The sequence below is a fragment of the Sciurus carolinensis genome, chromosome 4, assembly GCF_902686445.1.
Source record: "Sciurus carolinensis chromosome 4, mSciCar1.2, whole genome shotgun sequence".
NCBI classification, from domain to species: Eukaryota; Metazoa; Chordata; class Mammalia; order Rodentia; family Sciuridae; genus Sciurus; species Sciurus carolinensis.
The window spans coordinates 107,358,848-107,480,743 of record NC_062216.1 but is presented as its reverse complement, the minus strand read 5'-3'; the positions used below and the strand labels follow the sequence as shown (position 1 = coordinate 107,480,743).

Here is a 121,896-nt window from a genome sequence, read left to right as displayed (position 1 = left end):
AACTACTCTAGTAGTTCTTAACATAACACTAAAGAAACTTGACCAGAAAGACAGTTCATGGTATTACTTTAGATTAGCAGAGAGATGAAATTCACAGTTACATAAAAGAAAATCATTATACTGTCATTAGAAGATTTATAAAGGTTCAGGTAATTGTGATAAAACAGGAGATAATTACCTTATAGGAATTATTTTTTCAAATCATCATTTTATGGTTAAATATGCCATTTGGGATTGACTTCATTGGAGGCAAAGAAAAAAAATGAATCTTAATAAAGAAAATGCTCAGAAGAGGTGAGCTGTGGGAGGGAGTACTCTGAATATGGAGTCAAAAAACTTTGTTCATGCTCCAGTTCTGTCATTCTTCGGTTCTGTCTTTGCATAAGTCATCTCTGAACCTTATTTTCTTCTCCCTTTAAGGGTTGAGAACGATAGTAATACCTACAGGACAAGTTTGTTTTAGTACAAAGTGTCATATACATGTGAAGATGTTTTGTAACTTAGAACCATTTTACTAATTATTATAATTACTAGTTGAAAAAGTAGTTTATGTTAAAACTTATTATCAAATAAAATCATTATAGAAAAGTCCAATAAATCAGTGCTATCAGACTTGACAACGATAATCCATAAACCAAGGAAATTTATAGCATTGTCATGGCATTTGAATCGTATTTGAGTAATAATTGTGTTTTATTTCCTTCCTAAGGTATTTTTTTATATTACTCTCTATTAGTGACTGCTCTCTATATGGTTGGATCTGAGAGATAAGCAGGGCCCATGATCATACATAGAGAAATACTGCAAGCTTCTTAACAACCCAGAAAGTTACAAAGATTTTCAGTGATTGAAACCTCTCAGGACTCACACAATAACTACAAATTTATGGGAGCATAGAACTCTATTTTCTAGTATTAACTTTAGTTCTAAAGAAAATGTACTGGGAATTTTTCATATAGGTTTTTCTTAAAGCAAAAGCAGTCACAACAAAACCAATAGCCACTCCCAGGACCAGTGTGTTAATAAAATTTTAGATGAGAGAGTTTCAACCAATTCAGCTTTATCAAAATGATGAATAAATTCTAATTGCCCTGTAAGCTCTTTTCTCCGTTGCAAACATTTAACTTTCCTCTATCACTAGGTGAATTTGTAGTATTGTTCGAAAATAACTTTTGCCAGCAAAGCAGTCTCCCTTTTTCAGACAGAAAAACCGAGTCACTATGAACATAGGTAACTTGTCCCAGGTTGAACAGCTGGTAACTGATGACTGTGAAATTTAGAATCAAGCTGTCTCCTTCAGAGCCAGCAAATGATCTGATGTTTAACCAAAATGTGTTTCCCAGTGTGGTCCTACACAGATATTCAAATCATTAGTTAGGGCTGCTTTCTATCCTTTCAAACACTGGTTTAAAGAAACCCCTGAGGATTGTTGGGCAGGTGCAACATGACTAGTTAGGGCTTAATTTTTTGTTGGTAGGACAGAAGATAAAGAATTATCAACTGTCTCCTACCACCCAGACATTGCTCTGAGATCTTCTCAAACTCTACTGATGGAAAGTAGTCACAGAAGATGAAAAACTTGATCTTTGCTCAGTACTTCATTGTTTTATAGATGAACATAAGACTTATTTTACCTCAACCCACAACTTGATTAATATTACCAGCATATAGAGGTGAATAACCCATAGTTCTTCATTAAACTAGGCAATGAATCACAGCTTTTGATCTCTTTTGAACTAAGATATATATGCCAAGAACTGATTATGTAGTTCATTAAAAAGTTAAGCAATTGCACAGGAAACTCGTTTCTGTCTTAGAATTGCTTTGATCTCTTCTTCACTGGTATTTTCTCTGGAATAGCCTTTTGTTTTATAAACCTGGCTTTTGCTTTTACTATTTATCAGGTGAGTTAAGGAAAAATACACATCTACTTTCATTTCTTGTTATTCCTCTCCTAATCTTGCCAATTTCTGACATTTTAGTAGCTTTATAAAATATACTTGTATTTATTAAATAAGAATCAATGTAACTGGCAGCAGTGATGCACACCTGTAATCCCAGAGATTTGGGAGACTGAGACAGGAGGTTGAAGGTTGCAGGTTGAAGTCTAGCCACAGCAAATTGGTGAGGCCTTAAGCAACTTAGTGAGAACATGTCTCAAAATTTAAAAAATAAAATAAAAAGGGCTAGGGATTATCTCCGTGATAAAGTACCCCTGGGTTCAATCCCAAGTACCAAAATAAAATCTATGGAGAACCACGATAGTTTAAAGACAGTTTGGTCTTAGCAAGCTTAAAAGGATTTTAAATTATTCTGATATATTCAAAGTCTACTTCTTGTTATGATAAACTGAAAAGGTATATCATATTTGGTCAGGGAAGTTAATCAATTTATAAAACTAAACATTTCTTGTATTTTTTAAGATTCCAAAATGGTAGATAAAAGTATGTATTGCCTCATCCTGTTATTGAATTTGCACTGTTGGATGGTTTTAGTATAATCTGATGTGTGTATGTAGTATATATGTATATGTGTGCATTAATGTAGTGTTTATATATTTTTTCTTTCCACATTTTTATTGGTGAATTATAGTTGTATATAATGGTGGAATTTGTTGTTACATATTGGTACATGGACACAATATAACAATAAAATTTAACCCAAATCACTCCCAGCACATCCCCCTCTCTCCTCTTTTCCCACCTCTTCCTCTCTTTCCTCTACTAATCTCCCTTTGGTTTTCATGAGACCCCCACCCCAACCCCACCTTTCTTTTCCTTTTTCTTCTCTAGCTTCCACATAGGAGAGAAAACATGCAGTCCTTGACTTTCTGAGTCTGGCTTATTTTCCTTAACACAATGGTCTCAATGTTCTGATTATTATACATCATCCAGGTGTATTTCTGTTGTTACTGTTTTTTTTTTTTAAGTGTTAAGGAGCAGCTTGTGTTACAGTTATTGGAAACTACGAAATGAATGAGAAGGTACTAGTTGTTCATGATATTGACAAACGGTGAGACTCACCTTTCTGAATAAAGTTAAATTGGATGTGTGAGAATTGAGAAAGTAATTTGTGTTCCCTGTTGAGTTTTGCTCAACTGTGGGGTAGGTCTCCATAAGTGACTTTTCCCCCTAAAGAATGACAATTGACTATTAAATAAACAGGATGTGAGCATATTTGTTACATAGGCCTTCTTTCAAACAAGAATTTTGCCAAACATCAGAAAATGGTTTTATTTAGTTTTCCTTAGGATGATAGGTAGAATCTTTAACAAGCAGAATTAAAGTTACAGTGTTATTTATTATAACCTAGTTTCTTCTTCATATATATTGAGGATTATGCTTAATCTAGAATTTCAGGGGGAAAAAGTTCCCACAAAAGACCCATTGGTGAGTACTAGCTAGGTCTCCCATTTTGCTCATGAATGAAGTGACTTTTATGTGAATGACAGGTTTTTTTTATTTTGTATTTCTTCTTCATTTTTTTTCTTTCTTTCTGTGAAGTTCAGGTTTGTCCTCAAACTGGAGAAGTTTACTGCTTCACCTACCCTGAACCCTCTGAAGATCAACATATATTCTTGCACATAGGAACAGTCTATAAACGCACACTTAATCAGTGAAGAAACCTAACCGTCAAAACCAAACTCACAAGTTCTTCTCTGTTACTCAGGACCCAGGAAAGAGGGAGCTGGGACTCAGCTCTAGGGTTCTCTAGGGGGACAGCTGGACAACTCAGCCCCACCTGGGAGGATGCTTTTGTTTACATCTCAGGTTGCCGCCTGACGATTGGTGGCTGGTCTGGAAGGGAGGGTCCGCAGGAAACGCGACACTGGGGATGCTGCCCCCTATCACATGATGGAAATTTCCACTCTTTAGAAAGACGAAAAGAAAAGAAGGAAGGGTCTTTCAATCCACCCTTTCCGATACTTCCCCTGGATTCCAATCCGAAGAGGGTAGAAAAAGAGGCGGGTAAGTGAAATTTTGCACATTTTCTGTTAAACTTAGAGCTTGTCAGTGTGTAAACTTGTGGTTGGGTCCTAGCCTGGATGGGCTTGTGTGTGAGCCCCGGGACACGCACACGTGTGCAGCCGGTCTCAGCCGTCTGGGGCTTAAGTTAGGCGGTTTGGCTCTTCATAAATTGTCGATAATCCCTGGTTCTTCTTATTTTCTAAATGATCACACTCTGGGTGGGCTATTGCAAGCTAATGACTGACATGACTAGAAATAAAGTCAACCCCGGCACGCGGAAGGAGAGAGACTGGAAAGGATCCTGCGGGACTCCCTTTCCAAAGAGCGGGTGGTTGTGCCAAGGTAGCCTATGGGGCTGGGGGAGGGGGGAGAGGGGGCATCCCCGTGCCTGCACCGGGCCCGGGATTCCCTTGGCACTGGGATTGAGAGTCGGCTGTGTTGGGACCGCCTTCCACTGCCGTGCCCGCGCCGCCTGCCTAGCAGAGGGGTCCGACCGCTCTAGCGGAGCGGTTTCGGGTCCCCTCGGAATAGTGCCGGCAAGGTGTTACCCGAGTCGTTGGACCGGTGCCCGTGTCCTCAGGGTGGGGACACCGGGTGCAGGGTTTAAAATAGACCCGTAGTCCCTAACAGCCGGGGAGCCCCGAAGGCCGCTGTGATTCTCCGGGTAGGGGGTCCTGGCCTGGGGAACTTTCCAAGAGTCTTTCTCACCGGAGAGAAAGGCGGGGCGGTTCTGGGTCCGGGACTTCACTTCGGGGCGGTGGGCGGGTTTGCAGTCTTAGCCCGGGAGCAGCACCGTCGGATTTGGGAGCCTGTAGCGCGCTGGAGCCAAGGGGAGGAGCGGTGTAGAAGTGCCTACTCCGAGGCGGGTGGGCTCGAGGGGACGTACAGGGGATGAAGAAGGAGGGGAGAAGCCCAGGGAGGAAGGGGAGAAGGTGAGAAGTGGTAAGAGACCAGAAGCACGGGGAAAAGGGCAGGAGGGAAAGCGGAGCAAGGAGGAGAGAATGAGGGAAGGGAGCCTGGACTCGGGAAGACCCCGGAAAGGTGAGCCGGAGCACCTCCAGGTCCAGGTCCGGTAGAGGCGCGAGGTGAGCGCGGCAACAAACTGCTGGATTCTGGGGGCAGCGCGCAAACAGCCAGTCTTTGTCTACAGACGGCACAGGTGGGAGCTGCGCCTGGCCCGGGCGCTGGGTGGGGGTTGAGGGGGAGCGGATCTTCCAGCAACTCGTAGTCATCCAGCAGGGAGAGGTGGACAGAACGCCTTCTGTACGCGTCGGGGCCAGTTCTGGAGATGCTCACCGGGCTACTGGCATGGTGGAGGGAGAACTAAACTGGGAAACCCAGGTGAGGGATACGTGGTCGCGGTTATGGTAGATGTCTGCAAGGGACTTGAGAGACTAAGCCAAGGCCTGGATCCCAAGCCTCAATCCATGGTAGAGCCTAAGTTTATATACCTAGGCCAGGTTAGGCCAAGCAGGACAGGTTGGAGCTTGAAATCTAATTCTTAGAGCAAAAGGTACATCACCCCACATGTCTAGGGGGAGGTGGTGAGGGGAACTTAAATAATGAGAAGATGAAGAGGGTAGAAGGGGCCCCTGGAGTAACCAGGGCCTGGCACTCCTCACAGCCTCCCTTCGCTGTGTCCCATCCCCCTAAGTGACTGGACCAATTCGCCTTGTTATCCACGTGAAAGCACAGCATCTGGCCCATAGGAGAAGCGGGAAGCCACCAGGACTTCAATTTGAATGGCTCATTCCCCCATTTGCTGATTTGCTGGTGTGTGTTTGTTTTACAGCCATTCTTATTTGCTTCTGGGGGCTCAAACATAATCGTTATGAGTAGATTGCCATATGTTGAAAAGAGAACATCTTACACCTGTATCACAATTTCCAGGGCCTGGAGGCTAGGGCTGTGGTTAGGGTTTGCTTCAAATACCTTTTGTAAACCTTCATGTGTCGGGGAGGAAATCAGCCCCCAATTTTTGTCGTTGTTGTTCCTACTGCAAAGAAGTAGTGAAATTGTTAGACTCTCTCATGCAACACAAGAATTGCGTGTGTGTGGTGGGGGTGGGGCAGAGAGATAATGGAAGAGAGACTCAAATTTTTACAAATGAATCTACAGAAATCTATACATTTTTATCCATGTTTTTGATAAAAATCTGTAAGGATAGAGACACTGAAGAGAATATGTAATCTTCACAAATTACAAAGTAATATGGGTTCAGAGACTGTAAACTTTTATTGTAATATTTTGTCACAACACAACAAAAAGCTGGGAGACTTGTGTAAAGGGATAAATAATTTCTTCCTGAAGGCTGCTGGGATAGGAGAGCTGGAAACCAGGCTCTACTAGATTAATGACAGTAATGGCTCACACATACATGGTAATTAGGTTTCTTCTTGTTACTGCTTCCTTCCAATTACTATTTGACTAGCTTATGAGAGAGGGTCTATGATTGTACTATTTTGCACATCAGGGACTGTAGGTACAGAAATGTGAGAAACAGAATCTTTCTGGAAACTCCATTTGGGCATGATTTGTTCTTAAATGTAAAGGAATAAATCTCTTTTACTTTGTACTTTATCATGGGCAGAATTGGACAAGTGATTCCTAGGGACACACCCTAGAGGCTGACTTCCTGGTATATTACAGGCTAATTCTATCCTAAGAGGGGCAAAGATGTGATTTTGGGGCTTAATGATAAGTGACACTTGAGAAATGCATAGTACATCTATGCACCTAAATCTGTGTGGTTTTATGTGAGCTAGTGGAACTCTGAGGACAAGCACAATAAGCAGCCACTTGTGAACTTGTGTGTTTTCTTTTATTATGGTCTCGTCTTTGCTCATTTCAGAAGTGTTTTTCAGGCATCTATGTATTGATTTTTTTTTCTCTCTTTATCCCATTTTTAAAAACTTAATCCCCCTTTTATTTTTGCTTTTTATATATCCAAAGCGATGATTTCTATTAAAGAAAAAAACAAAGGTTTGATGGCTAGTTGCATATTCTTGATAGACATCAAAATAATAGTATAGTAAGATAGTAATACAACCTTTAAAAAGGTGCTTCCATGTACTTATAGGAAGGACTGGGGTCGGAGAGAGGGGAGACACTCAAGAGTGGAGAGGAAGATCCTCTAAGAGCCAGGCTTTGTGCTATTAAGCCTTTTGCATATGCAAATCTCACCTAATCTTCATATAGTACTCCCTGCTATAGGTGTTTATCTCCATTTTACAGAGCAGGCTATGGAAGCTCAGAGTAGTTAAGAAAGGCAGCCAAGTGTCACACAACTAGAAAGTGATGACTTTAGAGCCAGTGTCATTAGAACCAAGTCTGTTCACATCAAAGCTCCTGTTTGTTCCAGTAAAGGTGGCAGTAAAATACAGATAATTGGGAGGGAGAACAAAAACTTAAGGAAAGAAGAGTGTTAGAAATGTTACACAACACAGGATTCGAGCAATGGGAGAAATAGAAAAAACAGTCCCTTTCATATGACCTGCTAATCTTCCTCTGGTCTTTCTCCCACTATTTATATAATGACCTAATTCCACTCATTCATTCCGAGAATAATCATTGAACATCATTATCTTCCAGGAAACATAGCCCTAATACCTAGCACAGTGCTGGAAAAATACTAGATGCTCAAGAAATAGTTGTTGAATAATGAATTAGTCTAATAGAGGAAAGAATAAATAAGTAAACAGTTGCATGATAAAGACCAGGGAAAAATCAGATTTGAGCACCTTACCGTAGAATCTAGCTTTATAACTGACCAGGGAATAATTCCAGAACAATGATGCTTCAGCCAGGTTTTGAGGCAGAAATAATAGACAAAGAACTGGAGAAAGTGGAAAGAGGACCCTCAATGCAGAGACTTCCCTGAACAATGAAAAAAAAAATGCTGGAGACATTTTAGGAACTTAAGAGTACTGTAGAGAATGGGGTGGAGTATGGTCAAGGAGGGCCTTGGGCATTCTCTCTGCAGATATCCCTTAGATCTGCATCTCCCTTGAATTTTGGAAGTGACCTAGGCTAACAAAACAATAACTAAATACAGGGATTAGCAATACAGTTTGTCATTTCATCATTGTATTATGGCCTCATAACAATGTGTAGATTTTTAGACTCCATATAACTTTAGAATTTTAAAACCTATGATCAAGGGGGAAGATTAGGCTTCATTGTCTACTGTGTGGAAAAACCAAATTATTTTTCTTCTTATTAAGAATATGTTCTATAGTGTGGATACAGTCTACAGAGTCATAGAAAAGATTTCGAAACAAATGTTATTCTGTTTTTCTGGGGGACTATTAGAGGTGTTTTCTGTCCTGATTTTAGTTTTGTAGTGGCTTTATTCATTTTAGTGTGTTATAGAAAAGTCAGGAAGTAAGAATGTTACAGTGAAGAACATTACCTGCCTATCTCCACAGTAGATGTTTATGCCAGTTAAGATCTTGGCTTTTCATAACTTAATTTGAAAATTTAACTTCCAGTGTTTCTTCTTTTTAAAGGGATTTTTATATACCATTTTTCATTGTAGGCCCAGAGGTCTATTGGAGTCTTTACCACATCCACGCTTATAAAACACCCTTGATCAGAATGTTATTAAGAAGGAAATTCCAAGAATAAATGACATCTACAAATAATACAAAACATAATTTCAGTTAGTAGATTAAATATACCATACATTTTAGCATTCAATCCTTGGGCTAGTATCTTTATATTTCTGAGCTTCAGCTTATTCATCTGTAAAGTCAGAATCATAATGGCTTCTACCTCATGGGATTCTGAGGATTAAATGAATAATCACTTGGAAAATGCTTAGACGAATGTCCAGTGCCTAGGAGGCACTTACTATAGGCTTATTGTTATTACTTTCCCACCCAAAGCATTACTTGTAATGTTAAAAACTGTCTACATCAAATGTTTTTGATAGCATGTTTTCCTTTGTCATAACTATAATGAAGGCAGTAAGAGAGGAAATGAAAAAAGGACTAAATAATACTCATAGGACTGTCCAGCCCAGAGAATGGTGTCATTCCCTGTATGACATGAGTGAAATGTTCCCTTAGTTCCTGTTGGTTATTTCCTGCTATGGCTCCTGACTGCTTTAGTATGTATCTATCATTAAAATGAACGTCATCTCCAGTTCCCTTGTTTGTCTCATTTTTGTCTCTTTTGTTCACTGCGATAATCCAGTTCTTCCCCAGTGTGTGGCATAGATACTGGTACATGTTTGTTGAAGGAAGGAAGAAAAATCTGCTTCTTTCTCCTTTTTATGATAGTATTTCTCTTCAAATAAACATTTTTTAATTTAACTATTAAATAACTGTGCACTGTTGACAGTGTAACTATTTTAAAATTAAATTAAATTATTTATTTAATGTTTATTATTGCACATGATTAAGGATGCAGGCTTGGGAGCTGAGGTATAAGGATATATGAGCCTCTGCACCATCTTAGAGCTGAGGTTTCTGAGTGCAGGAACCCAAGGTTAGGGTCTCAGATGGTGGCTCAGTTGTAGAGTGCTTGCCTAGCAAGTGTGAGGCACTGGGTTCGATCCTCAGCACCACATAACAATAAATAAACAAAATAAAGGTATTGTGTCCATTTACAACTAAAAGTATTAGTTGTAAAGTATTAGAAAAAAAAAAAAAACCTGAGTTCAGGTTATGAGTTTGGCTGTATCATTTGAAGTCTCTTGGTTCAAATTTTGGCTCTCCCATTTTTCACCTAAGAGATCCTAAGCAAGTTAGTTAACCCGACTGCTTCACTCCTCATCTCTAAAGTGGGAGAAATAATGGTTTTTACCTCACAGGGATTTTTAGAAGAGTAAATGAGTTAATATTTGCAAAGTATTTGGAATCATATGTGGTACTCATAAGCATTAGACTTGTTTGTTAAACAATTAACAGAAACACTAGTTTCCCAATTAAATATAATAGTACCTACCTTATGGAATTGTCACGATGATACTGCCTGGCACGTAATAAACAATCAAATATTGTTACTACAGATCTTATTGAAAACCTTTATTTCTGTAATCTACAGAATGGATTTGGAGTCCTGATTTAGCCTTTTATTTTATTTATTTATTTATTTTGATCCATTAAAGTTTGATTGATTTCAACCTTACCTTTCACGCACTCTTCCCACCCTATGTTTGTCATGTCATTTTGCCTTGCGTCATTCGCTCCTTTTAAACTGCATTCTCCTCAGGAAAGGAACTTTGCTCTTTGTTTTGTAATAATTTTATAACACTGGGTACACTCCCGGTACTATAAAATATTGAAGAAGAAAAGGAAAAAAGAAATAATTCACCTAAAGGCAACTCTGACCGACAGCTGGCCGGCTGCTCCAGAGTGTGCAGTATTGGTCGCGGTGGCCTGTGACTGGCGGGCTGCGCGCGTCCTGCGTGCTGCGTGGCTGTGCAGACTGTCGGGGCGTGTGCGGCGGGTGCACGGGGAACATGAGCTGGGAGGCGGCGCCCAGGGAGCACCGCGGGAGGCCGCTGCCTGGGGACACTGCACTCACACAGGTTGGCTTGCTGCTTTTGCTAGGACCAGGCGATTTAGACAGGGACTAGGCGAGTGAGTGGGTGAGTGAGTGAGATGAACTTGGAAAGTGAAAAAACAATGTAGGAAAGAATTGAAAAAGGAGGAGAGAGAAAAGGATTCATTCAGGACACAGGCTGTGGCGGCTCTTGGTTTTAAGAAACATGCTGCATGGGGCTCCACATGCCTTGGTCTTGTTTGGAGTATTTTTTTTTTGCACATAGGAAGGAGGGTTGTAGTACACGATTACAGAATGTTCTTAAAAACTGTATGACCAAACTGACCTTTCTTGTTAAAATGATCTAGAACTTAAAAGGGTAGATCTTTCCAACCTGGCTTTGTGAATGTGGGAAACGTTAAAATTCTGAGAACACATTTATTGCCTCTTTTGAGGCAATTCTTTAGTAACAGCACAGTTTAAAAAAAAAAATTTAACACCTCTTTAGCAAATGTGGCTGTGCTGTATGCTGCTATATTTAATTATTCTTTCTGTTCAGAGGAGTTTATGCTGTTGTTAGACATATATATTGAAAATTTTACTTTGAAATCATTGTAGAGTCCTAGGAAATTGCAGAGGTAGCACAGAGAGGCCCCAGGTACTTTTCACCCAGTTTCCTCCAGTTACATGTTATGTACTTTCAGTTCAGTATCAAGACCAGGAAATTGACATTGGTACAATGTGTGCATAGCTTCTGTGTCATTTTATTGCATGTGTAGATTTGTGCAGCTACCTCCAATCAAGATTAAGGACTTCTTTTTCTATGAAGATCTCCCTTGTACCACCCCTTTATTGCCACACCCACCTTCTCCTCCCTACCCCTGGCAACCACATGTTTTCTGTCTCTGAATTTTTGTCATTTTTGAGAATGTCGTGTAAATGGAATCATGGAATCATACTGTTTGGTCTTTTTAAGATTGCTCCTCTCTGCCCCCTGCTTAATGCTTTTAAAGATCCATTCAAATTGTTGTGTAAACCAGGGTTTTTGTTTGTTTGTTTTGTTTTTTTGTTTTTCCCCTTAATCTATGGAGATATTATTTGGCACTCAATGGAACTTAAGTGGTGCTAAGGGCACCTGGTGAGGTGAAAAGTGTGAGGACAAAATTTGAACAAGTTTTTCTTTTCAAAATGACATTTGTGTGTTATAGAGCAAAAGAATATGTAATATACCTTAATTTAAAACAGGTCCCTGGCAGGGCCCAGTGGTGCACATCTGTAATCTCAGCTACTGGGGAGACTGAGGCAGGGGCATTGCATGATTGAGGCCAGCCTTGGCAACTTAGCCAGACCCTCAGCAACTTGCTAAGACCCTGTTTCAAAATACAGGGTTGAGGCTGAGGATGTAGTTCAGTAGTAAGTGTATCTGGATTTGTTTCCCAGGACCAAAAATAAAGAAATAAATAAAACAGATTACGGGAGGATTGGAAAGGAGAAAAGGAAAAAGGTAGACAAATTTATGTACTCAGACAATAAGGTATAACCTGTACCTTGGAAATTTTTCACATCCTTATGCAGTCTGTTCTGTGATGGTTAACTTTAGTTAAGACAACCCAGTTTTCCTGAAACTATCAAAAACAAAGCTTCTACCTTAGGAAATTTACTGCCACCCTTTTCTCAGTCATATAACCTGACAACTGAGAAACAGAGGCATGACTGGAAATGAACAGGGAGTAACTCTTTGGGTTGCTAGGAGTCACCAAGAACCAAAAACAGCATCCTTAGCCCAAAGGCAGCTGTCAAGGGCAGGATGTTCTTGGAGACTGTTATACTCTTCTGGTCTTTTGCTCCACCCACCAGCGGGAGGGATATTTCTCAGAAGTCCCTTTGCCTCATTTGAAATGGAAGATGTTATCCTTCACGTGTGCACCAAAAGCTTGAGCAATCTGGAAACTGGAAGCTGACACTAGCCAAGGAAACTGCATCACTGCCTGATAGAGTGCAGAAGCCTTAGGCTCCACCCGTCCCTTCAGCCAGCACTCACTGGAAAGCTCCCCTACCCCACCCACACCTGCAAGCAGAGGAGAAGAAAATATCCACCATGATTCAAAGAGTTTGCAAATAACCCTTCCTTTGCATTTTTAGAATTTCACATTCTGGACTTTCAGAGACAAGTTGTTAAGTCACGGAATAAAACCTATTATCAGTCTGGAGCCCTGACCAGACCTGTGTCTAACTGAATGTGCTGTTATAATTCTCCATTTTAATGATTTCTGTTACCAGAAGATTATTCCTTATCCACCCTGCCAGAGAACAAAGGATAGGTAGGGAATGGTTCTAAAACCTAAACATGAAGAACTGTCGCAGCTAAAGTAATTTATAACTCCTTTTACAGGCAGTCTGCTTTTCTGAATCTTGAAGATGGAATTGAATTGTTAGTCCTGCCTTTATGATTTATTCTGAGTAAACATTAGATACCCATGTCACTTTGCATTGACACTTCTGGGGCATAGCTGCTGAGTGTGTGGACCAAGGTCCCTCAGCATAGGCAGGGTAATTAACTTAGTCCTGTAATCTTGAGGGAGAAACCATTTTGTTGTAAGTCAGGAGACTGAACAAAAGCCCACTGACTTTTGTTTACCTCTCTCATGTTTTGCTGTCTACTTATTTGACTAATGATTATAGCCATTAGGAAGATGTGATAGGAAATGTTAAATGTATTGATTATGTTTCCAACACTGCAGGTTAAAGGATGAGGGGAAGGTGGTTGTTTTCTTTTAAACCATTTCATGCAAAAAAGAAGAAATAGAGTTTTCTGGAGTAAAATGGAAATGTTGCATTTACTACATGATCTAGACCAAAATCAAGTATTAGTGGTATAATTACTTTCAAACTATTTGGTAACATTATAGTAATAGCCACACTTTGAAGAATGAAATATTTAATGCTTTACATCATTTTTATATCAAAATTCCTTAAAGTTTAAGCTCCTCAACCTGGCAGTCAAGGTTAACTTTGGTCAAATTCTATGTAAACATTTAATTTAGGTCAATTGTTTTGTTTTTACCTGGGTCAACTTCTGATCCCATTTTTCCTTCCTGGGGTCCCCTCTACTCTATCTAAAGTCACACCATTCTTCCTACATGAAACCTGCTCTGCCTGCTCTGACTGCTCTGCCTGCCTCAGCTATCATGCTGAGCTCTCCAGTTCTGTCATAAAAATGTGAATACTTTTCCATATAAACAGTGTCTGCTATGGTTTGGATCAAAAATGCCCCACAAACTCCCAAATGCTAAAGGCTTGCTTACTACCTGTGGCCCTTTGAGAGACGGTGGAAACTTTAGGAGGTGGAGCCTAGTGGGAGGAAGTTAGGCAATTGGGACCCCACCCTCAAAGGGGATATTGGGATCCTGGCTCCTTCTTGTCTCTTCCTTTGCTTCCTGGCTGCCAGGAGATGAGAAGCTTTGTTGCACCACATACTTCCCACCATGATGTTCTGCTTTGCCACAGGCCCAAAGTGACAGACCAAGAGCAGTTGGCAATTCATGCTTTGTGAAAGAGTTTTCATGTTTTGAAATTTTAAAAAATCTGCTTTGATCTAAAAGGAACAGGTTTGAGATATATCTGACATCTAGTCTTGTAAATAAATTAATGTTTCTAGGTGTTAAGCATTCAAGTTAGTCCTGTTCCTGGGTCCACACTGGGACGTGGCAAGCAGAAGACAACCCCTCTACGCCATGAGATCAGAAAGGCATTGAACATTTTGATGGAACAAGACCACCAATCACAAATGTCCCCTGGTGTCTGTATGTTTATTCACAGCAAAGGAGTGGTTTGCAGTTATTGGAACTCTGGGAGAGGAAGACCCTAAGAGCTTTTTGTTGAGCAAAAGATGGGAAATTTAAATATAATTGTATTTATTATTGTCCTTTAAACACGTGCAAAAATATTATTTTAGTCCTGATCCCAACCTTGTATACACTATTAAGTTACTCAACCTCAACTTCTCAGGAATTTGATTTCTCAACTGTTGAGAGGTTATTCTATACCAAGATCTCCCAATTCTTCTCAACTGTTATTTTGTACATAGTCACTTTTTAAAACATTTGATTGGGGGTTGGGGATATAGCTCAGTTGGTAGAGTGCACAAGGCCCTGGGTTCAATCCCCAGCCCTGAAAAAAAAAATTTTTTTTTGATTGGAATTGAAATAAGTCTGTTGATGCCCCTTTGTAATTCTCTTAATAAGACTAATATAAATAACACACACGCACACACACACACATGCACACACAAGGAAATATGCATACATGCACAGATATATTTCAGAATTTGTAGCTGTGTAAATTTTTTTGTTGTATAAAAAATTAGAAAACCAGCTCAATAGCTTATGTGAATAGTTTAAAAAAAAATTACCCCTTTATCCTCCACAAAAATCAACTGAGAAAACAAGTATAGGAAGCACACTTTTGAAGAGGAAGAGTCAAGAAATAGTGGAGTCTGGCAGGCCTCACAGTGCCCGGGGCTTGGTCCACTGCACACCAAGGCTGAGGCTAACAGAAAGCCCACCTGACAATAAAGCACAAGTGCTGTTCCCACAATAAAATAGAAGAAGGGTTTTGTACTTCAGAAATAAAGCATTTTGTTTGTTAGTTTCTTAAAGTTCTTCAAGATTTACTTTTAACAAATAAATCTCACACATCCAGAAAATGCCAGGCAGAATAAAAATAAGATATTCTATTTACATATTGTGCTTTTTTCTAAAGTGATAATCATTAAACTGAATTCTCATATTTTCTGGTTGTGTGTTCTTTGCTGCCATTCTAATAGATTTAAACATTAATTTCCTTTTGTTAAAAACAATAGTGGTAGCAAATACTTAGAGATATTCTAGTATTTAAAATATTCTGTGGTCTCATATTAAAATATTCTGTCTCTTATTAAAATATTACTATGCACATTCCACTTTGTAGAATATCCAATCTGTACTTGTACAACTAAAATGTTTTGTAATTCCTTGTTTTAAAAAAAAATAATTCTCCTTATCTTGGAAACACATATGTATAAACTTAGTGCTTCACAGGTTGCTATGGCAAGTCCATATATTCTATTAAATATCAGACCAGAGTAAATAGACCTTGCAGCAGGCCAAAGTTGCGCTGGAGGCATCAAGACCATGTCAGCGTTTCTCTTATAAATATATATTTTCAGAGCTTCCTATAATATGAAATGTTCACTCCTTAACTGGTTAACACAGGCAACAAATGCTAATACCCAAGGCAATGACTATTTTAAGGGGCCCACTAAATGGAGTGGTTTCTCCTCCAGATCTATCAGTATTATAAATATCAAAAGTTTGGGAATCATTCTTTGCCAGAAGGCTTAGGAACTAAAGTTGCCATTTAGGTTTTTTTCCAGGGAAATGGAACAAAATTTTTGAATTAGAGTTTAGTAATTTCATATTTTATCACTATTCTGAATCAAAAATAATCTGTTGCTCAACTGTAAACTTGTGTAAAAATATTTAGTACCTATGCTCTTTTATGTGGTCTATTGACTTAATACACAACCAACAATAACAAATACTTATTTAATTTCACTATATCTCAAGGGTGTAGCTTTTTACCTGCATTATCTCACATACCAGCCACTGACCCTCTGGCCATGTGCAGTCATTGAAAAGTCATTTTGCCCAATATCAACTTAATTGAGGCATGTTATCTGATGTATATTATGTAGCTAATTATTCTCAAGTAATATTAGCAATCATAACTTATGATAAATAAACGTGATTATGTAAGGTAACGAAAAGCCTTGGAAGAAAATCGTTCTTAAACGTGTTAGCTTTACTCCTGTTACACATTTTAAATTTAACTCATTTGGCACAAAGCCATGGTATCACAGCTATTTCTGTACACTGAAATGAATGGAATTCTTCATTTTTGTATTTCAAAGAATGAGTCAAACTGGATCTAATAAAGAATATGACACCATAATCTTTTAGACTGCAACTCCAATTCTAAGCAATCTTATCCAGATTAACTTCAGGTTAATAAAAAGTGACATATATGCATGTTTGTAAGACTTCCCAGAATTAAGAAATGTAAAGATAGAAGATGTCCATAAATTATGTGACCCTGTTTGGTTAAGAAGCTCCCTCAGAGAGAACCATCACTGATTCATGTAGCCAACTTATTCACGTACCCATTCATATTGATTAAAAGGGTCTTACATTTGATTCAGCTGACTGTGATAACACCAAACTCATGTGGCCAGCCATTTTGGGAATGAGTACTGGAATGTTCAGCAACTTCGAATCTTGGAGTGTAAGCAAAATGTAGGTCACTTACTTTGGCATTTGGAAAATATACCTTGGTACACCTTTGAGTCTTCTGATTTGTCAGTCTCACCAAAAAGAACAATAACCCTAAGCAAGATCAAACCAACCCACATAAAATCTACCCATATATTTGCATATTTAAACACTGGGTAAAGGACAGATTTAGAGGTAAATTGTACCATGGTGCTGTTCAGCCTCACAGGCTGGTTAATATTAAACAAACACATATTGCAAACTGTGTCTTATTACAAGGTTGTTTACTGAGATTCCATGGGTCAGGGTCAAAAATTTGCCCTTTTCTAGCTGACAGCAGTGCTAATCAATAGTTTAAGAAGAGAAATAATGGTCTAATAAACAGTTAACAATACACTTCTAAAGCAAAAGGTGTTGAAATTTAATTCTCTAATCAGTTTTGTGAATATCATGTCACTCTTATAAACGTCAATAAAAATATCATTTATAATACCTCATACCTCATTTAAGCCTCGCAGTAACCTTGCATAAGTTTTTATTAGATCCAATTTTAAAAAGAAAACTGTGTTCCAGAATATTGCCTTTCTGATAGAATTCCCTTCTTCAACAGAGGTTTATTTAAGTAGGGACCACATGAGACATTGACATTAGAGGCAATTCTTTTGATACACACATGTAACAAATATAATCTCTACATGCCAAACACTCTTCTGAATGCTGTATAAATATTAACTTAGTTAATCCTCATAAGAGCAGTGTGAGGTAGGCATTATTATTATTTCCTTTTTGTAGATATGGAAACTGAGGCAAACAGAAAAGTCAAACAAGAAAAGGCAAACAACTCATCCCAAAGTCAGAAAGTTAATAAGTGACTGCAATTGGATTTACATCTAGGCAGACAAACTCCTGAATCTATACTGTTTGACCCTTGCGTGGTAAATAAGGCATACTGCCTGCTTTTGAAGACTCGAAAGTTGAGAAGGACAGACCTATAAACAAATGCATTGCAGTTCAGTGTGTAAGCTCCACAGTAAGGTCTGTAGGAGGCAGAATCAGGAAAAAGGAACCAAGGATCAACTCTACCTGTCTAAGCTCTCTCAGTGGGTTGGCAACAGGGTGGAGGTCAGATCTGAATCCTTGAATTCGGACCCAGAGTCACTGTGCTCTGCATTTCATTGGGTGCCCCATATTTGATAGAGTTTGGAATTACAGTGAGAAAACAATAATGCATTTACAGATCATAGCAGAACAATAATGCGTTTACAGAACCAGACCGGAGGATAAAAGCGGAGCTTCTTTGAACAGGGGAAAAAAAGTACTGTACCTCCTAATAGGTAAGAATGAAGACATAGATGTAGATATCCAGATCTCTCTTCACACATAGAACTTATACATAATTATATGTAAATATTGCCAGAATTTGTGTGTTTATCAGTTTGACTGTAAAGCTCCCTAATTACTCTAAGGCTTATGGCTAGTCAGAATGAAATACAGCCAGAAGTTAGGAAGCAGGAAGAAAGCCTCAAGACATCGAGACACTGATAAGCACTGTTTTGGGCCATCACGGATATTCGCTGATTGAATAATTAGTTGATTAATGGCTGATTGAAGACAGGAAGGGGAAATAAAAAAGAGCTAAAGACAATCCATTCCATTGTTCATCTTTTAGTGAAAATTTTGATGAGGAGAATTAAATTGAAATATTTAGAATTGGAATGTTCTTTTAACATAGAATTTTTATGTCCAATGCATTTTTCTAGTGGATAGCCACTTTAATATTTCTTTGGTCACTATATAAGTTACTGTTTACTTACATTGCTAAATTTTCTGGTCCAAATAGTGGCAAAAGGAGTTCCGTGGGAAGAACGAACTTTGACCATTTGAATAACTCTTTTGTTTAAAGTGAATTCTTTAGAACTATAAAATTTTCTTTTTTCACTTAATAAAATAGTGCTTGGCACATAGTAGGTCTGCAATAAACATGTGAATAATTTTATTTTCTACTCGCAAGAGTCCTGTCATCACCCACCCTAGGAATTATGTACCATTTTGTATATGAGGAAGTGAAGTTTACTGACTTCTTGATAGCAGTTAGTTAGTAATTGATGAGTCAGAATTGGAACAGGCAACTTCTGAATTGAAGCCCCAATCCCATGCTGAGTGTTGGTATTATTAAAGAACTTGTTCAGCCATAGGGCTCCTTATAGTATCAGAAGCCTTCTCATATAGTTTGGGAGGGGTAGGTAGAGACAGCTTCAAGACAAAGGCAGTGCAACTTCTCTCAGTCTTCCTCAGGAACAGCTAATATTAAAAGCCATAAGCAAACTTCAAAGGAAATTCCATCAACTTTTGAAAGAAAAAGACACAAGTTAAAGTGCTTGAGTCACTATGATTGTTTTCTGTACATCTAAAAATCAGACCACCTGTCCTAAAAAAATCACACATCTAATTGTTACCCTAAACTGTACCTTAAAAAAAGAGATTTAGAGAATGTAGATGTTTGCAGAGAAAAATGTGTTACTGGAAAATGGGTCATATAATTTACTTAACCATCAACTTTAGGTGAATTTTAAAATCAGGAAAAATTTAAATATGATCTTACTTGAAAAATATCCAAATATCTTGAAAGGAGTAGAGTGTCGCGTCCCCTCTGCCCGCAGAGAGAGACACGGCAAACGTCTGAAGCTTTGGAAGTTTATTGTGCACAGTTTCTTTCCTACACTTCTCTTACCCCTAGCTTCTGCGCACTCTCAGCTTCCCTTTTCCCAGCTCCTTCCACTCCCGCATACTCCCTCCTTCCAGCTCCGCTCCCGCTGCTGCCGCGGCCGCCGTCGCCGCCGTCGCCACCGCCGGTTCTTCCGCTTCTTCCGTCCCTTCCTCAGCTTCTGCCCCCTACTCTCCCACCCACCAGGCTTATATACACTTCAACCAATCAGGGGAGAGTACACGAGATAAACGCGGACAGCTGCAGGCACAGGATGGGTACACGAGGGGGGGCATGCTCTAATCACATCGTTAACTAGCCAATCATTGGAATTCGCTGGTTGTTTACTGTATAGCTGGCCGCCTCTGGCTCAGCGTCAGGCGCCATCTTGACCATGTCTAAGGCCGGGGGCTCTAGAAACCCCGACAGATCCCCCTTCTTTAATATTAAACTAAGGCTCGGGACCGTGTCTGTCTTAGGCTGAGTGGTCAGCATATGTCCTTACCCGTCATCAGAGCCTGCAGAGCATGCTGCAGCTCCTGTCTTAGGTCGGTACACAGCCACCTCCTTCATTACCCGTCCTTGACTACCGATCCAGCATCAAGAGCCATACTAATGGGGGGCTGTCGGCCTTTAGGGCGGTCATGGCCTGATGAAAAATAATTTGATCTCTCTATTGGCTAGCTTGCAGATGCATGCCAAAACGAATGAAGAGAAGAAGGCCAAGGCAGAGGAGTACCACCATAGCTCCTAAGCTTGCCCACTGTTTGACAAATCTATAAACAGAAGAAGAACCTTATAGCCATATTAAATACAGAAACAATATACATCCCAATAGAGTTACAATATGGGTAACACAAAGCAGCTCTCAGGGAATAAACGCATCCCAGTCCCAAAAGTTCTTGCAAGGCATCCACTTGTTCTTATAATGAGTCCATTCTCTGATAGAGTCTCTATGGTCTGTAAGGCTGCAACTGCATTCTTCGACCAAGTGATCGTTGTTATGGTTGTGTCAATGCTGCCACTGCAAGGACTGTGGTGGCAGTGATCACGGCTGTTGCAATGTCAAAGCCTCTTCTGTTTCTTGATAATAGCACTGGCAATTCTATATCTGCAACAGAAACTAGGACTGGTAGGAAGATAGAAATGTGCAAATTGCACAGGTGGCAAAAGAACCATTCCAGTATTGTGAGAGATAGGACACAGTTAGTGAACAGTTAGGAGGTATTATTAGAAATGTTAGTTGGTAGAAACATAAAAGGGAGGAAATACACAAGCTGACGTAGGAGGAAAAGCAATATCACAGCTAGGGTCAGCAGAACGAGTTGCTCTACTCTGGGTCTGATCTGTAGTATGATTCCAATGGCAAAGTACAGAAATTCTCCTGTTAAAGCAAAGAAAGGCTAGAAATATCCTTGTCACCAAAAACAGCACGACCTGAAAAATCATCAGTAGAATTGACAGACTTGTAGAGAAATTGGTGAAAAAACAAGAAAAGGAAGGATAAAAAATATGTTAGTCAGAAATGGAAAATATGGCCAGGCTAACAATGGCCCATAGGTTCCGGGTTTGCCTTTCCGTCTGAGTTTCTGTTATTGGAGGAAGGCTCAGGCTCGTCACCGCGAGGAGGAACAGCATCACTTGCATGTTGTAAAACTCTGACCAGCCTTTCTGGAATCCAGACTGGAGTCAGTTGATCCTGTGGGAAAATACAAACAGACCCTCGGACCCAACGAAGGACTGGATCCGGTCCTTTCCAACAACCTGTCAGGATATCTTTCCATTTTGCCCATACTTGAGGAGTATTATTGGGATTATAATGTCGATCAGCTGCAGAATGGCCGTCCCTATCCAGAGTTAAGAAATTTAGAATGAAAAGAACTAAATTAAGTTTATCTTTAGGAGACTTGTAGGAGGCTCCTATTCCCCCTTTTTGTTTATTTAGACAATTTTTTAAAGTAAGATGTGCTCTTTCCACAATGCCCTGTCCCTGAGGATTATAGGGGATGCCAGTGACTAATTGGATGTTAAATGTTTGTAAAACAACCGGAAGCTTTTGGAAGTATAAGCAGGACCATTATCTGTTTTAATAACTTTAGGTATGCCCCAGCCAGCAAACGCTTGTAGGCAATGTTGAATGATATCTTTTACCTTTTCTCCAGAATGAGCGGAAGCCATAATGACCCCTGAAGCAGTGTCTACTGACACATGTACATACTTAACAGTACCAAATTCAGGAATATGGGTTACATCCATCTGCCAAATATGACCAGGTAGCAGTCCCCTGGGGTTAATTCCAAAGGATTGCACTGGGATTAAAGGAGCACAATGTTGACAATTTTTTACTATTTGTCCAGCCATACATTTAGATATAGGAAATTTTCTGCTCAAAGTAGTGGAATTTACATGAAATTTTTCATGAAAGAGTTTTGCCTGTTCCTCTATGGAAAAAACAAAAATTGATTTGGTGGCCATATCTACCAAGTCATTAGCATTGGCCAAAGGTCCTGGTAAATTAGAATGAGCTCTAATATGTCCTACATAGAATAGATGTTTACGCTGTAGGATAAGGTTTTGTAACGTTGTAAAATAAGAAGCTACCGTGGACATGGAAGAAATATGGGGTACCGTTTCAAGAACCTGTAAAGCATTAACGACATATAAGCTATCAGATAGAAGATTGAATGGCTGATTATCTGCTAATTTAAAGGCTAATATTACAGCTGCAAGTTCAGTAACCTGTGCGGAGTTGGGTGGAACTATTATGGTGTGAAGTTGTTTACCGATAAGTACTGCACCTACTCCATTTTTGGAGCCATCAGTAAAAATGGTTACACAGTCTTTAAGAGGCTGGACACTAGTCACTTTTGGAAAAACTATGGGAGTATTCTTACAGAATTGAATCCAGGGATGTTGGGGATAATGGTTATCGAACTGAGCTAAAGTGGAACAATATAATACTGACCAATCATCATCATTATTAATTAACCATTTAATTTGCTGAGTGGAATAAGGAGTTATAATAATGGACGGATGGATTCCAAAAACAGTAATGCAAGATTCTATTCCCTTGAATATTACCTGGGCAATAGCTTGGGGATATGATTGCAATGTTTTAGCCGGAGAGTTAGGGAGATTTATACTTTGCAAAGGTCCTCCTTGCCAAACTATGCCAAAAGGGGTATGCTTCTCTGAGATTATGATTAAACTTAATGGTTGAGTAGGATCACAACGATCAACGTAACACTGCTGAAGTCTATTCTCTACTAGCTGTAAGGATATCCGTGCTTCGGGAGTAAGTTTCCTAGGGGAATTCAAGTCAGGATTACCTTTTAATATATCGAATAAAGGTTTTAATTCCCCTGTGGATAATTTTAAATAGGATCTGATCCAGTTAATGTCACCTAAGAGTTTCTGAAAATCGTTCAAGGTATTCAATTGATCTGTCCTGATGGTCAACCTTATTGGTCTGACTGTAGTAGCAGTGAGCCTTGTACCCAGATATTCTTGGATCTCCTCTAATTGTAATTTTTCAGGGGCTATCGTTAGTCCTCTCTTTTCTAATGCTTGAGTTATAAATTGTAATGCTTCTAACAAGACTTCTTTTTCTGGATGGCAAATAAGTATATCGTCCATATAGTGATAAATCAACAATCTCTTAAACTTTTGTCTAGTAGTTGTTAACGCTTTATCTACGTATATTTGACATATAGTAGGACTGTTAGCCATACCTTGAGGCAACACAGTCCATTTGAATCTCTGGTCAGGCTGAGTGTGATTAAGAGAGGGCAAAGTAAAGGCAAATCTCCAACAATCATTTTTGTGTAAGGGTATAGAAAAAAAGCAATCTTTTAAATCCAGAATAATAGTAGGCCAATTTTTGGTAGTGCAGTGACAAGAGGGAGTCCACATTGGACGGGTCCCATAGGGTACATTTGTTCGTTTATGGCTCTTAAATCATGTAATAACCTCCATTTTCCTGATTTTTTTCTTTGTTAAGAATATTGGAGTATTCCAAGGAGAGGTAGAATGTTGTAAATGACCTACTTGTACCTGCTCTTGTACTAACTTATGAGCTGCCTCTAGCTTTTCTTTTGTTAGGGGCCACTGTGGAATCCAGCGAGGCTTATCATCTTTCCATATTATAGGGATTGATGGTTTATCAGTGGCCCCTAGGAAAAACCCAATCCATGAGAATCATTTTTTGGTGGGGGTAAAGGCAGTGGTTGGGTAGATCCTTGGCTATGTCTTCCTAATCCTTTTTTATCATCATAATCCATATTTTGTAACATATTTCTTACAGGAGTCCCTTGGTAAATCTGGTCAGTGGTGAGTTCATATCCATTTGCTGCAGGACATCTCGTCCCCATAGGCTAATAGGAACATTACAGACATATGGTTGAAATATTCCTGTGTGTCCCTCTGTATCTTTCCATGATAATGAGGAAGCACTTTGATTGGGGCTCTCTGCTACTCCTAAGCCTCTCAAGCTCTGAGCTGCTGTGATCAATGGCCAGTGCTTTGGCCAGACCATTGCACTGATAATACTTTTGTCTGCTCCTGTATCTAATAAACCTGTAAATTCCATATTTCCCACTTTTAATTTTAGGAGGGGCCTCTGTCCCATATCCATAGTAAGGTTTATTAAAGTGGTTCCTGTTGATCCAAAACCTCCTTGTCTTTTATTTGTATTTTTACTGGGCCACAAAGAATGTTGACTGGGCAATATAAGCATTTGTGCAATGCGATCCCCTGGAGAGATGACCGTAATTCCTTTTGGTGAAGAGACCAAGGCTTTATTTGTCCAGTGAAATCAGGATCGATAACCCCTGGGTGTACTATAAGTCCTTTTAGTGTTGAGGAACCTCTACCTAGTAATAGTCCTACACTGTTCTGTGGGATTTTTTCATGCCAGTCGGTATCAATCATCTGCACCCCCATATCTGGGGTTAATATGAGTCTGGAGGTGGCACAGATGTCCAATCCTGCACTCCCTGAGGTGGCCCTGCGCTCCCCTTCTCTGTGGGAGGATACCACCGTCGGGGAACTTGTTGAATTACCCCGTATATTTGTTGCGGGCCCCGGGGAGGGCCCTGTCTCCCGTTTTTTTTGAAGTTTAGGATTTAAACCTAAAAAATTACCTTCCCTATCTCTAATAGACTGACAGGCACTATTCCGATGACTTCCTCTTCTGCATCTTGGACATAGCCCTGGGGCATAAGGTGTAACATATTTTACTATAGTTATCTCTTATCTTTTGTTAGGGCATTATCTCCTTGCTGCTGATTTTGTGCATCTATTGAAACGTATTGGCCTTCTCATCTCAACATTTCTATCGGGAAACCTTGCCACTATGTTTCTGCAAGCAGTTTCAACAGCTGAGCTCTCCAATTAGCCATTGTTCTCCAAATAACACTGCTCTGCATACCTGTCTCCAAGTCTTAACTGCCTCTTTAAAGTTTTTCTAATGGTTGATGGTATTTCTATTTGCTCCTCAAATACGGGCAGGTTCTACAAATCTTGAAGCTCTTTTTATTAGGCTTAGGTTTCTCCTACCTTTTTCCCTTGTTCTTAGGTTTTCACTACCACTTGGTTATTCCTTTTGGGGGGTTCTTTGTGTTAGACTTAGTTCTCTTTTTTCCCTTGTTCTTAGATTTTTTGAGCAATTATTTTCTAGGTCACCACTACTCAATCTTTCCTCACTTTATTCTCTTTAAGCGTTCTTTTCTGTTACTATTAAATCCTGTTCATGAAGATCCCCCCTGTGGCACACTGAGCGGCTTTTCTTTACTTTAGCTGTTTTTTTTTTTTTTTTTTTTTTTTTTTTTCAATGGCATCCCATTGTTCTTTAATGGTTCCCTGAGGGGTTGCTGCATTCAGACCCCATTGTTACTAATTTGAATAGCTTTAGTTTTGGCAATTACAATAACAGTGGCCTAGCTGCCAGGAGCAAGGAGATTGCTGAAAGGAAAACTATCAAGTGCGCATTAAAATTTTTATAGCGGCTTTTCACGTACTACCTAATTGGACCGCTCCAAGCGTGTTTCTACTTTCACTTTAATTAGACCGCGTTCCATGCGCCAGGACCGCTAATGGCGTGTCCCGATACCGGACCACCTTCCGTGTGTCCTTATTTTTATTTTAATTGGACCGCATTCCACGTGCCCCCAGGACCGCTGATAGCGTGTCCTGATACCCTTTAACTGGACCGCATTCCGCGTATCCGGATAGTCGCTATACCGCGAACGTCGAGGCGCCTCTCCTTTACCTGTTTACCTTTTTTGACTTTTTTATAACCGGTTTAGCTTGTTAAAAGATTTTAAGATATCTTACCTTGTTCCTTTTATCCTCCCGGGTTTCGGCACCAGCTGTCGCGTCCCCTCTGCCTGCAGAGAGAGACACGGCAAACATCTGAAGCTTTGGAAGTTTATTGTGCACAGTTTCTTTCCTACGCTTCTCTTACCCCTAGCTTCTGCGCACTCTCAGCTTCCCTTTTCCCAGCTCCTTCCACTCCCGCATACTCCCTCCTTCCAGCTCCGCTCCCGCTGCTGCCGCGGCCGCCGTCGCCGCCGTCGCCACCGCCGGTTCTTCCGCTTCTTCCGTCCCTTCCTCAGCTTCTGCCCCCTACTCTCCCACCCACCAGGCTTATATACACTTCAACCAATCAGGGGAGAGTACACGAGATAAACGCGGACAGCTGCAGGCACAGGATGGGTACACGAGGGGGGGCATGCTCTAATCACATCGTTAACTAGCCAATCATTGGAATTCGCTGGTTGTTTACTGTATAGCTGGCCGCCTCTGGCTCAGCGTCAGGCGCCATCTTGACCATGTCTAAGGCCGGGGGCTCTAGAAACCCCGACAGTAGAGAGTCAAGATTTCTACAATTAAATATTCAATTCCTGTAAGACTTGTGATTAGCTCCTTCTTAATATACAGTCTTTTGCTTTCTGATTACACAATGGTGTGAAAGTGATATGTATTCAGTAGACACCATACTTGGATTTTTACCTTTCCCAGGCTAGCAGTATGTGGTGTGATACTCTTAACAAAGCCTATCTATAGGCTAACCTGAGTGTTTGAGCACATTTCAAGTAGGCAAGTCTAGGCTATGATGCTTGGTAGGTTACACATATTAAATATATTTTCAGTTTATGGTGCATTTACCAGGACGTGACTATATCACAAGTCTGGGAGCATCTGTACCTCATAAACCTGAATTTTTCTATTCTTAACTAATTTATAGTACAAAAATCCCTAACACAGAGCCAGGGGCCAAGTCCATACAGGCTCTCTTTCCAAGGATGCACACAGCAGGGAGAACCGATGCATGCTATGTAGATGAAGTTTACTGTTTGCAGTAACCTCGATTATCACAATTTCTAACAAAGCATGTTTTCTTGACATGTCTGAGTCTTGAACTCTGTGAGGCACGGTGAGCTGGATTTGTTTGTTGTTGTTATGAACTCATTTTAGTTGAACAACAAAAAGACACGTTATCCAGGCCTCCTCTGATCCCGCAGTGACCTCTCCATTTGTGTCTCATCATCCCAGGAGCACAGCAGCCAAGAGCACCTCTTGCCTTCTTGCCTTGCTGGTACCATCCTCTCTGCTTGCAGCCTGCTCTCCATCCCATTCCTCCTGAGAATTCCTGTCTACTCTTTCAGCTTGAGCCCAGCATTACCTCTTCAAAAAAGTCTTGCCCCTCCAAACCAAGTTGGGTGCCATCCTTCTCCTACTCCTGAGATCCCAAGTGCATTTCACCACCATCTTATGTCGTTGTGACCTACTTAGGTTTACTTGAAAGACCAGGTCTTAACAGCAGGAAGTGGGTCTTTTTTTTCCCCCAGTGTGACTTGTGTTAGCCCCTAGCATAAAGTTAGGCACAGGTGATCAATATTTTTATCAAATGAATAAGTGAAGATGTCTGCTTATTATACCATAATAAAAATTGATTATTTCCAAGAATTATGAAAAAAAATTGGTGTCCATTTTTCTCAACAGTATTTTGCGACCTCTTGCAGATTGAGAAGAAACAGTTTGTCCCTTTGGAACAAACTGGAGACATATAATTTTATCTAGATGCTAAATAGCTCATAAGTGCCCATTCAGAATTAGAGAATTTTTAAGGGAGGGTTGATTGTTTGCTGGTTGAGTACCCAAGACATGCTCATTAAAAATAGAGATTTTGCCGATGGCTGGCATTGATTAACAATTGTTGGAAAAACTGAGAGAAGGGCTTTATTTTTGTTGCTTTTTTTCCCCCTAATTATCTTTGTTGTCTTCCTAAAAACAAAATAATCTGTATTTTTCAAAGATCAGTCAGCACATCTAGATAAGAAAAAATAAAAAATTATTTACCTTTCCTCATTCTGGAAATAACCACTATTAGTATTTTGATATATGTTATTTCAGGCATTTTTTCCTTTGTATGTATTTTTATATACTGTATATGCAATTTTTAAAATAATGTAGAGATCATGTTATTATGAGCTTTTTGACTCTTGCATTTTACAACTTATAATTTTCTTGTGTTCTTATTATCCTTTGAACACATGATTTTCAGTGATTCCTTCCTATTCCAAGAAGGCAGCTCTCTCCAAAGGAATTAATGGATCCTTGCATATAAGCAGGGGCATTTGCTTTACCCTTTCACAATTGACCCTGAGCAGAAGGTGCTATTGCATTTTAATATGACAGGACCCATCAATTAGAAAAATTAGAATGTCTCTTGTTGCAGCCTTGTAAATAAGTTCTAAAGAAAGGTATTGGATGTACACCCTTTGCATCACTGACTTTAATAAAGACTTTCATTCATTCAATATTTATATAGTACCTAGTATGAATCAGACATAGTCTATATTAATCAAGGTAAACAAAATGGGTTGTTTATAAACTAATATAAATTGGCTGTCTAGACAAAGTTTGAATCCATCTTCAAACCTAAATATACCATCTGCCTGAATGTCTCCCTTCTGCTGTTGTCCGACTGAGTAAGGTCAAGATATTTATTTTTTCTGAGTCAGCTTTGCTATATTTAAAGAAAGACTGGTGCTACCATTTTTGTACCCAGCCCTCCAGGAATTATAATTCTCTACTAAAGCAACTTATGAAGAACAAAAAACTGATTTAATGGTGCCAGAGCTGGCACTGCCAACTCTTGTAGCAAAGGACAATCACATCACTCAATGAGTGGCCCTGTGTAGGGCTCCAGTTGCACCATGACCCCAGCCTGGAGCTGCTTGGACTTCAGCAAAAAAGTGAGCCTTTTCTTTCAAAAGAAAAAGGTAGATAACTTAAAGGGCAGTTGAAGTGAGAACAAAGAAAGCAGTGGATACTGTACAAAATTACTAAATATTAGGTCATTTGGTTTCTTAATCATTATTGTTTCTACACATCTTTTTCCAATTTGGCTGTCTTCTCTACTGAGGAGACATAAGTCAGAGGAAGTCCCAAATTCGCTGAAAAGTGAATTAGGAAACTATTTTTTCTCTCTTCACTCAGATTCCTTTGAACAATTCTTTTTGGTGAGCATGCATTTCTTATTTCAGCATTCTGAATGAGGTACTAAGAAGGTCAACCAGAGCTTATCTTTGGTCAGTAGGGACGCTGAGTCTTTACAGCATAGTTCTGTGTTATTGTCATTGGGATGGGCCCTTCCCTTCAAAAGCCCTACTGGGTGCTCCCAGTCTAGCCACTCCATAGCAGCCTGTTGGGTTATAGCTTCAGGAACCATTGAGGGTTCAATTTCAAGCCAGATGACACCAGGTTTGCAAAGTCCAAGCTCTAATGAAGCTACAAAATCAAATTCTTCTGGTAGGAAATTTGGTTTTCAAAGGAAGAGGATGATGGGAATACAAAAGAGAGCATGGGCATTAATATATTGTGACCCAAGAAGAATGTAATTTTTAAAACCACCAATTGTCCTGAATTAGAAAGGCAGTCAACTCAGTCCAGCACTGTATTAATATTGTAATCATTATGAAGAACTGAAATTGACAAGGTGATTTAGCTGTTCAGGAAGTGTCACTGTAATTATCAGTGTGATTATATATCTCTTAGGCATGCTATTTTCTCTACTAGGCATTTTAAAGGCTGGGAATCATTCTTTAAAGCACGCTTTTAAGAGCTCTAATTTAACATTTAGAATTTCAACACATTATTAAATTGTAATTACCCATACGTTTCGTAGAATTTGAAATCCTTCACCATAATATATCTGCTTAAGCAGAAGTCTGGAATGAACTTGTAATACTTTTCTCTGCATCATTTTAATGTGGGATTAAGAAATGATGTGGACGTGAAGGGTCTCTTTCAAAGGGAAAGACAGAAATAGAATATAGTCTATGTAATGGGCTATCCCCTAACTAGCTTCTTTTTTCTCTCTCTCTTTTTTGGTAGGCTGAAGTGAAATGCAATTTTCTGTGTAGGTCTATGGCAAAGTCAATACATTTGTCAACTTGCTCCCAACTTGTTTGCTGATTTTGCAACACGGTAGTTCGCTATTCAAACATTCCCCAAATGCTGCATTTTATAACTGTAGAGGTGGTTTAGTTTGGATTGAAGAAAGTTGGGAGCCATAGACCAGGCAATGCTGTCAGAGCTCATGGGTCATTGCATTTCCCTTTGCTTAGGCTACGAAGCTCTTTGAGGCCTCATATTTGGAAGGACCTTAAATTGAGACTTTTCTAAGGTGTCATCAAATGCGACTATTTGTATAGTCATTTGTAGTATACTTGTATAAAGATCTTGTTTTAAAAGTATGATGCAGTGATGCAGATGAAAGCATCACAGGTTTATTCCTGGCTTCTGCCTAAGCAGGTATGTTATGGTGAAGAGGGGTATAAGCTCTATAGGTGATTGAGACTTAAACAACGTACAGAAATTCTAAATGTTAAATAGAAACATTTAAATGCACTAAAGATTAGAAATCCTATTTTAGACTTTAAAAACATTTAAATATATTTGGTGCCTCCAAAAAATAGAAATGATCCAAACTTCTGTGGATATCCAGAATTCCTGATGAAGGGGGATTAGGAAATTATTAAATTTCTGTTTATAATTGTGGGAGAGGTGACTTTTTGGGGGATAATATTCAACTTTATCTTCTTTTACTTATTTTTATTCTATAGGTTGACATGAGTAACTACTGAACCATGAAAATAGAAAACCATAGTATAGCTGAGCTTTTACCACTTGCAAGTAGGTAGAGAAGATGATACACCAGTACAGAGTGTTTGACTCATCTTTGTGATAACATGGAATTCTGCTGCTTGAATAACTTAGGAAGATTTCTGTAACTTTTCTCTACGGATATTTTTCTTTTCTTTTCTTTTCTTTTTTATGAGAACCAATATTTAAAAAGAGGTAACGCAAATAACTTGGAGTGCCAAAACTCTGACATCAAAATGATCACAAATTCTCTTCAGCTCTCTGAGCCCGGAAATGAAAAAACACCTATGTTGAAAAGAACTCATTAAAGTGTTTCTAGCTGCAGTTCTGTTAGAGTCTTCCATTTTTTAGGAAAGACTTGATACATCAGATAGACATTTACCTACGACACTATAAAAACCAGTTGGATGCATGTAAATGTGGTCCATATTTGAAAGGGGCAGGATGAGAACAGACCTGAGGTCTATGGACAATCTAGTTTATTAGATTCTGAGTTTACAAACCTAAGGGCTGAAAATGATAAATGATAACTCTTCTGGGGAAAACAAGACATCATGAACACAGCATAATAAATAGAAAATAAAAAGAAACAGAAGCAAGAAAAAGGTAGATAACTTAAAGGGCGGTTGAAGTGAGAACAAAGAAAGCCTTGGATACTGTACAAAATTACTAAATATTAGGTCATTTGATTTCTTAATCATTATTGTTTCTATACATCTTCTTCCAATTTGGCTGTAACCAGATTCTATTTCCAAGTATTATTTTTGTCCCATAACTAAAATTAGAAATTTGGGTACTGTCAAGATGAGAACAAGAGGTTATCTTTCCCTGTACCATTGCAAAATGTCAGGATGGTCTGACTAAGGTTTCTGTTTTGCTTTTAATTGTTGACTAATTTTAACTTGATCCAGCTGCAGGTGGACCAGAGACTTTAAATATGAGTGAGAAAAAGTGTAGTTCAATGCGTAGGTATGAGCTAAGTACGTTTCTCTTGATCCATCGGTTTTATACTCTCAATAGATAACATTATACTGGGTTGCACATCCTAGGGCCTTCTCTGTACTATTCGAAGATGATAGGCAGAAACTGATGGAAGGGGTGCTGAAATGGATGTGTAACGCCACATATTCTCTTTCTCTGTGTGAAGAAAAATGAAGATATTATTGCAAGATTTTTGTTTCTCATAAAATGATCACATAAAATTCATACCATGTATTGAGAGCTAGTGAAAATGATAAAAAGAAACAGTAATACAAGAAAAAGAGCCAAATTCCCATTAACCCCAATTTAAGCTCTATCCATCTGCCTTTCCTTCAGCCATCATTCTCAGACAGGCAAATGTCACCAAACCCAAACTGTCAGTCAACCTCCTGACGGTCCTTCTCCACGTGTCATCTCCCCTGCTTCCCTGCCCTGCTGATTTCATTCTTTTCTTCAGAAACTTTCAAAAGATCCCCATCAATAAAAATCCGAATTCCTGACATAATGCTTTTTCCCGTCTGGATCATTCCATTCTTTTCTCCTATTTTGCTTTAGAAAGTTCCCCACTGAAGCCAGAATAACTTTCACTGTTGTCAGAATTTGCTTTTAGAATTTCTGCCTTTTTCATCTAGGATGTTTTTCTTTCTTTGCTTACTGGAATCTCACATGAACTTTCAAGGCCCTGCTCAAAGCCATAAGCTCCCTGAAACTTCTGGGATGGCCCAGCCCCTTGGGACTTTTCATCTGCTAGAGTCCTGGATCGCACTGCAGTTATCCTGCATTAATAATGTGAGAGTCTGGGAAGCCAAGCATTTCTTCATGTGAATGCATCTTATTCCTCAGCCCCAGACCTGGTGTGCAGTCCAAGTTTTGCACACCTATTCATGGTGGCACTTACTTGAATTTCATTTATGAACAAATGGTGTCTGTCACCATGTTGCCCAGAATTGCTTCATTATTCACTACCGCTACTTCTCATTTTGTTTATGTTTTTAAAAGGCTGTACATATTGTGATACTTGAACCAAATCAGAGTAGGACTGAATATGTGGCCTTTGCCATGTTTTAAAAATTTAAAAAGAGCACAAATCTATTACCAAATTATGTACAATTAAATTACAGTATAATTTTGAGAAATATTCAGGGCTTTGGACTGGGACTGTAGCTCAGTGAGACTGTGCTTGCCTACCATGCATGAGGCCCTAGATTCCATCCTTAGCACTATCAAAAAAAAAAGGAAGACAAAATAAATATTTAGGGCATTAAATTATCATGTTTAAGTTTGTGTTTCCCTTACAAAAGGTTTGTCAAGGCCAGACCAGAACAAACATTTCTTCATTAATTTTAGCCACATCTAAACATGTTAAATGATCTAAGATAAAAACTACTCTAACAACACACCAGGACCTTAGTTATTTGATTCATTTAACTTTTGCCAAATTAGTTTCCCTGTGCATAGATTTGATTTTAAGAAGTATTAGAAAAATAAATTTAGTGATCAGAATTTTGCTATGTAGAGCAAGTTCAAAAGGAAAATAGGCTCCTTTATAGAATTCTCTAAGTGTGCTTTTAATTGTAATCAAATATGTAAAGCTACAGTTATTTATTATATTTAAAGGTCAGAATTATAAGCAAAATTTTAAGGGAGGTAAAACTTTTGAAGATTTATGCATTTATCACCTCTCTAGTTAACATGAAGATTTTGTAAAGTAAAAATCACTTATTGGAGTACACCCACTCTTGTTTAGTTGACCCAATATTAAATGGAATTTTATCAGAGTAGAATTCTTCCATTTTCAAAAAATTATTGGTGGACTTTGCTTGCTTCATCTCATACTCATCAAGTAACTTTGCAAACAGAGTGAAAACCTAAGTTGGAAAGATCACAACTGATGATGGAAATAGTAATTGAACAGGAATCTTCTTTAGATTTTCCTGATATTAAAATTAGGACTTCTTTTACTATCACTTTTCCCCTAGACCATAATAATTCTTATCTGAGAAAAGACAAAGCTACCAGATGACTCTAAAAGTGGAGAATACTCTAAGAGATAAGTAAAACCAAGTATAACACACTAAGTTAGTAGACCAAATAGGCCAAATTTGAAAGGAAAAAGAGAAATGGATAACTAGGCATTTTGTTTAATGTTTAATATATTGCATCAACTTAAGAATTTCTTAATCAGAGAACAATGTCTAGTTTTTCTAAATAGAAATGAGAATTGACACAACTGTTGTAACCTAGCATTGCTCCTGATCGGTTATTAGATTTGTTCACTCATTTCCTAAATATTTAAAAGGCAACAAACCCTTAATTTTGGATTGATTTCTAATCTGTTTTTCTCACCTCATATTCAGAATAGTGTCTAGTGGACAAATTTGCATAACAGAATAAATCATTTGCTAATACATTTCAACTCTTTCTTATATATATGGAGAGCTATGTGAGTTTTTTAAGAGGAGAAGAATGTCCATTTAGAACTCTTCAAAAACATCAAATAGTCTTTGCTGATTTTGAGGTTGGTAGCAGTGGCTGATAATGGCATATGCTTTCCAATCTCCTGCACCTTGGACAGATAACTTGGCATCATTTGGAAGTGTCTGTCATTCTGTAAAATTTCCTTTGAGCAGATCAACAGTTCAAAAGAAAATTTTAAAGAATGACAGTCAAGTAAAAAATTTAGTGAGTATTTTGTCGTACAAAAGTCAAAATTCTAAAAGCAAATAGAAATTGGTGTAACTGATGTTTAATCCAGATGTACAACAGTAAACTGAGTTTACTTCTTTTTTTTTTTAAGCTGACGCAAGTTGGGCAGAGGGAGGTGTTGGAGAGAGGTGATGGTGTTGATTGGCTTGTCTCGTTCACTCCCACTGGTCTTTAAATCATTCTCTAAATCTCCAAAGGTTCAACTCAGTCAACTCTGTTTCAGTGGTCTGCCATTCCAAACAATTCAGGAAAGACTGAACAGGATTGGATAAATAATTAAGGTACAGCTATTTTTTCATACAAATATTTGTAGTGTTAAATAGTGCTTTCTTTCTTATTATTACGTTGATTGTTTATTCATTACAAATTAAAATGTTTGAAAATACTACTTGGGTAATTTTTTTTCTCATTAAAAAAGATCAGTCAATGTCACACATTGAAATTATTTGCCCAGATACTGAATGCAGTTTTCTTTTGCAGATAATTTTAGATTTGAGCATAAAATTAGAAATGTGGATAAGAGGAAAATAGAACATAACAAAGACAGTAGTTTAGTTTTAGTTTTTTATGTCTTCTGGTTAGTCACTGAGTATAATGAAGAGTTGACATAATTTGTCTTAGGATAAAACATAAAGTTATGGAAGTACAGTTTAATGTTAACACCACTGAAGATTTTCCTGTATTTTGAAAACAAAACAAAGAAACGTAAAAATGTTTAATCAAAAGAAGGACCATCACATGAGTACAGCAGATGTAAATGACTAAGGATTTGGGCTAAATCATCATCTAAGGAAGAAGAAAAAGAGTTATGTCTTACCTCATCTTCTCAATTTGACCATTATAAAGAAGAATTTTTTAGAACAAAGTTACTAGAAGAAACTAGGGGGGCTGAGGTTATAGCTCAGTTGGTAGAATGCTTCCCTCACAAGCACAAGACCCTGGATTCAATCCTCAGCAGAGCAAAAAAAAAAAAAAAAAAGAAAGAAAGAAAAAAAAAAAGAAACTGGGAATTGTATGTATAGAATATAAACATAGCTTTAGTTTTTGAAGGATAAGAATTAGGCCCTAAGACTAGGGCTGTTTTCTTCAAATTTATCAGTCAGAAAAGGAAAACTCCCAGTGGATTTTAAGTATACTTGTATTTTCAGCATCTTACAGAGTATATGGTGATGGTTTGTATTAAAAATCCAGACAATAGCAAAACTGAAAAATACTTGAACTGAAGAAATATATCATACTCATGGACACTGGACTACCCAGAGGTTGTTATATTTGGACAAATTTAGGAGTGTTTTCTATAAAAGACTACAGTTTATTTTACAGTTCAAGATCCTCCTGTTCATATTTATATTTAGATCATGTTCTGGGATTTTCTTGATAGAATTTACACTTAGATTCCTAAGAAGTACATCAGCAATATTGAAGTTCTGAAAAAAATGTACTTTTGATAGCTCTCTGGAGTTTTCTCTAACCACGTTATACAATATGCTTTAAAGGCTATGCAAGTGATTATTTTTAACATATGTTACTTTAAATAGAGTAACAATAATTTATTTTCAAAAGAAGAAACAAGTATCTGTGAGGTGGCCTACAAAATCTACTGCATCCACAATTTGTGGCATGTTATTAGCTGTTATGCATTTAAATGTACAGCATAAAGAGCTCACAGTTATAATATCATATATGCTACATATCTTTGTACATTCTGCAAGCTAACTACTATTTGGAAAAATATGATCTTAAATTTATTTTAGAATCAGATGGCTAGAGAATCTATGTCTTCTAAGAACAGATCTGGAAAGTCTGTGTGGGAAAAAACATATTCATATATAATGCTTTAATTCTTATATTAGCTAGAAGGTAGCACTTTAGCCAAGGGAAAAGACTTCAGCATAGGATTAGTTATTGTACCTTTTCTAGTTCTTTCCAGATGCTATTTCTAAGCTGTGTCTCCATAGGGGAAAGGGATGGAAATCTAAAAGATTAGCCCCAGCAAGAGGAAACAATCAAGTAAAGATGGCCCTATTGTTATTGGCAGTTTCCTAAGACCATTGCACCTCAGACGGAATGTTTCATGGAAGCTAACTTCTGTGATAAACCATGCCTCAGACTAACAGGCTATCTTACTATTGGAGTGTGACTAGAATGGAATTGCTGGGAAATTAAGAGAACTTAACATAATGGCAATATCCGGTTGACTTTTTTTTGTTAAGGCTGAAGTCATCTATCTGAGGTATAAGTTAGATGTCACTTTAAATTAGTACCTTGGATATAAGATACTTGACTTTCTGAGTTGCTACTACTCACTTGCTCAACTGAAAGGTAAATGCCATGTGAGGCTGTCTGTAGCCTAAACTAGATTTCAGAGTAGACTTGTCAGTTCTGGATTGGCACGAGAGACCAGACCAATATGAGAAGGGAAGTCTACGCTGATGATGTTAGCTTCCTTTCCCTTTCCACTTATCAGTCAAAATAAATGTTTGCAGTACCTACAGAAGGTCATAACTTCTGCTTCTTGACTCAAGGACAGTTTTGCTTACCAGATTTGGTGTCTTTCTTTGAAGTTGAGCCACACAAATTTCCTGGTTTGAGAATCTTCCATCCTGAGCATGTTAGGTAACCAGTCACAGAACAAGACATTAAAAAGTTTAATGAATAGAATTTGGATGTAAAGAATCAGTTACTTAGAATCTTTAGATATTTTCCTCTTTTTGTTTTGTTATTGTTGTTGGTTTGATTTTTATTTTATTTTATTTTTTTATTTTGGCAGTCCTAGGGATGGAACCCAGGGCTTCACACCTGCGAGGCAAGCCCTGTACCACTGAGCCACACCCCTTCCCCTAGATTACTCTTAGTGAATGTGATAAAAATGGAAGTCTTTTAACATGATAGTATTCTAAGTACTTTTATTTCAAGCTTTGATTTTCTAGCTGCACGAACGAGTGGATTGAATCGGCAGTGCTGTTGACCACTGTACAGGAAGATCCAGTTGTTTTCTGTAAGAACTCTTTGTATCACAGGGAAACTTAATTTCAATGGGCAGGAAGGCTGAACCACAGAAAATTCTGTCAAATCAAATTTGATTTTTCTTTTAGAAACGCTTTGAATATTCTTTGAGCAACAAAGCTGTTCTTTTTCCTGGTAAGCAGGAAAACAGTTCCTTTTCATCTTGAAATATTAATCCCTACAACTACAACAGGAGTGCATGCCTGTGTCTATAATGGAGATCACTTCGAATCGCATTGGTCTTAGTAGAATATGACACCAGGCACCATGCTAGGTACCTGGGGCAGGTAGAGTCTACAGACCCAACAATGTTCCCATCCTTGTGAAACTTCCTGCCTAGTAAGAGAGGCGGTTCTTTGTCGAATAATCACACACACGTAGGTACAAAGAGTGATGAGTACTCTGAGGGAAAGGAGAACATGCTACAGGAGCATATGATGGGGCTCTGGCTTAGTTGTGGGGGTCAAGGAAGGGGTCTCTTACCACAAGGCCTTTAAAGATTTTCAGGTTGTCTTGGTGAACATCAGGAGACACCCCCATTAAGAATGTGTAGAAGCACATTCCACGCAGGGGGCACAGCAGGGTTGAAAGGTCCTTAGGCAGCACTGGGGAAATGAAAGAAGCCCAGTGGATTCAGAGAAGGAGAGGAGCTGTGATTCCATATGGGGCTAGAGAGCGGTGCCTGAGCAGGAGGATGTAGAGCCTTATAGGATATTAGGACATTTGGCTTAAAAATCCAAGAGAAAATCACCACAGGACTGTTAGGAAGTTATCATTTGGAATAACAACAGTCATGGAGGTAAAAGTGGATATATTTTAAACATATATTGAAAGAAGGACTGATAGAACTTGGCGATAGGTTGAAAATGAGTAGAGAGGTGACGGATAGCAGATGAGAGGTGTTAAGACTGACGGCTAGATTTCTCCAGTGGGGGAACGGAGGCACCATGTACTCTGACGGGGAACAGAGGAAGAATTTAAACCTATGAAAATTGTATCTTTCTGTCAAATGGTGGCATTTGTCAACATCATTCTTTTGTACTCTACTCATGCAATGATTTACTGTTTAGTTCAATAAGAATTTATCCAGAGGAAAAATAGCAAAGATGTTAATTATGTATAGTATATACTTTGTTCCAAATTCTGTTTGTGCTCAGAGGCCCAGTTCTTCAGGTGCAGGAATTGTCTTACTCATTTTCTGTAACTTTCGAAGTTTCTGGCTCATGTTTCATTCTCAGTATTTATTGAACAAATGAATAAATAAATACCATCTGTGAAACACTCCCAAATTGAAATATAATAATGTGAGTAATCATGCAACTAAATTTTAGCATTCATGATGTAGTCTAAATACTTCAAGGTACACATTTGGTGCTGCAGGCGAGTGTTTCAGAATATTTCATTTCTCTTAATGTTCTAATGCTTTTTTAAAAAATGTGTTTTGGGCTGCTATTCCCTTAAAATAGGCTAGTGATAGAATATTCAGAGGTGAAAATACGAACTATGAAAATGTTTTCTAATTTTTGTGAGTTCCCATGACCAGGACCAAAATTAGGACTATGGACTGAGGTCTTAAACTATTATTTCATGTGACACATCACTTTCAAAAGAGAACAGAATGAATGTTTCATGTATGGTAAAAACAGCATAAAATTAGATCTTACTTTTCTTCTTTGTAAAGGGGGACCTACCTTGCTCACTATGTTTGTGAGAGTTATGAGAACTATAAAGCCCTCTTTTAGAAGTATCTGAGATAAATTATGCATATGAAGTTCTTTGTATGTTTGTATGCAGATGCAATCATTGATAGGATTCTGAGGGGAAAAGAATGTAAATTTATTGAGGTGCTAGTATATGCCAAACTTTGACATAACATAATCTCATTTAGATCCACACAGTATTATTTTGTGGGAAACAATAATACCCTCATTTTGCAGATGAAAAGGTCAGAAGTTAAGTAACATGACCAGAATTTATACCCAGCTCTGTTTGTCACTAAAGTCAGAGTTTCTGTTCCCAGTACAGGCTTTAATTCTCTGTAGGAGAGCTAGAAATACAGAGGTGGCAGAGCCTGCAGTCCACTTAATCTGTGTCTCCATAATCTCACCTGGGAATAAGAACAAAATCAGTACCTACCTCAGAGGGTGGCTGCAGTGATTAAATGGGTTGATGATATTCATAACGCCTTATCATAGTGCCTGGCATGTGCCACATGTTTGATAGTCTATTTTTTTTTTAATCCCAGATTTAGCATCATTTAATGTGAATGAGATCAATGAAATTTTTATAAATAAGTACAAAATGAAGTGCACTTTAACTGAAGTCCCCAGGAATACAGATGTATACACCTACAGCAACAAAGATCTCAGCCCTAGTGTCCCTTCCTCAAAGAAGCCTTCCTCAATTCCCTGGACTAAATTGGATCTGAGTATCGGTACTCTTTCAGCCCCCTAGAGGGGAAAACTAACATAAGAGTGGATTGGAGGAGGGGAGAGCATTTTGGCCACTGTGAACAACATGTGCAAATGGCCTGAGGTGGTAGAGAACATGGTCCAGGGCTTTCCTGAAACTGAAAGAACAGCGTAGCTAGAACACTGACGAGGGAAGTGTGTAGAAAGACATAAGATCAGAGAGGTGGGTAGACCATGTAGAACCTTTTGGATGTTATGATTTGGATATGTGTTCCCCACAGACTTGCATATTGAAGGCTTGATCCCCAATGCAGCAATATTAAGAGGTGGGACTTTTGGGAAGTTATTAGATTGTGAGTGCTTTAACCCCATTAGTGGCTTAATCTATTGATAGCTGAATAGATTACTAAGAGGTAGCAGAGGTTGAGGGAAGTGGGACTTAATTGAAGGAGTGGATCCTTAGGAGGGGGCATGTCCTTAGGAACTACATTTTGTCCTTTTTCCCTTCTCTCTTCCTCTTTCTCCCTCTCTTGGCTTCCTGGCTGCCATGAGCTGAAGAGCACTCTTCCACCACACCCTTGGACCATGATGCTCTCTCTTGCCGTAGGCCCAAAGCAAGGAAGCCAGCCAACCATGAACTGAGACCTCTGAAACTATGAGCTAAAACAAATCCTTCTGAGTTGTCTGTATCCATTATTTTGTCACTACAGTGAAAAGCTGACTAACATACTAGGCTTGTTGAGAGTTTTAGATTTCATTCTAAGAATAAAGGGATGACATTAAAGAGTGACAGTGGAAGAAATGGAAAGGAGATTAACTTGAGAAATACTTCAGTTAGTTGTAAAATCAATCAGACTTTCTTAAGGACCGGATGTTGGAAGTGAGGAAGAAAAATGTCTAACAGAAGACTCTTAAACTTCTGGTTTAAATGATTGAATAAATGGTGCAGCGTTCTTTGAGTAGGAAACATTGAAAGAAGGAAGCTATCACAAGGTAGATTTTAGGCACATTGAATGTAAACTGTCGTTGAGATATGCAGGTGTCAATTAGGCCACTGGACTCAAGGAAGTGGAGCTCAGAGGAAAAGCCTGGGCTGAAGACAGAACTTGAGGAGTCCTTGAGAATCACAGTTATTGATGTAAGTCTCTGCATTTGAAGGTCTAAGAACAGGAACTCCATTGTCCAAGAGCAAGGGATGGATGTCCTAATTCAAGGAGAGTAAAATCTGCCCTTCCTCCACCTTTTTATTCTGTTCAGGCTTTCAACACCTTGGATGATGCCTGCCCACATTACTACAGGCAGATATTCTCTACTAGGTCTACTGATTCAAAGGCTAATCTCTTCCAGAAACACCCTCAGACATATTCAGAAATAATGCCTTACCAGCTTTCTGGCTGTCCTTTAGCTGAGCCAAACGGAAACATAAAATTTACTGTCAGTGTATGTAAAGTCTTAGAAGTAGATTGAAAGAGCAGGGCTTAGGATCTAGTCTACTGAGACTGCCAGTGTCTCAAGAGAGTATTGCTAGCCCAGGAAAAGGTCAAAATCTAATGTACAGTTTCTACTGAATTCATATCAATTTCACATCATCATAAAGTCAAAAAGTTGTAAGTTGAATCATCATTAAGTCAGGAGCAGTCTTAAAAGGGAGAAGTTTAGCAATATGGATCAAGAGGTCCAATACCTGACTAATAAGACTTTTAGAAAACAATAGAACATTTTTCTGATCTGAAGGAAGCCATAGTCTTTTGCTTGAGTAGATCCTCCAAATGCTGAGTAAGATGGATTTTTAAAAGCTATTCACATCTGGTTACAGCCTGGTGAAATTTCAGCTAAGGAGAAAAATCCCCCAAATGCTTCAGAAAGTCATATGCTATCTACAAAGAAATGAGAATCAGACTAATTAATAAAAGCTAGAAGTCAATGGAGAAATATCTTCAACATTCTGGGGGAAATGATTCTGGATATAGAATTCAACGATCAACAAAGTTTGAAAGCAAAGTACATTTTCCAACAATTTGGAAATTCTGTTCATCAACAGAGGCACACTTTTTGAAAAATGTCATTCAAGGTGGTATTTCTGCACAATGCAAAATAAATTGAGGAAGGAGGATGAAATAATTCAAGATGTATTGGCAGTTGAGCAAGATCCAGAGACTGAAGGAGGAAGTCATTTAAAAAGTAAAAGAGCATGAAAATTTTGCCTTAAAAATTTTGATAGTAAAAGGTTATATTTCATTTATTATGTAGTCAAATATTCCACTTGGTTCTTTGGATCATGCTGTCTATACAATCATAATATAAATCTTGATTTTTTGTGTGTGTTTAGAAGCAACCTACAGACAAATTATGACAGATAAAATTGCTTTACAGAACAGGATAGAAATGTTATAATTCTCGACATTATAAATTTATTAACTAAAATAATTAGAAGCATGGAAAGAGGGTAGAAAGAAGTATGCTAATTTCCTTATCCTAATTTTTAGCTACCAGTCTGGAGTTGATAAGCTAGGTCAGAGGAGTTTAATGAATTATTTCAATTTGGAGAGTCTAACTTTAAATGAAGACCTAAGAACAGAAATTGTTTGAGTGGTTGCTGCTGAAAAGTGAGACTGGTAACTTGTGATAGGTGAGGGAAATCTTCACACACATTTGATATGAGTTTTTTTTTTTCTTTTAACTATATGCTTGTCTTTTATTCTCTCTGATAGCTTTTAAGCTTCCTTTTTCTGACTTTTAATGTAATGCATTTAGATTGCCTGATATTAGTGAATAGATTATTCCTCCTTGAAATATTTGTGCTGTTTTAAATTCTGAGAATTGCTCCCTCTGTTTCTGGATAATTCTTTGCCATTTTATCTTTGTTCTCTCTTCCTAGTCCTATAATTCTCTCTTATTTGTTTCCCCCCAATATCTCTTAACCTCTACTTCATATCTGTCTTTTTCTCCTTGTGCTATAATTTGAGTGATTTCCAGAGATCTTCCAGTTTTCACACCTCTTCACTTGGCTGATTTTTCTTTATTTCAATCACTATTTTTAAAGAATTCCTTTTTTGGCTCTTACAAACTAACTTATTCTTGTACAGTGTACTTATTCTACAGATGCTGTTTGCTTGTCTTGAGATTTTATTACTTTTTACTTCAATAATTTAAGTCTTTTAAATTGCTTTGATAGTTATAGTTCCTCAGACGTGACTCTTGTTGTTTCTTGTGCCTATTGATATTCATAAGAGAGAGTTTCCCTTTGTGGACTTTTGTGACTTGTAGTTTGGGGTTCTGAACTCATCCCTAGTGTGAGCTGCCTTCCAGGTGCACTGCCTGGCCCTGCATTGAGGAGGCATTGCTAACTTGATAGTTACATGTTTATCAGGGGATTTATGGATTTTATAAGTTCTAGAGCAACTTTTCTGTTAGTTTCTCTGCCAAGGATTTCCTGATCAAATGTGAAATCGCATTTCAGAACCACTTCTTTCAAGAGTGATCATGTTTCTCCCATATAATGACTAAAAATAATTGAATGAATTAAATAGTAAACATTTCAGAAGATATTGTATCAACAACATAAAATGGATATGTGGCAATTTTTTTTTTAAACACAAAGTTATTCCACCCATTTTCACTTTGAGGAAAATGAGGTCCAAAAAAGTTTAATGACTTGTACTGAGATCCATTGAGTAGAACCTAAAAGCTGCAAATTTGATATGGATGGTGACTGATGCTTATTCAAGGGTAAATCTGTGCTTCTGTTTGTCGCTATTCTTAACTTTGGCTTTGGAATACAGATGCCTAGAAAGTGGCTTCCTAACTTTGATCTTATCCTGGGTTGCATATTATCAAGCATGTAGGTGGTTTGAATTCTTTCATGCCCAATTAAATTAAGGCAGTAATTTTCTTTCTAATTACTGCTAGTAGAGACACTTGGCAGACCTTCCTTGTCAAGAGGAAATCATGCAGTCTGCTTACAAATACCTAAATCTTTGTGATGACCTCTGCCACATCTTACAATCTCTCTTTCTTCCTGTGGGAACTAGCAAAGCTCCTGCCATGTTCACAAGCATGGGCACTTGTTAAATATCTACTGACTTAGCAACTTCTTGTAATTTTTCTTCTTCTTTCCTGTATGAAGCAAAGGAAACTTTGGGGATATATTTATGCAAGGTTTTTAGGAATTTACTTCCTTTCTCTGTTTGACAGCAAGCACATTCAAAGTAAGTGATTCATATTTAATATTCTAATTTAAAGAAAATTATAATGATTTATTTTGTGTTCTGTTTGCAGAACACAGCGTTCTGAACACCAACACAAAGTGGAAGAGCCTTAAACTGAAGGGTCGGTATATTATTTACACTGAAGGAGGTGTGTGTGGACAGGAAAGCGCTGACCGGTCAAATGGATCCCATGGAGCTGAGAAATGTCAACATCGAGCCTGATGATGAGAGCAGCGGTGGAGAAAGTACTCAAGACAGCTACACAGGGATGGGCAGTTCAGAAAAGGCAGCAATAAGCAGGTACAATGAGCAATGAGGGGTTAAAAATCACCAGGCTCCATGCGAAAACGAGAACCACGTGTGGATGTGGAAAACGAGGGTCTCATTGGGCAGAGTTGAATTTATTACAAATGGGAAATAACAATGGCTTCGATGTCAACGTACCAATTCCCTGATGTAGTAATAAAATGTCAACCCTTCTTGTTACTTAGAATTGAGGTTATAATGTCCTTGTTTCCATTAATAATGTCACTTATATTTTATATAGGTGTCACTTCATTTTGGACTATTCTTTCTCACAGTCTTCCCCCTTTGCCTGTCCTTTGAGTGTTCTACATCTCCAGAGTTCAATAGTGATTCTTTTCTAGGTGTCCTCTGAGCAAGCTCATTGCAACTATCATGGGGTCACCCACTCAGATGCCACATCCCCAGCCCGTTACATTTCTCAACTGAGTTTCAGATTGTTATATTTAATGGTCTACTAGTACATACCTCTGCTGGATTACTAATATGTCGGAAATACTTCATTTCTAAAGTCAGACTTGTCTGATATTGAATTCCTGTCATTCTCTTCAAACCCTGTTCCTCCTCTAGTTATCCTGCTGAAAATCACCATCAACCTTGGAATCAGCCCTGGAATCAGCTCAGGAACCAACTTAGACTTGTGCCTTCTCCCAACCCACACATCCAATGGCTGTCTATATATAGTCATTTTTGCCTTGTTAATATTTCAAATCCACCTTCTTCTGTGTATCCACTCCATCATCATCTTTAGGCTCTCACTTGTCTATTAGAGTAGCCCTGATCTGTCTATCCTTCTTACATTTTGTTCTCTTCTGTCTAGCCCTTCTCACTTTTAATCTTCTGTAACTGTATATTGGGTTGTATCCCATCCTTGGATGAAACTCTCCCATGAATCTGCATTAGCTATTATTAGATACAAGTATACACTTCTTGGCATATGTGACCCTTCAGAATCGGCCCCTGACCAGACTCACCTGTCCTGTTCTTGCCCTACTTCGTTGTACCCTCTTGCCTTCATTCATTCTCTTCCATCTGCTGGAATCACCCCACTTCCCTTTTCTCTCTTTTGATACCTCTCATTCTTCAAGAATCAGCTCAATGTCAGGTCCCCTGTAAAATCTTCTCCAAATGCCTCTACTTCCCCAGTGACTGTCCCTCCTTTGTGCTATCTCCCACTCAATTAGACATTAATCACATCATTTTCACAGGTTAATGACCTCTGCACTATAGTTATTTGATAAGTAAGTTAATTTACCACAAAACATTATATAACACAAGGTGTACATGATTAAAAATACTCAGAGGGAATCTTTTGACCAAATCTAAGCCTGAAGTAAAAAAAATATCTTCAAACAAGGACTTCTCATTCATTCACATCATCCCAAAAAACCTTTCAGGAGGAAGCATTCCAAGTAGGTCAGTGCAAGGAATTTGAGGGTTGTTGAGCTAGAGAGGCCACTGAGATATAAATCATGGCAATTTGTAAATTGGTGGACTCTTGAGGAAATGCAGTGTGGTAGAGCACAGGACATTGGATTCTGTGCAGTAGGGGTTTGGCTTTGGAAAAGATCTATCTTCTTTGAGTTTCAATGAAAAATGTAGATTGGCACATCAACATCTACTTTTCTAAGCATTTGAGTGCATGGAATACAAATGGTATTCAATAAATGTTCTTTCCATGTCATCTCCCTTAGTAAATTGTTCCAAATCTGCAGGCTTTTTTGATTCTGAAAGGAATACACACAAATAGGAACTCTGAGCTGAAGGGGATATTGGAGAGATTCCATTTGGCTCTCAAAAACCCCTGACAAAAAGAACCACAATGCTTTTGTTGTGTTTTATACAAGGACCACACACAATAACTTATCTTTAACTCCTGGTTCAAACACAGGTCATCATTTTGCAATTTTATGATCACTTTTAAAAGATAGGTTTTGTTTATGTTTGTTTTGGATTAAACGTTTAAATGTCAATTTTTGAGAGATTCAACATATTACATTTATTTGGGATCATTTTACTTATGTTTTCAATACATTCTGTACTGTACAGACACACTGGGGACATTTCTCATGTATTTTGTATAATCTTGGCATGTTCAACAGCTATAACTCTTCTCATGCCAAAATAAGAACATGCAAAATGCCTTCAAAAATGATCTGTTTTCTTTCAAATTATAAATTTAAAAAATTACTCATGGACTAGAAATTCTAGTTTATTGATTAAAGCACAAAATAGAACATTGAATATTCCTGAGTTTAAATTCCACTTTTAAGTGACACTTCTGTTTTTATAGTCCTTAGTCCTATTTTATCCTATCATCTCAGTTTCCAGCCATGAACAGGATGTAGAAGTTCCTCATACAGCAAGTATATGAACTACATACTATGAAAGTAAATCCCAGAAAGATGGTGAAAGGAGTGTGGAAATGGAAGAAGGCAACAGGTGTGAAGGCCCCGTGTTTCCTGAGAGAAATGTGGGGAGGGAGGATAGCAGGAAATGTTCTCAGCCTGTACACTAGGAACTATGCACCCTTTGAGCTCCTGGAAAAGCACATAACGCTTTGTCTACTGTTTTTCTCTACACCTTGTCTTGCTCTCTGTTCTCAGAGAATGACCCTGTCATCCTTGTCCTCACCAGATTATTTTCAGAATTAACTCCAATTATAAAGATAATTTGTACATATCTCTTATAATAATTATTTTCTACTTCATTTCTAAAGTTTGTTTTAGTAAAAGATAAAAGATTTATGTATTCTGAAGAGAAAGCAGAATATTATAAGGGTTAGTGTAATAAAATGCTCTCCAATTATTCTTAGTCTTTAATGCAAGAAATTCCCAAAGAATTGCAATCTGATTAGAAAGCATTTTTAAGAACTGCGAATAGTTGAATATTTTACATAATAACAACAAAAAAGCCCATGGGTATTTTGGTGGGTAAAAATGCAAGACTGGCAGCTGCTAAGCCAAGCTCTTTGGAAATGTGGCTGGCCCCCTGTCTATAGCCTCAAAGCTCCTGGCATGTAACTGCAGGAGCTCACCAGTACAGTAAGGCCGTGACATTATGACCAAAGTGTGCAGCTTCAGGCCTGTGCCCAAGTAGACCATAATTGCAATGTTCTGTGCCTAGTGACATTTTGGAGTTCCATTTTATTTCCCTCCCCACTCCTCTACCAAGTCTTTGAACTTTTTTAACAATTTTCTTAGTTTAATCCATTATCTAATGGTCACTCAGATACAGTTTCAGAGTAATCAGCAACCACACAAACAACCAAAGATAACACAGAGCTGCCACTGAACTACTTACCAACAAGAAATATATATGAATATATCTATATATTTATATTTTATTTTCTTCCTTGCATAGTTATTGTGGAAAAGAAGAAATGTGGCATAAGCAATTTTTCAACTAAAAATAATATTTTCTTCCTTCATGACATCCTCCCTCCCTCCCAAAATCACTTCATAAATGGAGCTCAGTTGTTGGCCTGGAAGGAACACTGGTGTGAAGGAGAAGAAAAAAGGTTCTAGGTGTCTTGTCCCCTACATTGATGTTTGCTCCCCTAATTCAGTTACTTAGATCACCTGAAACATAAATATTACTTAGAGCATTTACTTAGATGTTGTTACTTTCTTATTTTCCCTTTGTGTTTAGTCAATTTGCTAATGAAGATGCTGAAAGCCAGAAGTTCCTGACAAATGGGTTTTTTGGGGAAAAGAAGCTGGCAGATTATGATGAGGAACATGTAAGTTGAATCTATGCTTTCAGGGAATAAACAGGTCTGAGGGTGTCGGATCACCTAGGTCTCTGTGGGAAAACAATGTGACTGAAATTTTCCAAGCCTTGGTCAGCACATTCTATGTTTATTCAGGCCCTTACTGGAATAAGGACTTGTTTTTCCTGTTCGCCATATGGCTGCATAAATCATTTATGAAATTTATTTGTTTTTTGGAGAAATCATTCTAACCCAAATGTAATCTGCCGTCATACATGTTTTCTCTTTTATATTACACCACCTGTACTTTTTTTTTTTAACTGATTTCTATGTTGAAATCAAGTACTACATTCCATTCAAAAGTACATGCTTTTATTGAAGTTGAGTAATGGTTTTTACTCACAATGATTTTATCTTAGTCTTTGATTTTGGACTGTAATCTCCAGGAGAGGTAATGTGAAAATAAGAAAAACCCAAGAAAAGATTGGTCTTTTGGCCAATGTTTGCTTATGGTGCATTCCATTTCTTCAAGCATCCTGGAACCACTTCCTTTGGAATGTCCTCATTCAACCTGAGCAACGCCATCATGGGCAGTGGAATCTTGGGCTTGTCCTACGCGATGGCCAACACAGGGATCATACTTTTCATGTAAGTATCTGCATTGGGTGATGAAGTGCTACTCTTTCAGTTAACACTCTGAAGTGTGATTTTGGTAAGCAGGAAGAAATTGAGAAAGTATTAGCAAATTTCTCTTGTTTTTAGTTAAAATAGCTGTCTAGTCATGGTTCTTGCTCCCTCAGTCATCTCTGACTAAATGGTAGAAAGTTTATGTGCTCAACTACCCACAGTGGTGGAGCAGCCCTACCAGTACACAAAAACCATTTTACAAGTATTTCAGTGTTTACTAGATACTTAAAGTAATTGTTTAGTAGTCAAACAGATATTTCCCAAAAGCAAATCTGATTTTTTTCAAATTCTTAGAGAAAATAGTCCATTCAATCCAGACATAGAAGCCCAGCATGCCCTGGTGTCATTTCATGCCCTGCTCCCTGTGCCCTTGGTCACCAGATACACAGAGCACACTTGCCTTCTCTTTGTCCGGTGGAAGTGCCATGTTCCTTCTCAGCACTGGGCCTCTGCACGTGATTTTGGAATGAACTTTCCTTGTTTCTTCATCAAGTTAACTTTTCATATCTCATCTCAGCCTCACCTGAGTGCTGCCATTCCTTACCTAATCTAATCTATTATATACTCACCAGTTTTAGTATTTTAGATGTCTGATTCACTTGGTTAATGTCTATTTCCCTTGTTAGACTATAAGTTCCAGAGAGTTGAGCCCACGTCTGTCTTCACTCACCACATGTCTCGTCCCCAAGACCCGGCTCAGTGTCTGACTCAGAGAATCTTTGTAAAAGTGACAGAGCTTATTCTTAAACCTATGGGCTAAGGGTAGTAGCCTCATGTAACTGACCTGTAGAATGGGTACCACATTGTGACAGACAACCACAGGCATTTATGTGCAGCATGTACATCCTGGTATTTGCCAAGACACGGTTGACAACAGTGGAATTCTTCACAAGAATAAAGTCTAAAGCATCAATGTGAACACAAATCCTGATCCCAAATGCAAGCTCAAGAGTTAAATAACTGTCTAAGAATGCAACATTTATAATATAGATACATGCTATTTATGTTCTGAACATCACGTGTGATTAAATAATCACACAGCTATTTGAGGGCTTAGGATCTGAACTATAAATATTTATCTTGTGTTAGTTCTTTGAATTATTTTATGAATAATATTCTTTAGCTGAATGAGTTTTTATATCAACTTTACTTTTATAATCCATGGTTGAAACAAAGTTTCTCTTTTATTATCTGATTTTAATACCTAGAAATGTATTCTATATTTGTATGCTTTTGCAATGTGTACTACCTTGAAGACAAAAAGACTGCCTTCTCCTTATTAATTATACATACCATTAAAATTAATTAGGAAGTTAACATAGACTACTGATGAATAGAAATAGGAAGCACTTCCCCCAATCCTAGAGCCATAGATCATTTTTACAGGAGGAGAATATTCCACTTTTTAAATGAGGGGCTCATTTTAAACCTATAAACATTTAATAGATTAATTTAGTAAGAGCAAATAAATCACTAAACAGAATAGGATGTGTTTCATGTGTCTAGGCAGCTCAGAATGGTTTTAGCTATCTTGCTTAGTTCACAACAAGTGACACAGTATTTCATTGGTTTTACTGTATTTTCTGCCAAAGAAGGTACATGTTTAAAATATAGAAATGCTTATTATTTTTTCATGGAACTAAATTGTATAATCTGATTTACATAATTTTTAGAAACAGGTTACCTTACTTAATTAAGCATATGGGGAAATATATGAGTAAGTCATTGATTAGACAGTTCTGGAAAATAAGAGCACAATAAAGCTAGAGTAGGTACAGAATGTTTAATTCATGTTCTAAACGTACATTTGCAGCATTGATTTCATTGGAAGTTACCAAAGGATTAAATCAATTGTGGGGAAAATGTGTAGTGTGTTCTCATCATGCAAAATAAACACAAAGATTTGTTTTTCAATTTCAGGTAAAGGCTTGTATTGTCCCTTCGTTTATTATGTAGTTAATTCTTCTACCCTCTTATTTTTGTACTCTATTCCAGGATTTGGAGAAATACTGATTAGTGTAAACATACAGAAACAATACACACATGTGGTCATGTAGAGGGTCCTGACATCAGAAACAATTCCTGCCTCCTGTGCTTACCTTTCTCTGCCTTCTCTGTTAGACATGCAATTGCCCGATCCTCTGGTTGACAAAGCAACCTTTCCTCTTGATGTAGGATCAGTGTAACAGAGCATGCTTTGGTTTCTGGATTCCTAGATTTTAGATTTCTTGAATAGCTCTTCAATTCTAAATGTGATGCAAATATGATATACATATTCCTACATGCTGAGTAAGTAGATGTAGTATTTGCCAATTTTGCTATATGCTTACAATCTAAGTTATAAAGCAGATTCTGTAACTGTGTAACCCTAAAAAATTTTAGAAATTTCAGCTAGGAGGTTTAGACATGTAAAATATAGAAAATTCTAGATGTGTGATACTTAAGTGTATGTGTGCCATTCTGAAAAGAATTTCTCAGTGTTTCCAAACCCACATACTTTTGGAAAGCTATTAATTGAAAAGACTGATGTGACCATTATTTTAACATGAGACATTATGGTATCTTATTTATTATAGAAATTTCATTTCTACTCTGTTCCCTTTGCAGAATCATGCTGCTTGCTGTGGCAATATTGTCCCTCTATTCAGTTCATCTTTTATTAAAGACATCCAAGGAAGGAGGTATGCACCCTTAAGTTCATAACTGAAGATAATAAACTACCTTTCTATTTTTTGATTCTCATAAAAGTGTATTTCAGTCTATGGAGGTCCATAGCCATAGGATGATTTGTCAGTTTCACATTTCCTTCTCTTCTAACCACAGTGACAAATCTCTCAAGGTTTTTAGTTATTTGGGCAAGTGAGAGGCAGGAGTAAGAGTTCATTGGCTCTGTTCAAGCCCAATAGACAAAGAGAGGCTTTTGGAAGATGATGAAAATAACCATTTGACTGCTACGTGCAACTCAGGTGCCTGGAGCCATCACTTTTTGTCTGGGCAACATTTTACCATATTGTTTCTTGATTTCTGACATTGCTTCTTTTGGGTTTATAACTTCTAAGTAATGTTTACTTTTACATGTATGACACTCCATTGCAAAATGATATTTTAGAAATATTTTAGTCCTTAAAACAATCCTCTAATAAGGTTATTTTATCTTTCACTGTAGGGTCATTAATTTATGAAAAATTAGGGGAAAAGGCATTTGGATGGCCTGGAAAATTTGGAGCTTTTATTTCCATTACAATGCAGAACATTGGAGGTAAGGGGATATAGCTTTCAATGAAGCACTTAAACTTTCTATAGAATGTTCAATAGATAAGAAACCTCTTATGGCAATGAACAAGTATCTTATAGATTAAAAAACAGTTGTTTAGATAGTTCTTAAATTATTGAATTAAAATTCCTTAAACAGATTTGCTATTACTCTGTAATTAAAAATAGCAATATCTAGGAATGCAATAATGTATGAATTCCCACCAGTTGAATTCTGCAGTTAAAATATAGGATCAAACCTTTCTTGATCTTGAATACTATTATGACATTACTTTTTAAAAGTTAAAGCATTAGTGCTTATTACTGTCATTCACAAAATAGTTGATGGGCCATAATTATGGTTGAGTTCCTTTCATAGAGTAAGTGGGGGAATAGCCAAATGCTGTGGCCCTTGAGGCACAGTCTGAATAAACCAGCCCACTGAAGAGGCTGTCTAGATTCTGTGTAAAGCAAACACCTGACTTCACATCAGAAGCATGACCACAGATTCCTGGTCTACAGATTCTTATAATCTCTACTGAATTAGAATTCCCATAGTACAGCCTAAAATACATATATTTTTTAACAGTGTTCTAGATGATACCACCAGGTTCCTGTGAATTCTGTGATATCTTTGATCCTCAGAAGGCATTGAGTCCCATGTATTGCTGGCTGCATCTTTGATGTGGTCCCAACTATATCCCTACATAGTAGCTTTTCTTTCCTTGCCTCCTACCCAGCAGCAATCTAGTTTCTTAAGCCAGAAATCTAGATGTCAGCCTACACTTTTCCATCTTTCCTAACTAGTAGTCAGCAATATCAGCTGTTTCCCCTCCTCCACATCTAATTCATCCTCAAGATAAACTTTCTCAAATTCAAGTCTTTTTTCTCCCATGCATAAAATTCCTCATTATTTTCAAGGTAAAATCTAAACTCATTGGCCTGACACAGGTCTTCATTACATTCCTCTGCCTACCTTTTTATGTCCATATCTATCCACCCATTATCAATTCCATCCATGTCCTGCGTCAAACCATATCAAATTATATTCAGTCCTCCAATAGTACTAGAATTAGTTCACCATTTCAAAAATTCCTCTATGAGGCTCTCTTTGCACCCTCTGTTTTCTCTCCTTTAGTGTCTCTTGAAGACTTCCAACCCTGACACCCCTCACACACTCTGTTTCTCCAGTCTTTTCTCCTCTCTCTTTCTCTCCCCCAGATCCATAGCTTCTCTAGGCTGTTAGATCCTCTAGACTGTCTTGGCCCTGTTTGTATGTATTTGTTTCTACATAGGTTATTTTTTTAAAAAAGATATTTTAAAACATTTGAATAAAAAATAAGTTTTTGAAGTCCATTGCACCTGCTTTTAAATTTGTCATTGTTTGCGACCTTGAGAAAAATCACTTTATTCCTTTGAGTTTGATTTTTTTCACCTATGAAAATGAGTAATACTCTAATCTCACAAGATTATTGTGAGGGTGAAATATGATAACATATGGCTAGTAATAGGGTCCAGAACCTGCTTCCCTCTTCCCACTTCTTAGCTTCAATAACCAATCTCCAGAGCCCCTCTGATTATTTTTATATGGGTAGTTTTATAATTATAAAACAAATCTATGCTAATTGTAACTAAAACATCACATAAATATATAAATTACCAAGAAAAGTTTAGGCCAGTCACCCTCAGAAATAACTTCTCCAGGTTTTCTCTATGCCAAATTTAAGAAATGTATTGATATTGTTAAAACTAGATCATCTCATAAGTACTAATTTGTGACTTGCTTTTTTTATTTAACAATGCCTTGGATGAATTTGCATGTTATTCTTTTTTGTGGCTTTCAAGTTTTGCATTATAAGTCTGTACCATAATTGGCTTACCAAATCCTTATTGATGAATAGTTGAATTATTTCCAATGTTTCACTATTGTGAATAATGCTTCAATCAATAAATCTGCACAGAGATCTTGTAAGAAGTCAACCCCTTTGATAAATGAACTCAGTGGAGTTACCTAGGATTTCTGAAATGTAGCAATTCCTTTAATAACTTCTATCCAACTACACCTGTCCCTGATAATGGATAGCTGGTAAGCTGACAAATAAAATCTAACCATATCTTAATATGTTGTCTTTCTTTTCTTTTTCTTTTTGGTACTGGGGACTGAACCCAAGACCTCGCACATGCTAAGCACACACTCTACACCAGCTTAGCCCTCAACCCCAAATTTGTGAATTTCTCTTCATATTTTTATGTTAAGATTACAGTCTTGGGTAGAATTTGGCAGTAAAACCAAGATTGTTTCATTCATTTTACTGGATCTGAGCCATAAACATCTAAGTCCCTGAATCCCACCAAATAGACTGCTTTACATTTGGTTCATATGTTTAGCCTTATCAAGATTTAAAGTATCAAGCATCTCATAGGATCAACTCATAGTTGATCTAATTTATTTGTTTTGACAACTAAAATAACCAGACATAAGCATATTTTGCCATGAACTCATCAAGCTGTGCGCCAACAGAGCAGTTATTCAAAGCGTAGCCACTATTATGCTTCTAAATATGGAATAAACTATGAAGTGTGCTGTGTCAAGCCACACATAAGTGAGAAGTGTGGCTTTAAGGGAGTGAGATGAAATTTCATAATACCACTGCAAAAAATGCTCTCACTTTTGTTACTTTATATAATTGGTGTATATTTGACTTAAGGAAAACCACTTGTATTTCTTGATTAAGCAACTCCACGTTTAGAACACTCAATTTCTGCTATATTGAGTACCAAAAATTTAACATTCATCACAGATGTTTTAACACTTAGCAGAATAATGTTGACATTACCCAAACAGATCTGGATAATTCTGAATTTTAAAAGACCAAACACATTAACAGTGGTGATATCACTGAAAGTCAGCATTTAATAGCTCTAAAATTGGATGGGACCTCACTGAGTCAGTTAATCAGAAATATCTCCTGTTTATGCTCTGTAAGAATCAGCTTTAGCCAAGGTCTTTGTAAAGATTAACCAAATAGTGTGTACAGAAGATGCCTCTGGTATTATAGAAATCATTTCTTTTTGATAACAGAGTAGCACTGATCCAGAAGTCAAGAGACTTGTATTTTAGATGTGGTCTGCCCTTTACAAACTCTATAATCTTGCACATGCCATTGAACTTCTCAAAATCTTTATCCTCAGCTGTAGAATAGGATAACAACATACACCTCATAACCTCACAGGACTTTTTGGATGATCGAATGAAGTAATTTGCAGAACTAAAAAATGCTGGGAAATTTTATCACCATTATTATTTTCATTTGAAGTTAAGGAAGTATTTTTAAACTATCATTCAATTTACAACCTAGATATCTGTTTTAAATGCCTGTTAGCAAAATTTACCCTTAATGTTTCTATGTAAAATTTGTTAGTTTTGTTTGTTTTACTTTTAATTTTGACTGTGGACCTTGTATCAAATAACAAATTAGTCATGTGTTTCACTGAATAGATGGATCCGGCAAAGGGATATTGCATAAAGCCCCACAATTGTCACAAAGCTATGCTATGTATATGTATACATATTCATTTTCCCAGGGAGAGGATTTATAGATTTTATCAGATTTTCAGAATAGTACATGATCATTCACTTATTATTATCAAGATTCTTATGAAGTTTTGCCACTTTGTTTAATTTCTTATTTAGCCACAGGGAGACTAGAATATGGAGTAGAAAAGAAAACCCAAAGAAACATAATTGGCAAAGAAAGGGAGAAGCTGTCATTTTTGTATTCTTTTTTCTTAGTACATTCTAGTCATATATAGTAGTGGGGTTCATTTTGGCATATTCATAAAAGCACATTAGATGATTTGCTTCATTTCAATCTGCACTATTTCCCCTTTCCCTCCCCGATCACCTTTTTCTATTCTATTACTTTCTTTTGTATATTCAGTGTTTTTAATTGGTGCATTATAGTTTTACATAAAAGTGGAATTCATGTGTGAACAAAGCATAACTTGGTCAATTTCATTCCACAATTCCCTTTCCCATCCCTCCTTCATATCACCGGATATATTCCTCTACTCCAGTTCTTCCTTCTATTATCATGAGGTCTGCTTTTTTTATTTCCTTATTTCTCTCTAGCTTCTGAATATGAGAAAAAATATTTGACTCTTGACTTTCTGAGCCTGGCTTATTCCACTCAGCATGATGTTCTCCACTTCCATCCATTTACCAGCAAATGCTACACAATGTCATTCTTCATGACTGAGCAAAACTCTGTTGTGTTTACATACCATATTTTCTTTATCCATTTGTTTGTTGATGGGCACCTAGACTGGTTCCATAACTTAGCTATTATATTCTTTTATCAATCCACAAAGACTTCAGTTCCAACAACCAGTTGTCTGAGACTGTGTGTCCCTCAGGGAGATCACAGAGGATCAGAGCATGTCCTTACCTGGGGAAGGCCAGAGTGATGTAGAGTCTATTTAACTCTCCCCTACAATTCCACCCTCAGACTTTTGGCCTGTGGCTTTTGTTGTCAGACTATGACTTATAGACACATTAAGGAATACTCAATACCATGATGATTTATAACTAATGAGGGCAAAACTTCGAAGCTGAAGATTCCCTGAAAACTTGGGAATGGAATCTAATAGAATTGACACTGACTCCATTAGCAGCAGTCCACATGTAAGAGCTACAGGGCCAAGTGTCTAATTTTAAAAAGAACTTGGAAGCATTGCAGAATACACGGTGGCTTCTCTTTCCGTTTGGAGGATTAGATGATCATCTTGCCAAGAAGAATGAATGTTCCAAATGTCATGACTCCTTAAAACTTTCATGTGACTACAGTGCTATGCACACCACTAAGCTGTCACATTTTCCATTTTAGCAATGTCAAGCTACCTCTTTATCATTAAATATGAACTACCTGAAGTAATCAGAGCATTCTTGGGACTTGAAGAAAATACTGGGTATGTCTTATGTTCTCTCTATAACATTTAGTGACTCATTCTACTTCATCTTTTCTGATCCTAATATCCTCATCTCTTTTTCTTTCCTAGGGAATGGTACCTCAATGGCAACTACCTCGTCATATTTGTGTCTGTGGGAATTATTCTCCCACTTTCTCTCCTTAAAAATTTAGGTAAAGCCATTTCCTAATTAAACTATTTTTACTTTTATATCATATTCTAATAGGTAAACTGTTTGTAGATGTCATATTCACCTTCCAAAATATTTCTGCTAACTCCTAGGTTATCTTGGTTATACCAGTGGATTTTCTCTGACCTGCATGGTGTTTTTTGTCAGTGTGGTAAGTGACTTGTGGTCCCAATCCTTGTAGCTTGGGAATCACAAAATGGTTTTAGTGACTAAATCGGTGTCCCCATATTTTGTCAAGCACTTCATTAGTTAGAAATAGTTCTCGCATCACAAGCAGTTTTATTGTATTCTAATTTGGAAAAAGAAAAGGGTAGTCACAAGTTTAAAAATAGCTGAGTTGGAATGTCAAGGCCACTGCTAATGGTATGTTCTAGGCACACTAGGTGAATATTTGGATAAGGTACATGACATTTATCCAGAATTCGGAAAAGTGGAGAAAAAAGTGAAGAGGCCCAGAGGAGACATGAATAAATGTTACCACATCCACATTATATGGATATGGTATCCAGTTGTTTTCTTTTCCACAATTGTACCCAGACAGAGAGGGCAACCACTGTGGGATTAAAAATGAAACTCTTCCCACTATCTTAAGAAATTTCTTGCATTATCATGGATGCAAAATGTATAAAGCATTTCCTCAAAGAAACAAAGGAGGAAGTAATTGTTGATGACCCATGTCATTATTACGTTTTTTTGTTTGTTTGTTTTTTGTTTTTTTTTTTTTTTTTTTTGAGGTACTGGGGATCGAACTCAGGACCTTGTGCTTCCGAGGCAAGCACTCTACCAGCTGAGCTATCTCCCCAGCCCCTGTCATTATTAGTTTGAAGAATTAAGAGATATGAAACATAGCAAGGAAATGATCATTTTTGTCATGAAAGGGCATGAAAAGCAAGAGATAAACTCATGGAAAATAAGGTCCCCTGGACTGAAGGGGGCAGTGCTACTAACCACAGTTCCTGGCCTTTCCTTAAGGACAGAGGCTCAAGGGAGTCTCCATCCTTGGTTCATTAATCTAAAAGGAATCCTCAGTTGAGTTCCCTCACCCCCACCCTATCACCCTATGAGTCACATATACGGATATTTTATTTCGTGTGTTTCCTCAAAAACTTGACTCACCCTTCCTTCCTTCCTTCCTTCCTTCCTTCCTTCCTTCCTTCCTTCCTTCCTTCCTTCCTTTCCTTCCTTTCCTTCCTTTCCTTCCTTTCCTTCCTTTCCTTCCTTTCATAACTGGATCTAGGTGATTTATAAGAAATTTCAAATACCTTGCCCTCTGCCCGTTTTGGATCACAATGTTGGAAATCTGACATTCAACAACACACTTCCGATGCACGTGATCACGTTACCCAACAACTCTGACGATATCGGTGTGAACTTCATGATGGATTACACCCACCGCAATCCTACAGGGCTGGAGGAGAACCACGCCAAGGGCTCTCTTCACAGCAGTGGAGTGGAGTATGAAGCCCGCAGTGATGACCAATGTCAACCCAAATACTTCGTATTCAACTCCCGGGTAAATGAGAAACCCAGGATCTAATAAGCCCAGTAATGCAGCCTCTGAGTTTTTATTTCGTGAACTGAGATGGTCTGGGATTGCCATCTGTGTTAGAATGCTAAACATGTGGTGTTGTCTTTGTTTTGCAGACGGCCTATGCAATTCCTATCCTAGCATTTGCTTTTGTATGCCACCCTGAGGTCCTTCCCATCTACAGTGAACTTAAAGAGTAAGGCAACCACAATTTTAGCTCTTAATTTGCTTTTAAAATGTGCTCATATGTTCAAAGGTGCTTTATGAGAAGCATGGTTTATAGCCTTTCTCTTCAGAGTTAGTGCTATAGCCATAGTAAAAGCATTCATACATGCTTTAACTAGCAAATATGAGTCAGTCCACATACTTCATCGCCTTATCTTCTTCTTGTCTCCTTTCCCTCAACCATAATGATTCAGGGATTCAGGGCTGGTAGAGGAGGAGCCAGTGGGTTTAATGATTTTGTCAGGTGCAGGAAATTTAAATAGGAATTATGGTGGAAAGCAGTGATATCACTTGGATTGGAAATGACAATACCCATGAAAACCAAAACTTATGATTAGGATAGCTTAATAAGCCACTGATGTCACTTGTAGTGAGTTCCTAACCTTTGTCTAAAACACAAGAAATGTGCCATTATGTGGCCTGCATTGTCTTTATCTGACTTTAAAATCTTGTTTCGTTCAGTTGATGGTCTATGATTCACTCATGCTGTATTCCCTTTGAAATTGTTAGCATCTACGTGGGGACCAAGAGAATATGAGCCCACTATAGCAGCTTTCCTCTTTACTTTTAAGTTAGGTTATCACACAGTGATTCTCAACTTTTTTTTTTGTAAACAAATGGGATACATGTTGTTTCTCTGTTTGTACATGGAGTAAAGGCATACCATTTGTGTAATCATAAATTTACATAGGATAATGTTGTTTGATTCATTCTGTTATATTTCCCTTCCCCCCCACCCCTCTTTTCCCTCTATACAGTCCTTCCTTCCTCCATTCTTGCCACCCTCCTTAACCCTAACCCTAAACCTAACCCTAACCCTAACCCCTCCCACCCCCCATTATGTGTCATCATCCGCTTATCAGCGAGATCATTCTTCCTTTGGTTTTTTGAGATTGGCTTATCTCACTTAGCATGATATTCTCCAATTTCATCCATTTGCCTGCAAATGCCATAATTTTATTATTCTTTATGGCTGAGTAATATTCCATTGTATATAAATGCCACAGTTTCTTTATCCATTCATCAATTGAAGGGCATCTAGGTTGGTTCCACAGTCTGATTATGGTGAATTGAGCAGCTATGAACATTGATGTAGCTGTATCTCTGTACTATGCTGATTTTAAGTCCTTTGGGTATAGGCCAAGGAGTGGGATAGCTGGGTCAAATGGTGATTCCATTCCAAGCTTTCTGAGGAATCTCCATACTGCTTTCCAGAGTGGCTGCACTAATTTGCAACTCCACCAGCAATATATGAGTGTACTTTTTTCCCCACATCCTCTCCAACACCTATTGTTGCTTGTATTCTTGATAATCACCATTCTAATTGGGTGAGATGGAATCTTAGGGTGGTTTTGATTTGCATTTCTCTTATTACTAGAGATGTTGAACATTTTTTCAACTTTTTTATCACAAACAATAGCATTACTTTTCCCCATAATTCTGATTGACCACATAACAAATTTTTGGAACACCTTCAATTTTTTAATGTCTTTGATTTACTTTGGAAACCACATATAGCACATACTCCAGAAGCCTGGCAAGTGGCTAGGCAGGTGGGTGCCCTCTGGAATGGTTTCTAGAAGTGGTTCAGATAATGGTATTAAGCTTTGTCATAGTCTGAACTCTTGGCAATAGCTCTTTCTGATTCTAATAGGGTTTTTTTTCTCCTTAAACTCATCTCATCATGAAATGCAAACCTTTCTACATTAGGAGCTGGTTTGATCCTTATGTTAATTACATTCTTAATTATTTAGTAGATAAGTTTACTTATTGATAGACTGTTCCTCTTCTAGGGAAATGGTTGTTTCTAAAACTAAAGAAGCAATGTTTAAGAAAAAAAGGAAACAAATCATCCTTTGCTCTTTGACAAATTTAAATCAGCTATAAGTTTATGTACTAGAAATGTGGCTTCATAATGAGCAACAAACATAATTCTCTTTTTAATTTTAACTTTAAAAAGTGATTTTTCATAAGTTTAAAAAATGAAACTCAATTTTTTTTTTTAAGTCGATCCCGGAGGAAGATGCAAACAGTGTCAAATATATCCATCACGGGAATGCTGGTCATGTACCTGCTTGCTGCCCTCTTCGGCTACCTAACCTTTTATGGTAGGTCACTCTGTCAAAGTCATTTGTTGTGCAAATCCTGGTTAAACTGAAATTTCACCTGGATAGGTGTAATGCTTTTAATTACCTCTATAAGCAGCCTGATGAATAGATGACACATACTCAATTAACTCAATTTTAGCTTTGTTACTTGACCTACAGAAATGCGCCATGGACCAGTCTGGCTAACAGATTATAACAGTTTGTGAATTCATGTGTATTTTATTTTTAAAATCCTTCAGATTAAATCATTTCCCTTCAGATATAGATTGTATTTCTTTGCTAGACTTCCTGGTCCATCTCAGGTTTGAAGCAATGAGAAAGAATCCATTGCCTGTGATAAAGCTGTTTTGATGGAATACCTAACTGCCAGGCAAATGGCAGAAAAATTATAAATTCTCAAGTTTGAACTTGTTTCTTATTTATTCATTACATCAAATCTGAGAGCTTGGAGCATTAGGAATTATTTCTGGTTTATGTTATTCTATTCTGTTATAGTGAGTGGTTTCCTAAGGAAGATAAGGATATAGCAGAATTTCCTTCAATCTGGGAATGTTCTTAAAAAAAAAAGAAAGCTGTCTATGGCCATCATAGATTATGACACATTTTCTCCTTGGCATCTTACCAACAGACAAAACAAGTAGAATTGTTATATTCCTTCAATGAAGTGTGGCCCAATAGAGAAATTACATGGAAGCAAATAGACCTATAGCTATATTCTCACTAGTGTGATGAACACTAGTCAGCGTCAATGCTGGATCTAACCTTTTGAATTTTTTTTTTCCCTGAATGAGTTGGTAAATTAAATTGACTTTATGACAAGTTTGGGAGGAGATGACTCAGGAATAGGCTGCTATTTGCTTAGCTTTGTTTTCTATTTGACTATTAATCAAGCACTCACTTTAGATTGGGCATTAACTTACTGTTGGCTATAAGTCAATGTAAGTCAGTGCCAATACCATTGGAAGCATATTTACCCCTTTGTGTCTGATTTTGAGAGAGATAGTGGGAAAATCAAGCTACATCTATTTCCATAAATATCTCTTGGCCGTTTGTGTCTGGGATGCTGGGTGAACGAGTTTTCAAGGTGGGTATCATGTTCATCTTAGAGCAATATTCACTGGAAGACCCTATAAAAATCATACTAATTTTTCTTACATGTTGCTCTAATGAGTTTCTTAAGACAAACACAAACTTGAAAAAGTCCAAGAGTATATGTGTCAGTGTCATGATGGAGTTGTAACTGTTGAAACTGAAAAAGTGTTAGAGGTTATTAGTTCCAGAATTTCCAAAATAGGCTTAGAGGAACTGTGTCAGGGGTGACTGGACAGAGGGGGTGTGTGGGGAAGATGGGAGGGACAATTTGGTGAGGTCTGGACCTTTTATCCCTTTCAACAAGAGTACCTCAGCTGGTTTATGATGGTTCTCTTTTGCAGAGATAGATTTATTATAATGCAAATCAATTTAAGAAGCAGAGCAATTTTCTATTAGCTCATGCAGCTTTTTAAGCTTCACAGTTCCTTTGTTTATTTGAATAAAAGTCTCATAGCTAATAATAAGCTCAAAGATAAGATACGAATGTGGGCATCTGGATTCCCAGACCTGGGTCTTTTCCATTGTCCCAGGTTCCCTGCATGAAACGTTACTCAAGGGAGTAACCAGTCATAATTTGGTAACACCCGGTAAACTCATTCTCTTCTTCTTGTAGGAGAAGTTGAAGATGAATTACTTCATGCCTACAGCAAGGTGTACACATTTGACACCCCTCTTCTCATGGTACGACTAGCGGTCCTAGTGGCAGTGACACTAACTGTGCCAATTGTCCTGTTCCCAGTAAGTACATAAAGCTCCAGTGAAAGAACCCTGTTTAATCCGTAGATTAGTACTATGTTCTGATTTGATGCAGATTTAATTATAATGTGAGTTTGCAATTGTGATGCCCAAGGACACTATGATTTTCACAGTATTTTGGAGTCATTTAAAGTTGATCATTTTATATGTATACACAGCAAGCATTTTTAAGGAGTATTTTTTTAAGTGTAGGGAAAAAAATCATAAATTTACTTTTAAATTCAAATTCAGAAAGCAGAGTTTGAGCTGCTGTCGTGTGGATTAGTAAAAATGAGTAGGAGTTCATACAACTTCTGAAACTTGAAAGCAAAGACCACTTTAACTTTCGGATTATATTGTATTTTCACCACAGTTTCAAAGGTGTTTCATTTTTTTCCAGTTTCTTGTGCTGCAATAATATCCAAAAATTGTCTTATTTAAGCCAATGATTTGAAAACCAGTGAGAAGGGGATTCATGTTAAGTAAATTACATACTAGAACAGAAATTCTTAAAAAATAGTTCTGTTATCCATCATGTATCTTTTCCACCACCTCCCCCACCAAAACTGACACATGCCTCCTGGCAGACTTGAACTGGGATCATCCCTCCTCAGCATTTGCCATTGGCGTCAGTGTGTTCTGGGATGACAGAGGAGGGCTGGCTGTAGGATTTGGGCTGTGTGAGTTAAAACCACCACATATGGATAAACACAGGTCTTCACCCGCCTTCCAGTTCTCCTTTCATAAACGCTGAATTTCCTCATTCATTTTAGGAGCGAAAAAATAAAGTGACACAGTAGCTAGCACTATTATGTACAGAATGTTCCATAGAGGGCCCGGTGTAGGAGGACTACTTATATAATGACACTGTGGTCGTTTTTTAAATGCAGCTTGTGTGCTGAAATATATTTTGGCACATTCCTTTTCCATGAGCACATGAAATCAGATCCTTATTACTATGGTGGCTAATAATTTACTCTTAAATAATGTCTTGCCTGTCATGCATCTGAAAGTATTTCAAATGACACACACATAACTTTAGCCTAAAATCATCTCCAGCTTGCATACAAAGCAAAAGACAGCTGTAAACCAAAAGGTGTACTACAGGATAAAATGTCCAAGCAAGCAGTTTTAATAAGAAAAGAGTATTTGGATTCCTTCTTTGTGTGTGTCAAGATATCACTGAATTTTTGAGGAGGCACTCACAGAATTGCTGAATCAAAGCATTTGGTGAAGGGACTCTGTTATGTGCTCTGTGTTTCTTTATTCATAAGCCCTAAACAGTGTTTTCATGCAGGGTTCTTCAGAGATGGACAGATGTGGCCATGGTCACACAGCTAGTATACAGAACTTATTGCATAATATCACCAATGGCTGCTACCATTGGAATGTGAAGTAAAGTCAATCTATTTATTTATTTGTACCCATGATTGAACACGGGCACTTAACCGCTGAGCCACATCCCAGCCCCTTTATGTTTTATTTTGAGATGGGGTCTCACTAAGTTGCTTAGGGTCTTGCTAAGTTGCTGAGCCTAGCTTTGAACTTGCAATCCTCCTGCTGCAGCCTCCTGAGCTGCTGGGTTTACAGGCATGTGCCACTGTGCCATACCAGCCTTCCATTTATTGATGAGCATTTCACCTCAACATCAAAAAGCCTCATTGTCCCTATGTGTGAGAGAAAGCACTGGAATGCATCTGATCATGAGGAACAGTAATAGTTTGTAAACATAAAAAGCCATTAGAACCAAAAGTGAAAATTTTTCATGAGAACCCAAATTGAGAAGAGTAACTAATTGCTATCTGTCATTGTGCATTTTCACTTAGCATTAACACTAGGAACTTAGGAAACATTTTGCACAGTGTTACAGTGAAATGAAATGCATAAGTGCCCCCTTCCCCACGGGCTTACAAGTCTGTGGAGGTTGGGTATATGAATGGTGACTGGAAGGGAGGAGAGGCCCAGTAATGTGTTCTAAGAAACAATGGCTTTTAAAAATTACCTTGCATTTTCTTGAAATGTATAAACTGCTTTTTCTAATAAAAAGCATAGGCTATTTTCCTTGTCGATGTACCATGAATTCAGTTTGGGTGAGGATCTGAGTTAAATGAATCAAATCTCTATGCATGTGATGGATTCATCCAAAGATGTGCTGGTGACAGATAAATGAGTCCAAACTCTTTGTCCCAATCAAGTCCTACAAGACTAAACACAAAGACATTTTTGCCTAAGTGATAGAAGTTGTTAAGTGTTGTTTTTGCTTATTTGCTTTCTTGTAATTTAGGACCAAGATTTTCAGTGTGTCAAATGCTGAGCCACAGCATGGTTCTCCTGAATGGTTTCTCTGCATTAGGAAACCCTTGACCACTAATTTTACTTGCCTTAGTGTTTCCCACGTAAAGATAATAAAACAAATAAACCTAGTCTGGATTAAAATGTATTAGTGTTAGCTATTATTTTGTATTCCCCTTCTTTCAACAAATGATAACTGGGAGCTCTCTTTCTTGGGAGCTCAAGAAGATAGAATAAGGGTTTGTTCACTTGTTTTCCTTTTACTACATTTATTATCTTCTTTTCTCCAATTAGATTAGTATTTTTCTTCTTTATGTAAGGCAATAGTTACTGCATGTCAGTGCATGCATAAATGAAGTGAATTAGGTTAGTGTTTTTACTCGCAGCCTCAGGTTTATTTCCTTAAAATATATATTATATTACAGGGCCTATTACATTTTCAGCTTGTGCTTCCCTTTATGCAGTAAAGTTCATATCTCACCTTGAAAAACAGAAAACCACATATTCTCTATAGTTTATCATGAACACACAGACCCAGATTCTACCTACTCTACTTTTAAAAAGTGATCACATCTCAGATTCTCTAGCTACTTCTATTTCATCTTCTCACAGTAAAATTATTCTTTTCACTTGTGTTGCCTTTGAATCTCCCATTTTGAAACCTGCATAGATATAGGCATAGAAATATGGCAGATGTTGCCATGAAGCACAGTAGAGTAGGTATTTCCAAAACTCTTGCCCTAAGCAATAATGTAAAGTGAAAGAGTCTAAGCCATGGAAGAATTAATTATGTATTAGAGTTCCCTTTCTGCTCTCCCTCTGACTTTCTGACCTTCACATTGGGTCCACTTCTCAAAACACGACACCTCCTAACAGGCTATACTCAGGTCTCTCTCTCTCTCTCTCTCTCTCTCTCTCTCTCTCTCTGGAAATAACTGATGTTTTCTCTAAAGCTACACAAAACTTTTCTGGAATCACTCTGGGTCAGAGGTCCTGGCTGTTGCTGGGGACTTCCTCCACCCACAGCACCTGGCCCACATTTCCAGATTCTTATCAGTTTATGTCAGAAGAGATAAGGGCATGTGGACACATAGAAGAGCAGACAAGCCTTTGTGGGTAATAAGTCAGAGTTACCTCTGTCTTGACTTGAGTGAACAAAGGTGCTGAGGCCCTTTAGTCCCAGATTCACCCAGGGCAGCATGGTGACATGATGAATGTTCTGTTCTTGTTCTCTTCAGCCTACCTCGCTCTTTGCTCTATTGCCCTCTTCAGGAATGTGTTGGCAACTCCATATTCCTTTGGTTCTGTCAGGGATTTTCTTCATCCTTACTCCTGGGACAACAAAGCTTTCAACATTTACTCCAACCATTCTACCTATTATTCCTGTAAATTTTTTGTCCTTTATCATCTGATCTTTTCTCTAGAACTGCACATCATCTAGAACCTAACATCATCAAGCTAAACCTTAATCTTTCTGGAAGCCATGAGACCTCAGGACACGGCATTTACACTCAGAGGCCCATACCTATATAGAATTGTCTCTCACTCAGCTTACCGAATTGAATGCACCACTGTAACAAAGCACATAAGTGTGCCATCTGCCTGAAAACCAAACCTGTCTTTGATTTGTTTATAAGTGTAGCACTGACAGACAAGTCCCTAAGCACAATGTATGTATCACAGAAAACTTATTTTAAGCCTGCTAATTAGACCACTTTGGACAATACTGAAGAAGCACTAATTGTAAGACATAATATTTCTACATTACAGGCTGCTTGGGAAAAATGACATCAAACCATTCCTTTCCTCAGTATGCTTTCCAAAATGAGTTTCATAATTTTCACTGATCCAATTTTTAAATTCTTTTCAAAGTCATTCTTAAACCATTTTTAGGGATTATCTGGTTTGCCCTTCTAGAAACGAAATTCCCTTTTCAACCTAAACAGATGGCTTCAATTTTTTGGTGGAGAGGTATGAATGGAATGTCGCATGAGAATCTGTGAGCAATGTAGCTTGCATTTTTGGTTGTTCATGCATGCTGCAAAATGTATCTCACATTTTCTCTCTTTTAAATAAGTTCCTGTATCAACACCCTAAAAAGACTTCAGAACTAAAATTTTAAAATGAAAACCAGTGCAGGCGTTTCTAAAGAAGTGGAGTTCTAGCTTAACTGAAGTATTCACATATTGAAACGCCAGTAGAGTAATTCCACTAAGTCAAAGAAGTGTCTTGTAATAGATTCCAAACATAAGCGGGTTTCAACTTTTGTTAAGCTGTACAAACAATGCACTCCCTCCCTCTGCCCACAGGGATCTCTCCATCCACTCACACCACAGTAACTTGAGCCACCACCGCCATTGGAGCCTCTCTTGACCCTTTGCCCACTTATTTCAGCTGCTGAAATAAGGCTGAAATCTGTCAAGGACTCTGAAGGGAAAGAAAAGACTCCTACTGTCAATTTATTACAGCATTTACTGTGCACCTGCTACATGCAAGACACTAAACTAGAAACTCTGAGGAACGTTGAAATTATTAAATTCTATTCTTTGCCTTTTGTGGGCTTATCATATACTGATGGGGAGGTGAGAGGGGAGAAAGAGAAAGGAGTAAGCACAAAAAGTACATTGTTTTAAATATCAGATGGAAAACAATGCTAAATTAAAAGGAAAATTAAGGAAAGTCCAAGGTAGAAATTCCTTTCACATTTGTGTGAATCAATCCATTGCATGCCATTAGTGTTTAAACAAGTCTGATGAGATGCTCATCAACAAGGCTTTTACTTCTCTGAATTGTATATTTTATCTATTATTTTATCTAAGATAATTTTTAACCAAAATTCTGAAAAGTAGGAAAGTGAGCATACAATACCTGACCACAGAAAAATAACATTATCTCAGACACCAAAAGTCAGCATGAAGTTGGCACAACATAAGTGTATTTAATGCCACTGATGGTTAAGATCATAAATGTTATGTTATGTGTATTTCAACACAATGAAAATATTGGAAAAAAGCATCAAGATATTTTCTGGGAGAAATGGGAAAAAGAAATAAATGCTTGCAAAGTCATTCTTAAACCATTTTGAGAACACTGAAAATAATAGAAAAGGTCAAAAACAAAGAAGTGATCTTGCCATTGAACATTGTTCTTGCAGATTCGCACATCAGTGACCACATTGTTATTTCCCAAAAGACCCTTCAGCTGGATAAGACACTTCCTGATTGCTGCCATGATTATTGCACTTAATAATGTTCTGGTCATCCTTGTGCCAACTATAAAATACATCTTTGGATTCATAGGTAAGTTTCAGGAAGACTTTTAGTCAACCCAAATTTATACCTGTGAATGGTGGTCAGGGAACCAGTGCTGGTTGGTCAGGATCCCCAGTCAAATCTCAGGCTTTCTGGATTCCCAGCAGCCCTGCTAGATTCCAGTGGCTGTGCTGATCACCCTCCCTCCCTCCAGTTACACTGAGAGCTATCTTAGAGATCACTTAGCCCAGTAGCCTTTTCTGACAGATGAGGAAACTGAGTCTCAAACCTTACCTGAGTCTCACGTACCTTAGGGTGGACCTAGGATTTGGAGGTGGGTCATATCTCTGTCATCCCAAGAAAAGAGGAAGACAGATTTTATCAATAGAAGCTCTCTCAAACTTATAAGTATCAATCAGGCATTAAGGATATCTTTGGAAAAAAAAGAAGGTTGATTTTTTTGTAGCATATTATTTCCATTACCTACATGGTCCATTAATATATTTAATTTTTTGTTCAACTGATTAAGGATTTACCAAAAATTTCAATACAACATAAAACTTTAAAAAGAATCAGGTATAGGTAACTTGAAAAGTAAGAGGTGGTTAGGAAGGGCATGTGATGAGTCAACTCCTTGTTATGTACTGACATTACTAAACCTTTGTAAATTCATATTATTTTGACCTTTTATTACTTATTATACATTATGTGTACTTATGCAATTATGATGTGAGGTACATTTTTATTTTCTTTATAGACATACCTTCTATGAATAAGCAACCAAGATGAACTTATGTGATTTAAGTGTGAGCTTTTAGAAGAATAGGAATAGTTTTATTTATATTTGGTGCTTTTGGGGGAGGATCTGCATTGCAAGACATTAACCTGCCCTACATTTCCCTCCTCAGGGGCTTCTTCTGCCACTATGCTGATTTTCATCCTTCCAGCAGCTTTTTATCTTAGGCTTGTCAAGAAAGAATCTCTTAGGTCACCCCAAAAGATCGGGGTAAGTAAGGGCTTCCAGTTTCACCCACTTTAAGTAGTTTTTCAACCAGAAAATACGCATGGTACCGAAGAATGAAACCATGACCAAGAACCCAAAAACAAAGATGGGCTGGAACTTTCTGGTAGGAAGAAACAGGAATGATTTCTGGAATTTGAATGATCTAGGATTTCTCTCTTCGAGATAACAAATATTTTGTGTTAAGTCCTCTCACATCAAATGCTCATGGAGTTTCTCCCATAGGCACATGTGCTTAATGTGCACACCAGAGTCCAACGCCAAGCTGAGAATGCACTGTTCACATGAAATTGTCAGGAAGGAAGTTGGCTCCCTACCATTGCATGGAATGATGCAAACATTTTGGAAATGTTAATTAGGTTTGCAAGGGCAAAGAGTTGCCTTGATTTCCCCCTTGATAGTTTCTTGCTGCTTCTTGGTTTGGACTGAGATCCAGGACAGAACTCTTTGTTTTTCAGTTAACTTATTTACATGCAAAATAGTATCTTATTAAACTAGGGAGTGCATATTTCTTTTCCATAATAGTGGAAACATATACTAGAAACATATACTAGAAATAATTTTTTTCTCAATAATTAAATATGATTAGTGACTACTTAAGGTCTTATATTAAGGCTTGAAAAGAATGTTTCTTACTGAATTATTCTGAATTTTTGCCTTGGATTTTTTCACCTTTCTGATTGTTCAGGGAACTCAGGACAGTTTGATATCAAAAACTCTTCCTACCATCTTACCCATGAATATTTACTCTGTATAATCCATTTTGCCTAGACTTTTATAGCACTGTGACCTGGGCAAATGATTTGCCCTGATGGTGATCAATGTTTAGTTTGATCAGATGTAAAATGAGTAAAATTAATACCTAGATCCTTTCTAGTTAAAAAAAAAAAAAAAAAGAAAGAAAGAAAGAAAAAAATAAGCTGCTGCTTTCTCATACATAGAATTAGGTTGATTTAAGGCTTCTAATGTTAAGATTTGAAACATATACATGTATAACTAGTCATACATATACAAAGATACATATATATGCTTTTTGAAAAGAAAAATGTAATATATGTTAGTCTTTCCTTTTTATTTGCATGCTTTATAAAATTAGAATTGTATCATACATGCTAATCCTTTATGACCAGCTCTTTTTCACCCAAAGATTGTGAGCATTCTGTAGGTCCTTAAATTTTTTGTCACTTTAAAAAAAAAATTTATTGGTTTTAAATAGTTATACATGACAGTAGAATGCACTTTGATACATCATATATAATGGAGTATAATTTCTCATTCTCCTGGCTATACATGATGTAGAATACCTCCTGTCATATAGTTATATATGTACATGGGGTAATAATGTCTGATTCATTCTACTCTCTTTCCTACCCCTATGCCTCCTCCCCTCCCTTCACTCCCCTCTATCTAAGCCAAAGTAAGTATTCTTCCCTAGCCACCACCCCCATTGTGAATTAGAATCCACATATCAGAGAAAACAGTTGTCTTTTAGGTTTTTGGGATTGGTTTATTTCGCTTAGCATGATATTCTCCAGCTCCATCCATTTACCAGTAAATGCCATAATTTCATTCTTCTTTAAGTCTGAGTAATATTCCATTGTGTGTGTGTGTGTGTGTGTGTGTGTACATGTATATATATGTGTGTGTGTATATATAAATATACACATTATATATGTGTATATACACATTTTTTTTTATCCATTCATCTGTTGAAGGGCACCTAGGTTGGTTCCATAGGTTAGTTTGTCACTTACTTTTTAAAATTTTTTTATTAGAGCTTATAGTTATTTATAGTAGTTGGGTTCATCCAGAAAAAAATTCATACATGCAAGGAATTCAATTTCAGTTCATAATGCCGCTTTTTTCCCCACCCTTTTTCTCTCCCATCCTTCCTTCCCTCCCCTGTTCTCCTTCTTCTACTCTAGTGTACTTCCTTACATTCTTCTATTTACTTATATTTGGTTGATTCTTTTTATTTATGCATAAAGGTAAAATTCCCTATGGCATATTTATATATGCACATAACATGGTTTTTAAGAATTCATTCCACATTTCTTCCTCTTACCCATCTCTCCACAATCTTCTCTTTGTCTTTATTATATCCTATTCTTTCCTCCCCCTTTCCTTTTTTTTCACTCTAACTTTCTGCATATGAAAGAAAACATTCAACATTTGATTTTCTCAGTTTGGCTTATTTCACTTAGCGTGGTATTCTCCATAGTCATCCATTTACTGGCATATGCCATAATTTTATCTTATTTTTCTTAAAATGATCACAAGATATTCCATCCTTTGGATGTACCAAATCGATTAGCCATTACTCTGTTGTTGATATTTTAGGTTATATCTCTGCACTCTCTTCCCCTTCTTTTCCCAACTAGGGTTCAAAATAGATTTGTTGGACATCTAAGTTATTAAGAATATTACAATTTAGTATGGAAATGGGATCTCACCTTATATCAATAACTTCTAGAAACAAACAGCTAAATATGGTTTCTCTGTTCCCTAACAAATTCTGTCTGAATTACAGGCTTTAATTTTTCTTGTGATTGGAATTATCTTCATGATTGGAAGCATGGCACTCATTATAATTGACTGGATTTATAATCCTCCAAATTCCAAACATCACTAACCCAAGAGAAAATACTTTCCCTTTTTCTATCGGAAGTGGTTGCAAGTTATGCTCCAAATCAAGACATTTGAGTTATCTTGAGTGGAATGTTATTCATAGGAAATAACAGGAAGATTCGCAAGATGTTTGCTATTAACATCACCAGACACCTACAAAAAAGAAAATCATGGTTTCTATTGAGAATGGTTGTTGATGTGTTTAAAATCCATGGTGCACATTGCTACCCAGGTTTGACTAGAGCATTGTGAGATGATGAAGGTGTGTTTTTGCTGCTATACAAGCAGATTAAGTGTGGTTGCATTTAATGGTCATGGGATAACACCTTTTCCTCTGAACTGGCTCCCTACCCTCCATCCCCCAAAAGTAACAAATAGTTGTATTCTCAGAACATTAAATTAAAACTGCCCTGGTGGCAAACTATCATCATTTAATGCCTTCTCCCATCTTGCACCAAATACTCTGGGGCTGTTGGCTAACAGAGAGAAGCAAAAGACGCCTCCTGTGAAGTATATGAACTATCAGATACTAGCCAACAGCACTTGGTGTTGACACTAAAGGAATAGTTTGCCCATCCTATTTGTGACATTGAATTAGTGACTTCTTTTGATGGATTGTTAGGTAAATGTTAAAATATTTTATTAAACATAGAGAGGGGCTTTATTTAAACTTACAACAAAAAAATAATGCATACAGCTCAGCTGCTTGCTGCGGAAGCATCCGCTTTTAAATGTTATTCCTAGTGGTCTCCTCATACTTTTGTCCTTGAACAATGCTCTCCCTCTCGTCTTCCATTCTCATTTAGAATGTTTAGAAGACCACAGGTCACGTGGAGATACACTACCCAGTATTGTCTGATACATTTTTATTTGATAAACATTCAGTGCAGGAAACTGTAATTTGCTATGTTTATGTATATAATCTTATTCTATAGTCATCAGAATGTTAACGTATGGTACATTTGATTCTTATTTTTTACATGTGTAGTTTTCTTTCTTCACTGTCAAAACATTTATATTATTGGGGTGGGAGCAGGGAATTAAGTTGGTGGGCTCAGAAATCCATTTGTATGTATCTGTCTATTGGGGAATATTCTAAATTTGAAACCTAAGTTATATATAGTTCAGTAATGCTCTTCTTCAGTGTTTACAATAATATAATCATCTATAAGGAAATGGTTCCTTATTTGTGAGTAATTATCAATGCTAAGGTTGTTTAATTTAGCATGGCTAAATAGGATTTGGTTCATTTTAGCTTGCGGAGGTGTTTGCTGACATTCATGTATCATTTAATACAATGTTGAGTGATTGTTCATAGAAATAAAAGTGCTAACACTGCAGAGAAATGCAAACTATCATTCTTGCTCATTTCCAAACATACAGAATGGATTTAAAAGTTACTACTCACTGCCTAGAACTTCTGGAGTTCACTCTTCTTTGTCAAATCAGTAGCAAGAACATTTGTTGTATATTTTATATGTTGGTAAAGTCAAGTATGAAATATAAGTATCAATCAAGTATGACATACTAGATAATATTTCAATAGTGTTTTGAAGGTGTGCCCAAGAAAATAGTTTTTTTTATGTATTATTTTCTATAGGCATAATACTGTAAAATGGTGCACTTTGTTATGAAAATTGAGCATTACTAGAAACTATCATAACTTTTAAGTCACTATTATTTGGAAAAAATTTGCCAAATAGCATCTTTAAGATACATGTCCATTTTCATTTCTCTAGAGAAGGTATCAAAACAAAGTTGGAAAAGGTGTCTTCTGAATGTTAAAAACTGCTTAATCTGAACTTATTTAAATGTAAATATTAAAGATTAATCCAAAATAATGGAAAACTGTAAAATCTGTATATATTTTGAATGCTTTCCAGTCAAAATACTAACTTGAGATTATCAATTGTACAATTATATAAATATTCAAGAGCAGTCGTACAGTGCCAAATAATAAAGCACCATTTTTTTCTTGTGGTCATTTTCAGGATTAGGATTCACATACACTGCAGGGCAGACATACAGATGGTACCTTGTGCTGGTTAATTTAACCCCATTTGTAAACAGATGAAATTTTTATTTTCTTATTTCATTTATAAGATGGTTCAATGTATTGGGAGGCTTTTTTATTACAGGAAGTGTATATTGGTATATAATAAATGAACTTTGCAAATGACTATGATGTGATTTTCTTTCTGTGTTTAAAGAAGGCTTGTGTATTACACATACATGAAACAAAATTTAAAATCTATTGCCTCTCATATTGGTATAGGATGCATTTTCATTATGCACAGGTACAAAAGCATGATTTCTCTACCCCCTGTACACACAAACACACAGATTCATTTATCTCACACAAACACACACATCCTGTTTTATATTCCTATTGCTACTGTGACATGCTTTGTGGTACAAAAGAATACAAATAATTTATTTTCTTACACTTCTGGAGGTCAGAATTCCCAAAATCAAGGTGTTGGTAGGACTGCCTTCCTTCTGGAATCTCTAAAGAAAATCTATTTCCTTGTCTTTTCCAACTTCAGGGGGCCACCTAACTTCCTTGGCTCGTAGCTTCTTCTTCCATCTTCAAAGCTAACAGTATAGCATCAAATCTCTCTCTCTTTCATCATGTTTCCTTCTCTGACTCTCTTGCCTCCCTCCTCTTTTAAGGGTTCTTGTGAATACATGGGGTTCACTAGGATAATACATAATAGTATTCCCTTGTAAGGATCCTAATCACACCTATAAAACCCCTTTACTCTGAAAGGTTACATACTCACAGAGTCCAAGGATGAAAACATGAATATCTTTGGGAAATCATTATTCTGTCTACCACATGCCTACATACACCCCACATATCACAAGCACACACATATGCCCTATACCACATACACATATGTACACATACCACTTGCACGTGTATATTATCCCAGAGGCAGTGGACCAAAGGAGGTTAAAGAGAAGGCCGAATATCAAGATGCATTTTAGAAAGACTATCCTACCTGCTGAGGTGGAAATGGAATGGGAAGGTGCTGAGATAGAAGGAAAAGAAAGACCATGGAAGACAGTAGGGCTTTCATGGGACATTGAGCACATCGAGAGCAAATATTCTCATTGATCCCTTCATTGTGTTAAACTAAAGACATGTTTTTGTTCAGGAGTTTCCAGAGACAGAGATTTCTCTACAATATTTTATATTTGATGCATCTTTCTTTAAAATTTAGAGAGAAAGGGAGGGATAGAAGTACTAGGGATTGAATAGAGTAAATGATATTCAATGAATGTATGATATGTCAAAATGAACCCCACTATTATGTATAACTCTAATGTACCAATAAAAACGTTTAAAAAATTTTATTAGAGAATGATTTAACTGAAGGAAAGGATATAAACTAACTAATAACGCATGGGATTCTAAACAGTATTTTTGACATTTTAAAAATAGGGAGGCATTTTACAATGACTTGAAAAGTGGCACTTTTGACATAGTTGTTGTTAATTATCTGTAATTGTGTATCAGATTTGTAGAATGGACATCAGTAGCTTGGAAGAATATCCCAGTGATAATAATGGTGCTTTTATTAGACTCATTTGAATTCCCAAGATTCTGTAACTGAAAGGATATATTCTGTGGCAAACTACAAACATCTATGATTCTTAGACAAAAATTAAGATTTGATTCACGAGAGCTGGGTTTTACATGTGAAAAAAATTTTAGGAACATCTTAACCAATTTATGTTTATTATATATGCACAAAAGTTCAATTTGATTAAAATCTATATCTAAAGTTCTAAAAGATCTCTTTCAGTAAAATAAAACTTCTGACTATAAAAAGCATTGTGGGCGTGTGGGAGGCATTCAGAGAAGCCCCTGTGGGCTTGAGGCTCCTCAAATAGGAAGAAACTAAAAGAATTTGCTGCAGACCTCTCCTGAAGATCTACTAAAGGAATTTCTTTAAACAGAAAGTAACTTATTAGGGAAAAAATGTTGGAGGGTCAGGAAAGAAGAAGAAACAGAGGAAAGATTGGAAATAAGAGTGACTGTAATAGACAATCCTATTCTTCATGAATTTTATAAATACCTTTTTTATTTCAAAAATTATAACATCATCTGATACTCAAGGCAAAGTTGTTTGTTTTTTTTTAATGGAGAAGTTAAAAGACCTAAATAGAAGTAATTTTTTCACATGGTACTCAAAGTGGTCATTAGCGTAATACTCAGAGTAACCACTGTAACAACACTACAAAGAGTTATATTCAATAACCCTACAATAAATTAAGAGGAATTTACCAAAAAAAAAAAAAGTAAGTAACCCACTGAATCTAAAAAAAGAAAAATGAAGGAACAAGAATCAAAGAAAATAACTAATAAAATGGTAGACTTAAGCATGAGCATATTAATAATTACTTTTTTGGCAAGCATGATTTAATTACACCAATCAAAAGAGATTGGAAGAATGAGTAAAAATCATGCGCTGTGTACTCTTGATAAGAAACTTCAAATTAAATGACATAGGTAGGTTGAAAGCAAAAGAAGAGAAAAATATACATATAAAAACAAATAATAATAGAAAAATGACTACAGTAACATCTCACGACAGTAACATCTCACTACAGTAACATCTCACACAGCAGACTTCAGAGAACAGAAAGTTACTAGAGCCACGAGGTGTCCATTTGTCCATATCATGTATGTAATGACAAAATTGCCAGGTGCAGTGGCACATGCCTGTAATCCCAGTGACTTGAGAGGCTGAGGCAGGAGGACCACAAGTTTGAGGCCAGCCTTAACAACTTAGCAAGTTCCTTTGTTAAAACAAACAAAAAACAACCGGATATGTAACTCAATGGTAAAGTAAAGTACCCTTAGGTTCAATCCCCAATACCAAGGGGGAAAAAAAAAAAAAAACACAAAGAAAAACTATAATCAATATGACAAAAGTGTCAATCCAGCAGGAAGATATAAACAATGCTAAGGGTGCATGTGCCAAACAATAAAGCCTTAAAACACATGAAATAAAAAAATGAAATAGCTGGAAAGATTAAAATAAAACCATAAGTTTTTAGTTGGGGACTTCAACATCCTACTCCCCAAAACTGATAGAACTACTAGAAAGAAAATCAGCAAAAAATATAGAAGCTATGAACAACACAATCAACCAACAGTTTCTAATTTATATATATATATGTATATGAGAGAGAGAGAACAGTCATTCCATTGCCTATAGCAGAAAATATTGGTTTTTGGAGCTCCCATGGAACATTTACCAAGACAGACCATATCCTGAGGTAGTTGGTGGGGGCGGGACTTCAACAAATTTTAAAGAGTTGAAATCATACAGAATATGTTTTCTGAACATAATGGAATTAATTAGAAATCAATAATAAAAAGGCCATAGGAAAATCTCTAAACATGAAAATTAAACATAGTTCAATGTAATCCATGGGTCAAAGAAGTATCAAATGACATTTTAAAATATACAGAACTGAATGAAAAATTTAAAACATGTCAAAATACGTGAGATGGAAGTAATGCAGGGAAATTCACAGCACTAAATGCTACATTAGAAATTAAGTCTGAAGACCGGGGTTGTGGCTGGACTGGAGTTGTGGCTCAGTGGTAGAATGCTCACCTAGCAGGTGTGAAGCCCTGGGTTCAACCTTCAGCACCATATAAAAATTAAAAATAAAGGTATCGGTCACCTAAAACTAAAAAAAGAAAACCAAAAAATTTAATAAAATATGATTTTTAATTTTTATGATTTAATTTTCTGTGGTTAAAAGTGTATGGGTTCCACTAGAGGCTTTTTAAATGTGTGTGTGTGTGTAAATGGTTGTACATTTAGTATAGTTATCATCACCTAGGTAGTAGTGTGTGTGGGTTTTAGAGATGTGATAGAGGAGACCAGGCCAGACAAAAGAATGGCTACAGAGGGTGACCAAACAAAACCTGAACTCAATTAAATCTGAGTATTTTCCAAAGCATTCTAATTTTAGTCTAATCGATCAACTTAAGGGACTCATCCTATATGAACTTAGTAGAGGAATTTATTACATTCATTTGACTGAAGGGAAATTGAAGCCCTTAGAATAAAGGAGAAATAGAAAACTGGTCTTACATAGCAACTGGCATTCCTGGTTTCTGTAAGTTCAAAGTCTAGCTCAGACAGCATGTAACTGTAGAAATAAGGCTCCTCGACAACTCTCTTAACTCTATTTGACATTAAGTGTAAGTTTTACCACGCTGGAGTTTTTCCACCAGCCCTGGGAGTGCAGGGAGAAAGAGCGAAAACCAATACTTCCCTGTTCAGCATGACTCAGACACCCTGGCACAGGGTCATGAAGCATTTTATCAGGGTCATTTGTGAATAAACTACTTGAGATTGATTATTTTATGGTTAGATTTCCGATATTGTCATCTCCAAAGAAAACTTGACTGTTCTCCATAAAGCAAGAGGCATGTTTCTTCTACTTTTGCCAGCATTTTCACTTAAAATTTTGGAAAATCTCCAAGTTTTACTTAGTGAGTAAGAGGTTGTCTAACCCTGGTCTGCAGCCCAAACTTGTTCCCAGATGGATAATCAGCATTTCTTTTAGTCTTGATAACTCAGCAATTTAAAGAGGGGGGAAAATAGTTGCTGTTTTACATCTCTCTCTCTTCCTAAAGATACAAATCTTGGTTAACTATTGATGAACTGCTGAAAGGTATAGATGCTGCTAAGGTTATATATTTCTTTATCTTTCTGTGCAGAAAAATTAAAAAAAGAAATTGGATTATTTCATGAAATAATTATATACTTGTGAAAAGTGCTCATTGCATGGACCATTTTAGTAATGTCATGAAATGAAGCACTATTTAGTAAGATTTCAGGGAAGTATTTCATTTGCTTGTTTAGAATCAGGGATTGACTAAATCATTTTATTTCTGACTCCAGCTCTTCTGAGGACAGTAGAAAAATCCTGGACTGAGGCTCTTGGGGCCTGAGTGCTAGTCACCACTCAATGGCAAGGTGATCCTGGCCTCAAAGTCCTGCCCTTTGCTGCTGCAGATCATGATTCACATCTCCACATATACAGGTACAAATATTTATCTATTTGTATCATATAGCACATACATCTTTAGTTTATTAGAAATTGCCAAATTATTCTCCAAAATAATGACTTCAATTGGTTCTTTCACCAGCTGTATATGAGTATTTATTTACTCTTTAATATTGTCATTATTTAATATTGCCTTTGTGATGGGTAAATATAGTATCACATTGTCTTAATTTTAATAAACCTGTTACAAATTTACCAATATATTTATAACCACTATTTCATCACTGAAAAGTTGTTTATTATCTTCTTGGACTATTTTTTCTGTTAGGGTGGGGTTTTTTGCTCTTTTTTCACTTTAATCTGCATTAGCATTTTATTATAGACACTGCTAATGTGTCTTTTTAATAACCTGAAAGAAATCTTCCAATCTCGGATCTCTCAGTACAAATAGCAATTTAGTTAGGGAATACCTAAGGGTATATTTATCAACAAAGCAAAGATTCATAATAAAGAAAAATAGGACAGAAAAGCATTTAAGCAAGATACTTCTCACATAAAATGTGTTGTTTTTGAATAGAGTACCCTAAGGGTTTTTTTTTTTAACATTAACTATATTTAAGGAAAAGTCACTAGCTCAAATGAAGTTAAAGAAAAATTGAATCAAATGATCTGTTTTTATTTTCATCATCTTCCATCAAAAGATAACATTTGTGTTCCTTAACTTTTATACTTAGTCCATTAGGAATTCTGATATTTTATAATTTCTCCTTAATGCAGAGTATGGTGTGACCTCCGTGAAAAGGGAGACCTACACCTGGAATGGCAATGCTTTGTCCCCTAAAGCCCCTTGTGTTGAAGGCTCAGTCACCAGTCTATTGCTCTACTGAGAAGGAGGTGAACCTTTAGGTGGCAGAACCTAGTGGAGAGAAGTTAGGTAACTAGGGATGTGCCCTTGAACAAGATATTGGGAATCTAACTCCTTCCTCTGTCTAGCAGTTGCAACTTCCTCTGCCCTGCACTCTCACCACAGACCCAAAAGCAATGGAGCCAACTGACTATGGATTGAAACCACCAAAACTGTGAGCTTTAAAAAAAAAAAAAACCTTCCTCTTTTTAAGTTTATTATTTCAGATATTTCACAGTAATGGAAAAAGGACTAACAAAGAAGGATGAAGATTTATCTAACAATATGGAGGTTTTTAAAATTTTGCTTTTACAATCATGAAATTCATTTGGAAAAATGAGACCCAGAATAGCCAAGGCACTCCTTCCCAAGAGAAGTGAAGCAGGAGGCATCAAAATACCAGGACTTAAATTATACTACAGAGCCATAGCAGGAAAAATGGCATGGTTTTGCTACCAAAACAGATACATAGACCAATGGTACAGAATAGAAGACAGAGACAAACCCACATAAATACAGTTATCTCGTACTAGACAAAGGCAACAAAAACATACATTAGGGAAAAGATAGCCTCTTCAACAAATGGTGCTGGGAAAATTGGAAATCCATATGCAGTAAAATGAAATTAAACCACTATACTCTCACCACGCTCAAAACTCAACTCAAAGAGGTTCAAAGACTTAGGCACTAGAACAGAGACCCTATGCCTAATAGAAGAAAAAGTAGACCCAGATCTTTACCATACCAGCTTGGGAAATGACTTCCTAAACAAAACTCTTAAAATACAAGAAGTGAAATCAAGAATCAATACACAGATGGATTCAAACTAAAAAGCTTCTTCTCAGCAAAGGAAATAATCAAAAATGTGAATACAGAGCCTACAGAATGGGAGAAAATCTTTACCACCTGCCCTTTAGATAGAGCATTAGTTTCAAAAAACTTAACAAGAAAAATCAAATAAATGTGCTAAGGAACTGAACAGTTATTTCACAGAAGAAGAAATAAAATCAGCAAATATGTGAAAAAAATGTTCAACATCTCTAGCAATTACAGAAATGCAAATCAAAACTATTCTTAAGATTTCATATCACTCCCCTCAGAATGGCAATTATGAAGAATATAAGCAACAATAAATGTTGGTGAGGATGTTGGCAAAAAGGGACAGTCATACATTGCTGGTGGGGCTGCAAATAGGTGCAACCACTATGAAACGCAGTATAGAGACTCATCAGGAAACTCCTGAGGTCAAATGAAACCACCATTTGACCCAGTTATCCCACTTCTTGGTTTATACCCAAGGGACTCAAAATCAGCTTACTACAGAGATGTAGCCACATCAATGTTTATAGTAGCTCAATTCAACATAGCTAAAATATGGAAACAACCTACATGCCCTTCAATAGACGAATGGATAAAGAAAATGTGGTACATATATGCAATGGAATATTACTCAGCTTTAAAGAAGAATGAAATTATGGCATTTATCAGTAAATGGATGAAGCTGGAGAATATCATGCTAAGTGAAATAAGCCAATCCCAAAGAACCAGAGGCTAAAACTTTTCTCTGATATGGCCATGTCGATGCACAATGGGAGGGGTGGGCTAGGGGAGAATACACGTACTATGTATTAGGCAGAGGGGAGTGAAAGGGAGGGAAGGGGGATTGAGAGTAGGAATGATAGTACAATGAATCCGACATTATTACCCTATGTGTATATATCATTACTCAACTGGTGTGATCCTAGAACATGTACAACCAGAAGAATGAGAATTTTATTCCATTTATGTGTGATGTGTCAAAATGCTTTCTACTGTCATGTATAACTAAGTAGAATAAATGAAAACCAAATGACTGAGACAAAGGGATGGGTCCTTCTATTTTCTATCCCCCTTTTCTTCTTCCACACTTCTGACTCTAATGTGGCTCCTCTGTTGCCACAGTAGCCAACAGTCTCAGAACACAGACTTCTGACAGTTGTACTTCGTAGTTACTGGATTCAGGATCTGAAGGACTTCAGATACCCTGTGTATGCCTCAGGAGTTGGCAGCATCTCTTTCCTGCCAGAAGTCACAAGAGCAGGATGCGACAGTCTCCAAAGTGTATGAGTGTGTGTGGGTGGGTGGGTGTAAGGGCGGGGGAAAGAGAGACAGAAAGCCATTTTGTGAGTACTCTCTCCCCCAGTATCTTGCTGGAGCTTCTCGGGAAATGCTGGACTAAAGAAGCTATCAGATGATGGGAGGATGGGATTTTAAATCACTCTATTATTTCTAGAAAGTAATTTAGTATCAAATATCATAACTTTAATATATTTGTAATCTTTAATCCAATAACCCAACCTAGAGGACTATGAAAAGAGGGGCAGAAATTTGTGGATAAAGGGGTTTACTATAATTAATAAGATCACTATTAATGGTCTTAAAAATCTAAAGGTCATTGATCACCTAAATTAATGGTCATTAATAAGTGACCACCAAAAAGTGTTCAGGAGAAAGCGGTGAGAACCACAGAATAGTCATATGTGTGTTTCCTGCAGGCTGTGCCATAAAATTTAATAATCTCACTTTCTTTGCTGTGACATCCATATATACATGGATGTGTGCACATAGGTATAATTTGCACATAAATGTAAAGATGAAGAAAAAGAGAATTATAAAGAAATATATGAAATTCTTTTCCTGATGGTTATCATTCACCCTGGATGGTGGGAGAGGAGTATTTATTTTCATCTTCCTACTTTCTTGTGTTTTTCAAATTTTATACAACTACCTTTTATGGTAGGTAGGTTCTTCCAACTCCAGTAAGAAGACAGAGCAGGAGAGGAATCAGGTGGAGATGCTCAGTGCACAGGATTATTGTACAATAAAATAAGTTTTTATAGAGAAAGAACTGCCTCTTCTGCCCTCAACTGGAGAGTGCAAATAGAGGATGGACTTCTGGATGGTTGTGAATGGAGAAAGGAATGGATACTATGTACTAAAGTACATGACTCCCTTCCCCTGTGTTTCTTCTGAAGTTTCCAGGGTTGAGGGAGAATGGGCATTTGAGCCCTTGGACTCCATGGAAGACTCTTCCTGTAGCAGCGTCTGCCCTGGCTGGAGCACTGCATTTCAGAATCCAAATCCAACCAGAGCCTCTCTAAGGCTAGTTCCCCTCTGAGGACGAATTGACTGTGAGGAACATACCCTGTGAAGAGCTGCCTTTGAGGGTTCTTCCTGCCACTTCCTCCCTCCTGTCCAAGAGGCATGGGGAACCAAAAGTGTATGGAGACCTGGGGGAGATGAAATCAAATTCAGGAAAACCCAGAGAAGCTTGGCGGAGAAGCCATCATCGAGGTCTTGGCTGCCTATCTGGGCTGCCATGGTGAAGACTCAGTAGCTAACTGGGTTCTAAGTGAAGGTGACCAGAGGATGGACAAGTGCCCACAGGAGACTATGAATCAGCCCTCTGGGACCTGAATGACCTCATGAAAAATCTTAAGGCATTTCTGGACAATCTGAAAGATGACAAAGATGATGACCCTGTGCTCTCTGACTCACCTCAGGAGAAGGATCTCCAGCCGTCCAGCAGTGCCTCTTCCCAGGTCAGTCATCAAGAACCTGAAGCTTGTCAGGACTTGCCCAAGTGTAAGCCACCAGGAAATGGGGACATCGACCAGGTCCTTGAGGACGATGAGATTGTTGAGGTGAGCACAGAGCTGCCTCACTGCAGAGCAAGGGATAGGCCAGGTGGGGGTGCCAGGTTGGACAGCAGGGAGTCATTGTACCTGCTGTGAAGCAGAGGTGGACCCCAGGGTCTGAGCAGATGACCGACAGGAGAAGGATGATGGCGAGGAAAGGAGCCTGGGAAGAGGAGTGGGGAAAATGCCAAGGAGCACCCAGAGAGACAGGAGAGGAGCAAGGAGAAGGACGAATGATAATACCAGCTAGTGTGTGTGTGTGTGTGTGTGTGTGTGTGTGTGTGTGTTGATTAATGAGTTTTGAAACTTTGCATTTACAGTTGGATCTTTTTGTTAAAAAAATAAATTAGCTATCCAAAAATGAGTAACTATTGACTCCATTGCTGCTGGCACTGTATGTACCTAACTCATCCTCACTGTCTTGGCAGATGGAAAGCCAGGCAACCTCTTCAGTCTCAGCAGAGCAGTTGAAGGGGGACACACCTTCAGAAGAGGAAACCACGTGTTGCCTGAAATTCGGGTCCATCTTCCAGTGGCTCAGGAAGCGAGTGGCCTCCTCCCTACCAAGGAGGAAGCGCCCTGGAAGGGTCGACAAGGGCACCATTCTGCTGGCACTAAAGAGAAGATATTAATTTGGAGGCAATAAAGTCCGACCTCAAGAATCCCTCTCGTTAGGGAACCCTATATTCCCAGAATTTTAATTGTTTTAACAGCCCCTACTGTACAGTTACAGTTATGGTTCTATGTTTCCCAATAAACAAAACTCATGTTCTTCTTATCCACGTCTTCCTCCTCTTCCGTCACAACTCTGGCCCCAGGTTGAAAGTACCATGTTGTCTAGAGACTGAAGTTCATTCTCAGGACATTTTAGGTGCTTCCTAAACAGAAGGCATGCTTTTGCCTCTCTCCCTGTACCCCTTCTTACTGTATTTCACCTATTTGACTATTATTTCATGCATTTGGCCTCTTTTATCATCAACTTCTATCTGCACTGCCAGAGCAGCAGGGCACCCGTGACTCCCACATGGCAGATGCTATTGGTGGAACTCCTGGGTTTTGAGCAAGTGGCAGCAGGCGATGGATGAGTCACTGGGATGTTCACTTCAATCAATAGTGTTCAGACACTCAGAAAGTGTGGGGAACCAGATGGGTTCTAGCACGGTATTCTAAAACGTTCTAGCATGTTGACTGGTTCCAGCAGCTTGGCTGGCATAAGTGGCCCACGGAGCAGGAAGGTAAGGCCTGGGGATGCTGCTTAACCACCCTGAGCTTGGCTTTCTTCTTTCATAAGATAAGGGAGATAGTACCACAGACTTCATAGGGTTGTTGGGAGAATGAATGAGATAAAACAAGCACATGATAAATACTGTGGCTGGTGCTGGTGGTGGTCATGTCCCTGAGCATCTCCCAGGAAGACTTGATTCAGGAGGTATCCAAGGGAGAGATCTGGAGTCAACTCTCCTTGAGCTACTTCCTGCACTGAAGCCATTTGACCAAAACAAGGTTTTCAGCAGATCTTGTTTTAACAAAGTCCTCTCTCAACCCACAGCACTGTGCCGTCTGAAGTTCCTTTGCAAGTGTCATTAAAATTGTCCCTACAGGTCAGCTTCTTTGAGGATGATTGGACTCATCCTTCTTCTGACTCTTCCTGTGTTGCCACTTCACCTCCCATGGCCATCATCTTCTTCCTTACTCACCACAGGTTCCCTCAAAGCTCCCTACCACCCTGTGGGACCTTTGGTGTTCATATTGTGAAAAGCCTATGAATATTTAGTCTTAAAGGACTTTTTTTCCTTAATTTCACCCTCCTTATCTCCTTCCACCCTTCCACAGACAGTGAGCACATAGAATCCTCACTAGCTGAACATATCACAAAAAGATGTCTGGATCTTTGAGTTCAAAGGGCTCCTTATTCAAGAGTCAAAGCCATGTAAATGTTTGACCATAATGGGTTGTGGGTAAGAGTAGTCTGTAGCAGGTATTTGAAGTGAACTAAAGAGAGAATAATTTGGTACAGGAGGGTTGACTTTGAAAGTTTTCAACTAAAGTATCACATAATGTTCATTTACATTGGTGTATTTCCCTGCATTTTTGATTGTTAAAATACATATAAAGTTTACCACTTTAACCATTTTCATGTGTACAATTCAGATGTATTGAGTATTTTCCTAACTCCCTATGTTTTATCCCCATAGTGAAGCAATATGTTAATACAAAACATCATTAAAGTATGAATAAAGTAAACGTCAAGTTGAGTATAGTGCTCAAGAGGGATGTGGGAATCAAAGGGAACAGGAAAGAGAGAAAACAGGCCTAAGCTTTCTCTATAATATACTCTTATTAAAGTATAATGAATCAAATATGGCAAATGGCAAGGCCTGACAAACTGAGTTGTAATGAGTGTTTGTTCTATCATTTTTATAGATGTATTTTCCTTTTACCTTTTTATCTTGACTGCAGTTTACACTTCCAGAGAAGTTGCAAGCATAGTGATGGGCATCCATGTATCCCACCGCCTGCTGCTCCAACACTAACATCTTACACATCAGCACAACCAGCAGACCAGGGTGTGATCATCAACTGGTACAATACCATTAAGACAAAGACAGAACTGGAATTGCCCCCATTCTTCCACTAATGTCCTTTTCCGACTCTCTGATCTTCAGTTGCACTTAGTTCTACTTTTCCTTTGTCACCTGCAGTGTGTGACAGGACCTCAGTCTTCCCTTACCTTTCATGACCTGATAATGATTTGATATTTTGTCAAATGTTTCAGAGTTGGAGTTGTCTGTCATTTTTTCATAATTAAAATAAGATGATGCATGTTGGGGTTTTTTTCAAGATGGCAGAAAGAGGAGGTTGACCTCCTAGCTGCTTCATGGCAGGAAACCAAGAGAGCAGTCAGCAGTTTCTCTGCAAGTTGGGTGAAGGAAAAAAAAAAAAAAAACGTATGTGGTGGTTGCGGGGAAACTTTACTGGAATTTAAAACTGGACATTCAATGCAGATCGGGGCCACAGAAGGTTGGATATAATAAAATAAGGAAAAACTCCACAGCAGCAGAGTCACTGCAGCAGCTGGGCCAGACGTGCCATTGTAACTCCACCTCACGTACAAACAGAAGAATGAGAAGGTATACTCTGTCTATGTAGGACATGCCAACGTGCATTCTGCTGTCAGGCATAACTAACTACACCTAAGGAAAAAAATGTTTTTAAAATTTGCTTTTGGCAAGTTAGGGAACTACAGATTTTTTTTTTTTTTTATAGCAGGACAGAACAACTTCTCACTACTGATTTCATCATGGCGAATACCTACGTTTTGAGCTTTTCACAGCACATTCAAATACAACGAAAATCTTCCAGAGAAGTTCATCACTTCATTACATGTATATGTAAACCACTAGGAATTTATTTTCCAGTCATGCTTGGACTCCTTGAAAAATTGTGTTTGCACATGCTCTGCCAGTCCGACTCAAACTGGTGAATGCCTCTTCACATACGCCTCTGTACTGTCGCAGAACTCCAGGGACCTCACATCTCCATCTGCACTGATCTAACCTTTTGGCATCATGTTGCACCCACCCTGTCCCTTCAGAAACCTTGAGGTTTCACGCTCTCAGTAATCCATCCTGCTATGAAGACCAGCCAGTAGAATAAGTTCCAGTGCCAAGCATCTATATTTCAACTAAATTCAGCTATGGCTGAACTGCAATCAATTGTCTCCCCCTTCTTGGCATATTTACATATAAAGCTTCCAACTGAGATCTAAAGCTCTAGGTTTTAAAATCTGTGGTTATATAAAACACATTTTATTTACCTTAAACTTTTAGAATTGTACAGTCCCTTAGTGTTAAGCATACCCATATTGTTGTGCAACAGAGTTCTAAAACTTTTTCATCTTGCAGAACTAAAACTCTATGCACACTGAGCAACGTCTCATCCTTTAACCCTTTCTCTAGCCCATAATGACCATCATTCTACTTTTTTTTTTAATTTATTTTTATTGTGAACAAATGGGATACATCTTGTTTCTCTGTACATGAGGTAGTGGCATACCATTTGTGTAATCATACATTTACCTAGGGTAATAGTTTTTGATTCATTCTGTTATTATTTTTCTTCCCCTCACCCCTCTTTTCCCTCTATACAGTCTCTCCTTCCTCCATTCCATCATTCTACTTTTTGATTCTGTGGATTTGATTACTTTAGTTACCTCATTTAAGAGAAATCATGGAGTATTTGTCTTTGTGACTGGCTTATTTCACTTGGCATAGTATCCTCGAGGTACATTGTGTCATAGCATCTGACACAATTTCCTTCTTTTGCAAGGCTGAATAATATTCCATGTGTATACAACATGTTTTCTTTATCCATTTATCCATCAATGGACACTTAGCTTGCTTCCACCTTTTGGCTGTTGTGACTAGAGCTGCAATTAGCATGAGCATGCAAATATCTCTTTGAGATCTTATTTTCAATACTTTGGAATATATAACTAGAAGTGGGATTACTGGATCCATTCAGTAATTTTATTTTTAGTTTTTTGAGGTATTCCACTCTGTTTTCCATAGTGCCTATACCATTTTACATCCCCACCAACTAGAATGTTTCTTACCTATTCATATTTTTAGATACCCTAGATAAGTTTCTCTATTATATATTACAAATAATTTCTTCAAATATGTCCCTGGTTTTTTAGCTTTTTTTTAATGTCTTTTGATAGTTTTGTGTTTTGACAAACTCTAATACACCATTTTTCTATTTTCATTTTTCTTCTAAGCCCCAGGACATAAAACCATTGTGTTTTAAACTTTGAAGCAGATCTAAAAATACTTAGGTATTTATCTGTAATTTTTTTTAGTATGGCCAGAGAAAACGTTTTTCCTATAGGTAATTAGCTGTCTTCTCTGGTTTGGTAATGCCATTTCTGTCACACAAAATTTTCACGTAGAGCAGACACTTCCACCACAGTGACCTTGGTTTTTTCCTTCTGAGTCTGAATGGAAATAAAAAAATTTTGTTTTTACTCTTTTTTTAATTCATGCAGCAAGCATATAACTGAATATACTGAGTGGGCAAAGTTCATCATGGTCTCAATTCCAGCCAACAAGGGATTGTAAGATAAATGAAGAACATACAGCCTTTCCTGGAAGAGGTCACCATCTACTTGGCAAATACAAAACACACGGGTGGTAATAAAGAATACCAAGGACAACAACACATGCTACATACAAGCAGAGAAGTGCTGTGGTATCCACTGTGAACCAGAGGTGGTTTCCTGGGGGGCAGAAAAATGAATCCTGAGTGATATTTAGAAAATAGAGAAAACTATCACTTGGTTGGAAAGTACAAGAGTCTAGGAGATGGGTAAGCAGAAACACAAATAGAGGGAACTTTTACATCTATCCATGTAGATGTGATAACAAATAAGAAAAGTGTCAAAATGAATAGATTGGTAAATTTAGCAAACTAATGAACTAGAATAGCTAGCAGACTAGTGAAAAGGCAGTGTAGTGCCTGATCATCATGTGAAACCAATATCAAGTAATGAAATTGAAACAGCAATTAAAAGCCTACCAAAAAATAAAAGCCTAGGACCAGTTTGATTCTCAGGTAAGTTCTACCAGACCTTTAAAAAGAGTTAACACTAGTCTTTCTCAAATTATCCTATGAAATGGAAAGGGAAGGAACACTCCCAAATACAATCTATGAAGTCAGTATAACCCTGATACCAAAATTAGAAAAAGATACATCTAGGAAAGAAAACTACAGATCGAACTTCCTGATGAACACAGATGCAAAAAATCATTAATAAAATATCACAAATGACATTCAAAAACATATTAGGAAGATAATATACCATGATCAAGTGGGCTTCATCCCATAGATGCAAGGTAGTTCGTTATATGCAAATAAATAAGTGTAATTCACCATATGAATAGAATTAAGAACAAGAACCATATGATCATCTCAAGATACCCAGAAAAGGCCTTTGATAAAATATAGCAAACATTCATGTTCAAAAATGCTGGAGAAACTAGGGATAAATGGAACTTACTTTATAAAGACTAGATAAGACAAACCCAAAGCCAACATCATAATGAATGAAAAAAAAAAACTGAATGCTTCTTTTCTAAAATCAGAAACAAGACAAGAATGTTCACGCTCACCACTTCTATTCAATGCAGTTCTTTAAATGCTAACCACAGCAATCAGGCAAGAGCAAGAAATTAAATAAAAAGAAGTCAATGTCACTTTTGATAACATGATAGTATAACTAGAAGACCCAAAAAGTTCACCCCAAGTCTCCTAGAACTGATAAATGAATCTAGCAAAGTAGCAGGATACAAGATCAAAACTCATAAGTCAATACCTTTTCTATACTCCAACAGCAAGTCAACTGAGAAAGAAATCAGGAAAACCATCATCTTTACAATATTCTCAAAAATAATAATAATGACATTTCTGGGACTCTAACCAAGGAAGTAAAAGATCTCTACAATGAAAACTACAGAACACTGAAGAAAGAAATTGAAGAAGACATCAGAAGATGAAAAGTTGTCCCATGTTCTTGGATAGGCAGAATTAAGATTGTCAAAATGACTATACTACCAAAATCAATATACAGGTTCAATGCAATCCCTATCAAAATGCCAATGACGGGCTGGGGAGATAGCTCAGTTGGTAGAGTGCTTGTCTTGTAAGCATAAGGCCCTGGGTTCAATCCCCAGCACCGCAAAAAAACAAACAAACAAAAAAATGCCAATGACATTCTTCACAGAACTAGTAAAAGTAGTCCTTAAATTCATTTGGAAGAATGAGAAACCCAGAATAGTCAAAGCAATTATGAATAAGAAAAGTGATACAGAAGGCATCACAATACCTGATCTCAAATTGTCCTACAGAGCTATAGCAACAAAACCAGCATGGTATTGGCATCAAAGTAGGTATAGAAGACTAATGGAATAGAATAGAGGACACAGAAACAAACCCACATCCTTACAGCTATCTGATACTTGAAAAGGTGCAAGAAATATATGTCAAAAAAAAGATAGCCTTTTTTAACAAATGTTGCTGAGAAAACTGGATAGCTACGTGTAGAAGAATAAAATTAGATCCCTTTCACCCTGCACAAAAATCAAATCACAATGGATCAAAGACTTAGGAATTAGACCAGAAACCTTGCAACATAGGGTCAACACTCCATCATATAGGTGTAGGCACCAACTTCCTTAACAAGGCTCCTAAGGCTCAATAAATAAAACCAAGAATCAAAAGTGGAGTGCCATCAAATTAAAAAACCTCTGCACAGCAAAGAAAATTATTAGTAGGGTGAAGAGAGAGCCTAAGGGATGAGAAAAATTCTTTTCCAGCTACTGCTCTGACAGGGCATTAATATCTAAAATACACAAAGAACTAAAAAAACTCAATGCCAAGGAACAATCCAATCAACAAATGAGCAAAATAACTAAACAGAAATTTATCAAAAGAGGAAACATATATGGCCAACAAATATATTTTTAAAAGTTCATCATCTCTAGTAGTCATGAAAATACAAATTAAAACTACACTAAGATTTCATCTCACTCCACTCAGAATAGCAATTATCAAGAATATGAATAATAATAAATGCTGGCAAGGATGTGGGGGAAAATATACATATATACACTGTTGGTGGAACTGAAAATTAGTAGAATCACTTTGGAAAACAGTGTAGAGGTTCCTCAAAAAACTAGAAACAAAACCACCCTCTGACCCAGCTATCCCACGCCTTGCTATTTATCTAAAAGAACTAAAATTAGCATACTGCAGTGATACAGCCACATCAATGTTTACAGCAGCATAATTCACAATAGCCAAATTTTGAAATCAACCCAGATGCACATCAATAGATAAATGGGTCAAAAAAATGTGGTATGTATCCACAATAGAGTTTTACTCCATCATAAAGAATGAAATAATTATTTGCTGGTAATAGATGGAAATGGAGAGAAATCATGCTAAGTGAAATAAGTCAGCCTCAGAAAATCAAGGGTCGAATGTTTTCTTCCATATCTGGAAGATAGAGCAAAATAAGGAAAAGAAGGCAATGGGGGAGAGGATCAAATATCACAGAGATAAAGATCAGTGGAGTAGAAGTAGGAGAATGAGAGCGGGAAGGAGGAAGGGAAAGAAATATGGAATGACTCTAACAGAATCAGGTTATATACATATATAAATATACCAAGGGTAATTTCTCCTGTATGTATGTAAAAAGTACTAAAAATAAATCATACCTATAATCCCAGCAGCTCGGGAGACTGAGACAGGAGGATGGGGAGTTCAAAGCCAGCCTCAGCAAAAGCAAAGTGCTAAGAACTCAGAGATACCCTGTCTCTAAATAAAATATAAAATAGGGTTGGGGATGTGGCTCAGTGGTTGAGTGACCCTGAATTTAATCCTGGGTACCCAAAAAATAGACAAATAAATAAGTAAACAATAAAGGTGTGAAAGGAAGATCAATAGAGTAGAAAAGGGAGAAGAGGAGGAGGAAGGAAGGGAAGAAAAGAAAGGGAATAGGGATTGAAATCAAATTCCTTGTATGTAAAACTTTGTCAGAAGGAACCTAAATAGTATTTTAATTACAATACTCTAATAAGAAAAATTTAAATTTTTTTTTAAACAAAGAAAAGAGTATAACCTAAGACTGATGAACCAGGAAGGGAAACTAGTGAGGCATGTTTGTTCAGATTCCTTTTGGTGTCTTGAGTGACATTCCTTTCTCCTGGGTACAGTGAGGACCTTCTTAGAAATAAAGGTTCCATGACCTACTACCACACAGTGGATCAGAGTTTCTCTATGGCCAACTCCTAGATGAAAGGCAGCAACAGTGGGGAGGAGATCAGAGTAATATTTTTAGACTGCATAGCTGACATTGGGGAACAGGTTTCCATGATCTGAAGACAGGGGGGCAGGAGAAGTCCAGAAAGGGAACGCTTCCAAAGCCTTTCCGGTGTTCTTTAGTCCTAAATATTCAGCATGCCAAAGCTCCACATTTTGGGGCATCATTTTCTGTGCCCCGCACTGAGAAAGAAAAGAATGCCAATAGCCTTTTCTTGTTTAGTTTTAGGGGAAGACTTCAGGGAGGGTGCTCAGGAAGGTACAGACTACTGAGAAGGGATGCCTCCCACACCACCCCATCCCTAACACCATCACCAAAGATCCAATTAAGATCTCGATTCAGTGAGCAGAATTCACATTTATCAGAGCTACAGAAACTATACTGGATAAGAGTAAATGCTACATATCCTCCTGGTGTGATTTTTTTTTTTCTGGTTCTTATTTGTTTATAAATAAGTTGGCCATTAATTGATCATCCAAATCTGGACAGGTTTTAGAATGAATGGGACTATTAACTGAATTAAGAGGTAATGCATAAACCAGGAGTGTCCTAGAAAATGGGGATGTTTGGCTATCTTCTCTGTAAGGCAGTCATTTGCCACTCTTACCGACCACACTGGGCAGAGTCCTTTTGGGTCTGAGAGAATGGATGAATCCTTGCTCGGTCACAAGTCATTATAGTTTCTCATCCCCATTAGTGAAGAATTTACTTTACAATAAATGCTCTTCCAGGTAACAGATGGTTTACAGACATTGAACTCTGTTGTTTCAGGACACAAGCTCTACCAATGGTAGTTTTTATTGATATGTGCCTCCTATTTCACCATCCTGTTTACTTGTGAAGTGGTTAAATCTAACAAAAGTGTCAAGTTTGAGGTCTGTTGTAACCCTTGTTAAAAATGATCACTTCCTCCCATTCAAAAGCTGAAAGGCAGAATTGTAAAAGGGACCTTTGAAGGGCTGCAGAGATAAAATTGCTGTCTCAGAGCCTGAGAGATCTACACAATGTCCTTCCCCTTGGGTCAGTCACAGCAGAGGAGAATAGTCAAAAAGACCACAAAACAAATTATCAAACCCAACAATTTTTGAAGAGCAGGAAAATACAACTACCTAGTAGCTGCGAAGACCCAGGTAGGTCGGACTTGGGTTCCCACTTGGAATCCCAGCCCTGCACACTGCAAGCCTAAAATGGCAACTTTCTTGGACAGCTCTTCAGTGCTGAGCTTCCCAGGGTATGGGCCCTGGATTTGGCTCCACTACATACCCTCTGACTTGCAGGGGTTTATTCTCTGCCAGCGTGGCTCTACTCTCTTACTGTCTTCAAGCTCTTTTTAAAAACTTACATTTAGGTTATGATTAAAATTGTCCAAAATATAAATGTATGTGTGATAGTTGTGTAGTTCTCTTTCAATCATTCCTGGGTTTCTCTGGAAAAGCAATAGCTAATCTTGTTAAGTAGAACTACAGGTAAGTGTGAAAGTAGGTGTAAGATGCAAAAGGAAGCCTCTAAAACAGCTGGGTTATTTTTATTTGAAGTGTTTAGATTTAATTACATGTGATTAGACCAAATGCTCAGCACCAATTGCTCTTCCCTGTGATATATTAGCTACAGCCATAATGAGGTTTAGGGATCTTCATCCTAATATTAAATTCAACCTCTAGCATTTTTCACTCAAGAACAAGATTTGGTATAAACTAGGACCTTCTTGGATCACATTCAAAGTAGTTTAATCCTTGAAATTCTAAAAGAAAACTACTATGTCCCTAAAGTATGTTCATTTAAAAAATGGTGAATAAAGGCAAATATGCAAACAGTGTTTATTGTGTGCCTGGAAATTTTGAAGTGCTTTACAAATATTAATTCATTAAGATGAAGTCAGAGGGGCTTTACTCTAGAAAGGTAATAATACCAAATGTCTCCAATACTGTACAAATTTTACTCTACGGCAGGAAAGACAGACTCAATCAAAAACAATAATAACAATTCACTTGAATTGAACTTATCCACACTGTGCTGACTATATTATGTGTATTTTAACCCTGTGTGTAAAAGGTTTTTCAAATCTCTATTTCCTTAGTTCCGAAATGCACACTGTGTTTCAGGAAATAGAGGATAAACTGTGAAAGACTACATTTCTCTGATTCTTTATGATTCAAATAGTCACAAGGTTTAGCAGAACAGACATACCTGTACAAGATCTGGAAGGTTCCACAGTACTGAGTGAGGTGCAAGCTACACTTCTTTCACTTCTGGAATATGGTGCCATGGAGGTTTGTCTATACCAGCTTAGGAACATGTCTGGCTCTGTGGGTGTTGAAAGTCAGGGAGCAACTCTCTTCCGGTCCAGAGTCTGGTGGTGGGTGTTCTAAAACCAGCAGCTGTGATGGTACGTCCCATTTCCCAAGCTTCCAGGATGTGGCAGAGGCACAAGCTCTCTTGGTGGGTCAGTTCTGTAGTACCATTTTGGTAATCATTCTTGGAAGCTCAGCCTATAGCCTGCTTCTTCAGCCTTCTTAATTTTATAAGCACCTAATTTTCTATCTTATTTAATTTCTTCCTGCTTTGGCTAACTTGAATGGCTTCTTTTGTTTGCTATTGAACTCTGGTCCTGGCAACTTGACTGACTGGGATAGTTATCTGAACAGGTTGGGTTAGGAGGTAGTGAAGATCCGGTTGCCATTAAAGAATGGGAAGTTTCTAATTTATATCAAACAGGGTCAAAATAGTTCCTTAAACTATTACCTGTGGAGAAAGTGCCTGTTGAAGAAATTATTTTAGCAGATGGGGTTACCAGGACAGTATGAGAGGCACAAGATGGTCAGAGGCATCTGACTGCACTTCAGAACTTAAAGAAAGAAATTCAAGGCTCTGTGTTGTGAACTTTTGGAGCAAATGTGGTCAGAGAACCAATGAGTATCTTGGCTTACCGTAAAAGAATCTCTTTTCTCTCATGGGTGATGTGGCTACACCTCACCCCAAGATGGCAGTACCCTGAGACAGTGGTGGTGGGGACACAGCTTTGGGTTCCTGGACCCCAATGGTTGATGGTGCTGCAAGCAGACCAAGCCCTTTAAGGTTCCTATGTCCTTGGTGTCCTGCAGCAGGAGGAGGAGGAGGAGGAAGAGAAGCTGGATGCTCTGCAGGGTATCCTATCTGCTTTTGTGGAAGAAGATTCCCTCCTTCATATCTGCAAGGAGAATGTGGAACAGTGGCCTGAAACTCAGAATGTTGTCACCAAAATGAAAAAAGAAGATGAGGTACAGGCCATTGCCACCCTCACTGAGAAGCAGGTGCAGACTGTGGCAAGGCCCAGGATGGTGTCAGAAGAGGAATAACAGAAAGCCTGCCCTGCTGGCCCGGTATGCTGATGTAAGAGATGCAGAGGATGAAGAAGATGAGAAGGATGATTCCGTGCCACCACCATGAACGCTGGTTCTGATAAATCTCTGTTTTGAAACACCAGTGTAGAAAATGTCCTTAATGTTCAGAAATTGGAGAGAGACTCACTTTGGGATGAGTCCCAAAGGAAGAAGGAACAGGACAAGCTGCAGAGGGAGAGAGACCAACTAGCCAAGCAGGAGCGCAAAGAAAAGGACACGGAGGGGAGCCAAAGCAATAACTCTGGACTGGTCAGTTCTTCCCCTGCTTCAAGATCTCGATGAAGGGAAAACTGGTTGGGCGTATGTGTATTTAAGAGAAATGGGAGAACATAGCATTGTGATTTCCCAAGGCGTGTTCCCTCTGGTTTATATGGTCAAAAGGAAAATCACAATCACTTCTAATTACAAAACGTGCCATGTTTTGGTGATGTGGGTGACCAGATTATTATAGTTGATGCCTGTACCAAAGAGCTGCAGTTGGGGCAATCTTTATATTTTAATACTGAAAGCCTTTGCTCCTTTTGCCTCCTTTTTTATGAAATGTCTTCCCTCACCTTGGATGAATTTTCCTTGTGTAAATAGCAGGAATCAGAAAGCTAACAGAGTTTTCATCCGGGAAAAGAAACATGACCATTCCTCTGAGATGAAAGGTGCAAGTACAAATTGCTTCAGAGGCAAAATTTACTCCTACATGTAGTACAGTTTTATGGCTGATATATAAAGCTAATAAGAAAGCCAGGTGGTGGGGTGGTGCACACCTCTAATCCCAGCTCCTGGGGAGGCTGAGGCAGGAGGATCACAAGTTTGAGACCAGCTTGGGCAACTTAGCAAGACCAACCTCAAAATAAAGTAAAATAAAATAAAAAGGACCTAGAGAATTACCTGGGTGGTAGAGCAGCACTGGGTTCAATCCCCAGTACAATAATAATAATAATAATAATAATAATAATAATAATAAGAAACCCCACCTGGATCCAGACTTTATGTTACATGACAGCAAACTGGCAAAGTGAGAAAAAAATTGTTTGAAGTGTGTTCAAGATCTGAGATCTTTTTTTAAGACAGTTTCAACCGATGGGAGAAAAAAGTATCTTTTTAAAATAATTTTTTAATTTATCTTTTAATTTAATTTTGATTCATTGTAGTTACATAACTTTCCTCATTTAGGTTGTGACATTAAAAAGGATGTGTCAGTATTGAGCGCATCATTTTATTGTTAAGCTAGATTCACTTTTTTTATAATCCTGAATTGCTTGAGTAGAAATTTTAATCCCAATTTTCCCTAAAACCTGAGTATTAAGACCTGGTAATTTCTGATTTAGAATTGGAGGAATTGCCCTTTTAAAGAAAGAAATACTGGAAATCTTGCTAACACAAAAAATACAGTGTAGTAGGTGCTAAACAAATTTATTGAACGAATGAATGGAAAAACTACCTGGGAGAGTCAAAAGTGAGCTGGAACTCTCCATTTCTACCTTTTTCAGGAGCCACATTCAATTATAAATAAGGTTCTTCTCTACTTGACTTCAGGCAATAGTAGACCATCAAGAAGCCTAAAGAGAGCATTGTCTCTCATAAGACAAAATAGATATTTTATACAATGAGTCAGCAAACTGCCAACTGCAGGGCAAATTTGGCCATCATTTTTTGTATGGTATGAACTAAAAATGGTTTTTACATTTTTAAGAGATTATAAGATAAAGAACATATCATAAAGACTATATTATAGCCTGTAAAACCTGAAATATTTACTCTCCAGCCCTTTGGAGAATGTTTGGTGATTTTCGTTTTATATCATTAACTATGAGATTAACAAAAATTTTTATCTTTGTGCAGAAGGTTGAAAATAAAAAAGCATGGTTAAGGAAAAGAAAATTATGTTACCTCTTCATAAAGTCCTATAACCATGGCATTGCAAAAATAACCACATTTTTAAAATAAACTTTATTTATTTAAGTGACCAAAAAAAAAAAAAAAAAAAAAAAAAAAAGAAGAAGAATCATATGGCTATGCAGAGTACCCTCCCAAGGGTTGGGGAATTCAGTCTTACAGTGTTCTTATGTGGAAGCAATGGCTGAGAAGGAGCAGAATCATGAGAATTAGAACAGTGACATTTGAGAACAAAAAGATGATTCTGAGTTTTCCAGACTCTACTGATTATTCTTCAACTACAAAATCACCTTCTCATTCTTTTTTGTTAATTTATTTTTATTGTAAACAAATGGGATACATGTTGATTCTCTGTTTGTACATGGAGCAACAGCATATCATTTGTGTAATCATACATTTACATAGGGTAATGTTGTTTGATTCATTCTGTTATTTTTTTCCCTACCTCCTCACCCCTCCCACCCCTCTTTTCCCTCTATACAGTCCCTCCTTCCTCCATTCTTGCCCCTCCCCCCCATTATGTGTCATCATCTGCTTATCAGCCAGATCATTCTTCCTTTGGTTTTTTGAGATTGACTTATCTCACTTAGCATGATATTCTCCAATTTCATCCATTTGCCTGAAAATGCCATAATTTTATTACTCTTTATGGCTGAGTAATATTCCGTTGTATAAATATACCACAGTTTCTTTATCCATTCATCAATTGAAGGGCATCTAGGTTGGTTCCACAATCTGGTTATTGTGAATTGAGCAGCTATGAACATTGATGTGGCTGCATCTTTGTAGTATTCTGCTTTTAAGTCCTTTGGGTATAGGCTGAGGAGTGGGATAGCTGGGTCAAATGGTGGTTCCATTCCAAACTTTCTGAGGAATCTCCACATTGCTTTCCAGAGTGGCTGCACTAATTTGCAACCCCACCAGCAATGTAAGAGTGTACCTTTCTCCCCACATCCTCGCCAACACCTATTGTTGCTTGTGTTCTTGATAATCGCCATTCTAATTGGGGTGAGATGGAATCTTAGGGTAGTTTTGATTTACATTTCTGTTATTACTAGAGATGTTGAACATTTTTTCATATGTCTGTTGATTCCTTGTAGATCTTCTTCTGTGAAGTGTCTGTTCATTTCCTTAGCCCATTTGTCGATTGGGTTATTTGCATTCTTGGTGTAGAGTTTTTTGAGTTCTCTATAGATTCTGGAGATTAGTGCTCTATCTGAAGTATGATTGGCAAAGATTTTCTCCCACTCTGTAGGCTCACTCTTCACATTGCTGATAGTTTCCTTTGCTGAGAGGAAACCTTCTCATTCCTTAACTGAAGTTGTTCTTTCTTTACCTAAAGGAAGAACCATTCTCTTCATGTGCCACCTACACCACCTATCATTACCTTCAGACTTTTAATAGAGCGATGTATCCCAGCATGCCCCAGGTCACTAAATTCAAAGTCAAACCCAGGAGGAAAATACTTACATGCATGTGTATATGTGCGTGTGTGTGTGTGTGTGTGTGTGTGTGTGTGTACTTTGCTAATCTATTTATTGCCATATAACATACCTCTTCCCCCACAACTTAGTGACTTAAAGCAAAAGTTTTATCTAGTTCACAACTCTGTGTTTATCAATCTGGGCTGAAAACAACTGGGTGATACTTCTGGTCTGCACCTGATCAGATCTTCAAAGCTGGGTTCATTCACATCTCTCGGGTGACAGTGGACTGTTTGTATGATCTTTCATCCTCCAACAGGCTAGCTTAAGTTTTGTTAACATTCAGTGGAATGGTTCCTCCAATGAGAACAGAAGCTGTACCATTTCATGAAACCTAGATTAAGAATTTGCATAACATCATTTCTCCATACACTGTACATCAAAGCTGGTCAGAAATCTGCTCATTCTCAACCAAGTGGGGAAATAGAATCTACCTCCTGATGAGACAGGACAAAGAATTTGTAGCCATTCTTTCAACCTACCATATGTAATGACAACAATAATAATAACTAAGCTGGTGAAAACATGAGGAAATGGACAGAGGCAGGAGGAATATAATTTATGTCAGTGGAATTTAATAATATAGTTGCACTCAGAGATTTGAGATTTAATATTCTAGCTAAAGTATTAGAAGTGATTCTAATTTTTGCCAGGTTGATTGCATTAAAGTCTAAGTAACTTTTTTAGGATGCAAAAATTAATTTGTATAGCTTAGAAAGAAACCTAGATGAACAGGGAAAGGATTGAAAACCAGATCAATAGCCACATAATGGTGCCAGGAATAGCCATGGCAATTAGGGCTACCACCTGATTAAGTTTATGGTACTTTGCTTTCACTCTCAAAGATCTGTGTCACTCACACAAATGAGTAAACGGTATGCAGTATTGCTTTATATTTACTATTTGGAGATTCTACGTGGCCCATCCTATCACCAGACTATGTACTTATGACATTACTTCATGGACCTTCCTCAAGGAGCTGTGGGTCAGTGAGCTGACTCATGCCTAGAAATTACCAGAGTCTGTGACTCTGCTGAAGTGATTCAAATCAGACCTCTGTTTTAAAACTTAGGCTTCTTTTTGTTATGCAATGCTGTATTTCCAACTGATGACAGTTTTGAGAGGCACTAAAAATAATGAAAATTTATACTTATTTTTGCATAAGTTGGTTCATTGGTAAAATTATGCATGCATTACATTCAACAACTGTGTTTAAGAGGAAAATTCTTTCTAAAAAATAAACTAACGTATGTTTGTATATTAAAACAATAGTAAAATGAAATTTATTTATTGATTATCCAAATATTAAAAAAAATAATGTGAGCAGGTTGTTGATGAAAAACCATCTAACAAATAAAAACAAGCAAGTCAGGATTAAATTTTTAAAAATTCTTTTTGGAACCATTGCAGAACTATATAGGAAGGAGTCCAAGTTTTGAGGTTCCAGATACCTGTGAGAAGACAAGGGCACTGAGGTGAGCCCAAGAAACTTTATCCTTGAAAGCACTTGTTTCACGTAAACAGTGTGAGCAGAAGCAGTAGAAAACAAATAAACAGTATTCAGAAGTCTGACAGCTGGAGAGACAAAAAGAACAGTTAAGGATCACAATGAAGGAGGAACCTGTTATAAAACCCTGAGAGGTTAAATCCAGCAGTAAGAGTGAGCCAAAAATAAACAAGTTCCCACAAATGCTGAAGCCCACTTTCGAATCAGATCTATGCTAGATGGTATTGAGATAATCAAGCCTACTGTCTGCCAGAAAGAAATTAAATTCTCTGCTACGGGGATAACATTATCCCAAATCTCTATGATTTTTCATATATGTTGGTCAACATTGAAGTTAAAAATTATTATGCATAGCAGCAAAAAAGACCGAGAAGAAAAAAAATGAATAATACAAACATACCTGTAAGTGATCCAGATATTAGGTTATCAGATTGGGCTTTAGGAATAGGAAGATTTTTATCAGATAATTGAAAATGCATATAAAGAAAATTACAGAATTATAAACTAAAATAACTTAAATTTGAAAACCACATACATCATAGCAATGGATCAGATTAGTGCACTGTAACACATTAGTAGAAAAAACATAAACCAAAGTGTGGTGCTGCAGGTCAGCTGCCTTAGGAAGGGACTGAGATTAGCATGCAGAAAATTTTGTGTGGAGGGCTACTGGGATTAACCCCTGGAGGGAATTAAAAAAAGCAAAGGAAGTAAAAATGGACAGAGGAAAAACTGGACCTCAAAAGCATTAGCCAATCCTATGGGAAACTCTCAAACTAGGATAGTCCTTCAGAATTTTCCCAAGGGGCAATGGGGCCTGTCTTTTATGCTTCTGGATCTGTCATCTGATGCAGGTTGTGCCCAGGCAAAGGGCACAATCTTGAGGGAAATTGGTTCAGCTGAGTTCAATTCCTGGAAAAGACCCAGCATTGCCAGTAGCTGGAAAAATCAGCCTGCAAGTCCTGACTGGGAGACATGGGCGGTGAAGCACAGCATCCACGACACAAGGAGAGGGAGAAAATAAGGTGTGAACAAGACAGTAAATGAGAGAGGGGAGCTGCCTGGGGGAGGGGGAGAGAAATGGGATACACTGTCAGGACCTAATACAGGAATAATCATAACTCAGAAAAGGAATGGGGCAGAAGCAATATTTGAAAATTTTCTGAAATGGCCCAAAGAAATCAAAAGACATATTTTAAAATCCTATGAATCCTGGTATCACAGTAGAAATCGGGAAATATTTCTAACTAAAAGTTAATGAAAATGTAGAAACACAAGGAGTGCAGCTATATCCGTTTACATAAACCTTTATGTTGTTGAGTGCATAAATCAAATAGGTAAAACACTTAAAATTAATGACTTAAGTATCCATATCAAAAAGCTAGAAAAGGTTCGTGTACAACCAGAGAAACAACAGTTGTACCCCATTTTTGTACAACGAATCAAAAAAAAAAAAAAGCTAGAGAAGGGACAGCAAATTACACAGAAAGGAAATGGGGGGGATATAATAAACAGAAAAATTTACTGAAAGAGAAAACTGGTGAATCGAAGAGATATTCTACAAATTCAAAAGGTAGCTCTTTGTAAAGACTAATGAAAAGAACAAATCCCTAAAGAGACTGTTCAGGAGAAAAGAAACAAAAAAACACAAATTATTACATCAAGAATGGAAAAGGGAACATCATTATAGGTCCAACACACAGTAAAGAGATAATGAGAAGCTGTTATATTCAGTCTTGCATCAATGCCCTTTATGAGTTAGATGAACTAGACCAATTCCTTGAAAAATACAACTACCAAAAGTGATACCAAAAACCTAAGTAATGTTATATGCATTGAAGAAGTTGAATCTATAATTTTTAAACAACCCACAAAGAAAATTCCAGGCTCAGATGGCTTCATTGGTGAATTCTTCCAAACATTTTAAAAAGCAACAACAGCAATCTTACATAAAAATTTCCTGAGACTAGAAAAAGGAGAGAGTACTTACTTGATTATTTTATGAAGCCTTGTAAACTGAATATTAAACCTAGACATGAACATAAAAAGAAAGGATAATTATGAACCAGTCTTTCTCAAAAACACAAATGCAAAACTCCTAAACAAAATATTAGGAAATGAAATTCTTAAATGAAAAAAAAAAAATAGGGAAAAGATCAAGTTAACTCTATTCCAAGAACCTGAAGTTCATTTTCATTCAAAACACATCACTGTATCACACTATATTAATGGGATAAAGGAAAAGAGGTGTATGGTTGACCTGAAAGATGTAGAAATGTTCCTAATAAAATGCAAAGCACTTTCATGATAAACTTTAAGAGTATTAGAACTGAAAAATCAAATTTATTTTCTGATAAACACAAAAATGTACAATACATACCATATTTAATCATAGGAATTTTCAAATGGGAAAAGATATTTGCAGTACATATATCTGACAAAGGACTCATTCAGAATATATAAAGAATTCCTAAAAAAACTGAAAGAATAATTCAATTTTTAAAATAAACAAAAGACTCCAACAGTCACTTCATTAAAAAGGAACATCCAAATGGCCAATGAAAGTGAAAAAAAAAATGTTCAGTTTCATGAGTCATTGAGGAAATGTAAATTAAATTTACAATATGTTGTCAATACTCACCCACCAGAAAGAAGGGTTAAAGCAGATGGAGAAGAAGAGAAGAGAAGGGGGAAGAAGAGAAAGAAAGAGAAGGTGAAGAGGGGAGGGTGGAGGGAGAAGGGGGGAAGGAGGAAGAGAAAAACAAATGTTATTGAGGAGGTACTTGTCAGCAGAGCTGGAACTCTTGCTACTGCAGTTGGGCATAGGAATTGGCATTACTGCTTTGGCAAACTAGCAGCATCTCCTTAAGATGAATATATTATATAATCCAGCAATTCCATTCATACAAATATAACCAGCAGAAAAGTACACATATGTTCATCAAAAGCTTTGTACAAGAACATACTCATTTACAGCACTATTCATAAAAGTCAAAAACTAAAACATAGCAAATATCCATCAATAGTAGATTTGATAAAAATCTGTAGTGGAGGAACATAAACCGTGAGCATAAACTAAGTACACACAAAGCCATGGATGAATCTTGCAAACATCATATTGAACATAAGAATCCAGACACAAGAATGCATTAATAAAATTCAAGAACAGGCAAGACCAACCTACAATGCAGAAACCGGGGTAGGTTTCTTACCCTTAGTTACCCTTAGTTACCTTTAGTTACCCTTAGTGGGACAATGGGAACAGGAGAGAGACATTCTGAGGTCCTGGGTAGGCAGGCGGTTCTAATTTTTATCTGCTGATTTCAGTTTATAAAAGATTCAATAAAATGTTCATTACGATTTGTGCTCTTTTCTCTATTTATGCTATTTGTAAATCAAAAATAAATGTTTTCTTGTAAAAATACACTAAGAATTATTATTTTGCCATATATTCAAGTACTTGCATTTCTGTCTTAAATATCATGCCTAGCTATCTTTTGAAGAGTTTTATCTTTTTTAATATAATCATTTAAAATGCTTAATGCCTATAATTTTCTTCAGACTTACATATTATGAACTATATAGCTTTGAATTTTTTGCTACTTTTAAATGATCCTGCTCTGTGGATTTTGTGTATTTGAGAAAATATCTCTCTCTAGGCATTGAATTATCTGGTAAGTTCAGAACAAATGCTACTAAATTGAGATATTTTTAATTCAATAATGTTATATTGAAGTTTGTGAATATTAGAGCCCAGATATTCTGCTAGATTGCATCTTATTGTGTATATTCAAGATCTACTTATTGGTTAAATATTTTTACAGAACTGAACTTACCAAGTATGTGATTCTTTTGAATGTTTTATCAAAAAGTACGATTAGTCAATTCCAGATAAATTTAGTCCTCCTAGGTTCAGTCCTGGAGGAGGGTCTACCGCTCCTCCTCTTCCCTGAGTGACATCTGTGTTTGGGGCTTATGTACCATGGTGGCCCGAGGAGTTGCAATGGCCATGTTCCGTCCAGTTGTTGGCAGCATTCCTTCATGTTACGAGCATCTTTTAAGAGGTCACGTCCTCAGTGATTTTTTTAGACACACTATCTGTGCTCTTTCTTCAATGTCATTCCTTGCATCCCTCAGGGCTGTCGGTGTGCTGTCATCTAGGGTTGCTTTTCTTAGGAGTATGGAAAAATCCTACCTTCCTTCTAACCCTCTTCTTCGTTAAAAGGGGTTGTGGGAAATCTGCTGGCTCCCTCATACTCCTCCAGTCCTTCTCCCTGAGCAAGTTGTCTCTCATTCTATCGCTCATGTTAAGTGAGCACATATAAGTTTAATATATTGGAAGCATGTTTGCCTGATTTTAGGTCAGCAGTCAGATGCTAGGTGTCCTCATACTGAAGCAGGAAATGGCAGTTCCTTGTTCTTAGTTACACTCAAGTTCAATTTTTTTTTCTAGTTATGAATGTGCAACTTCTCTTGTGAATGATAGTTTCTAATTAAAAGATTTCCTCTTAGTGTGCAATTTCAATGTCTTCCATTAGTTAATAAATGAGATTGATTTGACAGCACAAAACAACCTCTTGCCACCAAGTAATATAATGGAGTATTCTAATAATTACAGGCTAATGTGAAAAGAAAAGTTGAGTATCTAGCATATAAATCAGGCATTTATGCTGAGGGCTAAATGATATCACTGTACACCTTATGAAAAAAAGTTTTTCATATTTGAGTAAAGAAAAGGGATGGGATATTTGAGTTCATCTCTCAGCACAAAAGAACTCAGGTACAACACAAAGACCCAACCGCACCACAATCACATTTCAACATGCAACTTAGTGAGGAAAGCCAGTCATCCATTATGTTGAAATAATATTGCTCATTTTTAATATTTCAGGTTCTTACATTTTTTTTTATCTTTAGCACATAAATGATTTTGTCCTTACATTTGTATTAAAAATATGGGCCGTATGGATTTTATAACTCATTTTTCTTTTCCCTTTTTTTCACAAATGTAAGAAACATTAAAACAATCTGAGTTCTTATCAACCCCCCAACACACACACACACACACACACACACACACACACAAATTCAGATCTAACGTATTCACCTGTGAACTTCCAAGCTTAAAGAAGAAATACCACTTGTACACAAACTCTCCCAGAGAAGAGAAAAAGAATAAGGCTTATCAATTCATCTTCTGAGGCTAATAGAACCATGCCAAAAAGAATTCAAGAATATTGCAATAACGGAAAACTGCAAATCAAGCTCTCATGAACAAAGATGCAAAAATTGGCCAGGTATGGTGGTGCACACCTGTAATCCCAGAGGCTCAGGAGGCTGAGGCAGGAGGATCACAAGTTCAAAGCCAGCCTCAGCAATAGTGAGATGCTAAGCAATTCAGTGAGACCCTGACTCTAAATAAAATACAAAATAGGTCTGGGTTGTGGCTAAGTGGTCAAGTGCCCCTGAGTTCAATTCCCAGTACCAAAAAAAAAAAAAAAAAAAAAAAAAAAAAATCCAAAGAAAATATTAGCAAATTGAGTGTAAGTGTGCAGTGCTTATAAAAGTAAACAGCAAGTATTTTCCTAGGGAAAGTGACATTTTTTTCTCTTTTGACAAAATACCTTGAAAGAACATAGTTCTAAAAGGTAAAGATGTAAAATAAAGAAAACTAACAGCTGTGAATAATAAGAAAAAAACGGAATTCCTTTAGCAGCCTGGAAAGAGGACACAAGGAGTCTAGGGTAAAAAAGGAAGAGAGATTAAAAACAAAAAGTTGATCTGAGCACTGTAATTCCAGCATCTTGAGAGGTCGAGGCAGGAGGATCAAGAGTTCAAAGCCAACCCCAGCAACTCAGGGAGACCCTGTCTCTAAATAAAATATATATTAAAAAAAAAAGGTTGGGTATGTGGCTCAGTGGTTAAGTATCTCTGGGTTTAATTCCTAGTATCCCCCCCCCCAAAAAAAAATGCTGAAGAGAGAGAGAGAGAGATTCAGCAACTTGGCCACATGAGGCAAGGAAGTGACCAGGTACACATTCATGACAGTGGGAACGTCCAATGGATCTTCAAAAATAAGTGTCTAATGTTCCATGTTAAGTTGCAGCACTGTTAGGGTACAGTTCTCCTAGCTACCTTGTGAAAATCTAGGTCAGAAACCTGAACTCAACACTGACCAATACAAGGTAGAAAAGGGGACTAGCCATCAGTGGTGAGAAGTGAAGATCTTCCTGAACAAAAAAACTGTGAGCAAGAGCTAGCTGCTGCAATCTATAGAATATGACAGATCTTGGGGAGGGCACTGTAGACAGGCCCTTTAGCTGCTCAGTTTTAATATCAGGAACAAGATGACTCTGATGTGAGGATGATATTTAGGTTAAATAGACATGGGAATAATATCAATGTTAATTGAGCTTTTAATAAGTATCAGTTTTTAAGTATCAGTTTTTCCAAGTGCTTTAAATGTATTAATCTACTTAATTCTTACAACAAACATATACCTAAGCAAAATCATTATTTCCATTTTATATATGAGGCACAGCCAGGTCAGGTAACTTGTCCAAGATGGCACAACTCTTATGTGGCAGAGTTGGAATTTGAACCTAGGAAGTTGATTGATCAGAGCCCATGTTCTTTCCTATCGGGTCATACTAACAGTTAAAAATGTTATGTCTTTATTTTTTTCTTTTGGGGAATTAGGTTTTTAATAACACAAACACAAACACAACAAAACAATAAAGCTTTTCTGTTGCCTTCAAAAATCCTAATTTATATCTCAACTAACATTGCCTTAGGTCAGAGCCTATCTCTTGTCCAGACTACCTCCTGCTTAGACTCCCTGCCTCCATTCCTAACTCTTTCAAATCTTTCTCACACTGACTCTTTTATATGTGTACAAGTTACAGCAACTAGTACGTAACTAGTTTAAAACTCAAATTGTGTGGGTAGTATCTGACCTGAGAGGACGCCCCCTGACTATCTCAGAAAAGACTTTGGTAGTCAGAGTATGTCAGACCAAGTGAGTATCACACCTTACACAGGGTCTCCATTTTGGAGTGTATTCAGCGCCTCTTGGTGCTACGCTCTACTCTCTCCTCGACAGTTAGACAGTTGAACAATGATAAAATCACAGTACTCTGCCAGTCTGTGTTCTTGAGGCTCTGCCAAGTCACTCAGTTCTGCCCTTCCTTCTTTTTGTCACCCGTGGTCATCATTTTCTCTGTATTTCACTTGGAAGATGGTGGCGGTTCACCATCATAGAACGCCATCCTCTTCCGGGTCTTAACTCTCATCCCCTCTCATTAAGAGCAGGTGATATTGCTCCTCTCCAACCCTGAAAACTGGAACAAGAAACCCTAAGCTGTTCCAACTTCTCCTCTTCTTCCTCACATCTCCTGTTGCTCCTGGATTATTCAGGTGGTACCCCTCTCCACAGATAGGGGCTCACAGATAGGGGTCTGTCCTGATTTCCTCACCTCACAAACCCTTTCCCCATGCTTCCCTAGTACTTCTCAAATTAGTTCTTGATTTATTGTCCTGATAACATTGATGTAGGGTAGTTAGAAAACTTTTGCAATAGATATTCTCTTGGTCTCTCTGCATCCAGTTTTGCCTCCTGCAAATTGATCCCTCATGCATACAGCCTTCTTAATTCAAATCCAGTTTCTACCAAGCTGCGCTGTCCTTGCTGTCTTAAACCCATCATTATGTACAGGATAAAATGTAAGTTTTTCTTTTTCCAGTATTTTATTGGTGAGTGTACCATGGGTTTATATGTAGTTTAAAGCTACTCCTGTTTTGAGCCCATCAGTATCAGGACAAGATAAGGAGGGAAACTTTTTGCAGTCTGCATGACTGGATTATTTGTGTAGCTTTCAGAGCTTGACTTCAGGAAATAGGAAATACAGTAGGAATTAAACAGGAAAATGTTCTTTTCTATTTGGTTCCTTTTCCATGACTCAGGATCCAGCAATGGTCAAGTAGACATGGTATTTTAGACTCCTAACCAAACCCAGGTACATTAACTGACACATTTAAGAAAAACATGGCATACGATAAAAAAGAAAGTTACTGAACGAGTTATTTTCTTTTGCATGAGCGATGTAATACTCAAGTAAAGTTGCATTTGTGGTATTTTAATGTATTCTGGCACCTTTGGGTGAGAATGTCTCTTTGCTCCTGAGCTGGTTCTCACATGCCTATGCAGTTGAAAGTTGAGCTACATGCTTGCTATTGGAGTTAACACCGCATATTTGGGGGACTTGTCATGTCTGAAAGCAGGAGCTTCCTCTTTTGGTGGATGGAGGCACGTATCTGCTTGTTTCAGTTCACTTCTTCCTTCCCCAAAGACTCAGAAAGTCAAGGAAACTGACAGCTCATTTTTTAGGAACTTGGAAGAAGTGTCAGAGTTGACAAGCATGAGCCTGTCTCCTCCACACAGGCTGCTTCCTTGATCCTTGATTCAATTTCACTTAATTACACGAATATTTGTTAATTGATTTAAGTACAAAGGACTAGGCAGGGCACCCCAGAGAAGAGAGGAATAAGACACAATTTCTGCTATCAGAAGTCTTATTATACAGTTATTACACAAACACCTATCATGTTATAAAGTACTGTAAAATGTTGTGATAGGTGCACAAAGGCTGCGTGGGAGGGTCCAGGAAGAGAGAGGACACACCTAGTGCCCAGGGCACCTCAGAAACAAGTGCTGCGGTCAGCACTCTTCCACCCTTCACAGGCGGAGCAGGCAGCTCCTCTCAGGGCTGCTTCTTATCTGAAGATGGGGAAATCTATCTCTGTCCCTTGTCAGTTAGATGGAGGATTATATAAAGTAGTTTATGTGAATTCTCTTAGCACAGTACCCAAAAGGCAGAAGCAACTCAGCAAATGTTAGTTTCTCTTGCTTTGACAGTATCTTGGAGACGGGCTCTCCCTAGTACAGATAGGACATTTACAGACATAGATGGGACATAGAGATGGGCATTTTAAGATGAAGGACAAGGAGGTGGAGAAAATGGATCTTGTTCAGAAAAGAGTTAATACTCCAGTTTTCCTATGGAGATGTGAAGAGATAACCAGAAAGATGAACTGTGTCCATCCTGAAGAGGCCAGAGTATTTGGAGAGGTGTGTGTGCAGTGGACAAGCCTGGGCTTTGCAGTCAGATTACTTAGGCCCAATCCCTGATTCTGCCACACCTAGTCACTGTGTAACCCAGAACCAGCTGCTAATTCTCCATGCCTCGGTTCCTTCATTTATCAAACAGGGTGATAAAAGTGCCTTTGCCATGTTCCTGTTCTGCACATTCAAAGGGTTAAAATTTGTAAAGCAAGTGGAACTGTGCCTGACACATAGCAGATACTCAATAGATCCTAACCAGTTCTTATTAACAGGCTGCAATATTTGTCATGAAGTGTCCTGGCCGGAAGCTATCCTCCAAATGAGTACCATTCAGAGGAAATTAAGTCAGCCTTTCCAGAGCAAAATCTGAAATCCAAAATGCTCAAAAATCCAAAACTTTTTGAGGGCTGATGTGATACCAGAAGTAGAAAATTCCACACCATGAAACTCTGTTTCCTGCACAAAATTATTCAAAGATATTTTATAAAATTACCCTCAGCTAATATTTATAAGGCATGTATGAAACCTACATAAACTTCCTATTTAGACTTGGGTCCCAACCCTAAGATATCTCATTATGTATATACAAATATTCTAAAATTCAGAGATATCCAAAATCTGAAACACTTCTGGTTCCAAGCATTGCAGATAAGGCTACTTTACCTGTACTAAGGAAAATGGGCCTTTCTGGTTTGAAAACTGGCCAGGCCTGTTTACCTGATTGAACTAAATGGTGGTTTCTTAGCAAAAGATGAAGAACATGTGTGAACTATTCCCTTCGACTTCCTTGTAGGTCCCCTTAACTCCACGGGGGTCTTTAGTTGCATCTTAGTTAAGTTCTGCAGCCAGGGGCCCTCACTTCCTTGTGTTTGCTGGAGCTGGAGGAGCAGTGTGTCATGCTGGACAGAAAGATGAGTGATGGCCAGAGACAAGCTTGTGTAACAATGGTTCAGGTTTTCTGAAACTACAAGTCTCACCTTTGTAAAGTGACTACAGGTGCCTCTGGGCTCAGGGATCAGAGATCTGTATAAACAAGCCCTAGCCCCAGCCCTGCTTGGCTACAGTCCAAAGCCCAGCAAGTGAAAGAGTGAGAAAATCCTCCCAAAGAGGGAGCTTTCCTGCAGGCTTGGGAGGATCCTGAAACTTTCTCTCTCCAGACCTTATCTTCAGCTGGCAGGTATATTTATAGGGTAACATTGTGTCCTTTGGGTTAAGAGCGTGTAGCACCTCTTGAGTAAGAGACAGGTGGTTGGAATTAATAGCTTTGCTTTCTGAAAACCTATTAAGAGAAAAATTCAATCCTAATGGTTTAGACATGTGAAAATATATCTAATGCCAAAACCAGAGCCTAAGCCCTCAGCCAAAGGAAGAAATTATGTGAGGAACTGTGCATGACTCTGTGTGTGTGTGTGTGTGTGTGTGTGTGTGTGTGTGTGTGTGTGAGTGTACACATTTATGTATAATAGCTCTGTAGTGAGATGGATAAGAGTGAGTTTCACAACTTCAGAGGAGGCATAAAGTAAAAGATTTCCCAGAGAAATATGTAATCCAAGCACTAGAATAAGAAGATTTGGACCCTGGCCTGCTCAAAACCCCTGAGGCTTAAGCAATGTGCACTACGCCCCAGGAATGTTACTTGAGACAAGGGAGGGACCTTGAGCTTCTGCTATTCAACCTTCTCATGATATTGAAAGTGGGCTTATTTGTGGGGGCAGCATACATTTTGGAACTCAGACGCTAAGCAGCCTGAACTTAACTGCTTGCTGATTAGGGGAATGTTGAGAAATGATAGCTGCCAAGGACCTGCAAACTTCAATGGCCCGTGGAAATTCACAACCCCTCCTGCTGTGGGAAAAAAGCCACTACTCCAGAGGTCACCATTTCTTTGGCAAATTGGGCTCAGGTGCAGCCCCTACCAGTGGGAACAAGGGATCACAGTCAGTTTGTTGATCCACAGAGCACTCCTAGATCATTCCATAAACCTTATTCTCGGAGCCTGAACACTGGAGAATCACACGTTCTGATCTTGAAAGGAAAGTGTCTGCGGCGTGCTGTCATTCCAACAAGCACGGGAAGGGTAGACTGCAAAGAAGAAGTCAATGGCTGCCACAGCAGCATTTGGAGAGTCACATCAATTGTGACCCTTTCACTGGGGATGTTCAAGATGGTGAAGAGTCCAAATATTCTCTGAGAGTCTCTGAAAATAGTTAAGAATACTTTAGAATGTTTAATTTGGATAGATCAGGCTCAAGTTTAAGAGTCATCCAAAAGAAAAATGTACTCACTCTGTAATTCCAGAGAGCAGATCTGATAATAATGAGTGAATTTTACCTTAACATAACAGCAAATGAAAACACAGTTGAAGGTACCCATGAATGGCTGAAGTGGTATCTTTCAAATAAGGGAGTTATCTGTCATGGGAGTATTAAAAGAGAGACTCAAGGCCATCTGGCAATTACTATTCAGGCAGAATTTCTGCATTGGGAGATGGTTGAAGTAAAGTTGAGAGGTTTATCCTTAACTTATCAAGGTTGTTTTTTGCTCTCAATGACCCAAACTCTTAAATTGCTTTTATTTTGCTTCATAGAACCCAGAGATTTAAAGAATTTTAGTTTTTTGCTGAAGACAGCATAGTTCTTTTTTCATAGTTAACTAGCCTGGAAGCTCTGGACAGCAGTTTCCAAGGCTTTTTAAAGCAATTTTTTCTTCCCCTTTACATTCACTCAAGCTATTTCATCTGATGATTTCTACAGGGTCTACCTGAAGACCATTTTTACTCCCACTTTGCAGATAAGCAAATTGAAGAGCATAGGCTTTAAGGGGCTACACAGATTCTCCAGGGATTTTCAGGCCTGAGAGCCCATGACTTGGTCACCCTATTGTAGAAATGATCATTTATCTTTGGCATTCCATGACTGGGTCATGAATACAGCCTAGTTCATTGTATGGTTTAGATATGAGGTAACCTTCAAAAGTTCATGTGAGACAATGTAGAACGTTCAGAGGGAAATGATTTGATTATGAAAGGCACGACCTAATCAGTGGGTTATCTACTGACCGGGGTTAACTGGGAAGTAACTGTAGGCAGGTAGGTTGTGGCTGGAGGTGGGGTCACTGGGAGTATACCTTAGGGATTTATATTTGTCATCAGTGAGCGGAGCTCTCTGCTTCCTGGGGGCCACATCATTAGCTGCTTTCCTCCATAGTGCCCTTTGGCCATGATGTTCTGCCCCATCTTGATCCCACAGCTATGGAGTTGACTGACCATGGACTGACTTGCTATAAAACCTGAGCAAAAATAAACTTTTCCTCCTCTCATGAAAGAAAAAAAAAAATTGGCTTTGCTTTTAGGTCCACAAAGGACCTTGAATATCATACAGCTCTCCTTGTTTTGTACATAGAGATTGGTGTGGCATTTTTAGGTGCTTCTAAGGTCACATAGTTAGCAAATGGAAAACAGCAATATAAGCCCATGACACAGAGCACCATGATGGTCTCCTTTCATCTACTATTTATTCAACACATATACTAGATTGATATCCCTGAAGTGCAACTCTGATTAAGTCGTTGCTGCACTTAAACAATTGCAAAAGCTCCTTGTGCTCTTTAAAACGATGCTTGGAATTCTTTTTACAATATTTAAGACCCAATGTTCTTGATTTTATATCCAATTGCAACCTCTCAGTACCCTAAGTTCTTTATATACACTAAGATGTTTTTTAATTAAGCTAAATGTGTACTCAATGAAATTGGTTTGGAGAATGATTTTATTTCTTAGACTATTTCTTGCCACATTTCTCCTTCGTAGGTTTGCTGATCATCTGGTTATTGACTGGCATGTGAGAAACCTCAGAATTTTAAAAAATGTGCAGATATTCTGGAAAATTAGGACAAAATGTCATGGAAGGAACATATTTTGGCCAAATCTGCATTAGCAGAGCTTCCTATGATACCCTATAAATATGAGGGGGAACCAAACCTAGTTGTTATGGTTTAGATCTGGAATATTGCCCAAAGGTTCTTGTGTTGAAGCTTAGTCCCTAAGAAAGCAATGTTCAGAGTTGGGGCTTTTGGTACATGATTGGATCATGGGGGCTCTAACCTCATCAGTGGATTAATCCATTAATGAACTCAGTTGAATGGACTATTGTGAGGTGGTGGAAGTTATAGGAGGTGGGACCTAGTTAGAGGGAGTAGCTCCTTGTGGTTGTGCCCTTGGGGACTAATGCGTGTCTCCAGCCCCTTTCTCACCCCCTTTTCTCTCTTCCCCTCTCTCCTGGTTGCCGAGAGATGAGCAGCTGTGCTGGACCACACACTCCCCCTGTGACATTCTGTCTCACTACAGGCCTAACCAACAACATAGCTAAGTCACCACAGATGAAACCATGACCCAAGAGAAATCTTTCCTCCTTTAAGTTGTTCTTCGCTGGTGTTTTGTCACAGTGATGGAAAGCTGACTAACACACTAGTAATAGCACATTTCCAAGAATTTCATAATATTTTTTCCCTTCACCATAGAAATAAATCAGAGCTTTTAGCATGTGCCTTCCAGATGCCAGCTCCTCAGAAATCGTTCTGCAGTTACGTGAGAGTATTTGCCTTCCAAGATCAACACCAGCATCTTCAGCATTTTAAGAAGAAAGGTCAAGTGCCCTGAATGCATTTAACAGATTCCTCCAGAAACACAGAAGAATCTATAATTTTTTACTTTAAAATAAGTGACAAAATAAAATGTGCTGAGTCACAAATTAATCTGAATTCCTGACAATAACTTTGACTCTTAACTACTGTTACAAGCCAACATTTCCATTAATGATTGACAATCTATACTTTCCAATTTCCATGTCAAGTAAGCCAGGATTCTCCTCGTTTGAGCACACACAAAAAAAACAGAATGACCTGAGATGGATCTGTAATTTGCCAGTATTCAGTTAGCTTTTACTGCCTACCAACTTACTAACCAGAACTAGTGGTTTAAGACAAGATGTATTGAATTGTTACAGTGTGATGGATAATCACCCAACACCTGAAACAAACATCCCACAAGGATGGCATGGCAGGGATATGGTAATGCTTACCAAGCAGTATCTCCAAGCAGAGCAGAGTGCTGATCTTATAGAAGGTATGGGGAATCATACAGTTCAAAAATTGATGAGTTCTTAGGGTCACAAGAGAGTTTAACTTTGGTGAGACTTGTTGGTTGGTTGGCACACTCAGAGGGGTACACATACTCAGGTGAATTTGTTCTTCATTGATTGTCCTATAGAAATGAAGATCTATTATGATTGGTTAGGCTTTAAAAAGCATGTTCAATGAGGCAAGTTGTAGTTTATTAAATGGGTTCAAAATTGGTAAAGATAATGAGTCTTTTTCTAAAAGCATGTGAAGTAGGTAGCCTCAAAGAAGGTTCCCTATGAACTGTGCCTCCTGCTGTCATGTCCTTGTATAATTCTCTCCCCTTGAATATGGGCTGGATTCAGTGTCTCATTTCTAACAAATACATTTCATAGAAATGATGCACTGTCACTTCCAAGATTAGTTTATAAAAAGATGTTGGCTTTTGGTTTAGGAAATTCTTTCACTTGTTCCTCTGTCTCCTTCTGTGGAAGCAGACTGCCATATTATGAGCAGCTGGGTGGAGAGGCCCATGTGGCAATTAAGTGTTATCTCCAGTGAATAGTCAATGAGGACCAGAGGTTTGCCAACAGGAATGTGAGGATATTGGAAGTGGATCCTTCTTCAGTAGAGTGCTGAGATAACTAAAACTTCAGCCAACACCTTGACCTTGGCCTTATGAGAGACTTTGAGCCAGAGATATACAGATAAGCCATGCTTAGACTCCTACATACAAAATACAGGAGTTAATAAATATTTGTTGTTTTAAGCTGTTAAATTTGGGAATGATTTATTACATAGGATTAGATAAACAATAATGTAGAACTTTTTTTTTAATCCTCATGATTTAGCTTTTATCTGTGTAGGTTGGTATATTTGGTGTTGACTTCATGATTTTCAGTGGATTCACCTACATCTGATAGCTGGCAGACCATCATCCAGGACCACCCAGTTATCTTCGTTCTTCCAGCAAGTTAACTCAAACCTGAGTTAGTAGTGTGTCTTAGGGTTTTAAACCCAGTAAGAAAGCAAGCCCAAATACGCAAATACTTTTCAAGTCTCTGTTTGCATCAGGTTTGCTGTGTCCATTTGCTCTGTCCATCTGGCCAAAATAAGTCACATGACTAATCCATACCCCCAAGGTGGGGACACAGACTAGCACCTTTGAAGGGAGGATCTGCAATGTCACATTATAAGTGTTTAGCTATAGAGAGGGGAAGTATTTCTGGCTATCTAAATAATCTACCATACAGAGAAAAATCTAACAAAAACAAGTAATGAAAATTGGTATTTTAAAAAAAGAGATGAACAGCCCCAGCACTGCTAAGCACTGTAGATAAACAAGGAAGAGTTTATAGAAGAGAGACTTAAGGAATTATAGGGCCACTGTAAAAGGTAAAATTAGATGAGAAAAAAAATTATCATTTGGATATGAAACAGTAAGTAGAATTCTTATAAAAGGGAAGACTATATATATATATTTTACTGACTATATATATATTTGAAAATATAAGCATATAAACACATAATCATGAAATCGCAATGCTAAATTTAGCCTGAACATCAAGAAACCATCTTTCAAAAGGTTATTACTAAACAACTCTCTTCCATTAATACATTTTGGGAATTGCTATTGTTATAACCCTCATTTCAGAAATGTACGCCAAGTTTTCTGCATTTAAATTTAAATATTATGTCTCACCTCCACGTTTAGGACCTAAGACCACAGAAAAGATTTCAGTAAGTCACTCTTTGAGCTATTCATCTAATTGTGATGTCTTTAAGTTTTCCTCCTAATTGACCATTATAACTTCAGTGATCCTATAATTAGATAAGGAACTCACCAGGGATTCAGATGTATAAGCACCACTATAAATTATAATCTTTGTCGTTTCTGTTTTCTCAAGTTATCAAATTTAAAGTCTTATTTATCTGTTTTGTTTTTTGGATTTTTGTCCAATCAACCACTCATACTAGTTTTTAATAAGACCTTGCCATTTAAACATTTCAGTTTCCACTCTAACATTGTGGCTTGTTCATAAATTTTATGCTCATATTCATAGAAACAATGGGTTCTTTGTGTTCTATTTCAAAAATAACAAATTATCTTGAAATTCACCATAAGAAAAAAATATGCAGTATTAGATAGACTTGTCCAATCTTGTAAAAGCAGATGCTTGCCTTCATGTTTTCATGTTAAAAATTTTGTTTGAAATTAAGTCCTACATAGTCTACCACAAGACTGGATTATTAAATGTAATTATGTATAATTGATTGTTATAATGCCTCCTTCAAACACTTTCTAAAGAAATATCCATTGATTATTACTTAACATAAAAGAATGTTATTTATAGGTAAAAGTGGAGTTCATGATTTATTCTGTAAAAAGCTGGGCAACAAGTTCTTTTTCAGAATTCAATTCAATTCTGTGTCTGTGAGGATAAACATCAGAATAAACTGCTTCTGAGACTATCTCTTCCAGAAGCATAACTGATTATAAGTGTGAGTGAGGGTTCTTTATACCTCGTCAGTTAGTTTTTGTTTTGTCTATGGATACAAAGGCTTAAGGTAGAGAAGGCAAAGTCATACTATTACTTTAAATTTAAAAATGTTCCTTTTGTATCTGAATTATAGTGGAATCAGTATTAAAGAATGTCCACATTATAAAATCAAGAACATAAGCACATAGATTTAAAGTTCACCATAAACAAACAATTTTTAATTCCACATGATTGCTACCTTTGTATACAGTGTATTGTTTATCTTATATGTTTATAGTATATTATATTTTCATGTGCTTTATAATGCTATAAAAGGGGGGGACAAGATGCTGGTAGAGTCCTACAAGAACAGAATTTTCTGATGGTTTCTTGTTCATTAATGCAAAATATACTTCAAATACATTATCAGAACCAAAATCTGGGGCTGGGGCTGTAACTCAGTGGGAGAGCACTTGCCTAGCACATGTGAGGCACTGGATTCAATCCTCAGCACCACATAAAAATAAATAAATAAATAAAATAAAGGTATTGTGTCTATCTATAACTAAACATATAACATATTTAATAACCATAAGCTAATATTTCTATAGAAAATTAGAATTACAAAGGAATTTCTCGATTTTTTCGTAACAGCCAAACAATGTTTTGGCAAAAAGCCATTTTATAGAAAGGAATGTGATTCTCATAAGGTTATGGCTTGCCCAGTGTCACTCAGCCAGTAAATGGTATAATCAGGACCACACTTAGGTCTTCTGGCTCCAGTCATGTCTTTCCATTTCATCACATACCATTACATTATCTTTATCCACAACCTCCCATAACCATTCTATTTCCTGTGTACAAAAGGCACCAAATCAATCCTATGAGAACAGCACATGAAAACACAATCTCTAAAAGTGCTCGCTGTCCCTTAGCAATTAAAGAACCCAGAGGGCCTTCACAGTTTAATAACTTGTTCATTAGTTATGTCACTAGGCATTTTGAAGGCATGGAAAGTCACAAACACAAAATACATCATACCAAGCCCAAAGAATAATCAGGGAATTCCCTTGGTAGAGGAGAAATTCTACATACTTCTCTCTCAGTATAATCATATTTATACACCTGTCATTTATATCCTCTTGAATATTCTTAACAAATTTTTGTGTTTTTAAAAGCTTGTAATTGTATGAATTCTGAAGAGAGAGACCTTTGCATTTGTGCAGTGTTTTATGGTTTATAAAGTATTTTTAAATGCATTATTTATTTGATTATCTCACCAAAGCTGTGAGGATGATAGACATAAAACTGAAGCTCAGAGACATTAGGAGTTTCTCTCAAGTTTAGACAATCCTCAGGTGCAAGAAATAGCTCTACTCAGAACATAAAAGCAGGAAGGGGTTTCCTGAGATAACAAATAGGGTAACATCTCCTGGCATGCTCTGTGCCACACTGGTCTTGTGAGATGCTCTATAAAAATTGGTTCAGTGCTCAAATAAATTTAAAAAACACTGCATATTGTTAAATAAGGAACTCTATTGAAAAATGCTGACAAAGGGTAACTCCTATATTATGTAAACAAGGGATCAAAAATATAAAATTTATACTTAAGATCACGAGATCACATATATTGGAATCACAGGTGGAACCCAAATCTTCAAATTCCAATGCAATGCTCTTTCTAATTCCCTAAACAGCTCTCCATACCTAAATGCTTACCTATGACTGCCCTTAGTTCTTAATTTACCTTTGCACTACCAAAGTCATCTTGATAATGATAATAGCTACTGCTCCTGTACACCAAGATTATAAATAATTTTTAAAGCTTTTAACGGGCTTGCACGTTAAATAAATGCTTTTACAGATGAAAACATTGAGGCTTGGAAAAATAATTTAAGGACGATCACTCATTTATTAAAAAGGAAAATTATGATTTAAATTTTAATCTATCTGGTGGCCAAGTCTTTTCAAAAAAACATCCTGAGGGTCCTGTCTCTTTTGAAAGAGATTCTTGAGTTATGATCATCCTTCCTCTTGAATCATGACTACTACAGTGAATTTTAAAGAGCAGGCAAGTCATATAGACAGAAACAAAATAATAAAACCTAAACATAGACTGAGCAAACTGGCCATAAACACAGAGTGTTCAAGGAAAGAAAAAGTAGGTTAGATATAATTGCAATGGAGACCATATGCATTCTCTTTTTAAAGCCTCCTGTTCTGTAATAAGTATTTTGAAAATAGGACCCAAATCCAGAAGCACTCTTTAACTTTCTTTACTACTAAAAACCAAACTAGCAACCAGTGGTACATTAGTGAGTCTAGTCAGATCAGAATTTCAGGTCAAAGGGAGACTTAGAAAACCAAGACACTTACTAGGACTTAAATCCACCTTCAACATCCCAACAGGTGGTAATCCAGCCTCTGCCTGAACACCTCGGAGGGCATCTTAATAGCCCTGAAGGGAGACCATCTTCCTATTGATCAACTCCAACTGTAGGAAGTTACCTGAGTAGATTGCATGTCACTCAAAAGCAGGACCTATTTCTGTCTTGTTGAAAGTACATCCTTAGTGTCTAACAAAAGAGAATCTGTAACTGAGTATTTTTTGAGTGATTGAAACAAATACGAAATTTCCTTCTTATAATGTTTATTCTGTTATTATAATTCTGTTCTCTGGGCAAAAGTTAAATGATTTCCCAGAAGGAATCCAATGAGCATGTCTCTCAAGAAACAAAATAAAATGTAGATAAATTTTTTAAAAATTAAAATGTAACTTAAATATCATTAATTTTACCCATCTAAGATGTACAATATAGTGGTTTTTAGTACATTCACAAGGTTGTGCAACCTTCCCAGAACATTTTTATCAGCCCCCCAAGAAATCCTATGTGTTCACGAGCTGTTACTTCTTATTCCTACCTTCACCCCAGCAATCACTGGCAACTATTTTCTGCTCTGTGAGGTTTCCAATCTGTACATTCCAAATGAATGCAATCATGTGATATGTGGTCTTTTGTTCCTGGCTTCTTCACTTAGCACAAGGTTTTCAAAGTTTTTCCATGTTGTTACATGTATCAATGCTTCATTCCACTGATGGCTGAATGATCCATGGTGTGAATATACCACAATTTCTTATCCATTTATTAGTGAGTGGGCATTTGGGTTATCTTCACTCTTTGGTTATTTTACATGATGCTGTTATGAAGATTCTTGTACACTGTTTGCATGAATATGATTTCAGTGTTCTTCAGAGAATACCTAGGATTAGCATTGCATAGCATTGCAAGTCTATATGGTAACTATGGTTGACATTCTGAGAAGCTGTACCACTATTTAACAAAGTAATGGCATTATCTTACAATACCACCAGCAACACATGAGGGCTCCAATTTCTTCTCATCAATATTTGTTGCTTTCCTTTGGCAGGGGAGCCATACTAATCGATGTGACATGGTATCTCACAGGGTTTTTAATGTGTGTTTCCCTGATGATTAATGATATTTAGCATCCTTTCATTTATTTGTTGACCTTTTGTATATCTTCTTCAGGGAAATGTCTATTCAGATCCTTTGTTTCAAAATTGGGTTGTCTTTTTGTTATTGTGTTATTAGAACTCTTTATGTTTTGTGGATACTTGTACCTTGTCAGATATATAATTTTTAAATATTTATTCCATTCCATGACTTTTCACTTTCTTGATGGTGTCATTTGAAACATGAATATTTTTTATTTTGATGAAGTTCAATTTATCCGTTTTTTTAATCATTGTTGCTCTTGTTCTTTTTTTAGTTTTTTAAAAATTTTTTACAGTTTGCATTTTGATTCATTGTATGCAAATGGGGTACCTCATTTCGTTTCTATGGTGGTGCATGATGTAGATTCATACCATTGCTCTTGTTCTTACAAAAACTCTGTAAGAAACTTGCCTAATCAAAGGCATGAAAATTTGTTCATGTTTTCTTTTAAAAGTTTTATAGTTTTGTGTCTTACGTTTTTCTATGATTCATTTTGAGTTTGTGTGTATGGCATGAGATAGGGTCCAACTTTGTTCATTTACATGTGCCTATCTATATGTTCCATTGATAATTGTTGGAAATACTGTCCTTTTTCCCATTGAATTATCTTTATCTTTACGTTTTTGTCAAAGAAATCAATGGACAGAATATAAGAATTTATTTCTGGACTCAATTCTAATGTATTATTCTGATTATAGAATATTATAGCCTTTTAAAAGTGCCACACTGTTTTGAGTACTGTAGTTTTTTAGTAAGTTTTGAACCTGGAAATTTGCAAAACTCTGTTCTTTTTCAAGATGGTTTTGAATATTTTGGGCCTTTTTCATTTCCACATGAATTTTTTAAAGTTTGTCCATTTCTATTAAAAAAAAAGACAGCTAGGGTATTATATCAACTAACAAAGCAGTCACACAGCAAAGGAAGCAATTAACAGAGTAAGAAACAACCTT

The 121,896-nt window shown here is 37.5% G+C and overlaps 2 protein-coding genes and 1 pseudogene across 5 annotated transcripts; all 3 read left to right on the top strand.

Moving 5' to 3' along the window:
* The first annotated feature begins 3,852 nt into the window (after window positions 1–3,852).
* Slc38a4 (solute carrier family 38 member 4) lies at window positions 3,853–74,125 on the top strand. Of its 4 annotated transcripts, none has more exons than XM_047549013.1 (17): window positions 3,950–3,968; window positions 34,526–34,609; window positions 44,024–44,253; window positions 47,908–47,998; window positions 48,501–48,616; window positions 51,263–51,336; window positions 51,822–51,914; window positions 56,794–56,875; window positions 56,966–57,048; window positions 57,158–57,216; window positions 58,303–58,578; window positions 58,710–58,789; window positions 60,826–60,926; window positions 62,632–62,756; window positions 68,200–68,344; window positions 69,205–69,302; window positions 71,848–74,125. In XM_047549013.1, exons 3-17 carry the CDS (start codon window positions 44,135–44,137, stop codon window positions 71,947–71,949), a joined length of 1,644 nt encoding a protein of 547 aa, XP_047404969.1. In that variant the 5' UTR covers window positions 3,950–3,968; window positions 34,526–34,609; window positions 44,024–44,134; the 3' UTR covers window positions 71,950–74,125. The 4 variants fall into 4 exon arrangements, with proteins under 4 accessions (XP_047404973.1, XP_047404969.1, XP_047404971.1 ...); XM_047549015.1 differs by lacking the exon at window positions 3,950–3,968 and adding an exon at window positions 10,263–10,503; XM_047549017.1 differs by lacking the exon at window positions 34,526–34,609 and having other exon boundaries at window positions 3,853–3,968.
* A 9,232-nt stretch (window positions 74,126–83,357) lies between these two features.
* Window positions 83,358–84,229, top strand: LOC124982862 (uncharacterized protein C12orf71 homolog). The gene is made up of 2 exons (XM_047549754.1): window positions 83,358–83,576; window positions 83,999–84,229. Exons 1-2 carry the CDS (start codon window positions 83,358–83,360, stop codon window positions 84,200–84,202), a joined length of 423 nt encoding a protein of 140 aa, XP_047405710.1. The 3' UTR covers window positions 84,203–84,229.
* Window positions 84,230–95,408: 11,179 nt separating this feature from the next.
* Window positions 95,409–96,113, top strand: LOC124982861 (coiled-coil domain-containing protein 43-like; annotated as a pseudogene).
* Window positions 96,114–121,896: the final 25,783 nt, after the last annotated feature.

Coding starts and splice junctions, on each gene's coding strand:
- Slc38a4 (XM_047549017.1), top strand. CDS start 44,135: ATGGATCCCATGGAGCTGAGAAATGTCAACATCGAGCCTGATGATGAG. Junction 51,915..56,793: donor TACAATGCAGAACATTGGAG/GTAAGGGGATAT, acceptor TTTCCATTTTAG/CAATGTCAAGCTACCTCTTT. Junction 57,049..57,157: donor TTCTCTCCTTAAAAATTTAG/GTAAAGCCATTT, acceptor GCTAACTCCTAG/GTTATCTTGGTTATACCAGT.
- LOC124982862 (XM_047549754.1), top strand. CDS start 83,358: ATGAAAAATCTTAAGGCATTTCTGGACAATCTGAAAGATGACAAAGAT. Junction 83,577..83,998: donor AGGACGATGAGATTGTTGAG/GTGAGCACAGAG, acceptor CTGTCTTGGCAG/ATGGAAAGCCAGGCAACCTC.